General features: G+C 44.2%; 6 protein-coding genes and 1 pseudogene across 13 annotated transcripts in view; 4 read left to right on the plus strand and 3 right to left on the minus strand.

Annotated features, from left to right (window-relative positions):
- The first annotated feature begins 4,589 nt into the window (after positions 1-4,589).
- Positions 4,590-13,425, plus strand: LOC124001934 (syntaxin-3-like). Of its 3 annotated transcripts, XM_046309103.1 has the most exons (11): positions 4,590-4,918; positions 5,581-5,655; positions 5,761-5,860; positions 6,116-6,190; positions 6,412-6,482; positions 6,652-6,760; positions 7,704-7,777; positions 10,343-10,477; positions 10,597-10,707; positions 11,351-11,442; positions 12,002-12,140. In XM_046309103.1, exons 1-10 carry the CDS (start codon positions 4,889-4,891, stop codon positions 11,426-11,428), a joined length of 858 nt encoding a protein of 285 aa, XP_046165059.1. In that variant the 5' UTR covers positions 4,590-4,888; the 3' UTR covers positions 11,429-11,442; positions 12,002-12,140. The 3 variants fall into 3 exon arrangements, with proteins under 3 accessions (XP_046165059.1, XP_046165057.1, XP_046165058.1); XM_046309101.1 differs by lacking the exon at positions 11,351-11,442 and having other exon boundaries at positions 12,002-13,425; XM_046309102.1 differs by having other exon boundaries at positions 11,351-12,141.
- Positions 13,426-13,630: 205 nt separating this feature from the next.
- On the plus strand, positions 13,631-32,694 carry LOC124001532 (lysine-specific demethylase 2A-like). 2 transcript variants are annotated; one of them, XM_046308381.1, is made up of 21 exons: positions 13,631-13,807; positions 19,626-19,764; positions 19,994-20,072; positions 20,219-20,265; positions 22,552-22,730; positions 22,921-23,027; positions 23,212-23,305; positions 23,449-23,602; positions 23,789-23,904; positions 24,050-24,176; positions 24,460-24,692; positions 24,859-24,936; positions 26,295-26,546; positions 26,800-26,934; positions 27,199-27,282; positions 28,231-28,263; positions 28,375-29,567; positions 30,280-30,443; positions 30,556-30,702; positions 30,959-31,174; positions 31,341-32,694. In XM_046308381.1, the coding sequence occupies exons 1-21, from the start codon at positions 13,646-13,648 to the stop codon at positions 31,520-31,522; spliced, it is 3,921 nt and encodes a 1,306-aa protein (XP_046164337.1). In that variant the 5' UTR covers positions 13,631-13,645; the 3' UTR covers positions 31,523-32,694. The 2 variants fall into 2 exon arrangements, with proteins under 2 accessions (XP_046164337.1, XP_046164339.1); XM_046308383.1 differs by lacking the exon at positions 13,631-13,807 and adding an exon at positions 14,189-15,181.
- A 1,457-nt stretch (positions 32,695-34,151) lies between these two features.
- On the minus strand, positions 34,152-55,245 carry LOC124001522 (annotated as a pseudogene).
- Positions 55,246-55,477: 232 nt separating this feature from the next.
- Positions 55,478-75,378, minus strand: LOC124001521 (pre-mRNA-processing factor 19-like). Of its 4 annotated transcripts, none has more exons than XM_046308359.1 (16): positions 75,179-75,378; positions 73,379-73,528; positions 73,069-73,145; positions 72,775-72,916; positions 70,547-70,617; positions 69,564-69,632; positions 69,301-69,342; positions 69,000-69,074; positions 68,685-68,760; positions 68,317-68,426; positions 68,015-68,170; positions 63,599-63,668; positions 62,296-62,469; positions 57,250-57,332; positions 56,779-56,884; positions 55,478-56,469 (listed from the first exon to the last, which is right to left on the minus strand). In XM_046308359.1, exons 1-16 carry the CDS (start codon positions 75,195-75,197, stop codon positions 56,372-56,374), a joined length of 1,518 nt encoding a protein of 505 aa, XP_046164315.1. In that variant the 5' UTR covers positions 75,198-75,378; the 3' UTR covers positions 55,478-56,371. The 4 variants fall into 4 exon arrangements, with proteins under 4 accessions (XP_046164315.1, XP_046164316.1, XP_046164314.1 ...); XM_046308360.1 differs by lacking the exon at positions 70,547-70,617 and adding an exon at positions 70,717-70,787 and having other exon boundaries at positions 69,015-69,074; XM_046308358.1 differs by lacking the exon at positions 70,547-70,617 and adding an exon at positions 70,717-70,787.
- Positions 75,379-81,049: 5,671 nt separating this feature from the next.
- On the plus strand, positions 81,050-99,174 carry LOC124001223. The gene is made up of 10 exons (XM_046307853.1): positions 81,050-81,364; positions 86,289-86,334; positions 87,101-87,303; positions 87,640-87,721; positions 88,163-88,447; positions 91,588-91,799; positions 93,488-93,568; positions 93,739-93,852; positions 96,247-96,348; positions 96,460-99,174. Exons 2-10 carry the CDS (start codon positions 86,289-86,291, stop codon positions 96,553-96,555), a joined length of 1,221 nt encoding a protein of 406 aa, XP_046163809.1. The 5' UTR covers positions 81,050-81,364; the 3' UTR covers positions 96,556-99,174.
- On the minus strand, positions 99,089-101,257 carry LOC124001224 (transmembrane protein 109-like). Its single transcript, XM_046307854.1, has 3 exons — positions 100,802-101,257; positions 100,495-100,597; positions 99,089-99,752 (listed from the first exon to the last, which is right to left on the minus strand). The coding sequence occupies exons 1-3, from the start codon at positions 101,000-101,002 to the stop codon at positions 99,394-99,396; spliced, it is 663 nt and encodes a 220-aa protein (XP_046163810.1). The 5' UTR covers positions 101,003-101,257; the 3' UTR covers positions 99,089-99,393.
- Positions 101,258-139,418: 38,161 nt separating this feature from the next.
- LOC124001754 (vacuolar protein sorting-associated protein 37C-like) overlaps positions 139,419-143,885 on the plus strand; it is a 6,830-nt gene continuing 2,363 nt past the window's right edge. Inside the window, exons 1-3 of one of the 2 annotated variants that reach the window (XM_046308788.1) lie at positions 139,419-139,638; positions 141,164-141,272; positions 142,258-142,429. In XM_046308788.1, coding sequence (XP_046164744.1) covers positions 141,180-141,272; positions 142,258-142,429 — 265 coding nt within the window. In that variant the 5' untranslated portion in view covers positions 139,419-139,638; positions 141,164-141,179. The remainder of the gene's footprint in view (positions 139,639-141,163; positions 141,273-142,257; positions 142,430-143,885) is intronic. The other variant, XM_046308789.1, reaches the window with a different exon arrangement.

Raw genomic sequence — 143,885 nt, forward strand, 5'->3', positions numbered from 1 at the left:
GAAAACATGTTTTTACATAAGTATTCAAACCCCTGAGTCAATACACCTTAGAATCACCTTTGGCAGTGATTACATAAATACAATATTTGCACATTTTATTGTTTTTTGAATTCTTCAAGCTCTGTCAAGTTGGCTGTTGATCATTGCTAGACAGGCCACTCATGAACATTCAATGCCGTCTTGGTAAGAAACCTGTGTGTATGTTTGGGCTTGTGTTTTAGGTTATTGTCCGGCTGAAAGGTGAATTTGTCTCCCAATGTCTGGTGGAAAGCAGACTGAACCAGGTTTTCCTCTGGGATTTTGACTGTGCTTAGGTCTATTCCGTTTATTTTTATCCTCCAAAACACTCCCTATTCCTTGCTGATAACAATGCTTGAAAATATGAAGAGTGGTACTAAGTGATGTTGTGTTGGATTTGACCCAAACGTAACACTTTCTATTTAGGACATGAAGTTCATTTCTTTGCCACATATTTTTCCATTTTTACTTCAGGGCCTTTTGCATGTTTTGGAATATTTTATTCTGTGCAGGCTTCCTTCTTTCCACTCTGTCATTTTAGGTTAGTATTGTGGAATAACTACAATGTTATTGAAACCTCCATTAAACTGTTTTAAAGTCACCATTGGCCTCATGGTGTATCCCTGAACGGTTTCCTTCCTCTCCGGGAACTGAGTTAGGAAGGACGCCTGTATCTTTGTAGTGACTGGGTGTATTAATTACATTTTGGCTGGTGTGTTAATAACTTCACCACAGGAGGTTGGTGGAACCTTAAATGGGGAGGTAATGGTCGGAGCGGAATAGGGGGAATGGTATCAAATGCATCAAGCACATGGTTGCCATTTACTGTAGTTTTTGTTTTATCATCTTTGACCTAGAAGTTGAGGCTTTCTTCTTCAGGAAACTTACTGGAGAAATAAGAGCTAAGAGCTAATTTTCAATAACCTGTAGGGAACACAATATTTGTTATATACTTAACAACCCAAATAGCATGTAGGTTCTGACATGTAGGTTTCTCACTTATGGGAGGAAAAAAATGTGAAATGGGTGAGGGAAATGGGCAGGTTATATGAAAATAAGATAGTGTAGTATTTACTATAGTTTTAAAAAAGTGTAGTGTTTTTGCAGACTGGAGTGTTTTGAGGAAACTACTGTACTATTTACAGTTTTTTTGTGTGGATAATACTGTAGTATTTACTATAGTATTCTACAGTATACTACAACATTCTATAGTAAGTACTACACATGCTCGAGGGATGCAACAGTGTGTTCTACTGTTTACTATGGATTCTATAATAAGTACTGTAAGATTCTATAGTAAACTAGTTTTTTTTTCATGTGGGTGGGAAACCAGCCCTGTGAGTATATGGACGGAGCCTTTCTCATATCTGTCCTTTTAATCTCTCCCTTGTTCTTTTAGAACCTAAACGGGTCTCTGCGAAGGTCAAGGCCTTTCTCCCATGTCCTGGCCATTCTACCTGGTATAAACTGGGTGTCACGACTTCCGCCGAAGTCGGTCCCTCTCCTTGCTCGGGCGGCATACGGCGGTCGACATTGCCGGTCTTCTAGCCATTGCCGCTCCACTTTTCATTGTTCATTTGTTTTGTCTTGTTTTCCCGCACACCTGGTTCACATTCCCTCATCAGACTAAATGTATATTACCCTCTGTTTCCCCCATGTCTGTGTGTGGAATTGTTTTTTGTGTAGGGTGTTGCGCTACAGGCTGGCTTGCGCTAGGTTTGTTTCTAACCTAGTTTTGTTTGTTTTGTTTAATCTGGTTCAATGTTACCGTGGTTGTGCTTTGTGCTGCCTCGCCTGTGCCTTTGGGCCAGGGTGTATATTAAAGTTATCCTGTTATCACCCATCTCTGCTCTCCTGCGCCTGGCTTCCCGGCAACCAGTTTCTCGTCCCGTTACACTGGGGTCCAAATGTGTTAAGCACTTCAAGGAAGAATTGGACTTTACATCCGCTGAGGTAAATTCAGACTTCTCTAGGGTTTTAGTCTACAGACCCAGTTACTTAACCTTTATTTAGGCAAGAGAGTCCCATTGATACCAATGTCTCACTATATACTGTAGTGTACCTCTGTATCTCTACATGATATGCAGAATTACCAAAATTACCACCATAACTAACTCTCAAAGCAGCATGCTGTACAATTATTGTTGATGGAGATTCTTTATTGAGTCTGCTTTTTAGTCCAGGACTAGGCTTAATCTGTATCCAGGAACCCAAACCCATAGTACTCACCATTCAATTTGACCATCTAGATAAAAACCAGGTGGACAACAGTGTTCATGCCCCCCAACTCCTTCTGTCCTTATGCTTGATCTCTGTCTCTTTCATTATCTCCTCTCTCTCTCTCTCTCTCTCTCTCTCTCTCTCTCTCTCTCTCTCTCTCTCTCTCTCTCTCCTGTCTCTGTTTCTCTCTCTCTCTCACAGCCTCACCGCTACCTCTGGACTGATGGGTCCAGCATGGACTACTTTACCTGGCTTCAGAAGCCCAAGCAACCATCCGGTGATGGACAGTGCATGGAAATAATCTGGCAGAGGAAGCAAGAGACGGCAGGGATAATGGGAGGGGAGAGAGGGTGATGGATGAAAGGGAGGGGGCAAGGGGAAGAGGGGACATGAAATGTTTTGAAATGACATTTTAGTCATTTAGAAGACGCTCTTATCCAGAGCGACTTACAGGAGCAATTAGGTTTAAGTGCCTTGATCAAGGGCACATCAACAGATTTTTCACTTAGTCAGCTCTGGGTTTAAAACCAACTCTCTTAACCTCAGCTACCATCTGCACCAAATCCAGTATGCTGATGTATTCAGAATTGTGTTAACTATTGTGGAAAAGGGAGTGGGAGGTTTTTGATTTGAAGTATGACAAATCTCACAAGTTTTGTGTTATATAACTCAGCGACCATGTGGTTAGAGTGACTGTCCTGAACTTGAAAGGTTGGGGGTTCGATCCCAGGTCGAGTCATACCAAAAGGGGCCAGATTCCTCTCTGCTTGGCACTCAGCATTAAAGAGAAGGATTCGGGGTAAGGCCCTGCGATAGACTAGTGTCCAGGCGGTGTACTTGTATTAAACGATACATCAAAAGCCTCATGGTACAGAAACAGTAGATAGGTTCATGCCGTTCTGGCTTGGACAAGGCTGCTTAGCTAATTATATAGCTCAAAAAGGGACTAATAATGAATAAAAATAACTTTTTTGTTTTATCTACATCTCAGTCCAAGGGGGATGGAATGGCAAGTCGTGCAGCCAAACCAATTACTTTCTCTGTGCCTTGAAACCTGAGGAAAGAGAGGAACCGAATGGAGGAGGAGAAGAAGAGGGGATGGTGGAAAAGGGGAGTGGGAGGTTTATCATTTAAAAGTAGGTGACAGATGAGCAGTATAGCAGTATATACTACCTGTCAGATACGCTTTGCATTACAGCTTTCTCAGACATCACGACCCCAGGACCCTGTAAAATGTTAGAGAAAACCCACTGCTCAAAGACTAAGCCTTTGTCAGCTAAAAGTTCTCACCATCACAGTCAGTTTCAGTCCGCCCAAAGATTTAATGAAACAACTGATTGTATTAGAAACTTCTAAACACATTGCATTTGAGCAGTGGTGGAAAAAGGACCCAATTTTCATACTTGAGTAAAAGTAAAGATACTGTGAAAGAAAATGACTAGAGTAAAAGTGAAAGTCACCCAGTGAAATTCTACTTGAGTAAAAGTCTAAAAGTATTTGGTTTTAAATGTACTTAAGATTCAAAAGTATAAATCATTTATAATGTCTTATATTAAGCAACATGATTTTCAGACAACATGATTTTCTTTTTTCTTTAAGGATAGCCATGGGCACAGTTCAACATTTCAACATGTGTGTTTAGTGAGTCTGCCAGACCAGAGGCAGTAGGGATGACCAGGGATGTTCTCTTGATAAGTGTGTGAATTAGACACTTTTCCTGTCCTACTAAGCATTCAAAATGTAAGCAGTATTTCTGGGTGTCGGGGAAAATGAATGGAGTAAAAAAGTACATTATTTTCTTAATAGTAAAGTAAAGTACAGATCCCCCAGAAAACGACATAAGTAGTACTTTACACCACTGCATTTGAGAATCCTATCGAGGCCTATTGTCAGAAAACAGTGTAACCTAATCTATTTTCAGGGGGAATTTGTGTTGATGAAATGCTGCTTCACATGTTTGTACTATGAAACACTGCGCATTGCTTGACTAGCAAATAAAAAAGGAATACAACAATATCTTCATGAATCAATAATCGTTGCATGACTTTCTTTTGTTGACCTGACCTTATTTAGCAACCAGATGGGGACAAGGGGTCAAGACATAACAATACAGCCTCATCTTATTTATAGATGGACAACTCACTGGGTGGACTTGACAGATTTAGAATTTAACCTACTACCTTTCCATTCGGTGCCCTGTTTGAGTAGTGTGCCCAAAACAGAAAGCATGCGTGATATTTACTTTGCATACGTTTTTACGCATGCTATTGATCAGAGAGAGAGAGAGAGAGAGAGAGAGAGATTAATCTCCCTCTACACAACTGTAGCTCTAATCCTCTTTGAGAGGATAGGCTTAGTAAAACTACAGGTTGGAAACACTGCTGCAGCCATATTGAACAGACATTAAAAAAAATAAAAAGAACGATTGTTTTTTTATTTGATTTGATTAACATATTCTAATGACTATTTAGCCTACTGAGTCTTTTTACAACTAACTTTGAAGCGTATTTTTGGCCAAGTCACTGGATTCATCAGTAGGCTAATAAATTGTAATGGTCTCATTTGGTAAACGTTTAATTAGTGGTTGTAGATTAGAATATCTCTTTTTTGATAGTTTAGAGATTGTGACAGTGGCAACACAGTTTTGAAGATGAAGGACCGACTGGAACAGTTGAAGGCGGTAAGCTTAGTCTTTTTATACACTTGTTCATGTTTTCGTGGCCTTGCTTGCTATTAGCTTAACATATAACCGTTGCTAATCATATAGAATGATATAATAGGGATGGGGGCGTATCTGATTTACTTGTTTGTTGTTGTCGAGGTATCTGATTTAATCGTTTTCTTTTTGCGCACTAGATGCGGTTGGTTGCGGTTGAGCGGTTTGACCACAACGTTCGATCAACTGTTGATCCCATTTTCAGGCCTAGAAAAGCAGAAATAGTCTAGTTGAATATTGCGCTATTAAACATTAGAGTATTGAGTTATTCTTGGAAGTAGGTAGGCCTGATTGGGGTGTGATGATATTTAGGCTGTTTATTGGTGGTGCGTTACAAATGGAGGTGGGTGGGTAAAGAGAGGGGAACAGAAGGGTTGATTAAGGAAATATGAAATGATTGTTTTATCCTAATTTCCTCCACCTCTTCCAAGGTCTCAAGGTAATCGATGTAGGCTATTCATTGTAGCTTATGTGCACCGCAAGCCTAATTGTGTCTGGTTTAAAAAAAAAACTTTATAGTGTATTCAAATCACATTGTTTCACTGACGTAGGAACCGCTAAAAAGACTGTGAGTGTGATTATCTCACCACAACAACTCTGCTGGCTCTGTGTGTGTGTGTCAACAGAAAAGTGATGTGGCTGGGGACGATGTGGAGGTTCCAGTGGAGAACCAAGCCTTTATGGATGATTTCTTCGCCCAGGTATTTCCGGCCATACTCCTGATGTGTGTGTGTGTGTGTAGTTGTTCGCCATACTGTGTGCGTGTGTGTTCACCGGTGTGTCATCATTGCCCGTCTCGGTCTCAGATTGAGGAGATTCGCAGCAGCATCGATAAGATAGATGAGAGTGTGGCGCAAGCAAAGAAGCTGTACTCGACCATCCTCTCCGCCCCTACATCAGAGCAGAGTAAACATCATCCTTCAATCCCTCTCTCTCTCTCTCTCTCTCTCTCTCTCTCTCTCTCTCTCTCTCTCTCTCTCTCTCTCTCTCTCTCTCTCTCTCTCTCTCTCTCTCTCTCCTTCACTCTCTCGCTCTTCTCCTTGTTATCTCACCCCCTTTCATTCCCATTCCATAGTTTTCCGTCCTTTGTGGCTTGTTGATACTTCTATGTTACAACCTCTCTCTCTCTTTTTTTTTCTTCTCTTTCTCTGTCTTCACCAGAGACGCAAGATGACTTGGAGGCGGTCACCAACGACATCAAGAAAGCAGCCGGCACCGCTCGCAACAAACTAAAGAGTAAGTCCTTCCTGCCCCTTTAAATATTAAACGCACCATATCTTACCCTTCAGTCTTTCTGACGACCAACCGTCTTCTGACGACCAACATAAATGTATAAATGTAGCTTTCCTGTCAAGATCATGTGTGTTTCTTCATTGCCATGGACGGCAAAACCAGGGTAGCTATTGTCGTCCGTGGCCGTAGTCATGGTAATGGGTGCATGTTCCCATCCCTGGCAGGTATCGAGAAGCAACTTGAGACAAACACAGAGGAACGGTCGTCAGCAGACACGAGGATCCGGAAGTCCCAGGTAACCCTTTAAAAAACGAACTAACCTCAACCAGATCCTTAACCCTATCGGTTTGCACGTCAATCATGTCCCCATCATTTTTCCTGTTGGAGACCGGGGTTGGAGACTCGGGTTTCATTCCCACTGGTTACCATAACAACATCTTTACCCATCTCCACCTTTTTCCCAGCATGCCATCCTGGCCAAGAAGTTTGTGGAGGTGATGACCAAGTACAACGAGGCTCAGACGGACTTTAGAGACAAGAGCAAAGGCCGCATCGCCCGGCAGCTGGAGATCAGTGAGTCTGATGCCAGTCGTAGAGACAAGATACCTGGTATAACTAGGGCCAGGGTTTTTGTTCCTGGACAAGTCAATTGTCAGGAAAAAAATCCAGGCCCAAGTTGCATTACGTTGAAGATGGGAGTGCATGTTTCAACCTATCAAAGACAGACTCAAGCCAATACAGTGCTCTTTACCAGTTAAAATACTTGGAAAATCCTTTCAAATACTTTGAGTGTTTGCTTGAATCTGCCTGGAGTTGGACAGGATTGCAGTTTTGTTAATTTTCTTTTCTGGTTTATTAAGCCAGGCAAGCGGTAACGGACACAGATAAAGTATTTGAAGTATTTGTTTTAAGTATTTGAAACCCAGATCTACTTTTGATGGAATGTATTAGTTTATTCTATGCCAGCATTAAGGGCCTATTATATGTTGTTAACTTGTCATTAAGCCTTTTATACATGTTATTAATCCTTTTATACATGTTATTAATCCTTTTATACATGTTATTAATCCTTTCATACATGTTATTAATCCTTTTATACATGTTATTAATCCTTTTATACATGTTATTAATCCTTTCATACATGTTATTAATCCTTTTATACATGTTATTAATCCTTTCATACATGTTATTAATCCTTTTATACATGTTATTAAGCCTTTTATACATGTTATTAATCCTTTCATACATGTTATTAATCCTTTTATACATGTTATTAAGCCTTTTATACATGTTATTAATCCTTTTATACATGTTATTAATCCTTTTATACATGTTATTAATCCTTTCATACATGTTATTAATCCTTTTATACATGTTATTAATCCTTTCATACATGTTATTAATCCTTTTATACATGTTATTAATCCTTTTATACATGTTATTAATCCTTTTATACATGTTATTAATCCTTTCATACATGTTATTAACGCTTTTCTGTGAAATCTCCATTCCACAGCGGGAAAAACAACAACCGACGAGGAGCTGGAGGAGATGTTGGAAGGAGGGAACGCAGCCGTCTTCACCGCAGGGGTAATTCTGTGTGTGTGTGTGTGTGTGTGTGTGTGTGTGTGTGTGTGTGTGTGTGTGTGTGTGTGTGTGTGTGTGTGTGTGTGTGTGTGTGTGTGTGTGTGTGTGTGTGTGTGTGTGTGTGTGTCTGTAACCGATGTGAAATGGCTAGCTAGTTAGCGTTGGTACACGCTAATATCGTTTCAATCGGTGACGTCACTTGCTTTGAGACCTTGAAGTAGTGGTTCCCCTTGCTCTGCAAGGGCCGCGGCTTTTGTGGAGAGATGGGTAATGATGCTTCATGGGTGGCTGTTGTTGATGTGTGCAGAGGGTCCCTGGTTTGAGCCCGGGTATGGGCGAGGGGACGGACTAAAGTTATACTGTTACATTGATGCTGTTGACCCGGATCACTGGTTGCTGCGGAAAAGGAGGAGGTCAAAAGGGGGGTGAGTGTAACCGATGTGAAATGGCTAGCTAGTTAGCGGTGGTACGCGCTAATAGCGTTTCACTCGGTGACGTCACTTGCTCTGAGACCTTGAAGTAGTGGTTCCCCTTGCTCTGCTTTGTGGGTGGCTGTTGTTGATGTGTGCAGAGGGTCCCTGGTTCGCGCCCGGGTATGGGCGAGGGGACGGTCTAAAGTTATACTGTTACATGTACAAGAGGGAAAGCTTGTGTGTGTGTGTGTGTGTGTGTGTGTGTGTGTGCGTGCGTGCGTGCGTGCGTGAGTGTGTGTGTACAAGCGAGAATGCTTGTGAGTGTGGGTGTGTACAACCACAAATGATCGTGAGTCGATGTATGTTTGTGCATGCTTGCGAGTGTGGGTGTTCAACCGTTGTGTGTATCTTCTCCTATGTGTGTGTTAAACCGTTGTGTATATCTTCTCCTATGTGTGTGTTAAACCGTTGTGTATACTCTCCTATGTGTGTGTTAAACCGTTGTGTATATCTTCTCCTATGTGTGTGTTAAACCGTTGTGTATATCTTCTCCTATGTGTGTGTTAAACCGTTGTGTATACTCTCCTATGTGTGTGTTAAACCGTTGTGTATATCTTCTCCTATGTGTGTGTTAAACCGTTGTGTATATCTTCTCCTATGTGTGTGTTAAACCGTTGTGTATATCTTCTCCTATGTGTGTGTTAAACCGTTGTGTATATCTTCTCCTATGTGTGTGTTAAACCGTTGTGTATATCTTCTCCTATGTGTGTGTTAAACCGTTGTGTATATCTTCTCCTATGTGTGTGTTAAACCGTGGAGAGGTTACGGGAGTGGAGTGGTTACGGGAGTGGAGAGGTTACGGGAGTGGAGAGGTTACGGGAGTGGAGAGGTTACGGGAGTGGAGTGGTTACGGGAGTGGAGTGGTTACGGGAGTGGAGTGGTTATGGGAGTGGAGAGGCTCCCGTAACCTCTCCACTGTTAAACTGTTATGTATACTCTCCTATGTGTGTGTTAAACCGTTGTGTATATCTTCTCCTATGTGTGTGTTAAACCGTTGTGTATATCTTCTCCTATGTGTGTGTTAAACCATTGTGTATATCTTCTCCTATGTGTGTGTTAAACCATTGTGTATATCTTCTCCTATGTGTGTGTTAAACCATTGTGTATATCTTCTCCTATGTGTGTGTTAAACCGTTGTGTATATCTTCTCCTATGTGTGTGTTAAACCATTGTGTATATCTTCTCCTATGTGTGTGTTAAACCATTGTGTATATCTTCTCCTATGTGTGTGTTAAACCGTTGTGTATATCTTCTCCTATGTGTGTGTTAAACCGTTGTGTATATCTTCTCCTATGTGTGTGTGTTAAACCGTTGTGTATATCTTCTCCTATGTGTGTGTTAAACCGTTGTGTGTATACTCTCCTATGTGTGTGTTAAACCGTTGTGTATATCTTCTCCTATGTGTGTGTTAAACCGTTGTGTGTATACTCTCCTATGTGTGTGTTAAACCATTGTGTATATCTTCTCCTATGTGTGTGTTAAACCGTTGTGTATATCTTCTCCTATGTGTGTGTTAAACCGTTGTATATACTTTCCTATGTGTGTGTGTTAAACCATTGTGTGTATACTCTCCTATGTGTGTGTTAAACCGTTGTGTATATCTTCTCCTATGTGTGTGTTAAACCGTTGTGTATATCTTCTCCTATGTGTGTGTGTTAAACCGTTGTGTATATCTTCTCCTATGTGTGTGTGTTAAACCGTTGTGTGTATACTCTCCTATGTGTGTGTTAAACCGTTGTGTATATCTTCTCCTATGTGTGTGTGTGTTAAACCGTTGTGTATATCTTCTCCTATGTGTGTGTTAAACCGTTGTATATACTTTCCTATGTGTGTGTGTGTTAAACCATTGTGTGTATACTCTCCTATGTGTGTGTTAAACCGTTGTGTATATCTTCTCCTATGTGTGTGTTAAACCGTTGTGTATATCTTCTCCTATGTGTGTGTGTTAAACCGTTGTGTATATCTTCTCCTATGTGTGTGTGTTAAACCGTTGTGTGTATACTCTCCTATGTGTGTGTTAAACCGTTGTGTATATCTTCTCCTATGTGTGTGTGTGTTAAACCGTTGTGTATATCTTCTCGTATGTGTTTTGTAGATCATGGAGTCGGGTATATCGAAGCAGGCGTTGAATGAGATTGAGGCGCGGCACAAAGACATTGTGAGGCTGGAGAGCAGCATCAAAGAGCTTCATGACATGTTCGTGGACATTGCTATGCTGGTGGAGAACCAGGTAACCCTTCACACCTTTTAGTGTGCATCCCACACTATTCCCTACATATTACACTGCTTTTGACCGCTGCTTGTGTGTGCGCCTCTCCCAACACTCCGCTCTGCCCACCCCCTTCAAAGGGCGGTATGATTGACAAGATTGAGAGCAACATGGACCAATCGGTGGGCTTCGTAGAGCGGGCGGTTGCCGACACCAAGAAAGCAGCCAAATTTCAGCAGGAGGCCCGTAGGGTGAGTGGGGCTGAAACCATAGAATTAGAATGAGGGTCGGTCGATGATGCCATAATAGGTGATTCTATTTCTACGGCTGAAACGTCCTGTTTATAGGTCCACTTCAGTCCGGACCCTAGACCTATTACCTATCACCTTGGTTCATAATGGTGAAGGGATACATTGGTTTTGTCCCAAATGGCACCCTATTACCTTCATAGTGCATTGCCTTTGAAAGTACTGCACTATACAGGAAAGTACTGCACTATACAGGAAAGTACTGCACTATACAGGAAAGTACTGCACTATACAGGAAAGTACTGCACTATATAGGGAAAAGGGTGCCATTTGGGACACACTCTAAATCTACTGTCTTGCTACAGGGGGTTCAGCATTCTCACTGATGCAAAGAATCTCTTAAAACTTCAGAACCTGCAATGCCACATTTAGTTTCGAAATACTTATCTTGGCTTATGTTTTCTCTCTATGCTCAGGTCAATTTTCCCTTTAGTTTTTCTGAGGTTTCTCTCATTCTGTTTCTTCTCTCCCTTCCCTTCATTGTTTCTTTATATTTCTTCCTCCTCCACTTCCTCCTCTGTGTCCTCTTCCTCTCTCGCATCCTCTGTCTTTCTTTGACTGTTTCGTTCTGTCTTCCGCCCTTTAGAAGCAGATGATGATCATGTGTTGCTGTGTCATCCTCTGTGTCATCGGAGGGTCCTTCCTCTACAGCTTTATCAAATAGGAAATCCCGTCTGGGTAAAGCTGGTTGTAAAACTGAGATGTGTTCAAAACTCAAAACTTACACTTTTAAACCATGTATTGATGCAGAAGGGTGTCAGCCTGGTCACAAATGTGTTTGTACTCTTGCAAACTCCATTCCTGTCCCTGTCAAGCCAAACATGTGTGGCATGACGATGAGTGACAAGGAGTTGACATGATAGCACAAACAGGCTGGCACTCAGGCTAAAAGGATGCAGATGTGCGTAAAATATTTCTGGGTGTGATCAGGGCCTGTATTTATAAAGCCTTTCAAAGTGTGAGTGCAGATCTGGGATCAGTTTAACCTTTTAGATCACAATGAATAAGATTACATGGACAGGCGGTGCAGGATCCTAGATCAGCACTCCTTACTCTGAGATGCTTTATGAATACGGAACCAGATTAGATAACATTAGATCCAGGTTATTCTTAGTCTTTGTCCCACATGGCACCCTATTCCCTTTGTAGTACATAGGGAATAGGGTGCCATTTGGGATGTAGACTTAGGCTGTATTATTGGCCTCAATGTGATAATCACCTGTGACTCTGGCCTCAGGTGAAGTTGAAGAGGAGTGTCCCACATTACCCCCAGTCTAACCTGGGTGGATGGATCAGCAGTGGACACTGTCTGTCAAGAGATACATTCAGCGCTACTCAGAGGAGATACACCTCAGTCCGGCTAAAGGCCTTCCACACTACATTGTCTTTCATCTTCTCTCTCTCTCTTTCCTTCCATCTTTTTCTCTCTCTCTCTCTCACACACACACACACACACACACACACACACACACACACACACACACACACACACACACACACACACACACACACACACACACACACACACACACACACACACACACACACACACACACACACACACACACACACACACACACACACACACACACTCTCCCTCTTTTCCCTCTCTCTCTCTCGTTCTTTTTTTAAGGCATGCTTCCCCCCACAGCTCCTTTTCCCACTTCAAGGATTTGTGTCAATTAGCTTTGGTAGTGTGCTTCCTTAATAATCAAGGCGGAGACAGGTGAACGTTAACACCGCGTCATGTCAAGTAACCTAAAGATATTGGTAAACAAAGTAATATGAAGATAAAACGATGATTCAAAAAACTATACAATTTCTCACTGCCCTACTGACAGCTAGCAATCAAAAGGACCCCAAAAGGGCACGCTTTTATGTTGTTATTGTTTTATTGTGTGTTGAAGTTATTGCATAATATTTCACCCACGCATTTCATTTTTATCCTACATGTGTATCGATGCATGTACCACCAGGGGGCATGCCTGTGTCAAACTGTCACATGCGCTCTCTCTAGAAATGATGTGTATAAACCCTGGATGACTGTCAGGGGGCGCTGTATTGAAGCCACCGTGCAGGCATCTTGGTAATCCTCCTCAAGCGTTAAAAATATTTTGGAAGCAATAGAAATGGATTTGTTAATGTCTACATTCGTTTTTGACACATTTTCTTTTTTTATTAAATACACTTTAATGCATACTTTTAAATGATATTATGTGAGCTAAACATTTTTTTTATATGGGGAGAGTACTTATGTTACTGTCACCACAACATAAAAACAACAACTTAAATACATGTAATTTTGTCCTTGAAATACAGTAGAATTACATTCATTCCTATGGAGGACTGCGCCTTCAAGGGAATGCCAATATGGCCGACCGGTGGCTTCAAAGCATTTCATTTCATAGCATCAACAGTCCAGGGTTTATTTATGTAAGTCATTGCTCTATCCTATCTAATAATAGATAAGATAGTATTTTTGTTGTGATGTGAGCAAGCAAGCAGTATCAAGTGAATAGCCAATATATGTGTTTGTGTCTTCAGTCGCATACGTTTGTAGTGATTTTGTATGCATTTATATGGAAAATGTTATCTGATCAAAATGTATGGTCAGATTTCAGTTTTTTAGCCTTTCCCGTCTGTTGACAAAGAATAAAAAAATAAAAAGATTCGCCCTTTGCAAAGTGTTTTTATTTGTAAGTTTTCATTATTCAAATATTTTAAACTGCTTTGAAAAATTGAAAATAAAACGAAACGGATTGCCTTTGACATTTCTCGCCGTCTGTATATTGTTTAATTGGCAGGCCAAAGCCTCCAATTGCTGCCATCCACCCAACTGTGGAACCAATAGACAGCCGCTTCCGGATTACAACTGCCATGAATGGGCGGCTTTGCTGTAGCAACCCAAGACAGAAGTAGCTACCCAGAAAACGTGTCTCAGCAATGCAAAGCTCCGGGAGTCAAGACACAGCAGAAGCCAGGAAGCAGACTACGCAGACTGGCCCGGTCGACCGTCCTTGAACAGTTCTACTCAATCATGGTGGTGTGTAACAGAAATACATTTTATTTTTATGGGTTCATAAGTTGTATGGCTGGTCTGGCAATTTTTGTAAGGTTGAGTTGGGTAACACGATGTCTGAATTGCGTGATAGTTCATTGGCTGCCATATTGACCCCTTTTGTATGTTGACCAATTATTATTCTCCTCTGAAGACTGTAGCAAAATGGTCGCCAATTGGAGTTCGAGGCGTCCAATAACTTGCAATGTAATTGGTCATTCACGTGTCGTTTTCACTTTTTGTTGTATGTTTGTCCAATCCCTATCGACAATGTATTTCTGAGTGACATACTTACCGACCATTTAGCGCCTCGCCGGCTTTGCTGCCTTTGGACAATTTTATTGTTGTAGGCGGGTCTTGAGAAACTAGTGGCGTTTTGTGACGAGATGAAAATGGCGGCGGATGGCTGACCGCCGACTATCGGATATTATACATATATAACTGCGATTTAAACCGGCGTTCTCTGTCGATTTTAACAGAACTTAATTGTCATTTAATATTACCCGATTTTTAACGATTTCCTAAACTCTTTGGCTGGAGTTTTCCAAAAGACAAAACGGAAAGTTCCCTTGGAAATAATAGGTTACTCGCTGTCTGCGGTTGCATTTTAAACTCGGACGTTCGTTTTAGTTTAGCTAACAGTTTGTTGTTCAGCATAAGAAAATGTGTGTGAACTAACGTTACTTGCCGCAAATAACCCAGGACTGGTAACCCCCTCACCCCCCCCTCACCACCCTAAAACTAGCCAGACAAGTGTCTAAATTGTATCAATAGTAAGCTACACTCTATAGCTAACTTTAGCTATAACAACGCTAAACGCTAGATAATGAACCACACTATAATCCCAAATGCAATATTGGCGCTATAAACACAAACTAAAACTTGTTGGTTAATCCCATTCTCTCGGTAGGGTTTTGTTTTGGTGATCGACAACAATGCTTCCCTTTAGTGGGGGATAGCTAGCCTCTACTATTTCACTAGCCTTGTCCTAGTAGTAATTATCTATCGGTAGCTCTTTATTCGTACGGTGTTGTTGAATCAAATCAAAATGTCTTTTAACTTGGCTACATTGACTTTATTTTAGATTTAGTTTGTCCGATTTGAAAGGCTGTTTTTAACCCGCAAGTGACAGTAGACACATCTGATTTCGAGTAGTGCAATGTTTAAGTTAGCTTAGCTCTGTCAAATAAAGTCAAACTATATTTCCAATCACGAGTTAGTTGTAGTGTTCAGCAGCTTGACAGTGCAGTCAGGGACCCACGTGTATCGGCGAATCGCCTACCAAAGCAGTCCACTGTCTCAAGTGACTGTCCATAAAATATGGAAGATAAGCGTCGACCACGGTTCAGCAAGCGACTGGTAAGTAACTAGTTGGCCCAGCGTTATTTCAATGTCTCCTTGTTTTGTCTGTAGTAAGAGTTCTTAGCTAACGTTACTTTAGACGTTGGTGATGAACGATCTGAAATGGCATGGACTGCCCGTAGTCACTAACTATGTTGAAAAGTGCGTGGTATGGATATTTAATTGTTTGTTGTGTGTTTTTAAACTATGCATATGGATTGAGATGTTGGTATTTTAAAGACAGTCAGAGAGGAAGTGAGTTAACGTTACTAGTCTACGTTTAAATTCCAATACCTCATAATTTAGGTTATGGGAATAACTGTAGTGTTTTTTTCCCCCTAAGTAACCATTTAATTTGTTTCCAATACCAAAAAGCTGAGAAGTTTGTCTCTGACTTGTCTTGCTTGATGGTGTCATGTAGTCCATATTGGCACTCTTGACTGCAATTTGAGAGAGCACGGAAAACAGGCTCTTTGGTCAAAAGTAGTGCATTATAAAGGGAAGCGGGTGTCATTTTAAGACGAGCCAGGTTCATGTGTTCATTGTTTGGGAGGTTAAACCCTGACAGGAGTGTGCATCATGTCAGTCGTGCCAAAACATTGTAAAAGCAAACCGAACAGAAGACATTTGGTTAAAGAGGACCAGATCAACTATGTCTGGAGCAGTGATCACAGGGTTGGGTTGGGCAATGGCTGGGATTAGTGTCAGATCTAGCTAAAGCCTTGAAAAGGAATATTGCGCATTTTTGTTACAGTGTGCGTTTTTGATTGAGGGTCCAACATGTCAGATAAGGTTATTGATTGTGTTTGAGGTGAGTGATCTTATTCCTTTTTTTTGCATTCGATTGTAATTGCATTTCTGGTTTGTTATGGGTATCAGACAGGAGTATCCTTGGCTTCACGCCTGTTGAGTGAATTTGAATGTGTACTGCAGGGTTTAGTAAGGTGACTAGGATCTCAGCCTACCTGACTGTGTAGAATCTGGATAGTTACAGGTGAGGTGACACACAAAGGCTTTTACTAGACAGTGGACCGTGGACATTATGTTTGTAATGTACAGTGTTGTGATTGTTAAAGTTGCGTTTCAGACGATAGTCACGTTTGTCAGAGCAGAAGCAGAACATGTATCGCTCAGAGCAGTAGCCAGGCAACATAACTCCTCTGATGCAGAGACAAAGTTTTTAAAATTATGAATAGGATGAGATTTAGGCAGTAGTGGTCAGGTCTATATCTCTTAGTCTCTGTTCTGTTAGGGAGGGAGGGGGGGGCTCTTTTTCTTTGCCTGTACTTTGAGCCATGCATCTCCAGAAGGCGTATTGCATGCAGTACAACGGTGTAAGTGGATTGGAGGGGGGGTGTGTGTGTGTGTGTGAGTGGAGAGGATACTGGTGAGAGCACGCTGTCTGCTCTGTGTGAAGCGAGAGAAGTTGTTACTGGAGAGGCTGGCTGCCTGACTGGCCATGTGAGCAGAAATGCGGATGAAGGAGATGATGATGATGATGATGATGGGGGGGTACTGCAGAGGCGAAAGGATGACAGAGCTGGATAGACCGCAGGCCTTTTTTCCACTCTAAAAAGAGAGACGAGGGGGAGCGGAGGATGGCGAACAGAGATGCTGCTGCACTACGAAGGGATGTGGGAAAAGAGGAAGAAAGATAAAGAGAGGAAGAGGGATGTAATGGTGACACTGAAGGTGCGAGGTGTGTCGAGTCTCTCTCCATCCCACAGGATTCCCCAAGGTGCACTGCAAGAGAGGGAAAGGGCAAGAGAAAAGGAGAGAAATAGAATAAAATTGAGAGGATACTGGATTGCTGCAGTGAGGGGGAGAGAGAGCATCTGTAGCCCTGCTTGTACTGGTTCCGAGACCCACAGTCTCTTGGCGATGATCTTTGATAATAAAGATGGACAATGCGGTTAGATACTGCGTCGGCCCTTACCCACTCTGGTTGCTCAGGCGTCGTGGTGGGATTGTGTAGCTCAGGGTCGTCCATTGTTTCTTCAGTAGCTGAGTGAGTGGGTGGCCTGGAGACCCAGGATCTAGACGGGCTATGGCTGTCCGTCATTCCGCAGCCAAGGCATCTCCCAGACGGACCCCCGCACCCCTCCAGACTGTTTCTTTCTCTAGAGTTTGTCGTCATGCAAGCTGAGTTCCCGCCTTGGGAATACTAGTTGGAGCTGGACACTGCGGTGTGTGTGTGACCAGCAGCTGGTCTGTGTGATGTCTTCGTTAAAGGTCGTTGGTTTCGCCGGGTGCTGTGGCAGCGTAGTGCGTCGCTGAGAGACGGTATGCTGTGTCATTGTCTGTGTCTCCAATGGCACCCTATTCCCTACGTCGTGTACTATCTAGGGAGCCATTTGGTTACACGCAGCCACTGTCCACTGTACTGGGCACTGGCCCAGGGGAAGTACAGACGGACAGGCGCACTGCATTACGCCGCTCACTGCAATTCACTGCAATGCCGTTGTGTCCGTCTCCTCTACCAAACCTCCTGAATGGAACAAAGCTCTCTCGTCAAACCAGGCTTAAAAGATGGATAACGGATTTTGAATTTACTGGGCCAGGGTTGTCTTTTTGAAGGGCTGGGCTGCCCGGAGCCAAGGAGGATTGCGGCGGCTGGCAGATGGGCAGTGAGATATTGGAGGTAGGGCAGGTGCCTCGTGCTGCATCTGGTGTCACTGATTTGGCTGCTACAGCAGTGGATACTCGTGCTGTTTAATGTCCTGCTGTGGAGTGGCATTGGCTTGTGGCTGACTGGTGGACAATACAGTGAGGTCGTTTCACATTGTGCGGTGTTTGCAAGGAGTTGTGTGTCATGTTCAGGCTGAAGCTGTTTAGAGGTATGTGTGTTCAGGGCCAGCTGAGGATGTTTGTATGTGTAAGACGGGCGGAGAGATTGCATTCTCCGACATCTCTTATTGTTGTCACTGAGCCCTGGGCTGCTGGACCCCCCCCCCCCTCCCTCCCTCACAGGGTCAGCTGGTGCATTGCTATGGCAACCCTGGCCCACTCCCTGGTCCACTTTGTGTAGCTGTTAGCGATACTGCTAATGATAACCATCTGCTGGTAGATGGAAAGGCTTTCTGTAAAACCCTCTCAGTTAAATGTTAATTAAAAAGTAGCCTCTGCCTTTCTGTCAGAATTATATCATGATTATTTGCGTCAATCCAATGGCCATTTGTTTTTGCAGACTGCAATCACATGAGCGCTATAGAAACACTGCTAACCAAAGGACATGCACACTTGCTTTAAAGGGTAACTACACCCATAATTAAAAATGTCTTTGATTTTTCCAAGACCTCAAACGTAGTCTCCTGATGTGGTGTATCCATTGTTGTGCACTTAGAACATTAAATGTTGTTGTATTTCTTAAACTTTTTAAATTTTTTAATGTAAACATTTTAACAGAAACATGGAAAAACAAACAAAACGGAGAAAATGGAATTTGGGGGGGAAATTGTGGATTCAGGCCAAAAATTAACAATTTTATGGGGGCCTACATGTCAGCTTTCATTTTATTACCTACCTAGGGTTTTTGAAAAGTCCCCTTTGAACTCACCATGCTCTTTTAATCATTGAAGCTGTCAACCCAATGCAAGGCGGTGAGAATGGATGGACACTAAAAGGGGGGTTTACTATAACCTAGCATGTGTTCTTGAGGATGAGTCGGGGTGGACATTGGATAACTAGATCATTTTTTCCCTCATATCCAAATGTTATGTTTCCTCGTGAACTTGCGTTGCCAGCTGTGTTACAAACTTAAAATCTATGGACTTCTACCTAATATCTTATTAACCTAGGTTGACAATATTGAGCAGGGGAAAGGGGCATGGTCCTTAAGTCAGGTTTAGGGGAGGGTGGGATATTATCCTTCCATCATCTGTTGTGCCCTTGAAGCACTGGGTAAAGAAAGGTTGCAAGTACCCCCCCCCCCTGTTCTTTCTCTCCCTCTCGCTTTATCCCCCCCATCCCCGAGAGAAGGGAGAGTCAGTGTGAGGGGAAATTAATATAGGCTACATTAGAGAATTGATACCCTAGTCTGAACATCAATGTACTGTGTGTTGTCTGTGTTGATATGGGTTTGTGTGGGTATGTTCATTCTTCCTTGCCCCAGTGTGTGTTGCTGTATTGCAACTTCAATCTCTTGGCACGAGAGCAGGTTTCATTTTGTAGGAGGGAGCAGCAGGCAACTGTGTGGGAGCATTGTTAACACAGCCTAACACTGCTGTCTTTAAGTAGCGTTACATTTGACAGAAAGACCTTAAAGAACCTAGAAGTATTAAGCCTAACTATTACAAAGTACCGTAAATACCCTAAAATAGTGCTCAATGGGATTTAAAGGGTTTACAGCTGCTGAACACATTGAGGTAAATCTCTGCTCTTTATTCCCTCTTCCTCACATTCCTCTTTCCTATTCTATTTTGCTCCCCCCTCATCTCTTTCCTCTTCCCCCTCCTCACTCCAGCGGTCGGGTACGAGGCGGCGCTACCATGACGATGGTATCTCGGATGACGAGATCGAGGGGAAGAGGACCTTTGACCTGGAGGAGAAGTTGAGGAGCGAAAGGTTCACCTCAGACAGGGTGAAACGCATGGAGGGGAAAGGTCAGTGTTGGGGGTCATCGTAATCCTACATCTGTGTCCTTCTACAGTGGAGGGTTTGGCTGTGGCTAAATATTGGAGACATTGGCTGCGTCTGAAATTGCACCCTATTCCCAATATAATGCAAGTCTTTTGACAGTAGTAGTATGCTATCGGGTTACAAACTTGAGTAGCTTTGAGGATTCCTGTTTAGTTTATGGATTATCTTGTGTGTGTGTGTGGTTTTTTCCAGACCTCACGTTTGAGTACATCCAAAGAGGTGGGTTGAGGGACCCGATCATCTTTGAGAAGCCAGACGGACTGGGTATCAAGTAAGTCGTCCTTTACCCCCCCCTCCAAACTCTGTTGGAAACGCACTCGCTTTATTCTCTCTGGTGCAATTAGAATGACTGAAATTGTGTTAGTCTGTAAGTCTCCTTGAGTAGTATGTAACCCCGGTTTGTTGTGTTCTCTAAAGGATGCCAGATCCAGACTTCAGTGTGAACGACGTCAAGATATTTGTTGGTAAGATTCCACCCTCCTCCAGTGTTTCTATCCAAACACGCCTCTTCCCCTTTTTTCCAACTTCTCTCCTTCACCCACACTCTTTTTTCCAACTTCTCTCCTTCACCCACACTCTATCTCTACGCTAACTCTTCCTCCATTTCTTTTGGCTTTTTAACACTCCCTCATTTACTCATCTCCTTTATTTCCCTCCCATTTTTAACAACACAGTCGACCAAACAAGCCTGCAGGCTCTAGTTTGATCTAATAGTGATATGGTCAAGTGCTGCAAAGAAGGACTTAGAAAATCTGCAGCTGGCCCTAGAAAATCTGCAGCTGGCCCAGAGCAGAGCAGCATGTCTTTCCCTTCAATGTGCACAGAGGGCTAATGTCAACTGTCTGCATGTCAGTCTCTCTCTGCTCAAAGTACAGGAGAGATTGAATGCATCAATTCTTGTGAGAAAGTGTTAATTTCCAAATTGGTTGTATAATCATTTTACATATAGCTCTGACAGGTGTACTTACCCACCAGACATGCCACCAGGGGTCTCTTCAGTCCCCAAATCGAGAACAAATTCAAGGCTACGCACAGTATTCTATAGAGCCATTATTTCATGGAACACCCATCTCAAATGACTCGAGCAAACTGCAAAAAATGTTGCTTCAAAACAAGACCTCACAGAACAAGGCCTCTCCCGATCTGACCTAATTAACTGATAGCCAGTATTCAGACCCCTTCACTTTCCCCACATTTTATCACGTTAGTCGTATTCTAAAATTGAAGTACCCCATAATGAAAAGGCAAAAACAGGTTTTTATGCATTGTCAGGTTAGATGGGGAACATCGCTGCACAGCTGTTTTCATGTCTCCAGAGATGTTTGATCTGGTTCCAACCAGGGCTCTGGCTGGGCCACTCAAGGATATTCAGAGACTTGTCCCAAAGCCACTCCTGCGTTGTCTTGGCTGTGTGCTTAGGGTCGATGTCCTGTTGGAAGGTGAACAGTCTGAGCGCTCTGGAGCAGGTTTTCATCAAGGTTCTCTGTACTTTTCTCATCTTTCCCTCGATCCTGACTAGTCTCCTAGTCCGTGCCGTTGAAAAACATCCCCACAGCATGATGCCACCACCATTTTTCACCATAGGGATGGTGTCCCGGGTTTCTTCCAGACATGACGCTTGGCATTCAGGCCAAAGAGTTCAATCTTGGTTTCATCAGACCAGAGAATCTTGTTTTTCATGGTCTGAGAGTCTTTTAGGTGCTTTTTGGAAAACTCCAAGAGGGCTGTCATGTGCCTTTTACTGATGAGTGGCTTCTGTCTGGCCACTCTACCATAAATGTATGATTGGTGGAGTGCTGCAGAGATGATTGTCCTTCTGGAAGATTTTCCCATCTCCACAGAGGAATTCAAGCTCTGTTGGTGACCATTTGGTTCTTGGTCACCTCCCTGACCAATGCCCTTTTCCCCTGATTACTCAGTTTTGGCCGGGTGGCCAGCTCTAGGGAGAGTCTTGGTGGTTCCTTAATTCTTCCATTTAAGGATGATGGAGGCCACTGTTATTGAGGATCTTCAATGCTGCAGGAATGTTTTGGTACCCTTCTCCAGATCTGTGCCTCGACACAATCCTGTCTCGGAGCTCTACAGACAATACCTTCGACCTCATGGCTTGATTTTTGCTCTGACATGACTGTCCACCTTTATATAGACAGGTGGGTGTCTTTCCGAATCATGTACATTCAATTGAATTTACCACAGGTGGACTCCAAGTTATAGATACATCACAAAGATGATCAATGGAAACAGGATGCAACTGAGCTCAATTTCAAATCTCTTAGCAAAGGGTCTGAATTCTTATGTAAATAAGGTATTTCTTTTTTAAAATTTTAATAAATTACCCCCCAAAAAATCTATACCTGTTTTGCTTTGCCATTATGGGGTATTGTGTGTAGATTTGATCCATTTGTGAATAAGGCTGTAACGTTACAAAAAGTGGAAAACGGGCTACGTGTCTGAATACTTTTAGAATGTCCTGTACATGTACTGGTGTGTGGGTACCTGTCAGCAGGACCTTTTTGTTGTCCTGTTCTCATTTTTAATTGGTGTCGTTCAGTCCTTGAGCTGTTCTTGTTTGTTGATGTTCTGTATTATTTCACGTTCAGGACGAGTTGCTGCTTCAGCAACAGTTAATGGGGATCCCAATAAAACACTAAATACACTCTAACCTTTTTCCTCTCACCTTTTTGTCTCCTTTGTTCCTCCCCTCACCGTGTCACCCATCTATCTGTCCCCCCCCCCCTTGGCTCTCCCAGGTAGCAGGCGTATGATCGATGTGATGGATGTGAGCACTCAGAAGGGTATAGAGATGTCTATGGCCCAGTGGCGACGTTACTACGAGACGCCCCCCTCCCAGAGGGACAAACTCTACAACGTCATCAGCCTGGAGTTTAGCCACACCAAACTGGAGAACCTGGTCCAGAGGCCTACATCGGTCAGTCTGATATATATATACACATAGGAACGCACGGACACTCACACACACACCGAGCTGACGATCCTGATCCGGAGGCCCGCGTTTGCCAGTCTGAGACGCACACACAGGCATATTAGCACGCAGACACGCATATCGGCGCACACACACCCTCCTGTCTGTTCTTACCTCCTCCTGTGTATCTTATCAGGTGGACATCATAGACTGGGTGGACAACATGTGGCCTCGGCACCTGAAGGAGAGACAGAGAGACTCCACCAACTCCATCACAGACATGCAGTACCCCAAAGTGCAGAAGTAAGGCTCAAATGTGTCCCCAAATGGCACCCTATTCCCTATGTAGTGCACAACTATTGACCAGGGTCTTCAGGCTCTGCCAACTCCCATCACAGACATGCAGTACCCCAAAGTGCAGTGAGACTCTCTCCCTCATCAACTGCATTCTCCTTCCCCCTTTTCCCTCCTCCAACCTCTGTTCCAGGTACTGTCTAATGAGTGTGCAGGGCTGCTACACGGACTTCCACATTGACTTCGGAGGTTCCTCGGTCTGGTACCACATACTGCGGGGAGGCAAGGTAAGAGCGGACGACTTAATCTCACACTGCAAGACTTGACTCGAGTCTCGACTTAAGACTCGGACCCCTACGACTTGGGATTCGAGTAAGAGCGACTCTTGTTTCCCCTCACTTCTTACCTCTGACCCCTTGCTTCCTGTCAGGTGTTCTGGCTGATCCCTCCCACGCCTCAGAACCTGGAGCTGTATGAGGACTGGGTGTTGTCAGGGAAACAGGGAGACATCTTCCTGGGAGACAAGGCCCAGGACTGTCAGAGGATAGAGCTGAAGCAGGGCTATACCTTCATGATCCCTTCAGGTACCCAGTAGTGAAATCTGGTGTACATGTATTGTAATGCCTTGGCAGCAGCTAATGGGGATCCATAATAAATACACTTTGAATTGTACTTGTGCTTTGGCACATACAGATATTTAGCCGTTTGAACTTCAACCTAGTCTTGCCTGTTCCTGTTTCTGATGTTGATCTTTGTTTGTGTCCTGTCAGGTTGGATCCACGCTGTCTACACTCCAGTGGACACCCTGGTGTTTGGAGGGAACTTTCTCCACAGCTTCAACATCCCCATGCAACTCAACATCTACAGCATTGAGGACAGGACACGGGTGGGTCACACACATACACATTCTCCCATTTAATCTCTCTCTCTCCTCAATGTACTGAATGTTTTTATTCCTGAGCACTCGTAGAAGAGAAGTTCCTATGTATGTAGTGGAGGTTACTAATAAGTTGAACTTGGTGTCTGTGCAGGTACCAGCTAAGTTCCGTTACCCGTTCTACTATGAGATGTGTTGGTACGTGTTGGAGAGATACCTCTTCAGTCTGACCAACACTTCCTACCTCACGCCTGACTTCCAGAAACATTCCCTGGGCATCGGTCAGTGCCAACACTACCCTCTCTCTGTTTTTGTCCCTTTGTTTCTCTGTTCTCGCTCTCACCTCCCCCTCCCAACACTTCTCTAACCATCATTACTCTATATTAGGTGATTACGTGTGAATGACAACACGAGATAAAATAAAAAAAATAAAAATCTAGAGATCTATAGCTTGAGGTGTGCGTTCTCCGTATTACGTGTTAGACTACAAACCTTGAATTGCTCCGTGAAGTGCCTTCTCTTTCCAGCTCCACCTCTTAATCTCTCCGTCTGCCCCCCCCCCAGGTCTTACGAGAGACCCCTCCACCTGTGAGTCCGTCAACGGCCACACCCAGAGGGAGGATGAAGAGGAGGCTCCCCCGACGCGGGGCTCTAAGCCCGGGGTGAAGGTTCACCTGACGCCCTTTGAGCTGGAGGGTCTGTGGAACCTGCTGGGGAAGCTGGAGTCGCTGCCCTCACAGAAGAACTGTGTCCCAGCGGGCATACACAATGCTCCCGCGCTGCTGCACGACATCAGGGTGGGTACGGGGTGTGTCTGACGAGTTAAATATCCTAATATCAAAATGGATGCATGCAGGGCTGACTGTAAGTCACTTTAGATAAAAGCGTCTGATTGGCATGTATTATAAAGTGTGTGTGTGTGTCTTTTTTGTTCACGTATTAACCTTCCTGTCCTCTCTTAAGGCCCTGCTGAAGGAGCATGCTAATGACATCCCCAAACTGTCCTACACTGGGAAGCCCATCGTCAAGTGGCCCACTAGGGTGAGAAGGACATGCCTCATTCAGTCACATGCTCATAGTAACCGTTTACACTCGTCGCCATAAACGGGTTCAGATTGGCAGGTTTGGCCACTGATAAGCGCCTTAATTGGGACGCCAGCGGCTGTACGGTAACATGCTGATGTACGGTAACATCCACTTCACGGCTCCTGACAGCCATTATAAACTTGAGCACCGCACGACAAGAAGTTGACCTCCCGCCCCTCCTTTTTTAAGGGGGGGGGGGGTCGTCTGAGTGACGGAAATGCATTTTAAAATATGAGGACTCCATGTATTTTGAAAGATGAAGTGTTGAGGTTGATAATAAATACAGCCTTGACATCATACAAGCCAAACACCTGGGTACAAATGTGAACTGCACATTTCCATATAAAACTCATGTCATATACAGCGTGAATGATCACTGTTTGATGTATAAGATGGCATGGTGTCATAGGCTCATTCTGTTCAGAACGGTATGTTTGTCTATCGTGAAGAGAATTTCTAGGCACACGAATGCACTCCCGACTCCGTTCTACACACACCGGAATTCCGATCTGTTTCTCTGAATTGCCGTGTGAAAGCCTGACACCGTAAGATCGTATTTGACAACTTAGGCAGTCATGTTGGCAGTAGAAACAAGTTTTCAAGTGATGCCCACTTGACCCAGACTGCAGTTTATAATGAGATGTTTTTGGACAGCAGTAATTGTGTGATGGCGGGGACACGGCTGTGTTCCAAACAAATCATCTACAAGTGTACCGGTACTTGCTCTAGTTCCTCAGCGGCACAACTAGGAGAGCTCAAAAAGGACCTTTATATAGTTGAAGACTCTTCACATAAAAGTGCATTGAATTGAATAATAATTATTGCAAAATATATTTAAATAATGTTACTGAAGTATCCAGATTACAGTAAATGTAAAATGCACATAAAATCAAGTTTAATGTTTGGATTCAATCTTGTCAGGTAAACTGTTGTCCTCAACTTTGGTTGAATCATTTTCCCATCATAACCCATAACTGTTTCTACCATTCTTATGCATTTTGTTCTGTGAGAACCATCTCAATGTAGCCCTGTCCATATAGGCCTCTAGCCACAAGTCTGAAGGGTTAACACGCGTGTACTGTACATTGTCATAAGACGAGTGCGAATCCTGCCACGTTCTTAGACTCCTCCACACCTCAAACGCTTAAAATCCATGTTACTTATCTGACTCTCAAATTCGAAGGGTCATTTAATCCACAAAGGGATGCTTTTCCAGACAGAGATTAAGCCTTGTGCTGGACTGTTGCCTTCCTTCGCCTCCCAAAACTTTGAATGTATCTTCATCCCATTCATTCTCACCCCCACCCTTCCAGCCGTCGTGGTACCAGCCTCCTCCCCCTCCTCCCCCGGTGGCTCGTCCCAAGCTGTCTGCCACGGTGGTGACCCCGCGACCCCAGAAGCCCGCCTCCTCCATGTCCGTGCTGCGGCGGCGGCGCGTGCGGTGTAAGCGCTGCGAGGCGTGCGTCAGGACGGAGTGCGGGGACTGTAACTTCTGCAGGGACATGAAGAAGTTCGGCGGGCCGGGGAAACTCAAACAGACCTGCGTGCTCCGACAGTGTCTGGCGGTGAGAGAAAGAGGGGGGTGTGTTTGATCTGTGTGAGCTGTCAGATTTGTACAGTCGAAGCATTGTCACTCTCCTTCTGCTAGCTGTGTGTGTCACTTACTGCTTGGATTTGATGCCTGTGTCCTTACTCTTTATCTGTTTCCCAGCTAGTATACTGTGTGTGTGTGTGTGTGTGTGTGTGTGTGTGTGTTTGATCCATTCTGACAGAATATACTAGTCTCTGTGTATTAACTCCTCTCTCTCTCTCCCCCAGCCGGGTCTGCCCCTGTCAGTGGTGTGTGAGCTCTGTGGAGAGGGGAACCAGGAGGGAGGAGAGGGGCCAGTCTTCGCCCTCACCCTCATGGAGTGTTCCAACTGTGCCCAGATAGCCCACCCCGCCTGCCTCAAGGTAACCCCCGACACATTCCTCAAACTATACTTTACCTTCCAAGTTTCAGCTTCATCTTACTCACCAGAGCTCTCTCAATCTAATCCGCAAACACGCATGACCACACACACACAATCACTTTTTTGTTGTTGTCTTGTGTCAGTACAGATGGAGGTTAAACTCTCCCTCTTACCTCTTTCTTTTTGTTCTCAAACAAAATGCTCTATACCTCTAACCACCCTTTTCTCTCTCCCTCCACCTCTCGCTCTCTCTCTGTCTCTCTAGGTAACAGGGGAGGGTGTGGTGAACACCGATCTGCCCAGCTGCTGGGAGTGTCCCAAATGTGTTCTGGGAATCACCGATACTGAGGTAGACCCTCCTCCTTTATCTACACGCTCTCTCTCACACACACACACCACTGTGTCCCGGCGAGCTAACGGCCGTGACTCTCTCCCTGTGCTGTGTGTCAGTCTTCGGGTACCGATGATGACGACAGCGGGGCGTCCGTTGGCCTCTGCGCTGGCGCAAGCACCCTCTCCCCCGCCGCCCTCTCCTCCCAGGGGCCTCTAGGGGTCTCCATGGAGCCAGGCTCCGCTCCTGGGTTGGGGGACGAGGGCTGGGGCAGGGCGTTACTGCTACACCCAGGGCTGGTTCCCAACCACCCCCTCCTCCTCCTCCTGGTCCTCAGAGGCGCCCCTTCCCTCCCCTGGTCAGCTACTACCACAGCAGCGCGGCCTCAAGCGGGCGGGGAGATGGGCAAGCGGGCGCAGGAAGAGGGTGAGAGGCCTACCGCCGCCACCGTCCTTCCCCCCGCCTGTTACATCATCATCACGCGCCTATCGCTGCTCTGACTGACGAGGGGAGGGGCTGGGGGAGACGTGGTGCTTTGGGCTCCACAAATACTGGGCTAATGCAGAACCCTTTGCTTTAGGGTTGATATCAGACCTGAGTTTTAAGTCATTTCAAATACTTTATCTGTTCTTGTTTTGAGCTTCCCTAGCTTAATGTTCCAATAGAATAGTCCCAAATCTGCACATCTTGCACTCCAGGCAAACTCAAAAGTATTTTGAGGTTTTCAACCCTTTGAACCCAGGTCTAGTCCATATGAGACAGTATTTGTGGAGCAGAAAGTGTTTGTAGCCTGAACGAAAGCCCAAAGCATGCGGAGGTTGAGTGAGAGAAACGGCGGCTTGTGATGTGAATGTTCTTGTCTGTCTTCACAGTGCAGCAGGCATTATGTCAACAGAGATGTTACAGTATTCAATGATCAGTGAGTTTCTGTTGCATTGATGTTTTTTATTTGTTTTTTGATTTCAGGTGAAAGGGGACAAGAATAAAATGTTACACGCGGTAAGCATGCCAGCCAATAAAAATGTATTAAATTAAACCGAAGACCGTTTTTCATCCTTACCCTAACGGATACTTCATTCTCCCTCTCCTTTCCTCCCTCTCTCCTTCCAGAAACGCAAGTCTTCTTCGTATCTTGACGGCCGCATAGCTAAGATCTACCGTCGCGGTGGTCACAGCGATGACTCGGGCAGCGATGATGATGATGACGACGATGATGAGGATGATGATGATGATGAAGGATCCAGGGGCGGAGGAGGCGGCGGCGCGAGAAGGAAGATGTCCGGACCACGCCCTCGCGGCAGTGGTTCCGCCTCTCGAAGAGGGTACGGGACTGGGAGGCGAGGCATTTGGAGAGGCTCCTCCCACAGAGGGGCAGGCCGTGGGAGCGGGCTGGCCCCTCACTCCTCCCTGAAGATGAGGCGTGGCAGAGGGGGGCTGGGGGTGGGGCGAGGGGACAGGGAGAGAGGCGGGAGAGTGCGCCTCCGGGGAGGCACCAGGATGCAGAGACGCAGGGACGAGTCAGAGGAGGACGACAACGATGATGATGATGACGACGATGAAGATGACGACAGCGAGGAAGATCCGCAGCATCACCACCGGCATAAAGACCACCGGCCACGCCGCAGGCGGAGGAGAACGGACGACGAGGAAGACGACGATGAAGACGATGAGGAAGACAGCTCGGCCCGGGACCTGGAGGGGGAGGATGAGGACGTGGACGATGAAGATGAGGATGAGGAAGACGACGAGAACCAGTCAGACTCCGAACCAGAGCCTCCTGTTCTCCTGGTGTCTGACCTTAACGACGACTTCCTAAATGGCTCGTACCTGACCGTGACCCTACAGCGCCCCCCAAGGGCTAAACGCCACCCCGGCTCCATTGTACCCAAGCTTGAGGCCGCCATGTCTCCCAGAACCCACGGCGGCGGTCCAGGTTACGTCCAGCATAAAACCCTCGGGAAGACGCGGCACAAAAACGGCACGGTCGCCGCCGGCAATGGCCTGGCCCAGCCCGCCAAGAATCCAGTCGGCCGGCCGCCTCGTCACCGTATCAACAATCCCCACGGCGACACAGCAGACGGGGAGAGGGACACTGCCTCTCCTTCCTCCTCAGACTCCTCGGCCTCCCCCACCCCTCCTCCCCACTCCTCCCACTCTCCTTCCTCGCTCTTGTCGCTGCCCTCCTTCAAGGATGTAGGAAATGAGAAAGGAGGGGAGAAGGAGGTGTGGGTGGCGGTGTTCCTTTACCTGAGCAGAGCCGAGCTGGCTAGCTGTATGACTGTCTGTAAGGCCTGGTACAAATGGTGAGTCACACCCGTCCCTGTGTTATTAGAGTAACATTCACAGCCATTCGCATGGCTTGTTTTAGTGATTGGGAGGGTGGGGGGGGGGGTGCTATACAGTTGCATATTGGGATATTATTTTTTGCCGATATATCGTTTTAACAATATCGCAATATTATTTTTGTGCTTTTTCCTTCATAGCTTGTTCTCTGCTAATTTTGTTTTCAGCACTTATTTCCATGACTGATTTAAAACTTGTTTTCTCGTGGCTCTCTGAGCAAAACGTTTGTAACATCGAATCGCATTAAAATCGCAGTATCGAATCGCGTTACAGATAGAATCTCATCGGCACCGAAGTGTCGCGATAATATCACATGGTGAGCTCCCTGGCAATTACCAGCCCTACTTATTGTTTCTACAGATAAAGGAGTTTATTTCCTGTTTCTGCTTCAATGCAGTTTTAGGATTTTTCATCTGATAAAGTTGCATGACTGTCTCCGTAATCTGTGGACTAAAGGACACTTTCTATGGGGCTTCTCCATAAAGCAGGTTTTTTTTACACCCGAGGATGAGACGGTGATGTCATTTTTATGGCTGGGAAAATACTTGAGCTTTGTTGAACCAGAAACGGGAGACATCCAACAAGACTGTCCAGATCCTCATATCTTTACCCCCCCCACCCCACCCTGCTGGATTCCCCCTTTCCTGCCCTCCTCCTCTCTCCTCTCTGTAGGAGTTGTGACAAGCGTCTCTGGAGTGGTGTGGATGTATCGCGTTGTCCCTCGCTCTCCTCCCAGGCCCTGCAGGGCATCATCAAACGCCAGCCCACCTCCCTGGACCTCTCCTGGACCCCCGTTTCCAAGAAACAGATCACCCTGCTCATACACCGCCTGCCAGGTAGGACACACACACCTCAACCCTGCTGCCTGTCCGGTACACACACACACACACACACACACCTGAACAATGCAAGATGAATTAACCTTCCCCACCTCCTCTCCTCTCTCAGGTCTGAAGGAGTTGATGATAGCAGGTTGCTCCTGGTCGTCCATGTCAGCCCTGTCCACCCCCAGCCTGCCGTGCCTCCGTACTCTGGACCTGCGCTGGGCAGAGGGGGTCAAAGACACCCAGATCAGAGACCTGGTCACACCACCAGGTCACTAGTCAATACTAACTGACTGAGGTGTTAGGAGTTACATCTCTCTCTTCTTTTCCGACAGGCTGTTATATCTGCAGCAGGCCACCGGTTTGTGGGCGCGCGTGTGTTTTTGACTGTAGTGGTTTCTTTTGGAGAATTATCTAGCTGCCTCACCTCCCCTATGATAAATTAATCTAGTGTTTTAGGCGGTTGGGTTGGCAAGTAAGTATTTGTATTGAAGGGTGTACTGTATCTAACCCCTCTCTCCCTGCAGGCTGTGACAGTCGGTCTCGGCTGCGTGGCTGTGTGGTGCTGCGTCTAGCCGGCCTGGACATCAGTGACTCCACCCTGAGGCTGATTCTCCGTCACATGCCCCTGCTAGAGCGGCTGGACCTGGCTCACTGCGGAGACCTCACGGACCAGTCCGTCTGCCTGCTCACCGCCGCCGGCACACACACGCGTAACACACTCACGGAGATCAACCTCTCAGGTAGGCGCATGCACACACACACGCATCCATGAAAAACATAGAGATTAACCTTGGAGGTACACACACACATTGCAATCCCTGAGATCAACCTCGCAAGTACACACACTCAATTCCCTCGTACAGGTTGTATGCCTCTACCTGTGTCACAGCCCTCCTCCTCCCCCAGGCTGTAACAAGCTGACGGACGGCTGTCTGGCGTACCTGAAGAGGGTGTCTGGCCTGGTGCTGCTGGACCTGCGGGGCTGCAAAGGTGTGACGCGGCGGGGCTGTGAGGGCTTCATCTCGGACCTCTCTCACTGCGTCCTGTTCTGTATGACGGAGGAGAAACTCATCCAGAGGATATCATAACTGACCCCCCCCCCCCCCTCTCTCGTTCGTACCCCTGCGCAAGGTGCACAGAGAACCCACACCAGCCAGGCAGGGGGGAGAGAGGGGGAGCAGCAAACACCCCTCCCCGATACGGAGAACAAGCGCTCCAGGAAAGGGGTGAAAAGACGTTCACACTCCTCACTTAGGGTGATAGAAGGAAGACATGGGGGTTTGGTGGAGGGAGAGGGTAGACTGTGCTGTTGCAGCATCATGTGTTTATTAGGCGGGTTAGGAGTTATGAATAGCACAGACACTTGTTAGTGTTGTTCACGCTAGATGGCTGAAAATGGGAACCCGATGGATTGAATGTGCGTGTTTGTACGACGTGGTCCCACAAAGCGGTAGAGTGAATCGGTATAGATTTCGGAGGGGGTTGAGAGGGAAGGGGGCTGGAGAAGATTCCGGACATGACTGGTGTCCCACTAGGTCTAGACACTATGCTGAACTTTCCATGGACTCCTTGGGAAACCGAGCCGTCGAACGGGTGCCAAACCTGTCCTAGAAACCCCCGCCCTGCTGTCCCTCCTTCTTTTCGCACCATCCTCACCCCTCTCCGTTGGATGAAAACCGTACTGTATCGCTCATTAGGGTGTGTCCCAAATGGAGCCCTAGTTCAAAAGTAGTACACTATATAGGGAACAGGGTGCTATTTGGGACGAATACATAGTCTCTCTTCAGTTTTACTTGACTCCCTTTTCTCGCTACCAGCCACTACAGGTCTTAACGTTATAGTCTTCGAATTCCCTCAGTTGACAGAATATTTTCCTCCTGTCGTATTCATCTCTTTCCTTTCTGTCAGTCCTTTTCAGAGGTGTAACGTTTTGTTCATCCCTTCGCTCTATCACCCATAATGTTATTGTTGAACCAGAGGGCTCATGGGATGCGTCCCAAATGTCACCCTAGTCCCAGTATAGTGCACTACTTTTGAAAAAGTAGTGCACTATATAGAGAATAGGATACCATTTGGGACGCGATCTTGGTGAATTGTGTCGGTTGCCCTACTGCAGTTGCTCAATGGGCCTGGAACATGCCTGTAGCATTGCAATCAATGATATAAATATTTTCTGAAATGTTTTGCAGAAATACTTTTTTGTTTGTTGTTCATTTGTGGTTTTTACAAGAAAAAAAGAAATAAAACAAATCTTCAATGAGTAGTGTGTGCGCACGTTTTGATTTTTAAATTAAATGGAGGTCAGTAGCCATATACAGTACCATTTAAAAAAAAGTCTAGACACCTACTCATTCAAGGGTTTTTCACTATTCTACAATGTAAAAAATAGAGAAGACATCAACTATGAAATAACACACATGGAATCATGTAGTAACCAAAAAAGTGTTAAACAGATTTTAGATTCAACGTAGCCACCCTTTCCCTTGATGACAGCTTTTCCAACAGTCTTGAAGGAGTTCCCACATATGCTGAGCACTTGTTGGCTGCTTTTCCTTCACTCTGCGGTCCAACTCATCCCAAATCATCTCAATTGGGTTGAGGTCAGGTGATTGTGGAAGCCAAGTCATCTTATGCAACACTACATCACTCTCAAATAGCCCTTACTCAGTCTGGAGGTGTGTTGGGTCATTGTCCTGTTGAAAAACAAATGATAGTCCCACTAAGCGCAAACCAGATGTGATGGCGTTATTGCTGCAGAATGCTGTGGTAGCCATGCTGGTTAAGTGTGCCTTTAAAAAAAAAATCTAAATAAGTCGGTGTCACCAGCAAAGCACCATCACACCACCACCTTCACACCACCACCTCCATGCTTCACAGTGGGAACCACACATGCGGAGATCATCCGTTCACCTACTCTGTGTCTCTCAAAGACAGATATTGGAACCACAAATGTCAAATTTAGACTCATCAGACCGAAGGACAGATTTCCTCTGCTCTATTGTCCATCGTGTTTCTTGGCCCAAGCAAGTCTTCTTATTGGTGTCTTTTTAGTAGTGGTTTCTTTGCAGCAATTTGACCATGAAGGCCTGACTCACACACTCTCCTCTGAGCAGTTGATTTTGATGAGTCTGTTACTTGAACTCTGAAGCACTTAATGAACTTATCCTCTGCAGCAGAGGTAACTCTGGGTCTTCCTTTCCTGTGGCGTTCCTCATGAGAGCCAGTTTCATCATAGCGCTTGATGGGTTTTGCGACTGCACTTGAAGAAACGGTCAAAGTTCTTAATGTTCTGTATTGACTGACCTTTCATGTCTTAAAGTAATGGACTGTCGTTTCTCTTTGCTTATTTGAGCTGTTGCCATAATATACCACCCCTACATTGTCACAACACAACTGATTGGCTCAAATGCATTAACAAGGCACACGCGTTAATTGAAATGCATTCCAGGGGTCTACCTCATGAAGCTGGTTGAGATTATGCCAAGAGTGCAAAAGGTGGCTACTTTGAAGAATCTCCAATGTAAAATGTTGATTTAACACTTTTTGGTTACTACATGATTTCATAGTTTTGATGTCTTCATTATTCTACAATGTAGAAAATAGTAAAGAAACCCTTGAATAAGTAGGTATCTAAACTATCATATGTTGGCTGCAGTGTTCATACTCAACATTGTAGTGGATTTTCAGTAAAGTAGAGTCAATCAACAAGCTTTTAGGGATTATAAAACAATCCTTTAATGGCATTCATTTATAAGTTGTAATAACATAGAAGGCTCCCATGCACAAAATGGTGCCCCAGTTGTCCCTGGGAAACGTAGTGCACTCCTACAGTAGCCATCTTTGTTGTAGGCTCATCATTAAAGCGAAACTGCAAGTCAAAAACCGCTAACTATATTCACAAGTTCCTCTCATTTTAAAGAAGGATACCATCTGCAAGATGAAAATTCAAGTCAAAAATTGTTAGTATCAAACATTCGCTTATTAGGCTATGCATGTATCTGAAATGGAACCCTAAAACCTATATAGTGCACGACTTTTGACCAGGATCCATAGGGCTCTTGTCAAAAGTTGTGCACTATATAAGGAATAGGTTGCCATCTCAAACACCCTACATCTGTCAGTATTTCATATGTAACATAACGTCCTGTGTTGAAAGCGGCATATAGAACAATGCAAGCTTATTATTGGCCAATTCCTCTGTAACAATGTCCTGTGTTGAAAGCCTATACAGGGTTCAGGATGGAGGAGAAGGAGAAAGGGTTGAGCTTGTATCCCGTTCCACTGTAGAACTTATTCTGGAACTCCACCCTGGGAAGAGGAAAAATAGGAATATTAGGGATGGAGAATGGTGTGGCTTGAAGGACGTCACGCTGCTTATTCAGCGACGACCACTTCCTCCTGACATGGCTCGAGCTGAGGCTGGAACCAAGCATCTCTGCTTTGCTAGCACACGTGACTACCCTCCCGAAACGCTCACAATTCTGCGACACTTCAGGCTGAGAAGTTTCACATGTCCCCATGTGTGCTGTGCTGTGCGTGGGATACAAATCAACTGGTTGTGTTTGTGGGCGTGAGAGATGGAAAACATTGAGGGGCAACAGTTTGGTGTGTGTGTGTGTGTGTGTGTGTGACCCACCAGTGCAATCTGAGCGCGTGCAGGAACGCGGACAGCCCCTCCATGACGAGCAGGACGGAGACGGTGAGAGTGGCGAAGAAGGAAAAGATGACGGCTAGAACTACAGATCCCACGTAGCCCTGCCACGACAGGCTGATACGCATCACCATCACCCATAGCACCTCCGACAGCTCTGCAACACACACAACCAGTATTATGCCGTACTCAAAACTACTGGGAACTCTGACTTGAGTGAGGTCAAGACAACTGGCAACTGAGGAAAAACTAGCTCCGACTGGGAAAAATCCTTTTGAACGGTCATCCAACTCGGAAACTGTCATCTTTCTAGAGCGCCGACCTGAAGCTCACTGACGTCATGATTTGACCTTGTTTTTTCCCCAGTTGTCTTGAAAGCACCATAAGTAGGCTGTCACTTTTCCATTTAGCAAAGAACATACAAATATGTGGCTCTTTTTAAAAATATAATCACCAGGTCACACAAATATATAAATGATTATGTATGTAGAAGAGCTGCTTAAAATGTACACTACTGTCAAAAGTTTGGGGTCCATTAAAATGACATCAAATTGATCAGAAATGCAGTCTAGACATTGACAACGGTGAAGAGGCAACTCTGGGATGCTGCACTTCTAGGCAGAGTTGCAAATAAAAAACCATCTCAGACTGGCCAATAAAAAGATTAAGATGGGCAAAAGAACACACTCTGGACAGAGGAATCGCCTCTTCAATGTTGACGTTGACACTGGTGTTTTGCGGGTATTATTTAATGAAGCTGCCAGTTGACTTGTGAGGCGTCTGTTTCTCAAACTAGACACTCTAAAGTACTTGTCCTCTTGCTTAGTTGTGCACCGGGGCCTCCCACTCCCCTTTCTATTCTGGTTAGAGCCTGTTTGCACTGTTCTGTGAAGGGAGTCGTACGAGATCTTCAGTTTCTTGGCAATTTCTCGCATGGAATAGCCTTCAATTCTCAGAACAAGAATAGACAGTTTCAGAAGAAAGTTATTTGTTTCTGGCCATTTTGAGCCTGTGATCGAACCCACAAATGCTGATGCTCCAGATACTCAACTAGTCTAAAGAACGCCAGTTGTAATTACTACTTTAATCAGGATTACTACTTTATTCAGCTGTACTAACATACTTGCAAAAGGGTTTTCTAATGATCAATTAGCCTTTTAAAATGATACACTTGGATTAGCTAACACAATGTGCCATTGGAACACAGGAGTGATGGTTGCTGATAATGGGCCTCTGTTCGCCTATGTAAATATTCCATTCTTTAAAAATCTGCCGTTTCCAGCTACAATAGTCATTTACACCATTAACAATGTCTACACTGTATTTCTGATAGTTTTGATGTTATTTTATCGGACAACACATTTGCTTTTCTTTCAAAAACAAGGACATTTCTAAGTGACCCCTAACTTTTGAAAGGTAGTCATTTTCCGACAGGACAACGCAGGAGTGGCTTCGGGGCAAGTGTGTCCTTGAGTGGCCCAGCCAGAGCCCGAACTTGAACCCGATCGAACATCTCTGGAGAGACCTGAAAATAGCTGTGCCGCAACCTGGCAGAGATTGAGAGGATCTGCAGAGCAGATACAGGTGTGCCAAGCTTGTAGCATCATACCCAAGAAGACTCGATGCTGTAATCGCTGCCAAAGGTGCTTCAACAAAGTACTGAGTAAAGGGTCTGAATACTTATGTAAATGTGATATTTCACTTTCTTTTTTTTCTTTTTATCTAAAAACCTGTTTTTGCTTTGTCATTATGGAGTATTGTGTGTAGATGGATGAATAAGGCTGTAACATAACAATATGTGGAAAAAGTCAAGGGGTCTGAATACTTTCCAAAGGCACTATCAGTAGGTCAGGAGCTATAGCTATCAGTGGGTAAGTAGTTATGGGATACTTATGTTATATTGGATATTGCATTCAAAATGGCATCCCGATAGCCATTTTAGTTTTGGACTTAACCAGAACATACTCCATGAACTGCAGTGCTATGCTGGCAACGTTCAACATTTGGAGTTAACTTGGGAATAGAATGTGGGCTCTCTTTCGATTGCTTAAAGGTGATAGGATAAGGGTTTCCTGATCAAAAATAAAATAAGTATTCTTCTCCTTGTCTCCCGCTCTTCATCTATTGATTAGGAAGTACTACTGATTAGGAAGTACTACTGATTAGGAAGTACTACTGATTAGGAAGTACTACTGATTAGGAAGTACTACTGATTAGGAAGTACTACTGATTAGGAAGTACTACTGATTAGGAAGTACTACTGATTAGGAAGTACTACTGATTAGGAAGTACTACTGATTAGGAAGTACTACTGATTAGGAAGTACTACTGATTAGGAAGTACTACTGATTAGGAAGTACTACTGATTAGGAAGTACTACTGATTAGGAAGTACTTGACAGGTGAAAGAAAGTCATGTGATGGAAGCTGGATTTAAGGCCAGACCACCACCCCTTCATTCAGTTGTCCAACTGCCTAGGTATCCCCTCTTTCATCATTAGGCTTAGCTTTCACCTGGTCAGTTCTTTCAGATCAGTGCCATGAAGGATGGATTTGAAAAACAATTGAGACGCGTGTAGATAAAGCAGGAGATTTAAGATTTAAGTTTGTGTGTGCGTGTGTGTTATGACAATGTCACACAGGCACAAAGTCACTGGCACAATGTGACTGTGTGAGTGTGAGTGAGAGACTCACGTGCATGTGCGAGGCTGAGGGCCCACAGTCGTAGATAAGAAGCTGTGTTGGAGATGCAGCCCAGACAGTACTCTATAGTGTGGATGGCCTGGTGCATGAACACATCCGCTGTATCAAACTCCTGCAGGGGAGGAGAGAAAGGGTTAAAACCAGAATCCCAAATCAACACTTAGCCCTGGTCCATATTCACGAGACACCAAACAAAAAAAACAGACCGAAACCTGGAGGGACTACCTTGTCCAATAAGAAACACCCATTTTCATTTTCAGTTGAAAAACCTTTTGGTACGGTTTACATTAACAAGACCCAGTTTCCTCAAATGAACCCTCTCCCTCACCTCCTCCTCTCTGGTTCCTCCTTCCTCCAGGTCTCCTTGTAACGCGTTGATGGAGCTGGTGTCCGTCACAAGGGGGGCGCTCTTCTCCCTGTCACACACACACACACACACAACATGTGGCATCTATTACTTACAATCAGAGGGTTGAGGTCTAGAACCAATGACTCAGTGGGGTAAACAGACTTCATGTCTCAATCACACACACTTAACTGTTCGCATTTGTTACAAATGCTGTCTGACTCCTTTGCTTACAAGCAAAAATGTAGTTATCCACTTCCAATCCCGGTCTCTCTCTCTCGCTCTCTCTCCCTCACCCCCCCCCCCCTTACCCCTCTTGTGTTGGCTCGTCTCCTGTGGTTGTAGTAGAGATAGAGTGGTTTCCCTAGTAACAGGACAGGCACTGACGCCAGAGCGACCACCACCAGGACCCTCTGGACTATCATCTAGAGGGAGGGAGGGGACAGAAGAGAAACAGACATTCGTTCACGTTGTCCATTGCTAGAGCTTAATGCAGCTAGGTGGACAGGGCAGGTACGATCACGTGTGTGCGTGCGCGTCTGTCCGCCGTCCACACGTGACGTGTGTGCGCGTCTCACCTGTCCGCGGTAGAGGGGCGGATTATCCTCATTCTCAGTGAACAGGAACATATCTATGAAGTGTATGAGGATGCTGGGGGCCCGGTCGGAGTCCTGGGGGCTGAACGCCACCCACTTCAACAACACCATGAAGACCAGGTAGCCAAACAGACACTGCATGAACAACAGCTCTGGGATCAGTACCAGGAACACACTGCTCAGCTGGTTCAAGTGACTGGAGGGTGTGAGAGAGACAAAGAACATGACTGTGATCAGATGTGTTACTAAGGTCTCCTTGGAAAAGACAGGGTTCATTATAATACAAGGGTTAGAAGATATAGTGCCAAAAGATGTAGACGATATATAAATCACTGTTGATTTGTTACGGTAATGGTTTTAGGGTTGAAGTGTTTGTGTCGGAGTGGAAGTGGAGACCTACATGTAGTTGAAAAAGGACAGGCAGACTCCGAAAGTCATGTGGACGACCCCGATGATGACGGACATCTTCATCTTGTACGAGTTCAGGAACGTCAGGTGGTTGTTGGCCAGCCGCCAGATCTACAGGTCAAAGGTCAGAAAACAGAGCCCAACAGATATGGTTTTGGAATGTGTCGAATTCAAGTATTCCGCACACAAGAATGTTTCTTCACGTTTAGTTCATTATTATTATTATTGTTTCTCTTTTCATGTCTTGTGGAAACCAGCACAGTACCTAACATATTTGTACGGTTATAGGCCTATGCCTGTCAGTAATCGCCATTGCAGGACAATAAAAGGAAATGGAATTGCGTAATGTTAACGCCATGTTTTCATTTGACTCAGTCAGAGTCAGGCATCACCAGAGCCGACTCCAAAGCAGCAGTATGAGAGAGCTTTGATACATGTCTCCAGGGGGTTCCCAGAGCCGACTCCAAAGCAGCAGTATGAGAGAGCTTTGATACATGTCTCCAGGGGGTTCCCAGAGCCGACTCCAAAGCAGCAGTATGAAAGAGCTTTGATACATGTCTCCAGGGGGTTCCCAGAGCCGACTCCAAAGCAGCAGTATGAAAGAGCTTTGATACATGTCTCCAGGGGGTTCCCAGAGCCGACTCCAAAGCAGCAGTATGAAAGAGCTTTGATACATGTCTCCAGGGGGTTCCCAGAGCCGACTCCAAAGCAGCAGTATGAAAGAGCTTTGATACATGTCTCCAGGGGGTTCCCAGAGCCGACTCCAAAGCAGCAGTATGAAAGAGCTTTGATACATGTCTCCAGGGGGTTCCCAGAGCCGACTCATTCAGTATGGAATGAAGACGTCGAACGGGAAAATAGGCCAAACCGATATAGATAAAAAGAGATGGATGGATGGATGTAGTTTAGAGTTAGTTACCGGGTCGATGCCAAACGGATAGGGTCCCTGGAACACTCCGGTCACGTTCGGGTCCAGAGTAAGATACTGGTTCTCCCTCAGAGTCTCATCACTGACACAGAATGGAGAGGACAATGTTAGTGTGTGTGTGTGTGCGTCTGTACGCATACATATGTGTGTGTGTATCCATTTACGTCCAGTTGTAGTGCTGGAACATAGGTTGTAGGTGCCATCCCGACGGGAAGGGGCTGAGGCCTTTACTGAAACACTCGTTGTAGACGGCTCCGGTGTAGATGGAGAATAGACCCATCAACAAGATCAGATACCGACCACCAAACATCATCTGCCAGATCTGAGAGAGAGAGAGAGAGAGAGAGAGAGAGAGAGAGAGAGAGAGAGAGAGAGAGAGAGAGAGAGAGAGAGAGAGAGAGAGAGAGAGAGAGAGAGAGAGAGAGAGAGAGAGAGAGAGAGAGAGAGAGAGAGAGAGAGAGAGAGAGAGAGAGAGAGAGAGAGAGAGAGAGAGAGAGAGAGAGTTGCTCTTCAGTTGGATGAGGGTCAAGACGGGTACAGTGTGGCTGGGCCAGTTGAAACACTTTACTTTCCAGTACTGATTTTACATGAAGACAAACTAGAGACAGGAAACTGGGATGATTGTGTGTTTGGGAAGAGGCTCTAGCTTCAGCTCCAGTCCCCTGCATTAGAGGGCTCTCCCCTCCTCCTGTTTACCTTGTTGCTCCCGAGTGGAGCAGCGGTCTAAGGCACTGCATCTCAGTGCTAGAGGCGTCACTACAGACACCTTGGTTCGAATCCAGGCTGTATCACAACCCGGCCGTGATTGGGAGTCCCATAGGGCGGCGCACAATTGGCCCAGTGTCGTCCGGGTTTGGCCGGTGTTGGCCGTCATTGTAAATAAGAATTTGTTCTTAACTGACTTGCCTAGTTAAATAAAGGTTACATTTTTTATTGTTTTAAATAAATTAGTCCTGAGTTTCGGGTCTTTCTCCTGTAGTACCATCCACAAGGAGAGTGGTAAGCTGTGTGTACCTCGTTGTCGTTGGTCCTGAGATTGAGGTCTCTCTCCTGCAGCACCATCCAGAGGGCGGCCATGGTCATTAGGAGGCCGTGGCCCACGTCCCCAAACATCACCGCAAACAGGAAGGGGAAGGTGATGATGGTGTACACCGCTACAGACGGAGGCACAGGAGGGACAAACACACAAAACATACACAGAGAGCGAGAATTAGGGTTGACAGAGTTGATGGATGACTGTTGAGTTTTCGTGTGTGTGTGTGTGTGTGTGTGTGTGTGTGTGTGTGTGTGTGTGTGTGTGTGTGTGTGTGTGTGTGTGTGTGTGTGTGTGTGTGTGTGTGTGTGTGTGTGTGTGTGTGTGTGTGTGTGTGTGTGTGTATATATACCTGGGTTGACCTCTCTGTATCTGGCAACACCGTATGCGTCTACGATGCTCTGGAAGCCGGCTGTGAAGGAGTTGGTGTGGAAGAGGGTGGGAGGAGGAGTGCTGGGGTCCGGGAGGCGGTTATAGAATGAGTCCACACCACTACCGTTCTTCCTCTGTGGGAGAGGAAGAGATGCGAGAGAGAGATATTCCTGTTAAAGTAATCATAACACCAAAATCTGATTCCGCATTCTTATGACGTTTCTACCTGACCAAAAGTCTCATTTCTTTCACCTTGATCATCCCTGTCCTCCCTATTCCTCCCATCTCAGAGCAACTTTGATGGGGGTGGGGGCCACACAAAATCTTAACTGGTCATGCGGGTCTGCAGTAAACTTGCGGGTCTGCGTACCCACATCCATACACACAGATGTAGTCGACTGATTTGTGCAATCAATCCATCTGTGCAGTTAAACTACACTGAACAAAAAATATGAAAGCAACAAGCAACATTTTCAAAGATATTTTTCAAATTATTATATTTATTTATTTATTGGTATTATACCCTCTTTTTTCCTCCCCAATTTCAATCTTCTCTCATCTCTGCAACTCCCCAGTGGGTTTGGGATGCGGAGGTCGAGTCATGCATCCTCCGAAACGTGACCAGTCAACACCCACCCGCCCACCCGCCCGCTCGCTCAACCCGGAAGCCAGCCGCAACAATATGTTGGAGGAAACACCGTTCACCTGACGACCGAGGTCAGCCTGCAGGCGCCCGGCCCGTCACAGGGAGTCACTAGAGCACGATGAGCACCCCCCGGCCCGTCACAGGGAGTCACTAGAGCGCAATTAGCAAAGTAAAGCCCCCCCACCAAAACCCTTCTTTTACCCGGACGACGCTGGGTCAATTGTGCGCCGCCCTATGGGACTGCGATCATGGCCGGTTGTGATACAGCCCGGGAACGAACCAGGGTCTGTAGTGACGTCTCTAGCACTGAGATGCAGTGCCTTAGACTGCTGTGTCACTCGGGAGCCCAATTTCTACGATTTTACTGAGTTACAGGTCACAGAAGGAAATCAGTCAATTAAAATAATTAAATTAGACCCTAATCTATGGATTAGCTATTGATTGTGGCATGTGGAGTGTTGTCCCACTCCTCTTCAATGGCTGTGCGAAGTTGTTGGATATTGGCGGGAACTGGAACATGCTGCTGTACACGTCAATCCAGAGCATCCCAAACATGCACAATGGGTGACATGTCTGGTGAGTATGCAGGCCATGGACAAAATGGTCATTTGCAGCCTCCAGGAATTGTATATACAGTTGAAGTCGGAAGTTTACATACACTTAGATTGGAGTCATTAAAACTCGTTTTTCAACCACTCCACAAATTTCTTGTTAACAAACTATAGTTTTGGCAAGTCGGTTAGTACATCTACTTTGTGCATGACACAAGTCATTTGTCCAACAATTGGTTACAGACAGATTTCTTCACTTATAATTCACCGTATCACAATTCCAGTGGGTCAGAAGTTTACATACACATTTATTGTCCCCAGCACAAGATGCACCTGTGTAGTGATTATGCTGTTTCATCAGTTTCTTGATATGTCACACCTGTCAGGTGGATGGATTATCTTGGCAAAGAGATACTCACTGACAGAGATGTAAACAAACATTTTTGAGAAATAAGATTTTTGTGTGTATGGAATCTTTCTGAGATTTTTATTTCAGCTCATCAAACTGGGGACCGACACTTTACATGTTGCACTGATAGTTTTGTTCAGTATACTTAATTCTCTTAACTAAATGCATTATACCAGTAGCCAAGCCAGGCCTGGCCCTAGCCTTTTGGGGGCCCTAAGCGATATTTGGTTTTGACGGTGGAGAGAAAATGTAGATGTAATTTTAAAGTTCTAAACATTTTGCAATTTTGTCATCGGTCGGAGAGAAAATGTTGCAATTTTATAACTCATTTCATGCAATTCTATCCATTCTGCCATGGGGCAGAGGACAACATTTTTGTTTTACAGCTAATTTTTTATTTCAAAGCAATTTTCCTGCAATTCGGCACATTTTTACATGACTTAATATGATATCAATGAGGGCCCCCTGGAAGTCAAGGCCTCTGGGCATGTGCCCGGTCAGTACTCATCCATGATTAATTACTACACGTTTTGATCGCTGGCTAGACTAACTTACCAATCTAAAAATGATGAGCTGACATGGATAATTGAGTGACTGTCAGTGACTGACATAACAAGAGGAAAAACTGCTGATACACAAGCAAATGTAGAAATTGCACCTTGTATATTCTACTATTCTAACTCGTAAGTTGAGACCTCGACTGAGTTCTTAAAAGAAATACAAAGAGAGAGAGAGAGAGAGAGAGAGAGAGAGAGAGAGAGAGAAAAAATATGCCGCCATTTGCACATCCTTCCTCTATCTCCTCCCCTCCCTCCTCCTCTCTCACCGTTCCCTCTATCAGGGCGCTCTGCAGCAGTAGCAGTTTCCTGACGGGACACCAGGCCTCGGCGATCAGACACTTGTCGGTGACGGAGGGGCTGCAGAGGTTGAGCACGGCCTGAACGGCCTTACACTTCTGGACCCGCACCTTCCACTGGGGCAGCACGGCCACCGAGCGACACAGCAGCTGCTGCAGGTAATGTTCCGTCTGGGAGAGGACCTGAGGGAAACCATGGAGGGAAGGAAGGGGTTTAATAAACACAGAATAGATAAGAATCCATTCAAATAGAATGAGAACCATTCTAATGATATGGATAGAACACCTTCCACTGGGGCAGAACCTCCTGTCTGGGAGACCTGAAATAAATCATGGCGAAGAGGAAGGGGTTAACAAACCAGGGTGCTGCCATAGGAGTATTTTTTAAATTTAAACTTTATTTAACTAGGCAAGTAAGTTAAGAAGAAATTATTATTTACAATGGCCTACCCCGGCCAAACCCAGACGACGGCCTACCCCGGCCAAACCCAGACGACAGCCTACCCCGGCCAAACCCAGACGACAGCCTACCCCGGCCAAACCCAGACGACGGCCTACCCCGGCCAAACCCAGACAGCGCTGGGCCAATTGAGCGCCGCCCTATGGTACTCCCAAACAGGGCCGGTTGTGATACAGCCTGGAATCGAACCAGGTTCTGTAGTGACACCTCGAGCACTGAGATGCAGTGCCTTAGACCGCTGCGCCACTCGCGAGCCCAAGATAGAACAGGAGTAGCCTGACATCTACCCAACATCGATGACGACTGACGAAGACACAGAAAACTGAGAGAAAACTGTTCCAGCTCAAAATGATCTGCTCGTCTCTGCCCATCTCTCTCTATCGCTCAATCTCGCTCTCTTTTCTTACCGTTTTGATGTCTACTATCCTTCCCTGCAGCCCGTGCAGAATATTCTCTCTCTCCGTCGTGCCCTCTGGGTAGTCAAAGGTGTGGGTGTGGAAACTGAGAGAAGGACAGAAGAAGAAAGAGACGGAGGAAAGAAAGAGAGAGAGACAGGAAGAGAGAGAGAGAGAGAAGGGGTAAGAAAAAAAGGAGGCCAAGAATCATTAGATTAGACAATAAATTAGACAAATTCAACATGTAACTGAAAATTGTTATAAACTTTGGATCTGCTCCCACTAACCAATCACAGATCTTCTTGACTTTCTGTCCAATTTGCTCGCCCCAGAAAGAGATGAGGAATACTGTCCACTGGACCATCTCACCCTGTGATTGGTTGAAGTAAGGAAGTGGGATTTAGAAGGGGGGGGGGGGGACATAATTTTGCTGATGTGTGTGGAAAGGGAAATACGTCCATTCTTCATAAGGATCCTCCGACATTTTTCTTTTTGCTCGTCCATCTTTACTCCTTATTTCCTGTATTCATCCCTCTACTGTCCACCCTCTCATTTATTACCGTTTCAGGAAGCTCCAGCCTCTCCTCCATCTCCCTGAAGTCCACGATGATGTAACCGCGGCACGCTCGCCAGAGCAGCCGCTCAAACGACGGAACCTTCCACGGGTGGACCACGCCAGCCACAAAACTGGGAAGGAGACGGAAGAAGACACGTGAGGGACAAATACCCGGAAACACTTTATTTGGATACTCCGCCTGTCTACTGACTATCCGTAACATTTCGACCAACTATCTACTAACCCTAACCCTAACCCTAACCTTGACCCTTATCTTAACCTTGACCCTTATCCTAACCCGTACTCTAACCCTAACTTTAACCCTTAACCTTATGCTTAACCTAACCCTAACCTTAGAAAGCAGTTGCTTATCAACAGATAGTTTATTGATCGTATGACCATCTGTAGAGCATCTACAGATGGAAAATCCGGAATATACAAATAACTTTTGACCAAATATCTTTCATCTTTTCTCCTCTTGACACTGGTTGCGTCAAATGGCAACCTATTCACTATATAGTGCATTACTTTTGACCAGAGCCAGACCACCGCATAGGAAACAGGGTTCTATTTGAGACGCGGCCATTGACAATGAAGTGATTGATGTCAGAGGAGGCTGGTGGGAGGAGCTATAGGAGGACAGGCTCCTTTGTAACGGCTGGAATGGAATGGACGGAACGGAGTCCAACGTGGTTGCCATATGTTTGATGTATTTCCATCGATTCCGTCCCAGTCTTTACAACGAGCCCGTCCTCCTATAGCTCCTCCCACCAGCCTCCCCTGATTGAGATATATATATATATATATATTTGTCCGTCTGTCACCTCAGCCTGATGTCTTGTCTGTTGTCCAGTAAGGCAGCAGTCTCCAGAGTAGAGGGAGGATGAGCCTGACAAGAGAGGGAGAAGAGTACAAGGTGCTCAACCAATGAGAGAATAAGTACAACCAAAAATCATGAGAACATTTGGAAGGAATAGGTGCAACTCTCGCTTAAAATTCTAATCTTGATCCTTTATCAAATTCGAGGTAAAATCATGATGTTTTGGCCGTCAATGTCCTTTATCAGAATGAAAGCTTCAGCTAAAGAAATCAACGCTTTTCCATACACATCTGCTGTGTTCATGAGTTCCCCGGAAACTTGGCCCATCCCGTTTGAAAATAACTTCCGAGGTTTACTTGAATCGTTTTTTTTTTGACATTGGGACCTCTTAATTCCAAGAGCGTGTGAGTGCAACAATGGCCGACCAGAGAGCAGCAGAGAGAACACTGGGATCTGTAGTTCATACCTGTGAGACAGTGAGAGTGTGTGTCTGGATCAGAACCCCTCTGTATTGGCTGAGCTGGATCAGCTGGTTCATCAGGCAGTCTCTGTTCCTGGACACCTGGACCAATCAGACAGCAGAACAGTATGAATAGCCCAAACAATGAAAGGAATCAAAAATAACCTGGCGTACAGCTGGATATGGTCCTGTACAGTCAATTGCAACGTTTCGACTGGAATGTCTAAGGAGGGATATATTTTTTTTTAGGAAAACAATTCCCCCTCCTTTCTCAGTACCTCTCCCCCTCACTCCTCTCCCATTTTCTCCCCCCTCCTAGCTTCTCTTTCTCCCCTCCTCACCTCTCGTAGCTCCCTGGCCAGCCTCTCGCTCTCCTCCTCGATGGCCATGAGTTCTCTGGGCTGGGGGGCGGCGGGCAAGGGGCTGGGGTGGGGAGAGGACCCGCCTGCGGGGGGAACAGGGACCGAACGATCTCCTGCTCCAGGTACGCTGGGGAGGGAGGGACGAAGAGAAGGAAAGGTGATGCGGAGAGATGAATGAACAGAGTAGGCGATGAACAGAAGGGCGGATGGAGGGATGGAGAAGGGAAAGAAGATGTGCAGAAAAGGAGAGTGGAAGAGGGGCGAGGGAGCAAGTGGACATCAGGTGCCGATTATCAAAGAGGAAGTGAGGATATGTAGAGGAGGCTTGATGAATATCCCATATGGGAACGCTCTCTGATCGTATGGTGTGAAGGTCAGAGACTCACTGAAGGTCTTCTCCATCTCCTCACAGCGCCGCACCTCGTTCACAAACTTCCTCTGGAACGAGTTGACATTGGGGTTCAACTGGAGTGGAGGGGAAGAGAAGAAGGAGGAGGAGAAGGAAGAAGAGGAGGAGGATTTAGAATACTAGAATGGACGTGAGCCTTCTTATGACGGATTAAAAAGTCAGCCATTTTAGTAAGGGAGTTGGTCAACCATAGTCTGCCAGTGCTGTAATAAGATAATTGTGTAAAACAATGAATGTGAATATTATTTGCACTGTATGTTGTCTAGCTCGCCAGCCATACAGTCTTAGAGGAATAATCACATTATTCTTTCCAGATTAACTGCCAATATCCCAACACTCCATTCAAACAATGCAGTCAATTCACAGCCACACACTGTCTGAAATCAGTTGTTGATAGGACTTAGACAATTTATGTTTCACTACATACCTTACTTTCACTTTACTGCTTAAGTAGAAGCAGGAAATGCATCACCTATGCATTTAATACCATTCATTCCAATTAGACTGGTTTGGATTTCTCACTGACCCCAATGGCTGCTATTCTCACCCCAGGAACTGAGGATTTGTGGCATAGCCCCTCCGGTAATTTAATAGGATATCTATGGTATCGACGTTAATTACACATTTATAAGCCAAGTAAGCTTATTGTCTAATTAGTCTACTATCAGCGTTTACAATAGAGGTTCAATACTAAAATGTCAACGTTAAGAACTCACGTCTCGGAATTCGACCAGTCCCAGCTCCCCAAGCTCGCTGACGCAGTTGTAGGCTGACCCCGATTGGAGAAAGAGCTGCACGAGACACACCTCCTCGCTCCGAAAGAACGCGCCCATGGCGGCCTGCAGAAATGAGTGTCACATAAACAATCAACTATAAAAGACGTTATAAATGACCTGTTCAAAACTTCCGATAGACTCGTTATTGGAAAAAGACAATTGCCCGAGTGTCAATGTTTGGCCTGACGCTGACCAGCCGATGGAGTTCGCAAAGAGCACAAACAGATCTGGGACCAGGCTAAAAAAAAAAAAAGAAAATGTGTTTCTTCTCAACTTTACCTGTCAGGTTGGTTAAATAACAACGGTAACGAAAAATGTCAATAAATAAACGCTAATATAGACCGTCCGGAGAGGAGTGTGAGCATCAAGAGAAAGATGGAGAGTAAGAAGGGATAAGACCAGGCAGGAGGAGTTGTCGCGAGCTACTGAACACAGAAAAGTTCATTTCTCGATATGTGACTCTGGGACAGATGGCCGGACAGTAATTGAGTTAGGATGAGGGGAAGAGAACAGGATACCACCCCATGTGACTGAGAGATGGTAATGAGAGAGAGACTGATGAAATACTACAGTCACTCAAACCTATAATCAAAGTCAGCTGAGGCGTAGCGGGGGCCCTAAAACACACACACACACACAGATGTAGGTACTGCAAATAAGAAAAGGAAATCAGAGAGCTGTAGTACACTTTAGTATACATGGTAGTACTATCACTACTAATATAAATAGTAGCTAGTTACCATCTAATTAAATTGTTAGAATGAAGTATTCAGACCTACTCAGAGGAAGACATAGCAAGGAAACATGTACAGGCTGTATTCAACAGTGATGGACTCTCACGAGGACTGTGTGCTCGTTCGCCGTGGCCGACGTGAGCGAGTCGTTTTAGCGCGTAAACCCTCGCAAGGCTGCCGGCCCAGGCGGCATCCCAAGCTTCAGAGCATCTCTCCATATCCCACTCTGTTGTTCCTACTTGCTTCGAGATGTCCGCCATTGTTCCTGTAAACCAAGAAAGCGAATGGCAACTGAACTAAATGACTACCGCCCCGTAGTACTCACTTCTCGCCATCACGGAGTGCTTTGAGAGGCTAGTCAAGGATCATATCACCTCCACCTTCCCCCACACACCCCTAGACCCACTGCAATTCGCATATCAAATACACGACTGATGCAATCGCCATTGCTCTGCACACTGACCTATCCCACCTGGGCAGGAGAAATACTTATGTAAGAATGCTGTTCATCGACTAAAGCTCAGCCTTCAACACCATAGTGCCCCTTCCAAGCTCATCACCAAGCTGGAGGCCCTGGGTCTGAACCCCTCCCTGTGCAACTGGGTCCTGGACTTCCTGACGGTAGGAAACTACACCACCGTCACGCTGATCCCCAACACGGGGGCCCCACAGGGGAGTACAGCTCTCTCCTGTGCTCCCTGTTCACCCAATGACTGCGTGGCCAACTCAATCTTCAAGTTGGCTGACGACACAACAGTGGTAGGCCTGATTACCAACAACGACAAGACAGGATGTGAGGGCCCTGGCGGAGTGGTGCCAGGAAAATGACCTCCCCCCTCAACGTCAACAAAACGAAGGAGCAGATCGTGGACTACAGGAGACAGCAGAAAGAGCGCACCCTCATCCACGTTGACGGGCCGCAGTGGAGAGGGTCAAAAGTTTCAAGTTCCTCGGTGTGCACAACCTGAAATGGCCCCTCAGATCCTGAAAAGGTTCTACAGCGTTGAGAGCATCTTGACTGGCTGCATCACCGCTTGGTCTGGGAAACTGCTTGGCATCCGACGCCACAGAGGGGGGTGCGAGGACATCACTGGGGCCAAGCTCCCTACCATCCAGAGGAAGGCCTGTAAAACTGTCAAACACCTCGAGCCACCCAAGTTATGGACTGTTCTCTCTGCTACTGCACAGCAAGCAGTACCAGAGCACCAAGTCTGGTACCAAAAGGCTCCTGAAAAGAGTTAACTGTTCAGACTGCTGAACAGTCATCAAATGGCTACCTGGAATTTAATTCACCCTTTTTTTCCCATTAACTATCATTGACTCTATGCACACTCATATTTATTTATTTATTTTACCTTTATTTAACCAGGTAGGCAAGTTGAGAACAAGTTCTCATTTACAATTGCGACCTGGCCAAGATAAAGCAAAGCAGTTCGACAGATACAACGACACAGAGTTACACATGGAGTAAAACAAACATACAGTCAATAATACAGTATAAACAAGTCTATATACAATGTGAGCAATGAGGTGAGAAGGGAGGTAAAGGAAAAAAAGGCCATGGTGGCAAAGTAAATAAAATATAGCAAGTAAAACACTGGAATGGTAGTTTTGCAATGGAAGAATGTGCAAAGTAGAAATAAAAATAATGGGGTGCAAAGGAGCAAAATAAATAAATAAAATACAGTTGGGAAAGAGGTAGTTGTTTGGGCTAAATTATAGGTGGGCTATGTACAGGTGCAGTAATCTGTGAGCTGCTCTGATAGTTGGTGCTTAAAGCTAGTGAGGGAGATAAGTGTTTCCAGTTTCAGAGATTTTTGTAGTTCGTTCCAGTCATTGGCAGCAGAGAACTGGAAGGAGAGGCAGCCGAAGAAATAATTGGTTTTGGGGGTGACTAGAGAGATATACCTGCTGGAGCGTGTGCTACAGGTGGGAGATGCTATGGTGGCCAGCGAGCTGAGATAAGGGGGGACTTTACCTAGCAGGGTCTTGTAGATGACATGGAGCCAGTGGGTTTGGCGACGAGTATGAAGCGAGGGCCAGCCAACGAGAGCGTACAGGTCGCAATGGTGGGTAGTATATGGGGCTTTGGTGACAAAATGGATTGCACTGTGATAGACTGCATCCAATTTGTTGAGTAGGGTATCGGAGGCTATTTTGTAAATGACATTGCCAAAGTCGAGGATTGGTAGGATGGTCAGTTTTACAAGGGTATGTTTGGCAGCATGAGTGAAGGATGCTTTGTTGCGAAATAGGAAGTCAATTCTAGATTTAACTTTGGATTGGAGATGTTTGATATGGGTCTGGAAGGAGAGTTTAGAGCCGTCCAGAGTAGTGCCGTCAGAGCCGTCCAGAGTAGTGATGTTGGACAGGCGGGTAGGTGCAGGTAGCGATCGTTTGAAGAGCATGCATTTTGTTTTTCTTGTATTTAAGAGCAATTGGAGGCCACGGAAGGAGAGTTGTATGACATTGAAGCTTGCCTGGAGGGTTGTTAACACAGTGTCCAAAGAAGGGCCGGAAGTATACAGAATGGTGTCGTCTGCGTAGAGGTGGATCAGAGACTCACCAGCAGCAAGAGCGACCTCATTGATGTATACAGAGAAGAGTCGGTCCAAGAATTGAACCCTGTGGCACCCCCATAGAGACTGCCAGAGGTCCGGACAGCAGACCCTCTGATTTGACACACTGAACTCTATCAGAGAAGTAGTTGGTGAACCAGGCGAGGCAATCATTTGAGAAACCAATGCTGTCGAGCCTGCCGATGAGGATGTGGTGATTGACAGAGTCGAAAGCCTTGGCCAGATCAATGAATACGGCTGCACAGTAATGTTTCTTATCGGTGGCGGTTAAGATATCGTTTAGGACCTTGAGCGTGGCTGAGGTGCACCCATGACCAGCTCTGAAACCAGATTGCATAGCAGAGAAGGTATGGTGAGATTCGAAATAGTCAGTAATCTGTTTGTTGACTTGGCTTTCGAAGACCTTAGAAAGGCATGGTAGGATAGATATAGGTCTGTAGCAGTTTGGGTCAAGAGTGTCCCCCCCTTTGAAGAGGGGGATGACCGCAGCTGCTTTCCAATCTTTGGGAATCTCAGACGACACGAAAGAGAGGTTGAACAGGCTAGTAATAGGGGTGGCAACAATTTCGGCAGATAATTTTAGAAAGAAAGGGTCCAGATTGTCTAGCCCGGCTGATTTGTCGGGGTCCAGATTTTGCAGCTCTTTCAGAACATCAGCTGAATGGATTTGGGAGAAGGAGAAATGGGGAAGGCTTGGGCGAGTTGCTGTTGGGTGTGCAGTGCTGTTGACCGGGGTAGGAGTAGCCAGGTGGAAAGCATGGCCAGCCGTAGAAAAATGCTTATTGAAATTCTCAATTATGGTGGATTTATCAGTGGAGGAGGTGTTCTTATTCTTCATGGACTTTACAGTGTCCCAGAACTTTTTTGAGTTATTGTTGCAGGAAGCAAACTTCTGCTTGAAAAAGCTAGCCTTGGCTTTTCTAACTGCCTGTGTATAATGGTTTCTAGCTTCCCTGAACAGCTGCATATCACGGGGGCTGTTCGATGCTAATGCAGAACGCCATAGGATGTTTTTGTGTTGGTTAAGGGCAGTCAGGTCTGGGGAGAACCAAGGGCTATATCTGTTCCTGGTTCTAAATTTCTTGAATGGGGCATGTTTATTTAAGATGGTTAGGAAGGCATTTTTTTTTTATATCCAGGCATCCTCTACTGACAGGATGAGATCAATATCCTTCCAGGATAACCCAGCCTGGTTGATTAAAAAGGCCTGTTCTCTGATGTGTTTCAGGGAGCGTTTTACAGTGATGAGTGGAGGTTGTTTGACCGCTGACCCATTACGGATGCAGGCAATGAGGCAGTGATCGCTGAGATCTTGGTTGAAGACAGCAGAGGTGTATTTAGAGGGGAAGTTGGTTAGGATGATATCTATGAGGGTGCCCGTGTTTAAGGCTTTGGGGAGGTACCTGGTAGGTTCATTGATAATTTGTGTGAGATTGAGGGCATCAAGTTTAGATTGTAGGATGGCTGGGGTGTTAAGCATGTTCCAGTTTAGGTCGCCTAGCAGCACGAGCTCTGAAGATAGATGGGGGGCAATCAGTTCACATATGGTGTCCAGAGCACAGCTGGGGGCAGAGGGTGGTCTATAGCAGGCGGCAACGGTGAGATACTTGTTTTTAGAGAGGTGGATTTTTAAAAGTAGAAGTTCAAATTGTTTGGGTACAGACCTGGATAGTAGGACAGAACTCTGCAGGCTATCTTTGCAGTAGATTGCAACACCGCCCCCTTTGGCAGTTCTATATTGTCTGAAAATGTTGTAGTTTGGAATTAAAATTTCTGAATTTTTGGTGGTCTTCCTAAGCCAGGATTCAGACACAGCTAGAACATCCGGGTTGGCAGAGTGTGCTAATGCAGTGAATAGAACAAACTTAGGGAGGAGGCTTCTAATGTTAACATGCATGAAACCAAGGCTATTACGGTTACAGAAGTCGTCAAAAGAGAGCGCCTGGGGAATAGGAGTGGAGCTAGGCACTGCAGGGCCTGGATTCACCTCTACATCGCCAGAGGAACATAGGAGGAGTAGAATAAGGGTGCGGCTAAAAGCAATAAGAATTGGTCGTCTAGAACGTCTGGAACACAGAGTAAAAGGAGGTTTCTGGGGGCGATAAAATAGCATCAAGGTATAATGTACAGACAAAGGTATGGTAGGATGTGAATACAGTGGAGGTAAACCTAGGTATTGAGTGATGAAGAGAGAGATATTGTCTCTTGAAACATCATTGAAACCAGGAGATGTCATTGCATGTGTGGGTGGTGGAACTAATAGGTTGGATAAGGTATAGTGAGCAGGACTAGAGGCTCTACAGTGAAATAAGCCAATAAACACTAACCAGAACAGCAATGGACAAGACATATTGACATTAAGGAGAGGCATACTTAGTCGAGTGATCAAAGGGTCCAGTGAGTGGAGAGGTTGGTTGGGGGTCACAGCGATTTAGACAGCTAGCCAGGCCATCGGTAGCAAGCTAGCATAGGATGGAGGTCTGTTGTTATATATATATATTTATATTGACACTCCCAACACAGACATACACACACTTTCACATACGGTGCTACTACTCTTTATTAACTATCCTGACTGCCTAGTCACTTTTACCCCTACCTACATGTAGATATTACCTTAACTACATTGTTCCACTGCACATTGACTCGTACTGTTACTCCTTGTATGTAGCCGGGTTTATTGTGTATTTGTGTTACTATTTTTTTGTGCTGATTTTCTTACGTTTTAACTCTGCATTGTTGAGAAAGGGTTTATAAGTAAGCATTTCACGGTAAAGACTAAACCTGTTTATTTCGGCTTATGCGACAAATACAATTTGATTTGAAATGGTCTATTCAGACAGACAGCTTGGTGAAGGCGACCTCAGGAGGCTGAAGAAATTCGGCTTGGCCCCTAAGACCCTCACTAACTTCTACAGATACAGCCCTACAGGATGCTCTCAATGGTGTATCACCGCCTGGTACGGCAATTGCACCGCTCACAACCGTAGGGCTCTCCAGGGGGTGGGGCATCCAGCCCAACGCATCACCGGGGACGCACTGCCTGCCCTCCATCCAGGACAACTACAGCACCCGGTGTCACATGAAGGCCAATTTAGATAATCAAGGACCTCAGCCACGGCCTGTTCTCCTCGCTACAGTTAAGAAGGCAGAGACAGAACATCAACGCTGAAACTAGAGCTCTGGAATCCTAGGGGCAGTGATGGGCTAGTTTTAGTTTCATCGGATTCAGCATAGCTAGATAGGATACGATGCGAGGAGGACACAATTACTCACCACGAGGCAATGTCGCTAACGACTCTCTTTTGGAGTCATGCAACACTGTCCCGAATCGTTGCAGTAGGAGACGCTAAACTGGCTAGCGGCCATCAATCAGCAGCATCAAAACGGCTAGCAGTAACCTAGCTGGTAAAGGCAAGCTAGCCGACGTTGGCTCGCATAGCTATAAACATGCCCGTCAAAAATAGAGATGGTTGACCTATTTCATCGAAACGTCTTCACGTCGTAGGGCGATAACGTTACCTGGACCGAAAAGGAACTTCTGTAACTTACCGTTATGTCGCTCGCCGGTTAGCAGTCTATTAACTGGGGCATGCTATCCCAGTGTTTCTCCCTCTAGCAGGTGGGGTGGTGCAACGTGCACGATGCAGAGATGTATGTAAACAAAGGGACTACAGTACAGATGACCGTTACGTTAGATAACGACGTTAGATGGCTGAAACTATTTAAACCCCCCCGTTAGTCTGTGTTACACTCACAAACTCACGTCACGTCTCCAACCTGTTTAAAATTCTGGGACAGTGTTGTCACACACACCGGGGTAATTGCGTTGTATGACAATGTGTGTAACAAACCTTTAATAGACAACACACAATTAGAGCGGATTAGACTGTTTTGACGTTTGTTTTTGGATCATCAATCAACAATCTTCACCTGGCAAAAGCATAATGCATAAAACAGGCATTTCATGAAGAAAGGAGGGACAATACGATAATAAAATAAAGATGAAGGTTTTTAAAAAATATATACAAATATTAGAATTTCCTCAAATCATTGGCATCACTTACCAACTAACCCAAATCATTCACATTGTACAATAAACAATGGATAGTAAAAAAAAAGGATGAGGAAAATAAAAGGCATGAAATCAAGACGCTCACAAGCTGTAAAGACTAATATCACATACTGATACTGTAATGATATGAATACAAATAAAGGTGGCACTGAGCTTCAAATATATATATTATATATATCTACAACAATAATGTTCACTCTGAAGTCACCTCTGTGTGTGTGTGTGTGTGTGTGGGGGGGGGGGGGTCTTACAAGGTACGATATACACATTGATGAATGGACATAGTCTACAATATGCTTGTATGGCTCTTGGTGTGATTCAGTCAATGCTTGTGTCCCAAATGGCACCCCATTCCCTTTATCGTGTACAACCTTTGACTGGGGCCCATAGGGCTCCTGTCAAAAGTAGTGCAGCCCTATATAGGGAATAGGGTGCCATTTGGGACATGCCCCATGGCTCTTAGTATAGTATGGGTCATATACAGTAGGATTGTTGCATGACATATTTTGGGTGAATTCCAGTCACCCGGAATCCAAACTGATGTGCTCTGTTTCACCATTGTTCATGGAGCATATTAGTTAAAAATCCATTCTAACATTCCAGCCTCAGATTATTATCCAATCAGGCTGCATTTCCCTTCTGATCAACTGCTGCAGGGTCTGTGTGTCCCCCAGATGGCATCCTATTCCCTAGGGTGCCATTTGGGACGCATCCAAAGTCTCTTCCCATGCATACATCATCAGTGTGACCTCAGAGAGGCCAGCCAATCAGAGCCATCCATCACTCTGCCCATATGATCTTTGATCCCTGTTGTTACAGGCTGTAGAACTTGAGGCTCCTGTCCATTCCGGTGGAGGTGAGGAACTGGGCGTGCTCCCCGAACGCCACGCCAGTCACCACCCCAGTGTGTTCTGGGTAAAGAAAAACAAAACAATAACAAGGCAAAAATGTTAGACTTGAACTCAACTCAAAAGCATGAGTTGACGCACACCCAATCAAGTTGGGGAGGTGCTGATAAACAGAATAGTACATTTCACAGATACACTTTTTAAATATTTCATAAAGTACTGTATATACATACAAACACGCTATCATCATCAACCCAGGCACTTTGAAGACCCACCTCTAGACCACTGTTTCTGTCCCAATCTAACTCAGCACCACTTGCCACTGCATCTCTAGCAGTATAACACACACACACACACAGTGCATTCTCTTACCTGTGAAGTTGAGGACCTCTGACCACTGCTTACAGATGTAGACCCTGATGTCAGTACCACCCACAGCCAGGTACGTCCCACTCTGGTCAAACACCAGGGACTTCACCTGAGGGAGAGGAAAGAGACTTGCATGTCATTTACCTACATTGACAGGGTAGTTCAGTACAAGGAGACTACAGTAGTCATACAGGGCAGACCGTTGCTAGCCTGGGTGCCAGTTGGTTTCTGCTCTCTTGCAAACTCCTTATGGAATTGTCATGCCAGTGACAGAAATGAAGAATGCAAGAGCACAGATGTGGGACCAGGCTAGATTGTAGCACGACTAGCTTCTGAATGTCCAGTGTACAGTCTACAACGACTGTCTCAAATAGCAGTGGATTTCTTAAGATCGTACACTAGGCTCTGGTCAGAAGTAGTGTAGGGGATAGGGGTCATTTCAGATGGGCACAAATTATTTTCTGCTCTTTTTACCTCGTAGTTGTTGTCCAGGGTGATGGTTTTGAAGTTTTTCAGCTTCCTCAGATCCCAGAGCTTCACTGAGCTGTCCTGGGCACCTGGAGACAGGAGAGGTGGTGAGGTGAGCAGGGCCAAAAATGTACTCAGATTTTTTTAACCAGACAAAATATTTTGGTTTGCAATAATTACACCAACAAAACAAGAAAAAAACAGATGAGCGTACTTTAATGTTTCTAAAACAATGCGATTTATAACTAATAAGAAGTTGTGGTATATTGTTTACATTTTTTTTTTGTGACCCTAGTCTCTTAACCAAAATATCAGATGGCACATAAATGTTCACCTGCCCCTTTAAGGGAGAGGTTACCGTGGTAACGTGAATCAAATCAAGTTTGTGCCCAGTGAGATTGAGTCTGAATTAGTAGACGCATTGTTTTCTCTTTTCTAGCAGATGAAACTCAAACATTAAAAAAACAACCCTAGCTTGTGAATAAAACAATGTACATAGCCAAGAAACACAAGGACAAAGTCTCACTTTGGTAGACTTTCGTTTCAAGTCAATTATACCAACTTTTATGCCAGTGTGCAGCGCTTCTAAAAATGAATATTTCAACTCGGCTCTTCACTTACACTGTTGCAGCACGAGGTGGGATAGACTATAGGATTTGTAGTGATTTGACCTGCGATTCATTTTCCAGCTATGAAACAAAAATCGGCAAAAATACCTTAAACAGTTGCTGCATCATTTATTTTGCTATAATGTGATCACACTTGACTATTTTTATTCACAAATGTGAGTGAAATGGAGGTGAGCAGTGGCGACCCGTCATTCAGAGCCCCACCTGTTTAGCTAAAAAATATATTGGGCATTAATAGGTGTCACATATCAGTTTGCAAACAATGTAAAAAAAATCAAATAATAATAATTGAGTTAATAAAGCCGCATACAAACATGGTCTCTTTCTTTAGTAAGGCAGCTCCAAAATGCAGGTGTTTCAGTCTAGCTCAGTGCTTTCTCTGGTGGTGGGGCAGCCAGCGGAAAATACGAAGTGTAGGGGTTGGTAATGTTCTCTAGTTGCGCCGTAATTGGTTCAGTGTTCTGTCACTCATGGGGACACTACCACACTGCAAAATCTACAGGGAGAGCTCGAAAATTCAAGCCTCTTGGGTGCTGCCATAGATTTACATTAGAAGTGCTCATCCAAGAAGGCTCAAGGTCATTGGCCATAAAATGACGTCAAATCAAGTGATATCTACCGTAGCTTTGATTGATGTCGACATGATCAGTCCATACTTTCAAAATTGTAGCTAGCAAGCTAGTCAAGCAGTCGTCTTCATGAATCAAGTCAACAATCTACTGGCAAATCCTTTTCAATCCTTGTCATATGAAGATAAAGTATAAATAAAACATATCGGTGGCCATTGGACATAAAGATTATACAACAACTTAGACATCGCAAATTCAACAATGAGTGGTTTGGAAGGAATCAGTGGTTAACTGCAAGCGTTGCAAAGAAATCACTAGCCTGCTACTCAGTGGAGCGGATGTGTGGTCCAAGTCTGGGTTTAAGGGTCTCTTGAAAGTATAAACATTCACGTGGCCATGAGCCAGAAAAGGTTGAATACATTGGCTATGCTGTCAATGCAGCATGACATCTGCCGCGTTCAAAACTGGAAAATCTTAAGACTTCAGTGAGTTCAAGACAACTGGGAACTCTGGGGGAAAAAATGAGTTCCGACTGGGAAAATATGTTTTGAAATGTCCTCCAACATGGAATTCCAAGTCGGGAACTCAGGCCTCTTTCTAGAGCTCCGAACTGAAGATCACTGACGTCATGATTCAACCTTGTTTTTCCCCCCGAGTTCCCAGTTGTCTTGAAAGCACCATAAATCCAGAGAATGCTCAACTTTGACAAACTTTGCCCACAAAAAGGACCACAGCGCCACCTTCCTGTTCAAGTGAGCACAGCACAACAAAATGAGTCCAAAAATGTATTGAATGCTGCTGCATAAATGATGTAATATGCCAGGGAGATATGTATACTGTAGCCAAGAAAGTAATACTAAGTGTATGTTGTGTAGTAAGATGTTAGTAGTCCATGTGCCTCACCCTAATAATTTGGTCCCTTTCCCCCTCATAACTTAGCCAACTGTTCTGACTTGTTGGTGCACATGTAGCCTATAGCCTGTTTTAGAGAAATGTAATTGAATATTGTAAGAGCATTCATTGTCTGCTTATATGCCCCGTTTATTTATCATACGGTTTTGACTTGGTGTACAGGGAGAACACTAAGAACGGCCCATCTTCTGAATTCTGTCGCTGTACATTTCAAAAGTGCTGAACAAATAGTTATATTGACTACGTCCGTCCTAGCTCGCTCATTAATGTCTTAATCGAAATTACGGATCGCCTCTTATCTGCTCGTCGTTCCCTTATGCCATAGTTTGTACATCTCAATTGTCAGTAGAAACCACATTTGTTTAAGTCAGTCAGCCATATCAGCTATGTTTTTTTAAAGGCAGTAAATGAGGCTGGATGAACAGTTTCACTGCCAGATAAAGCTCTGCTGATAGCCAGGTGTAGCAGTGGTAAAGATTCACTCCATGGTGCTTAACAGAAAGCTCCGTTGTTGGGACAGCTTTATGGAGGCCCTAACAGTTTATGGGCACTGTTTGTCACCGTTATAGTGCAATTCATGTATTGTTTTGTGTTGCGTTGTGTAGTGGTGGCTTTGCTGCCTTGCACCCAAATAATGTGGGGGAGTTCGCCCCCCGTCAGTACAGAGACAAAGTGGAATCTCAATTCAATGGCTCAGACACAAGAGGCATGTGGCAGGGTCTACAGTCAATCACGGACTACAAGATGAAATCCAGCCCAGTCACGGACCAGGATGTCTTGCTCCCAGGCAGACTAAATAACTTTTTTGCCCGCTTTGAGGACAATACAGTGCCACTGACACGGCCTGCAACGGAAACATGCAGTCTCTCCTTCACTGCAGCCGAGGTGAGTAAGACATTTAAACGTGTTAACCCTCGCAAGGCTGCAGGCCCAGACGGCATCCCCAGCCGCGCCCTCCGAGCATGCGCAGACCAGCTGGCCGGTGTGTTTACGGACATATTCAATCAATCCCTATACCAGTCTGCTGTTCCCACATGCTTCAAGAGGGCCACCATTGTTCCTGTTCCCAAGAAAGCTAAGGTAACTGAGCTAAACGACTACCGCCCCGTAGCACTCACTTCCGTCATCATGAAGTGCTTTGAGAGACTAGTCAAGGACCATATCACCTCCACCCTACCTGACACCCTAGACCCACTCCAATTTGCTTACCGCCCAAATAGGTCCACAGACGATGCAATCTCAACCACACTGCACACTGCCCTAACCCACCTGGACAAGAGGAATACCTATGTGAGAATGCTGTTCATCGACTACAGCTCGGCATTCAACACCATAGTACCCTCCAAGCTCGTCATCAAGCTCGAGACCCTGGGTCTCGACCCCGCCCTGTGCAACTGGGTACTGGACTTCCTGACGGGCCGCCCCCAGGTGGTGAGGGTAGGCAACAACATCTCCTCCCCGCTGATCCTCAACACGGGGCCCCACAAGGGTGCGTTCTGAGCCCTCTCCTGTACTCCCTGTTCACCCACGACTGCGTGGCCACGCACGCCTCCAACTCAATCATCAAGTTTGCGGACGACACAACAGTGGTAGGCTTGATTACCAACAACGACGAGACGGCCTACAGGGAGGAGGTGAGGGCCCTTGGAGTGTGGTGTCAGGAAAATAACCTCACACTCAACGTCAACAAAACTAAGGAGATGATTGTGGACTTCAGGAAACAGCAGAGGGAACACCCCCCTATCCACATTGATGGAACAGTAGTGGAGAGGGTAGCTAGTTTTAAGTTCCTCGGCATACACATCACAGACAAACTGAATTGGTCCACTCACACTGACCGCGTCGTGAAGAAGGCGCAGCAGCGCCTATTCAACCTCAGGAGGCTGAAGAAATTTGGCTTGTCACCAAAAGCACTCACAAACTTCTACAGATGCACAATCGAGAGCATCCTGGCGGGCTGTATCACCGCCTGGTACGGCAACTGCTCCGCCCTCAACCGTAAGGCTCTCCAGAGGGTAGCGAGGACTGCACAACGCATCACCGGGGGCAAACTACCTGCCCTCCAGGACACCTACACCACCCGTTGTTACAGGAAGGCCATAAAGATCATCAAGGACATCAACCACCCGAACCACTGCCTGTTCACCCCGCTATCATCCAGAAGGCGAGGTCAGTACAGGTGCATCAAAGCTGGGACCGAGAGACTGAAAAACAGCTTCTATCTCAAGGCCATCAGACTGTTAAATAGCCACCACTAACATTGAGTGGCTGCTGCCAACACACTGTCATTGACACTGACCCAACTCCAGCCATTTTAATAATGGGAATTTATGGGAAATGATGTAAATATATCACTAGCCACTTTAAACAATGCTACCTTATAATGTTACTTACCCTACATTATTCATCTCATATGCATATGTATATACTGTACTCTACAACATCGACTGCATCCTTATGTAACACATGTATCACTAGCCACTTTAACTATGCCACTTTGTTTACTTTGTCTACACACTCATCTCATATGTATATACTGTACTCGATACCATCTACTGTATGCTGCTCTGTACCATCACTCATTCATATATCCTTATGTACATGTTCCTTATCCCCTTACACTGTGTATAAGACAGTAGTTTTGGAATTGTTAGTTAGATTACTTGTTGGTTATCACTGCATTGTCGGAACTAGAAGCACAAGCATTTCGCTACACTCGCATTAACATCTGCTAACCATGTGTATGTGACAAATAAAATTTGATTTGATTTGATTTATATGCTAAAATCGCCTGTGTGTAACACACAGGAACAAATACAACTTTCCACACAGTCACTCAGACAGAGAGTAACAGAGACTGACACACACACACACGCTAGTCTTCTCTCTCTCACGTGTGCACTCGCACACATAGAGAGTCCTCTCACACACAGCAATCTCACCTGTAGCCAGGTAGTATCCGTTCTCAGAGAAGGCGATGGAGGTGACAGGGCCGATGTGGCCGGGGAAGTTGGCCACATTGGTGCGCTCCTTCAGGTCCCAGATCTTGATCTGAGAGTCGGCCGTCCCCTTCCCGAAGATCAGACCGTCAGGGTGGAACTGGGCACAGGTCAGAGCTGGAGGGGCACAAGACAGGATGTGTAAAGAACATGCATTTGCAATGTATCAGTGTGCTTTCAGAGAGTACAGGGGACGAGTTGGTTAGAAATATTACCACAGTTAGGTACTAGGTCAATCAATTCACAGGGGGAGGGTTGGTTAGAAATATTACCACAGTTAGGTACTAGGTCAATCAATTCACAGGGGGAGAGTTGGTTAGAAATATTACCACAGTTAGGTACTAGGTCAGTCAATTCACAGAGGGGAGGGTTGGTTAGAAATATTACCACAGTTAGGTACTAGGTCAATCAATTCACAGGGGGAGGGTTGGTTAGAAATATTACCACAGTTAGGTACTAGGTCAGTCAATTCACAGGGGGAGGGTTGGTTAGAAATATTACCACAGTTAGGTACTAGGTCAGTCAATTCACAGAGGGGAGGGTTGGTTAAAAATATTACCACAGTTAGGTACTAGGTCAGTCAATTCACATGGGGGAGGGTTGGTTAAATGTTATTGTTTATTTGTCTATTTACATAAGAAAGACAACCTGGCATTTAAGGGGCCTGATATGTTATTTAACTCGACAAGTCAGTTAAGAACAAATTCTGACCCCACATTTAGCAAATGCTACTTTTGGATACTGACAGACAATGAGAGGAAGCTGGTCCCTAGCAACATGTGGCCACTAAAACATCTTGCCCCTAGCAACATGTGGCCACTAAAACATCTTGCCCCTAGCAACATGTGGCCACTAAAACATCTTGCCCCTAGCAACATGTGGCCACTAAAACATCTTGTCCCTAGCAACATGTGGCCACTAAAACGTCTGGGAAGAGAGAGAGGGTCCAACGGTGTGGTCCAGCGATTAGAGCTGCCACAGTCGCCACGGGTTCGAATCCGGCCCACTGCCCTTTCACTCCCCCTACCGTCCTGTGATAGACTAGTGTCCTTTCTGGAGGGGGGGGTGTACTTATACATCAAGCTGCCTCACACTACAGAAACAGGACAGATGCTCCTGCCCTTATGGGCCGTTCTGGGTTGGACAAGGCTACTTTACTTCCTCCCATCTTTCATGTCTTTTCACCAACGTCTTATCTCCTCAATTAAACGTAATAATTGGGTGGGAGAGAGATAGAAACACTCACCACATCCTGCAGCCTCATCAGTGACTTTGGTGAGAACACGACCTGTTTGGATGTCAGAGAAGGCCCAGTACTGATGGAGAGAGAGAAGGGAAGCGATAGCAATTGGAGAAAGAGGGGGAGGCGGCGGATTGTGAGAAAAATCATAATAATTAGGTCTTTACATAACAGTAGCATTCTCGACATCCAAATCCACGTTTGTGTTTTTGTGTATGTACATATGTTACGTTTGTGTTTTTGTGTATGTACATATGTTACGTTTGTGTTTTTGTGTGTACATATGTTACGTTTGTGTTTTTGTGTGTGTACATATGTTACGTTTGTGTGTGTGTACATATGTTACGTTTTTGTATGTACATATGTTACGTTTTTGTATGTACATATGTTACGTTTGTGTTTTTGTATGTACATATGTTACGTTTTTGTATGTACATATGTTACGTTTGTGTTTGTGTATGTACATATGTTACGTTTGTGTTTTTGTGTATGTACATATGTTACGTTTGTGTTTTTGTGTGTGTACATATGTTACGTTTGTGTTTTTGTATGTACATATGTTACGTTTGTGTGTGTGTACATATGTTACGTTTGTGTTTTTGTGTATGTACATATGTTACGTTTGTGTGTGTGTACATATGTTACGTTTGTGTGTGTGTACATATGTTACGTTTGTGTTTTTGTGTATGTACATATGTTACGTTTGTGTTTTTGTGTGTGTACATATGTTACGTTTGTGTTTTTGTGTGTGTACATATGTTACGTTTGTGTTTTTGTGTGTGTACATATGTTACGTTTGTGTTTGTGTGTGTACATATGTTACGTTTGTGTTTGTGTATGTACATATGTTACGTTTGTGTATGTACATATGTTACGTTTGTGTTTGTGTATGTACATATGTTACGTTTGTGTTTGTGTATGTACATATGTTACGTTTGTGTTTGTGTATGTACATATGTTACGTTTGTGTTTGTGTATGTACATATGTTACGTTTGTGTTTTTGTGTGTGTACATATGTTACGTTTGTGTTTTTGTGTGTGTACATATGTTACGTTTGTGTTTTTGTGTGTGTACATATGTTACGTTTGTGTTTTTGTGTATGTACATATGTTACGTTTGTGTGTGTGTACATATGTTACGTTTGTGTGTGTGTACATATGTTACGTTTGTGTTTGTGTGTATGTACATATGTTACGTTTGTGTTTGTGTGTATGTACATATGTTACGTTTGTGTTTGTGTGTATGTACATATGTTACGTTTGTGTTTGTGTGTATGTACATATGTTACGTTTGTGTTTGTGTGTATGTACATATGTTACGTTTGTGTTTGTGTGTATGTACATATGTTACGTTTGTGTTTGTGTGTATGTACATATGTTACGTTTGTGTTTGTGTGTGTGTACATATGTTACGTTTGTGTTTTTGTGTATGTACATATGTTACGTTTGTGTTTTTGTGTATGTACATATGTTACGTTTGTGTTTTTGTATGTACATATGTTACGTTTGTGTGTGTGTACATATGTTACGTTTGTGTGTGTGTACATATGTTACGTTTGTGTGTGTGTACATATGTTACGTTTGTGTTTGTGTACATATGTTACGTTTGTGTTTGTGTGTATGTACATATGTTACGTTTGTGTTTGTGTGTATGTACATATGTTACGTTTGTGTTTGTGTGTATGTACATATGTTACGTTTGTGTGCATGTACATATGTTACGTTTGTGTTTGTGTGCATGTACATATGTTACGTTTGTGTGTGTGTACATATGTTACGTTTGTGTTTTTGTGTATGTACATATGTTACGTTTGTGTTTTTGTGTGTGTACATATGTTACGTTTGTGTTTGTGTGTGTGTACATATGTTACGTTTGTGTTTGTGTGTGTGTACATATGTTACGTTTGTGTTTGTGTGTGTGTACATATGTTACGTTTTGTTGTGTGTGTACATATGTTACGTTTGTGTTTGTGTGTGTGTACATATGTTACGTTTGTGTTTGTGTGTGTGTACATATGTTACGTTTGTGTTTTGTGTGTGTACATATGTTACGTTTGTGTTTTTGTGTGTGTACATATGTTACGTTTGTGTTTGTGTGTGTGTACATATGTTACGTTTGTGTGTGTGTACATATGTTACGTTTGTGTTTGTGTGTGTGTACATATGTTACGTTTGTGTTTGTGTGTGTGTACATATGTTACGTTTGTGTTTGTGTGTGTGTACATATGTTACGTTTGTGTTTGTGTGTGTGTACATATGTTACGTTTGTGTGTGTGTGTACATATGTTACGTTTGTGTTTGTGTGTATGTACATATGTTACGTTTGTGTGTGTGTACATATGTTACGTTTGTGTGTGTGTACATATGTTACGTTTGTGTGTGTGTACATATGTTACGTTTGTGTTTTTGTGTGTGTACATATGTTACGTTTTGTGTGTATGTACATATGTTACGTTTGTGTTTGTGTATGTACATATGTTACGTTTGTGTTTTTGTGTGTACATATGTTACGTTTGTGTTTTTGTGTATGTACATATGTTACGTTTGTGTTTTTGTGTATGTACATATGTTACGTTTGTGTTTTTGTGTATGTACATATGTTACGTTTGTGTTTGTGTGTATGTACATATGTTACGTTTGTGTTTGTGTGTATGTACATATGTTACGTTTGTGTGTGTGTACATATGTTACGTTTGTGTTTGTGTGTGTGTACATATGTTACGTTTGTGTTTGTGTGTATGTACATATGTTACGTTTGTGTGTGTGTACATATGTTACGTTTGTGTGTGTGTACATATGTTACGTTTGTGTGTGTGTACATATGTTACGTTTGTGTGTGTGTACATATGTTACGTTTGTGTTTGTGTGTGTACATATGTTACGTTTGTGTTTGTGTGTGTGTACATATGTTACGTTTGTGTGTGTGTACATATGTTACGTTTGTGTGTGTGTACATATGTTACGTTTGTGTTTGTGTGTATGTACATATGTTACGTTTGTGTTTGTGTGTATGTACATATGTTACGTTTGTGTGTATGTACATATGTTACGTTTGTGTGTATGTACATATGTTACGTTTGTGTGTATGTACATATGTTACGTTTGTGTGTGTGTACATATGTTACGTTTGTGTGTATGTACATATGTTACGTTTGTGTGTGTGTACATATGTTACGTTTGTGTGCATGTACATATGTTACGTTTGTGTTTGTGTGCATGTACATATGTTACGTTTGTGTTTGTGTGCATGTACATATGTTACGTTTTGTTTGTGTGCATGTACATATGTTACGTTTTGTTTGTGTGTATGTACATATGTTACGTTTGTGTTTGTGTGTGTGTACATATGTTACGTTTGTGTGTATGTACATATGTTACGTTTGTGTTTGTGTGTATGTACATATGTTACGTTTGTGTTTGTGTGTATGTACATATGTTACGTTTGTGTTTGTGTGTATGTACATATGTTACGTTTGTGTGTATGTACATATGTTACGTTTGTGTGTATGTACATATGTTACGTTTGTGTGCATGTACATATGTTACGTTTGTGTTTGTGTGCATGTACATATGTTACGTTTGTGTTTGTGTGCATGTACATATGTTACGTTTGTGTTTGTGTGCATGTACATATGTTACGTTTGTGTGTATGTACATATGTTACGTTTGTGTGTATGTACATATGTTACGTTTGTGTGTATGTACATATGTTACGTTTGTGTTTGTGTGTATGTACATATGTTACGTTTGTGTGTATGTACATATGTTACGTTTGTGTGTATGTAAATATGTTACGTTTGTGTTTGTGTGTATGTACATATGTTACGTTTGTGTTTGTGTGTATGTACATATGTTACGTTTGTGTTTGTGTGTATGTACATATGTTACGTTTGTGTTTGTGTGTATGTACATATGTTACGTTTGTGTTTGTGTGTATGTACATATGTTACGTTTGTGTTTTTGTGTATGTACATATGTTACGTTTGTGTTTGTGTGTATGTACATATGTTACGTTTGTGTTTGTGTGTATGTACATATGTTACGTTTGTGTTTGTGTGTATGTACATATGTTACGTTTGTGTTTGTATGTATGTACATATGTTACGTTTGTGTTTGTGTGTATGTACATATGTTACGTTTGTGTTTTTGTGTATGTACATATGTTACGTTTGTGTGTATGTACATATGTTACGTTTGTGTGTGTGTACATATGTTACGTTTGTGTTTTTGTGTGTGTACATATGTTACGTGTGTTTTTGTGTGTGTACATATGTTACGTGTGTGTTTGTGTGTGTGTACATATGTTACGTGTGTGTTTGTGTGTGTGTACATATGTTACGTGTGTGTTTTTGTGTGTGTACATATGTTACGTGTGTGTTTGTGTGTGTGTACATATGTTACGTGTGTGTCTGTTTTTTTAACCTGATCCTCGGAGGAGCTGAGCAGGTAGTCTCCGGTGGCGTGGAGAGAGAGCCCGGTGACGCTCGCCTCGTGAGCCCGCACCACCTGGACACAGTTGCCCCCGGTAACAGACCACACGCGGATAGTGCTGTCTGGAGAGGCCGAGAACACTACCGACTGAAGTAAGAGAGTGAGGAGGAGAGTGCGCAGAGAGAGAAATTGTTGAGGCAAGGCATATTAGAGTTAGAGAGTAATTCCAGTGCAAGACGTTGCTGCTGACTACGTCAACAGAGAGTAAAGGAAAGGAAGTGTGTGCGTCTCACCTGAGAGGGGTGGTAGATGACAGAGGTGACCTTCTTGGTATGTCCTTTCAGGGTTGCGATGATCTGCTCCTCCTTCTTATCAAACACCACCACGTTCTTATCAGCCCCGCCTGTAGAGGGAGACAGAGAGAGAAGTTAGGGGATTGTATCTGGGTCTGGCCAGGGTCTCCATCCCAAACGTCACCCTTCTGGTCAAGAGTAGTGCACTATATAGGACATGTAGAGTAACTGTTGGGACACAGCCATATAATTTTCTTATTATTGTTATTTTATCTTGAGGAAGGAAGCATTTTGATGGAATTCACACAGAAACAATATGTGTGTGTATATCTACAATGGGCAATGGACGGTGTGTGTGTGTGTCTCACCAGTGAGCACTTTGTTGGTGTCGGAGGGACACAGGTCCAGAGACAGGATCCCAGGCACACTGGCACTGTGGAGACCCTGACAGACACACACAGAGAGAGAGAGACTTAGAAACATAATTTAGGGCTGCGTTCAGTAGGCATGAAATGGAAGAAAAATGATCTGAAACAGGGAGGAACTTTTCTGAACTTGCCCAAGGTTTGAAGAATAAGTGTTCCAACACAAGCCATTGCTAGAGGTCCTACACACACACACACACACACACACACACACACACACACACACACACACACACACACACACACACACACACACACAGCATGGGTAGCCACTTGTCTGTACTTGCTGAGGTCCTCCGTTCGGACCAGCTCTTCTGGAACGGTCTTTCCTCTCTGTGGGAAGAGGAGAGACGGTAGAGGTGAGGTCCAGACAAAAATGTCTCCCAGCGTGGCTATGTCCCAAATGTCACCCTATGGCCCCTGTTCAAAAGTAGTGCAGCGTGTAGGGCGTAGGGTGCCATTTGAGACACAGGCCATAGCTTATACTCAGCTGACAACTGGTTGGACATTAGGTCGGTTCTTCTATGAATAACAACAGGGAAGTTGTTTGAATTGGTACCTTCTTTCTCTCCATGGTCAGGACAGTGGCCTTGTCTTGCAGCTGTGGAGAGAGGCGGACATCTTAGTATAGGTCACTCTGTGCTGTGTTGACTGATTGGATGGTTGACTGCATGGTTGATTGGTTATTTCAAGGTTTTATACACCACAGCTTTATATGGTACTATTTGCAATGAACGCTCATGATGGTCGAGTATAACGGTGTGGTATCGTTTCTCTTGTACTGTGGATGTGAATGTCGTGAGGTCATGTATCAGCTCTTACCTTCTGTATGATCTCTGGTATCATTCCCACCTGCTCACTGACCTCCATGGGCTCTCCTGCACCTCCAGCCTGTGAAATGAAATACAGAATGAATAACAAAACGAGAATTGGACATTTCTTATTCGAAACTGTGAGTTTGCGTCAGCTGTCCAAAAAATGATTTTTATTTTAACCAATAGATACTACAACTTTACAGGTCTTAGTTAGACAGAAGACTTCAAGTCAAGAAACGTTTTGAGCTCATGCGTTTATGAGAAGTTTAACCATCAAACCAGTTAACTATCAAATGAAACCCATTAACTGGAGGGCTGGGAGCTAATCACTGACCGTGACAGAGGGCTGGGAGCTAATCACTGACCGTGACAGAGGGCTGGGAGCCAATGAAACCCATTAACTGGAGGGCTGGGAGCTAATCACTGACCGTGACAGAGGGCTGGGAGCTAATCACTGACCGTGACAGAGGGCTGGGAGCTAATCACTGACCGTGACAGAGGGCTGGGAGCTAATCACTGACCGTGACAGAGGGCTGGGAGCTAATCACTGACCGTGACAGAGGGCTGGGAGCTGACAATCACTGACCGTGACAGAGGGCTGGGAGGACCGTGACAGAGGGCTAATCACTGACCGTGACAGAGGGCTGGGAGCTAATCACTGACCGTGACAGAGGGCTGGGAGCCAATCACTGACCGTGACAGAGGGCTAATCACTGATCCGTGACAGAGGGCTGGGGCTAATCACTGACCGTGACAGAGGGCTAATCACTGACCGTGACAGAGGGCTGGGAGCTAATCACTGACCGTGACAGAGGGCTGGGAGCTAATCACTGACCGTGACAGAGGGCTGGGAGCTAATCACTGACCGTGACAGAGGGCTGGGAGCTAATCACTGACCGTGACAGAGGGCTGGGAGCTAATCACTGACCGTGACAGAGGGCTGGGAGCTAATCACTGATCGTGACAGAGGGCTGTGAGCTAATCACTGACCGTGACAGAGGGCTGGGAAGCGACTGCCTGAGCAACCACCAATCCCGCCTGTGGCTTCAGAGTGGCCAGAGCTACGGGGAGAGAGGAGGGTAAAACATAGAAAAGGAGAAATGAGAAGTGATGCCCCATGGCCACTAACATCCAAAGCTGTTTCCAAATGAACATAAGACCGTGACAGAGGGCTGGGAAGCGACTGCCTGAGCAACCACCAATCCCGCCTGTGGCTTCAGAGTGGCCAGAGCTACGGGGAGAGAGGAGGGTAAAACATAGAAAAGGAGAAATGAGAAGTGACGCCCCATGGCCACTAACATCCAAAGCTGTTTCCAAATGAACATAAGAGTGTGTGTGTGTGTGTGTGTGTGTGTGTGTGTGTGTGTGTGTGTGTGTGTGTGTGTGTGTGTGTGTGTGTGTGTGTGTGTGTGTGTGTGTGTGTGTGTGTGTGTGTGTGTGTGTGTGTGTGTGTGTGTGTGTGTGTAAGTTAGAATGGAAAGTGGCAAAAAAAGAGAGCATGTGAACCCTTTGGAATTACTTGGAATTCTGCATAAATTTGTCATAAAATGTGATCGATCTTAGTGACAACAATAGACAAACAGTGTGCTTAAACTAATAAACACACACATGATTGTATTCTTCATGTTTATATTGAATACGTCATTTAAACATTCACAGTGTATGTTGGGAAAAGTATGTGAACCCCTAGGCTAATGACTTCTCCAAAAGCTAATTGGAGTCAGGAGTCCGCTAACCTGGAATCCAAACAATGAGACAAGTTTGGAGCTGTTGGTTAGAGCTGCTCTACCCTATAAAAAACTAAACATTTCGTTTGTTATTCACAAGAAGCATTGCCAGATGTGAATCATGCCTCGAACAAAAGAGATCTCAGAAGACATAAGATTAAGAATTGTTGACTTGCATAAAGCTGGAAAGGGATACAAAAGTATCTCTAAAAGCCTTGATGTTCATTAGTCCACGGTAAGACAAATTGTCTATGAATGGAGAAAGTTCAGCACTGTTTCTACTCTCCCTAGGAGTGACCGTCCTGCAGAGATGACTGCAAGAGCACAGCGCAGAATGCTCAATGAGGTTAAGAAGAATGCTAGTGTCAGCTAAAGACTTACAGAAATCTCTGGAACGTGCTAACATCTCTGTTGACGAGTCTACGATACGTAAAACACTAAACAAGAATGGTGTTCATGGGAGGACACCACAGAAGAAGTCACTGCTGTACAAAAAAAAAACATTGCTGCACGTCTGAAGTTCGCAAAAGTGCACCTGGATGTTCCACAGCACCACAGCGCTACTGGCAAAATATTCTGTGGACAGATGAAACTACAGTCGAGATGTTTGGAAGGAACACAACACTATGTGTGGAGAAAAAAAAGGCACAGCAGACCAACATCAAAACCTCATCCCAACTGTAAAGTATGGTGGAGGGAGCATCATGGTTTAGGGCTGCATTGCTGCCTCAGGGCCTGGACAGCTTGCTATCATCGACGGAAAAATGAATTCCCAAGTTTATCAAGACATTTTGCAAGAGAATGTTAGGCTATCTGTCCACAAATTGAAGCTCAACAGAAGTCGGGTGATGCTACAGGACAACGACCCAGAACACACAAGTAAATCAACAACCGAATGGCTTCAGAAGAAAATACACCTTCTGGAGTGGCCCAGTCAGAGTCTTGACCTCAACCCAATTTAAAATGCTGTGGAATGACCTTGAGAGTGGTTCACACCAGACATCCTAAGACTATTGCTAAACTGAAACAGTTTTGTAAAGAGGAATGGTCCAAAATTCCTCCAGACCGTTGTGCAGGTCTGATCCGCAACTACAGAAAACGTTTGGTTGAGGTTATTGCTTCCAAAGGCGGGTCAACCAGTTATTAAATGCAAGGGTTCACATACTTTTCCCACCCTACACGGTGTGTTCAATAAAGACATGAAAACGTATCATTGTTTGTGTTATTAGTTTAAGCAGACTGTGTTTGTCTATTGTTGTGACTTAGATGAAGATTGGATCAAATTTTACAACCAGAAATCCAGTGTATGTATAATCACATGTGTTGAGTGTATATGTGTATAGTGTGTGTGTGTGTGTGTGTGTGTGTGTGTGTGTGTGTGTGTGTGTGTGTGTGTGTGTGTGTGTGTGTGTGTGTGTGTGTGTGTGTGTGTGTGTGTGTGTGTGTGTGTGTGTGTGTGTGTGTGTGTGTGTGTGTGTGTACATCTCTTACCCTCTCTGGCGGCAGTGACCTCCTTGGTGAGACGGGCGATGACCCTGCAGGCGGCGTCGTGCTGGTAGAGGGCGTGGCTTAACTCCTGACGTGTCGTCTGTAACTGCTGCCTCAGGGTGAAACTGTGGAGCATCACCGCATCCTGAGAGAGAGAGATTTAGAAGACTGTGTGGTACAAAGGGGAGTGTCTGTGTGTGTGTCTCGGTTCAGACACAGCAAAAGGGGAGTGTCTGTGTGTGTGTCTCAGTTCAGACACAGCAAAAGGGGAGTGTAGGAGAGTATACATGGACTCACCCACTCGTCCTGCAGAGCTTTGAGGATGGCTGGGATACTAGTGGATGAGGGAGCTTTGGGTCTGATGGGGTGAGAGACTGACACGGGGGGGGGGGGGGGACAAAAATAACTTCATGTGTTGAGATATCTTTTGACGCCTGTCTAGTGGGGTTATCATTGTTGTGGCAGAAGTGGCAGAATGCACTCCAGCCTAGAGATTGCTGGGCACCGTGCAGGAATAGTTGGAAGTAAAATGATATGGCTAACCCTTACTGTGTCAACTTCAGCTCCACATCAGGTCTGAACACACTCTGCTCCATGTCTCCCTCACCTTTAATGTCTATCAGCTGCTCCTCTGACAGAGGCTGCCCATTCATAGGGTCTGTTCCATTCTCGGCGATGTACTTCTCAATCAGCCGCCGCTCGAACACCTGGTTGGACACCGGCGACACGCAGGGGTGCTCCGGCACCTCATTCGAGACTGGATGGACGGTAGAGCGAGAGGGGTAAATTAGCATGCCCAAAATTACAACAGAAATACAGCAAACATTACTAGAGTCAGAAGATGGAAGAACACATTACCGTTTAAGTGTACTTTGCACATAAATAAACTCAGCGAAAAAGAAAAACACCCTTTTCAGGACCCTGTCTTTCAAAGATAATTAAGGTCACAGTTATGAAAACTTAGGACACTAAAAGATGCCTTTCTACTGACTCTGAAAAACACCAAAAGAAAGATGCCCAAGGTCCCTGCTCATCTGCGCGAACGTGGCTTAGGCATGCTGCAAGGAGGCATGAGGGCTGCAGAGGTGACCAGGACAATAAATTGCAATGTCCGTACTGTGATACGCCTAAGACAGCGCTACAGGGAGACAGGACAGACAGCTGATCGTCCTCGCAGTGGCAGACCTCGTGTAACAACACCTGCACAGGATCGGTACATCCGAACATCACACCTGCGGGACAGGTACAGGATGGCAACAACAACTGCCCGAGTAACACCAGGAACACACAATCCCTCCATCAGTGCTCAGACTGTCCCCAATAGGCTGAGAGAGGCTGGACTGAAGGCTTGTAGGCCTGTTGTAAGGCAGGTCCTCACCAGACATCACCATCAGCAACGTCGCCTATGGGCACAAACCCACCGTCGCTGGACCAGACAGGACTGGCAGAAAATGCTCTTCACTGACAAGTCGAGGTTGTGTCTCACCAGGGGTGATGGTCGGATTCACGTTTATCATCGAAGGAATGAGCGTTACACCGAGGCCTGTACTCTGGAGCGAAGGAGTTGGAGGGTCCGTCATGGTCTGGGGCGGTGTGTCACAGCATCATCGGACTGAGCTTGTCGTCATTGCGGGCAATGTCAACGCTGTGCGTTACAGGGAAGACATCCTCCTCCCTCCTGTGGCACCCTTCCTGCAGGCTCATCCTGACATGACCCTCCAGCATGACAATGCCACCAGCCGTACAGCTCGTTCTGTGCATGAATTCCTGCAAGACAGGAATGCCAATGTTCTGCCATGGCCAGCGAAGAGCCCAGATCTCAATCCCATTGAGCATGTCTGGGACCTGTTGGATCGGAGGGTGAGGGCGAGGGCCATTCCCCCCAGAAATGTCCGGGAACTTGCAGGTGCCTTGGTGGAAGAGTGGGGTAACATCTCACAGCAAGTCAATGGGATTGCAGTCCATGAGGAGGAGATGTACTGCAGTACTTAATGCAGCTGGTGGCCACACCAGATACTGACTTACTTTTGACCCCCCCTTTGGGACACATTATTCAATTTCTGTTAGTCACGTTCTGTGGAACTTGTTCAGTTTGTCTCAGTTGTTGAATCTTATGTTCATACAAATATTTACACATGTTAATAAGTTTGCTGAAAATAAACGCAGTTGACAGTGAGAGGACGTTTGTTTTTCTGCTGAGTTTAGTAACACCGATGTCAAGCTGATCCAGTGTACAATGTTTGAAAAAGGATGCTTGCGAATTGAAATGTATAACATGCATAGGGTGACAATAATTAAGGGAAGGTTCAAGAGACATTTTTATACACAAACATACGTGATATTTGCGGTCTATATAGTTACCACTAACGTTACGGAAGGGCAGCTCAACTCATTCACTTGAACTTACTTGCACAAACCAGGGACATTTTCAGTAGCTAGCTAAACCCTCGGTCGTTCGTTTCCTCCAATATCACCGTATCAGTACAGATAAATGAATGTTCTTCGGATCCAAATATAGCTTGTTTTTGGTGTTGATTCTCATATAATAATAATCCGGCTAAATAAAATTTTGATGGATGAATTTTCCTTTCCGTATTCATGCACGCTGTTCCGTGTTGGGTACAGCTCCGACTATTGCATGCTGGGATAGCACGGGTCCTCCGAACCCGCCCCTAGTCTGTAGTCCCCAACAAACTAGTGTTATTCAAAATCCTTGGGACACCCGTACCCTAAAGTAAACTTCAATGGGGGCAAGGACACCCCGAAGATCCCGGATAGCAAGTACCAACAAACTATAGATTAATAACAGAGATAGCCTAAATACTATATAGTCATCAAAATGTGACAAAGGCAGTGCTGAAATGTGGGTGAATCTGCTTTCACCATTCACCACTGGGCTTCCGAGGGGCGCAGCGGTCTAAGGCACTCCATCTCCGTGCTAGAGGCGTCACTAAAGACACCCTGGTTTGATTTCAGGCTGTATCACAACCGGCTGTGATTTGGAGTCGCATAGGGCGGCGCACAATTGGCCCAGCGTTGTCCCGTGTACGCCGTCAAATTAAATAAGAATGTGTTCTTGCTTAGTTAAATAAAGGTTACATAAATAAACCCAGAAGAAGTAGACTTATAGTCTAGACAAGTGGGCTTGGGCTATAAATAAAACCAGGCTGGGCACGCCCCCTTCCTCATCAACGGAGCTGCCATGGAGACGGTCAAAAACGTCAAGTTCCTCAGCACTCTGAGGAGCTGAAATGGTCAAACCACACGGACACCGATGTGAAGAAGCCACCACAGCGCTCTCCAAGGAGCTGAAATGGTCAAACCACACGGACACCAATGTGAAGAAGTCACGACTGTGACTCTTCAACCTCAGAAGGCAGAAGAAGCAGCCTATAGGTTGGAGATCAGAGAACATTTAAATTACATTTAAGTCATTTAGCAGACCCTCTTATCCAGAGCGACTTACAAATTGAGAACTGGCAGTGTGGTGCCAGGACAACAACCTCTCCCTCAATGTGAGCAAGACAAAGGAGCTGATCGTGGACTACAGCAAAAGGCGGGCAGAACACGCCCTTATTAATATCAACGGGGTTGTTGTGGAGCGGGTTGAGAGTTTCAAGTTCCTTGGTGTCCACATCACCAATGATCTATCATGGTCCAAACACACCAAGAGAGTCGGGAAGAGGGCACGACAAAACCTTTTCCCTCAGGAGACTGAAAAGATTTGGCATGGGACCCCAAATCCTCAAAAAGTTCTACAGCTGCACCATCGAGACCATCCTGACCTGGTATGGCAACTGCGCGGCATCTGACCATAAGGCGGTACAGAGGTTAGTGCGTACAGGCCAGTACATCACTAGGGCCAAGCTTCCTGCAATCCAGGACCTATATAATAGGCGGTGTCAGATGAAAGCCCATAAAATTATCAGAGACTCACCCAAGTCATAGACTGTTTTCTCTGCTACCGCACGGCAAGCGGTACCGGAGCGCCAAGTCTAGGACCAAAAGGCTCCTTAACAGCTTCTGCCCCCAAGCCTTAAGAGTTCTGAACAATTAATCAAATGGCCACCGGACTATTACATTGACCCACCCCCCTCCCCATTTGTTTTGTACACTGCTGCTACTCGCTGTTAATTATCTATGTATAGTCACTTCACCCCTACCTACATTTACCTCAACTAACCTGTACCCCCGCACACTGACTCGGTACCGGTACCCCCTGTATATAGCCTCCACACTGACTCGGTACCGGTACCCCCTGTATATAGCCTCCACACTGACTCGGTACCGGTACCCCCTGTATATAGCCTCGTTATTGTTATGTTATGTTACTTTTTATTATTTGGTCAATATTTTCTAAACTATTCTTGAACTGCACTGTTGGTTAATGGCATTTTCACGGTAAGGTCTATACTTGTTGTATTTGGCGCATGTGACAAATAAAGTTCAATTTGATTTGAAATGTGGCCTGTCCTCGAGGGCCCTCACGGTGTTCTACAGGAGCACCATCGAGCTGCATCAAATCAAAATCAAATCAAATGTATTAATATAGCCCTTCTTACATCAGCTGATATATCAAAGTGCTGTACAGAAACCCAGCCTAAAACCCCAAACAGCAAGCAATGCAAGTGTAGAAGCACAGTGGCGAGGAAAAACTCCCTAGAAAGGCCAGAACCTAGGAAGAAACCTAGAGAGGAACCAGGCTATGAGGGGTGGCCAGTCCTCTTCTGGCTGTGCCAGGTGGAGATTATAACAGAACATGGCCAAGATGTTCAAATGTTCATAAATGACCAGCATGGTCAAATAATAATAATCACAGTGGTTGTCGAGGGTGCAGCAAGTCAGCACCTCAGGTGTAAATGTCAGTTGGCTTTTCATAGCCGATCATTAAGAGTATCTCTACTGCTCTTGCTGTTTCTAGAGAGTTGAAAACAACAGGTCTGGGACAGGTAGCACGTTCGGTGAACAGGTCAGGGTTCCATTGCCGCAGGCAGAACATTTGAAACTGGAGCAGCAGCATGGCCAGGTTGACTGGGGACAGCAAGGAGTCATCATGCCAGGTAGTCCTGAGGCATGGTCCTAGGGCTCAGGTCCTCCGAGAGAGAGAAAGAAAGAAAGAAAGAGAGAATTAGAGAGAGCATACTTAAATTCACACAGGACACCGGATAAGACAGGAGAAATACTCCAGATATAACAGACTGACCCTAGCCCCTCGACACATAAACTACTGCAGCATAAATACTGGAGGCTGAGACAGGAGGGGTCAGGAGACACTGTGGCCCCATCTGATGATACCCCCGGACAGGGCCAAACACACAGGATATAACCCCACCCGCTTTGCCAAAGCACAGCCCCCACACCACTAGAGGAATATCTTCAACCGCCAACTTACCATCCTGAGACAAGGCCGGGTATAGCCCACAAAGATCTCTGCCACGGCACAACCCGGGGGGGGGCGCCAACCCACAACCTGGTACAGCCACTCCACTGCCTCTGGCCCCCCCGACCCTCCCCCAATGGACATTTACCCTGCCTCCACCCCAATGGACATTTACCCTGCCTCCACCCCAATGGACATTTACCCTGCCTCCACCCCAATGGACATTTACCCTGTCTACACCCCAATGGACATTTACCCTGCCTCCACCCCAATGGACATTTACCCTGCCTCCACACCCAATGGATATTTACCCTACCTCCACCCCAATGGACATTTACCCTGCCTCCACACCCAATGGATATTTACCCTGCCTCCACCTCAATGGAAATTTACCCTGCCTCCGCGCCAATGGACATTTACCCTGCCTCTGTCCCAATGTACATTTACCCTGCCTCCACCCCAATGGACATTTACCCTGCCTCCACCCCAATGGACATTTACCCTGCCTCCACCCCAATGGACATTTACCCTGCCTCCGCCCCAATGGACATTTACCCTGTCTACACCCCAATGGACATTTACCCTGCCTCCACCCCAATGGACATTTACCCTGCCTCCACACCCAATGGATATTTACCCTACCTCCACCCCAATGGACATTTACCCTGCCTCCACACCCAATGGATATTTACCCTGCCTCCACCTCAATGGAAATTTACCCTGCCTCCGCGCCAATGGACATTTACCCTGCCTCTGTCCCAATGTACATTTACCCTGCCTACACCCCAATGGACATGTACCCTGTCTACACCCCAATAGACATTTACCCTGCCTTCACCCCAATAGACATTTACCCTGCCTACACCCCAATGGACATGTACCCTGTCTACACCCCAATAGACATTTACCCTGCCTTCACCCCAATAGACATTTACCCTGCCTACACCCCAATAGACATTTACCCTGCCTCCACCCCAATGGACATTTACCCTGCCTCCACCCCAATGGACATTTACCCTGCCTCCACACCCAATGGATATTTACCCTGCCTCCACCTCAATGGAAATTTACCCTGCCTCCGCGCTAATGGACATTTACCCTGCCTCTGTCCCAATGTACATTTACCCTGCCTACACCCCAATGGACATGTACCCTACCTCCACCCCAATGGACATTTACCCTGCCTCCACACCCAATGGACATTTACCCTACCTCCACCACAATGGATATTTACCCTGCCTCCACCCCAATGGACATTTACCCTGCCTCCGCGCCAATGGACATTTACCCTGCCTCCGCACCAATGGACATTTACCCTGCCTCCGCGCCAATGGACATTTACCCTGCCTCCGTCCCAATGGACATTTACCCTGCCTCCGTCCCAATAGACATTTACCCTGCCTTCACCCCAATAGACATTTACCCTGCCTCCACCCCAATGGACATTTACCCTGCCTCCACCCCAATGGACATTTACCCTGCCTCCGTCCCAATGGACATTTACCCTGCCTCCGCGCCAATTGACATTTACCCTGCCTCCGTCCCAATGGACATTTACCCTGCCTCCGTCCCAATAGACATTTACCCTGCCTTCACCCCAATAGACATTTACCCTGCCTCCACCCCAATGGATATTTACCCTGCCTCCACCCCAATGGATATTTACCCTGCCTCCACCCCAATGGATATTTACCCTGCCTCCACCCCAATGGACATTTACCCTGCCTCCGCGCCAATGGACATTTACCCTGCCTCCGTCCCAATGGACATTTACCCTGCCTCCGTCCCAATAGACATTTACCCTGCCTTCACCCCAATAGACATTTACCCTGCCTCCACCCCAATGGACATTTACCCTGCCTCCACCCCAATGGACATTTACCCTGCCTCCACACCCAATGGATATTTACCCTGCCTCCACCCCAATGGACATTTACCCTGCCTCCGCGCCAATGGACATTTACCCTGCCTCCGTCCCAATGGACATTTACCCTGCCTCCGCGCCAATGGACATTTACCCTGCCTCCGTCCCAATGGACATTTACCCTGCCTCCGCGCCAATGGACATTTACCCTGCCTCCACGCCAATGGACATTTACCCTACCTCCACCCCAATGGATATTTACGCTGCCTCCACCCCAATGGACATTCATAATGGTTACAGTTGTAAATATGTATAAATTATTACCTGCTGTCCCTGTCCTGCAGACTTCCTAACCCTGCTATAATATATTGCTATCAATGTGAATTAATACAATTTCTTTCACTTTAGGTTAGAGGCAATACCATTTTAGAGTAAGCTAAACTAGAATGAACACCTAAATTAGAGCACATCACTTAGGCCTAGGCTCTGAGAAAATAAAGTTTTCTAGGCTTCTAAAGACTATTAATAGTAAGCTATAACAAGTTATCATTTTCAAACAGTCATTACCATTATTTTGAGAGAATCATCTAGATACATTGTCTCCTCCTGTATCTTCTAGACTGTGCATCCCAAATGGCACTCTACTCCCTGTAATGCAGTACTTTTGGCCAGAGCAGTGCACTAAGAGGACCAGGGTGCCATTTGGGACTATCGTACTGATGAAGCAATGTGGGAAGTCACGTGTTAATGCCGCGTTTAAGACAACTGGGTGCATCCCAAATGGCACTCTACTCCCTGTAATGCAGTACTTTTGGCCAGAGCAGTGCACTAAGAGGACCAGGGTGCCATTTGGGACTATCGTACTGATGAAGCAATGTGGGAAGTCACGTGTTAATGCCGCGTTTAAGACAACTGGGAACTCGTGACATCAGTGATCTTCAGGTCTGAGCTCGTTTTTTTCACAGTTGTTTTGAACCCACTAAAGTCGGAAGTCGTAGATTTCCTAGTTCCCAGTATATTTGAACGCGGCATAAATACGCGAGGAATTTCTGCTGCCTTGCTTGACCACACCCTCCTTCCTTGCTCCTGGCCTGCCTCTTCCACCAATCCAATTGTTTCTTATGGACAGAAAAGAGCAGAGGCTCTGAGCTGTCCGATCAGGTCCATTGTCTACTCGTCCGTCATTAGCAGCCTCAACACGCCCGTGCGTTTTTTCTCCCCACTAAACTCAGACTACCCTTTAAGTTCTATCATCTCCGGTCACTGCGTGAAGCTCCTCCCGGAAAATAGAGCGAGACACTGTTATGAGAAAAACAGCAAAATAATCACCTGGATTCTTTCATATCAAGGTATGTCGCCTATCTATTTCTTCTGCATGCACAATAAGAAGTGTGTGTGTGAGGTCCATGTTTACTGCTCAAAGTGAAATGTTTCATTGTGGCTTTGTTTATTCAGCCTGTTTCTTTGCAACAGGCAATTGACACTCTTTGTAGGATTTACTTCAATTGCCTTGTTCAGTGATGTTTGTTTAGAATTTGCTTTGGAGATTCTTGTTATTTTTTATTGCATCGTAATCCATGGTGTCTGGGCGCTTGCGTGCGAGTCTCCCTGTCTCGTGCAAGGTGGGTTGTGCGTGTGTGCATATTGTTTTGAGTCAGACTCGCTGTCTCCCCGGTCACAGTGAACCGCACTATAGGCGTTAATGGCACAGTGCAGTCCAAAACGAGACAATCCTGTGTTTTTATGTATATTTGAAGAGTTTCATTCCAAAACACTGCATATCCATGTTAAGAAATGTTGATTTAAATAAATTGTTTTTTCACTATCTAATCATGGCATAGGGTTGTTCAATTAGACATGTATTCGTTTAAAATCTCACTTGATAAAAATAAAAAGTTCTACTTTTTAAAATTATTTGGTTAATATTTTCTTAACTCTTCGTGAACTCCACTGTTGGTTAAGGGCTTTACACGGTAAGGTCAACACTTGTTGTATTCTGCTTATGTGACAAATTAAGTTTGATTTGAAATGTGACCTGTCCTCGATGGCCCTCGCAGTGTTCTATAGGAACACCATCGATAATGTCGAGTTGCATCACAACCTGGTACAGCCACTCTAATGCCGCTGACACCCGACCCTCCCCCAACGGACATTTATCATTGTTAGTTGTAAGTAGTATAACTTATTACCTGCTGCCCATGTCCTGCGGACTTCCTACCCATGCTATAATTTAGACTTTACCGTTTAATGCCCTCAACCAACTGCAACTGCCATTTGGAACTATCACTAATGAATCAAAGTGGGAAGTCACGTGTGCCCTGCACGGGCTTCGCAGTGTTAATGCCGCGTTTAAGACAACTAGGAACCCGTGACATCAGTGATCTTCAGGTCGGAACCTCACTTGCTTTGGCAATGTTAACACATGTTTCCCATGCCAATAAAGCCCTTGACTTTAATTGAATTGAAGTCGATGCTCTAGAATGAGTTCCCGAGTTGGAATTCCGAGCGGGTTGACCGTTCAAACTCGATTTTTCACAGTCGGAGCCCGTTTCTTTCCCGATTTCAGTTGTTTCGAACCCACTAAAGTCGGAAGTCCTAGATTTCCTAGTTCCCAGTTACGAGTTCCCAATAGATTTGAACGCGGAATAAATACGCGAATAATTTCTGCTGTCCGTCTGAACACGCCCGCGGCGTTCTTTTCACTACGCTCAGACTACCCTTTCAGCTCTGCCATCTCCGGTCACTGCGGTTCAGAAATAATATCCTATTGGTGAGCCAACTGGTAAATGCAGAGGGTCTTTTACTCAGTTATAAAGAATTCTTATCACTTTACAAGGTCCCTGTAACACCTAAAGATTTTGCAATTGTTTTAGATGCCATTCCCTCAGGTGTTGCTATGTTATTCAGGAACATGTCAAGACCTGACCCTCAGAGCCTACCTTCTATTGACCCTGTTGACTCCTTGTTTCAGCATGATGTTGTATCTATACCTTATGTCATGCCTTATTGGAATGGATTTATTGATAATATCTGTTGGAAAAAAGTTTGGATGTTGCCACCAACATACCTACTTAACAAAATTAAGGAAGTTTCCTTTAAAATTATTCATAAATATTATCCTGCAGATGCTCTTATCCATAATGACATACAGTAAGTGGATTAATCTTAAAATAGATACTTGAGATGCCCACATATCACAGTCAAATATACAGGATATGAACATTCCATTTCAGTTAAACAATTAATAAATAGCGTTTTTCATACACTATGAATTATCAATCTGAGAACAATAATATAATAATATATATAATATAATAAACACACATGAAGGTACCCATAATCAAGAATTTCTGATGAAAAAACAAATGTGAAAAATTGGTGTATCTAGCATTTTGGGAATAAACTCTTAATTTCCACACTATGGGGTTGGAATAATAATGTGAAAATTCGAATCCCCTTTTTAGTGTAATAGCTATTTGAAATGTCAGCCTGATTTGGTGGGATGGAGTTTTGGCCTGCTTCATGACATCACCAGGCAGCAAATTAGTTTATAGACCAATAAGAAAGGTCTAACTAGTATTTCCCTCCCACCCCGTTGTCTCCAAACCTCTCTGCCAATTACAGCTAGTTTTCAGTTTTCCCCTCCCCCGCTCCAACCACTCCAAGACAGTCCTGGCAAAGATCTTGCTTGAGAAATTTCTTTGCTAAGAAGCTTATTTTGATTTAAAAAATATATATTTTTACCATTTACATTGAAAACAGTAAGATACTTAATTGTTACCCAGAAATGATTTGACATTGAGATAAAAAATGTCTGCATTGGACCTTTTTTAAAGTAAATATAAAATAGTAGACTTCCTTCATTCCTAGAAATCTGCTTGAATGTGGTTCTGGTTCATCATTGTTTGATAGATTTTTGTTGTTGCTTAAATTCTATTGTCCCACTCCCAAAGTAAAAGCATCATTCTCTGCAGATTATACAGCCCCATGTGAACTGCCAGTTCTCTGCAGAGACGGCCACTACTAACTAGTGTTCTATGGATCCTCATCAGGTTGAGGCCGTTTAACCTCTTATGTGATCGGGATGGTTGAGCTAACGTGCCCTAATGTGATTAGCATGATGTTTTAAGTAACAAGAACATAGACATGTCTGAAATGGGCAGAAAGCTTAAATTCTTGTTAATCTAACTGCACTGTCCAGTTTACAGTAGCTATTACAGTGAAATAATACCATGCTATTGTTTGAGGAGTGCACAATTATGAAATTAAATGTATTGATAGCCCAAACGTGCCTAATTGGTTTGTCTTGATACATTTTGAACAGAAATGCAATGGGGCATTGGATTAGTCTACAACTTTGCACATTCACTGCTCCCATCTAGTGGCCAAAATCTAAAGATTCCTAAATCACAGATTCCTAAATCACATATTAGCCTTTCTCTTGCATTTCAAAGATGATGGGATTTCTTTTTTTGTATTATCTTTTACCAGATCTAATGTGTTATATTCTGCTACATTAATTTTACATTTACATTTACATTTAAGTCATTTAGCAGACGCTCTTTTTCACATTTCCACAAACTTCAAAGTGTTTTCTTTCAAAGGGTAACAAGAATATGCATATCCTTGCTACAGGCAGTTAGATTTTGGTCATTTTAGAAAAAAAATGGGTGGGGGAAATGGTCCGATCCTTATCAAACGGTTATGCTTGTTTCATTTCAATTGGCTGACTAAATTGCCCACCTTTCGGTTTAGTGTGGCAATGATTAAAATAAAGTTTCAGAGATTGTTTGATGGTTAGGCTACACAAAGGTATAAGGCTATAATAGTTTATCACAGAGCCATATTGCCATAGAATCACGAAATGTGAAGCATCGAATTCCACACTGACTCACACACTTCTGTAGCGTGCAAATTCCAGAGGATGTGGGTAAACTGTATTTTTTTCCACGGTGGCTGTGCTGTGTGTGGGAGAGGACTGTAAGCATTACAACAACAGGAAGGGTTGTACAATAAAGTTTGTTCTGAGACATGATGGGGGGTAGCGGTGTGACCGGCCATGTTGTGTAAGTTCTTATTTACAATGATGGCCTATGGCCTACACCGGGCAAACCCGGACGACGCTCGGGCAAACCCGGACGACGCTCGGGCAAACCCGGACGACGCTCGGGCAAACCCGGACGACGCTCGGGCAAACCCGGACGACGCTCGGGCAAACCCGGACGACGCTCGGGCAAACCCGGATGACGCCCTATGGGTCTCCCAATCACGGCCGGTTGTGATTCGGGAGCCCACGTTACCTTTGCAACTCCATCGACCCCTAAGTGTCTCAGAGTAGGAATGCCGTGGATCTAGGATCAGTTAAGCTTTTTATAGTATAATAAATAAGAGGGGGGTGTGATCATTTCAGTTTTACGATTTTTACTTTAACATTCCTAAAGGTAAAGTTGCAAGTAGCCTACATTATTTATCACTATTTGAGCTCAATTGATTTGCATTATTTGCGCTCATCTCTAAATCCCCAAAAAATCTGAACTCCTCATGAGGGTCTGCAGTTGCCCACAACTTTTTTTGGAAATGTATCTGAGGGCCTCTAGTTTCCCATCACTGCACTAGAAGAACTGCTTCTGACTCATATCGATGCCACACAGGCTGTTTTCAAATGGATTCATTGCTTTTTAAAAGGAGTCACACTTTGTGTTCTATGAAGTTTAGGGCCCGTCACTTTTTTTTTTTGGGGGGGGGGGGGGGGGGGGTGATCCAAGGGCCTGAGGACCGCTTGCTGCCTGTCCCTGTTGCTTTTCACATCGTCTCCTGACCCACTGGACCTCATTTCCAGTCTGGACAGGCTGCGGCCAAAATGGCACCCTGTTCTCTATCAAATGCACTACTTTTGACCAGAGCCATGGTCAAACGTAGTGTACTATTTAGAGAATCTGTGCCATTTGGAATGCAACCTCAGTTTCTAGTCTCCTCTATCCAGTAGCAAAAGGGTTGAGCCAAGACCAAACGGTGGGGAACACTGTCCTAACATGCTCCCCCCCCCCGCTCGGTTTGACTAACAATCACTCCCCCGGTTTTGTTGTGACTATTTAGATTGCACAGAAGACATTATTTTGGTGTAGTTGTACTGTATAAATGATCAGCATCACTGTAAATTGGGTTATTTTATTTATTCATAATTGAGTTACTTTGTTGTCTGTCTTACACCACCCCCCCCCACAACCTGTTCATAATATAATTTATCATATTTCTTGTGATATGCCAATACAGATGATGTGGAGTCTTTGGATCCTGCTGGGCACTGTTCTCAGTGTGGGTGAGTTGGAGCTTCCTGTGTATTCCCATATATTTATTTATTTATTTATATATACATACATAAATAAATAAATAAATAAATAAATAAATAAATAAATAAATGACACAGGGGTGGAGAAGGGAGAAAGCTGGGAAGAATGACATAATGATTTTTTTTAACCCGATCCCCAGCCGGGAGTTGTGAGCGGGGAGTGTCACCAGAACCCCACGGCACTCCCGCTTTATTGGCTCTTTTACATTCCACTGAAAGGTCACGAACAAACCAACAAAAAAAAAAATGTGAAAACACAGTTAATGGACAAATGATATCCCGGAGGAGTATTCGGTTGACATTACAAGATGAATAGACAGGAATGTCCAAAAGTACACTGCCGTGTAGGTAGGGCCCGTTTACGGCTCCTGCACCACACCTTCCTACACCACCAACTGCATTAGGCAACAGCACCACACCTTCCTACACCACCAACTGCATTAGGCAACAGCGGAAACCTAGGGCCCGTCACTAATGGCACCCTATTCCCTATATAGGGCACTACTTTTGACCACGGCCCATAGTGCACTTCATAGTGAAGATGCCATTTCAGACTATGTCAGCAGATTCCAAGAATTTGTAGATGACAGTTGTTTTTAAAAGGGTTTCAAGCTACATTATCTGTGTTTACCGCGGCTTCAGGTAATGTGGAGTAAAATGTGTTAATCCTCACACCCTTTTTCTCTCTCCACTTTTGCTCTCATCCATATTCTCTCACTCACTCTCTCGCACTCAGATGGCTACGTGGTGCCCGACCTGCACAAGCGCCTGTCCCATGGGCATCAGCTGAAGATCTACCTCCCGAAGAATGCTGAGAAGCTGGAGTTCACCCCCGCTGCAGAGCCCCTGAAGACGTACCTGTACTGGGACCGTGGGTCCCGGGCCACCAGAGGAAAGGTGTCTGGGACAGGAACCGACAGGAGCTGGTATCTGGACAAAGTGAGTGACTGTCTCTTTAATTGTCTAAGTGAAATTTCACCCCCGAGAACAAAGTATATCAACTCAGATCATACCACCAGAGGTCATTGAGTGGGGATTTGAGAAGATGGTATCCTACTTAACAAAACTCACCACTTGGTTTTGACCGGTACTGTTAATATTACTTAACACCCATCCTGTCCCAGCCTGTCCCAGCCTGTCCCAGCAATGCACCTACCATCCTCTACCTCTTCATTTAATATATTTAAATATTTTTGCGAAGAGATTTTAAATGAACTTATAAATAAAGTTTGATCTTATCATCCCTGTTAAGTGTTTGACCTTTGCCCCCTGAAGGTGACTTACAAGGACCAGGGGACCTATGTCCAGAGAGACTACTGGAACAAGGAGATCTCCTCGCTCAAAGTGGCTGTGACCAGTGAGTGCTTTGCATGTTATTTTAAAGGGACATTTTGGGATTTTGGCACGAAGCCCTTCATCCTACTTCCACAGAGTCCGATGAACTTGTGGATACCATTTTTATGTCTCTGCTTAAGTTTGAAGGAAGTTGCTAACTAGCTGTTAGCGCAATGACTGGATGTCTATAGGAACAGCTTGCATGCTCTAGAGCTAGTTAGCATTGGCTCGCAAAACAAAACTACCTCTAATGTCCTTCATAAATGGTATCCGCAAGTTCATCTGACCCTGGGACTATGGCTGTCCCTTTAATTAGATAGCCATAACATTTACTTTGTTATCGTCTTGGCCTTTTGTCTCTTTCTCTCTCTCACCCCCCCCCCTCTCACCCTTTCACGTACACCCTCCTCCCCTCTTTTTCTCACCCTTTCCCCCTAATGCAACATGTTCTTCCTTTTCTCAGCCAGGCGTGAGTACACGAAGTGCGTGGTGGGTGAGGAACTCCACATCTCATTGGAGGGCATCAACCAGGCCGACGCCACGCTCTCCTTCTCGGGCGCCAACGCCAACGTCACCCTGGTGCACGATGGGGCAGTGGTGGCCCAGGACCTCCCGGACTACTGGAACCGGGTCAAGACCCTTTCCACCAAGATCAGCATCCAGAACGTCAACACCTCGGACGTGGGCTACTACACGCTGAAGGACACGCGAGACCGGGTGGTCGCCATCGTCAGGATGGAACTCACAGGTTGTGGTTTCGCTGTGTTGCCATAGATTGTTAGTTAGCTCTGCAGCGTTACTCCCTTCTACTGAGTTATCGTGTGTGTGTGTTGGGAGGGATACCACTTCACTCCAAACCTTGGTCTGCGCAGACGCTTCCTGCGTTCCAAATCATGAAAAAAAAAAAAAATCTACAGTTATTTGTCACATGCTTCTTAAAACGGGTGTAGGACTGGTGAAATGCTTAGTTACGGGCCCTTCCCAACAATAAAAAATAATAATAAATAATAACGAGGAATAAATACAAAATGAGTAATGATAACATGGCTATATACAGAGTACCAATACCCAGTTGATGAGCAGGGGTGTGAGGTAATAAGGCTGTAACGCAACACGCCTTATTCTTAAAATGGTCTAAATAAATGATCCTCATTACTTTACAGACAACCCCATAATGTCAAAGTGAAGACAGGTTGTTAAAAGCTTTTGTAAAATACAGAAATATTGAGCTCGGGTGCATCCCGATCCTCCTTGAGATGTTTCTACAACTTGATTGGAGTCCACCTGTGGTAAATTCAATTGATTGGACATGATTTTGAAAAGGCACGAACGTGTCTATGGTCCCACATTTGAAAGTACATGTCAGAGAAAAAAACCAAGCCACGAAGGTCCATATCGGAATTGTCTCTAGAGCTCTGAGACAGGATTATCGAGGCCCAGATCTGGGGAAGGGTACCAAAAAAAATGTATTCAGCATTACAGGTACCCAAGGACACAGTGGCCTCCATCATTCTTAAATGGAAGAAGTTTGGACCAACCCAGTCTTCTGTTACAGGAAGTCTGTAACGTAACATAATGGGGGAAAATGTAGAGGTCTGACTATTTTGCGACTGCACTGTACATATACAGTGGGGAGAACAAGTATTTGATAACCTGCAAAATCGGCAGGTTTTCCTACTTACAAAGCATGTAGAGGTCTGTAATTCTTTTAAATCATAGGTACACTTCAACTGTGAGATCTAAAAGAAAATCACTGATTTTTTAAAAAGTAATTCATTTGCATTTTATTGCATGACATAAGTATTTGATGCATCATAAAAGCATAACTTAATATTTGGTACAGAAACCTTTGTTTGCAATTAGAGATCATACGTTTCCTGTAGTTCTTGACCAGGTTTGCATACACTGCAGCCGGGATTTTGGCCCACTCCTCCATACAGACCTTCTCCAGATCCTTCAGGTTTCGGGGCTGTCGCTGGGCAATACGGACTTTCAGGTCTGGAGACTGGCTAGGCCACTCCGGGACCTTGAGATGCTTCTTACGGAACCACTCCTTAGTTGCCCTGGCTGTGTATTTTGGGTCGTTGTCATGCTGGAAGACCCAGCCACGACCCATCTTCAATGCTCTTAATGAGTCCTCCTCTGGATCATCCAGGTGGTCATTGGCAAACTTCATTGGGCCTGGACATGCGATGGCTTGAACAGGAGGACCTTGCGTGCGCTGCAGGATTTTAGTCTATGACGGCGTAGTGTGTTACTCATGCTTTTCTTTGAGACTGTGGTCCCAGCTCTCTTCAGGTCATTGACCAGGTCCTGCCGTGTAGTTCTGAGCTGATCCCTCACCTTCCTCATGATCATTGATGCCCCAGGAGGTGAGATCTTGCATGGAGACCCAGTCCGAGGGTGATTGACCGTCATCTTGAACTTCTTCCATTTTCTAATAATTGCGCCAACAGTTGTTGCCTTCTCACCAAGCTGCTTGCCTATTGTCCTGCAGCCCATCCCAGCCTTGTGCAGGTCTACAATTTTATCCCTGATGTCTTTACACAGCTCTCTGGTCTTGGCCATTGTGGAGAGGTTGGAGTCTGTTTGAGTGTGTGAACAGGTGTCTTTTATACAGGTAACGAGTTCAAACAGGTGCAGTGAATACAGGTAATGAGTGGAGAACAGGAGGGCTTCTTAAAGAAAAACTAACAGGTCTGTGAGAGCTGGAATTCTTACTGGTTGGTAGGTGATCAAATACATTACATTTACATTTAAGTCATTTAGCAGACGCTCTTATCCAGAGCGACTTACAAATTGGTGCATTCACCTTATGACATCCAGTGGAACAGTCACTTTACAATAGTGCATCTAAATCTTAAAGGGGGGGGGGTGAGAGGGATTACTTATCCTATCCTAGGTATTCCTTAAAGAGGTGGGGTTTCAGGTGTCTCCGGAAGGTGGTGATTGACTCCGCTGTCCTGGCGTCGTGAGGGAGTTTGTTCCACCATTACTTGTGTCATGAAATAAAATGCAAATTAATTACTTAAAAATCATACAATGTGATTTTCTGGATTTTGTTTTAGATTCCGTCTCTCACAGTTGAAGTGTACCTATGATAACATTTACAGACCTCTACATGCTTTGTAAGTAGGAAACAATGCTGATTTTGCAGGTTATCAAATACTTGTTCTCCCCACTGTAGGTAGGGGTAAAGTGACTAGACCACAGGATAGATAATTAACAGTAGCCGCAGCGTATGTAATAAGCACTCCATGGCACCCTATTTAGTACACTGGGCTCTGGTCAAAACTAGTCCAGAAATATCCAAGTATGCTTAGTGCATAGTGTAAGTAGTGACAAGTCCGAGAGATACAAACTGGTGCTGTATAGAGAGACAAGTGGTGTTGGCTGCATAGAATTCTTAGAATTAAATTACCTCTGTTAGGTCATGTTGAAGTTCGAGTAGGTCATGGAAATAGACACAGCATCAGGATCCCTTCCCAATGGTCTGGTATACTGGCCCTTCGTTCCAAATGGCACACTATTCCTGATATAGTGCACTACTTTTGACCAGGGCCCATAGTGGAATAGGGTCCCATTCGGGATACACATTGTTTGGCTCGCAGCTCATCTGTCCCTGTTTGTCACTAATTAGTTGGTTATTTGTAGGACTACAGGGCTGCTCAGTAAGCTATGGGGTGGTGGGAAAGAGGCGGGTGGGGTGAGGGGGGGGGGATAGAATACAACATGCATAGAGTGAAACACATGTCGTCTGTCAATCACTCCCTCCTGTTCCCCTTACGGCTTTGCAATGTCTCCCAAATTAACTTACCCGTCTCGCTCCTTCTGCATCGCTCTCCCTCTCTCCCTCTCCTCCCTCCCTGTCCCCCTATCCCCCTCCAGACAAACATGAGAATGAAGCAGGCAACCCCCTCATGGCCCTCCTCCTCCTGCTTGGTATCCCCGCCAGTATCTGCTTCTGTTGCCGGAAGAGGATCTTCAAGAACAAATCCCCCGACACCACCGCCATCCAACTGGACAACCCCGAGACTCCGCACCCCCCTCCCGGCTACAACATGCCCGGAGGAGGGGTGTCCCCTGGACCTGGTGTGCCGGTGAGGGATAGTTAGATGGTGGCTTGGCTACGAAATGGCACCCGATTCTCGCCATAGGTCTCCGGTCAAAACTAGTTAACTCGGGAATATGGTGCCGTTTGGGACAAATCCCATGTAGAAGTTGCCCTCAGGTTCCTCCCTCTAATCGGTCTCTCCTCGTCTCCCATGCTGCACTACTATAATAATGACATTGTTGCAGTAACGCATGGTGTTTTGTAGTTGAGCAGGAATAACGTGACGTGTTTTATTTTCTGTGGTTATTGCAGACGTCCTATCATGGCCCAGGCCCAGATGCATGCCTTGTGTTTTATGTCATTGGAATAGATAGTGATTATACACACACACACACACACACACAGTCGTGGCCAAAAGTTTTGAGAATGACACAAATATACATTTTCACAAAGTCTGCCTCGGTGTCTTTAGATATTTTGGATATTTTGTTACTATGGAATATTGAAGTATAATTACAAGAATTTCGTAAGTGTCAAAGGCATTTATTGACCCTTGCATGAAGTTGATGCAAAAGAGTCAATATTTGCAGTGTTGACACTACTTTTTCAAGACTTCCGCAATCTGCCCTGGCATGCTGTCAATTAACTTCTGGGCCACATCCTGACTGATGGCAGCCCATTCTTGCATAATCAATGCTTTGAGTTTGTCAGAATTTGTGGGTTTTTGTTTGTCCACCTGCCTCTTGAGGATTGACCACAAGTTCTCAATGGGATTAAGGTCTGGGTAGTTTCCTGACCATGGACCCAGAATATCTGTTTTTTTCCCCGAGCCACTTAGTTATCACTTTTGCCTTATGGCAAGGTGCTCCATCATGGTGGAAAAGACATTGTTCCTCACCAAACTGTTCCTGGATGGTTGGGAGAAGTTGCTCTCCGAGGATGTGTTGGTATAGATCTTTATTCGTGTCTGTTTTCTTAGGCAAAATTGTGAGTGAGCCCACTCCCTTGGCTGAGAAGCAACCCCACACATGGTCTCAGGATGCAATGATGACTGCATGTGTTTCTGCACATGGTTCCTCCAGGTAACCATGGTTGACAAAGGAAGAACAATGATTCCAAGCACCACCCTCCCTTTTGAAGCTTCCAGTCTGTTATTGAAACTCAATCAGCATGACAGCGTGATCTCTAGCCTTTTCCTCGTCAACACTCACACCGGTGTTAATAAGAGAATCACTGACATGATGTCAGCTGGTCCTTTTTTGGCAGGGCTGAAATGCAGTGGAAATGTTTTTGGGGGATTCAGTTCATTTGCATGGCAGAGGGACTTTGCAATTAATTGCAATTCATCTGACCACTCTTCATAACATTCTGGAGTATATGCAAATTGCCATCATACAAACTGAGGCAGCAGACTTTGAAAATTAGTATTTGTGTCATTCTCAACTTTTGGCCACAACTGTGTGTGTGTCGTTTTCTTATCTTCGTCTTGTCATTAACCATAATGTGTTGAGTATATAAGTCCTTCTATCTAACTTTGGGAACTGTGGTTGTCCATGTTAGTATCTGTTGCTGTATAGTACTTGTATGAGTATATCGCATATAGTATTCAATTCAAAATACTTGATTTATCCCACGAGGGATAAAAAAAAATAGCATCCAAGAACATACAACATAATCACAACACCAATAGTGTTTTAGTCCCTCTGTTTTACTGTGGTGCTCCTCCATGTACAGGGAGGTTACCCTCAGGTTTACCCTCCCCCCAACCCTGGGATGCCTGGCCAGCCTCAATGGACCGGACCCCCACCTCAACCAGTGAGTCCATCCATCTCTCCTCCATTATGTTTCTCTCTGTGAGTCCATCCATCTCTCCCATTATATCAGCGGTTGTTAGTGAACCCTCATAATCCCCCCCCGTCAGGGGTGAAACTCTCGGGAAAAGAAACTAAAAGAGTGTGACGGTGTTTTGTTGTGGTTTGTTTCAGTGCTTCAACCCAGGCTACCCCTCCCAGGACCCTTTGTACCCCCCTGCCCAGCCCCCACAGTGGAATGGCCCACCACCCAACCAGCCACAGTACAACCCTGGTGCTCCTCCGATGGTAGGGATTTATACTCTACAATCTTTAAAAAAGGGGTTCCAAAAGGGTTCTTCGGCTGTCCCCATACAAGAGCCCTTTTCGGTTTCAGGTAGAACCCTTTTGCATTCCATGGATTATCCTATGGGTACAGTCAAAGAACCCTTCAAGGTTCTACATAGAAAAAAATGTACTAAGAGTGTACTCTGTTCTATTCCACTCTATGCTAGTCAACCCTATTCTACATAACTCTACAAATCAGCCCCTACTCCTCTTCCCTCTGTTCTACAATCTAACTGTGCCTCTCCTCTGACCACTAACAGTGGAGTGGGCCACCTAACCAGTACCCTGTGTCCCCTCTGACCATTAACAGTGGAGTGGGCCACCTAACCAGTACCCTGTGTCCCCTCTGACCATTAACAGTAGAGTGGGCCACCTAACCAGTACCCTGTGTCTCCTCTGACCACTAACAGTAGTGGGCCACCTAACCAGTACCCTGTGTCCCCTCTGACCATTAACAGTAGAGTGGGCCACCTAACCAGTACCCTATGTCCCCTCTGACCACTAACAGTAGAGTGGGCCACCTAACCAGTACCCTGTGTCCCCTCTGACCACTAACAGTAGAGTGGGCCACCTAACCAGTACCCTGTGTCCCCTCTGACCACTAACAGTAGAGTGGGCCACCTAACCAGTACCCTGTGTCCCCTCTGACCACTAACAGTAGAGTGGGCCACCTAACCAGTACCCTGTGTCCCCTCTGACCACTAACAGTAGAGTGGGCCACCTAACCAGTACCCTGTGTCTCCTCTGACCACTAACAGTAGAGTGGGCCACCTAACCAGTACCCTGTGTCTCCTCTGACCACTAACAGTAGAGTGGGCCACCTAACCAGTACCCTGTGTCTCTCTCTGACCACTAACAGTAGAGTGGGCCACCTAACCAGTACCCTGTGTCTCCTCTGACCACTAACAGTAGAGTGGGCCACCTAACCAGTACCCTGTGTCTCCTCTGACCACTAACAGTAGAGTGGGCCACCTAACCAGTACCCTGTGTCTCCTCTGACCACTAACAGTAGAGTGGGCCACCTAACCAGTACCCTGTGTCTCCTCTGACCACTAACAGTAGAGTGGGCCACCTAACCAGTACCCTGTGTCTCCTCTGACCACTAACAGTAGAGTGGGCCACCTAACCAGTACCCTGTGTCTCCTCTGACCACTAACAGTAGAGTGGGCCACCTAACCAGTACCCTGTGTCTCCTCTGACCACTAACAGTAGAGTGGGCCACCTGACCACCAGTACCCAGTACCCTGTGTCTCCTCTGACCACTAACAGTAGAGTGGGCCACCTAACCAGTACCCTGTGTCTCCTCTGACCACTAACAGTAGAGTGGGGCCACCCTGTGTCTCCTCTGACCACTAACAGTAGAGTGGGCCACCTAACCAGTACCCTGTGTCTCCTCTGACCACTAACAGTAGAGTGGGCCACCTAACCAGTACCCTGTGTCTCCTCTGACCACTAACAGTAGAGTGGGCCACCTAACCAGTACCCTGTGTCTCCTCTGACCACTAACAGTAGAGTGGGCCACCCTGTGTCTCCTCTGACCACTAACAGTACCCTGTGTCTCCTCTGACCACTAACAGTAGAGTGGGCCACCTAACCAGTACCCTGTGTCTCCTCTGACCACTAACAGTAGAGTGGGCCACCTGACTGACCACTAACAGTGTGGGCCACCTAACCAGTACCCTGTGTCTCCTCTGACCACTAACAGTAGAGTGGGCCACCTAACCAGTACCCTGTGTCTCCTCTGACCACTAACAGTAGAGTGGGCCACCTAACCAGTACCCTGTGTCTCCTCTGACCACTAACAGTAGAGTGGGCCACCTAACCAGTACCCTGTGTCTCCTCTGACCACTAACAGTAGAGTGGGCCACCTAACCAGTACCCTGTGTCTCCTCTGACCACTAACAGTAGAGTGGGCCACCTAACCAGTACCCTGTGTCTCCTCTGACCACTAACAGTAGAGTGGGCCACCTAACCAGTACCCTGTGTCTCCTCTGACCACTAACAGTAGAGTGGGCCCCTAACCAGTGTCTCCTCTGACCACTAACAGTAGAGTGGGCCACCTAACCAGTACCCTGTGTCTCCTCTGACCACTAACAGTAGAGTGGGCCACCTAACCAGTACCCTGTGTCTCCTCTGACCACTAACAGTAGAGTGGGCCACCTAACCAGTACCCTGTGTCTCCTCTGACCACTAACAGTAGAGTGGGCCACCTAACCAGTACCCTGTGGCGCCAATGGTATTTCTCTCTTTTCCTTTGTGGCTGTCATATTCCACTCTGGTTTTGATCCTTCTCATCTCAGAGTGTAGTTTGTGTGTGTGTGTGTGTGGAAGCTTGCGTAACTGTGTGTGTTTCAGGGGTATGCACCGGTGATGTACAGCGCCCCCTCAGGGAATGAGGAGATAAAGATGGAGAACATGTCTCCTGCTGATCCCCTCCTTGCCCATCCACCACCCCAGGTCAGTCACTCACTCACTCACACACACACACACACTCTCTCTTACACACACACACACTCTCTCACACTCATACACACAGCTTCTGACATTGTTCCTCCGTCTTCCCCCCAGGTCCCCCCGCCCACCTCTGAAGCTCTGCACTCCACAGACGGAGCCTTCCAGTTCAACATCGACTCAGGAAAAAACGCCCCCACCAACTTCCTGTAGAACGCCTGTCATCGGTCCAATCAGAGCGGCCTTAGTAATGTTGCCACGGCTCCGTCCCGAATACGGTTCAATGGCTTCCTTTGCTCATCTCCTTGACTGTGACCACTTATATAAATGGGGAGGGATAGAAGAGGAAGCAGTATGTTGTAGATGTGACTGTGACCTAGACATTGCCCCTCAAATCACCTATCCATCCTTTTCTGGTGAGTGTTATACTGTTTTCTGACATAAGACATTATTATTATACCTTTTAAAAAGGCAAATTTAATAGGTCTCAGTGTTTTTTATTTTTTTAAATGTACCCCTTTCACGTATACAAAAACGAAAGTAACCAAATTTTAAGTTGTTTTTTTTGTCCCTGTGTAAATGGGATATTAGTGAAGGAAAGGAGATCATTTTAAAAAGACTTTTTCCTGTACAGCTGTGATGAAGTCAGTCAAAATGTCTGGGCGGGGGGAAAACGTGTCAAACTGAATCAGATCCCTACCCTTCTCCAGAAGTGTGCACAGATCCACTCCCTCTCATGCATTGGATTGGTGCAAAAAAATGTCTTGGAGGGAGTTTCCACCATATTCCCAGTCCATTTATTTTTAGAAGGGGAGTGTACAAGATAATTGGAATGTAGCTCATAGAATGATAGAGGCCTCTAGTGGCCAAAAGGCAGTATTGGCATGGGCAGCGCCATTGAGGGCTTTCACCAATTTAACACTGGTCGTGTTCCCCTGCGGAGGCGCTGCATGCATCAACCAATGGTAGCGTGCCACGTCATCGGCTGTGCCGTCGTGCACAGTCGATAACATGTGGTTAGCTGATACGTAAAATAGCTATCCAATAGTTGTAAGATCTGGCATTTGTCTGAGGAGAGGAACACAACCGATAACTGCCTTTCAGGGTTCTACTGGAACCAAAAATAGGGACAGCCGAAGAACTTTTTGGAAATGTTTTTTCTAAGTGTATCATAATCCAATCAGAACCCACATCACTCCTAATCATACAATCAGAAGATGCTAGGACAAATCATCATCCACTCGGTAGACCAAGTAAAGCTCTCCGCCAGTCAGGTAGCCACTTCCTGTTGTGTATATTTAAAGTGTGTAATATATATATGCCTTTACTTCCCAAAGTATAGCCGTTTTTCATTATATGCATGGTGTATCATTTTAGTTCTACATATGAAACTGCTGTCATTTCAACAGGGTGGGTATGTAGTTAACTTATTAATACACTGGGAGGGTGCTATTTTATTAAGACGTTATACATAGTCTGCATCCCCCTCAAAAGTAGTGTACTATAGGGTGCCATTTGCAACACGCATCATCTTGGTTTAAAAGGCTCATTTTGGTATTTAAATATAAAATCCTATTTGTCTCTTAAATAATGACGCACTCCTGAAGGTTTTACAGACAGTTCGAGCGGATCACTTTTGTCAAGTCAGTGGCCACCACCTTTCAAAATGTGATGCATTATGGGGGTAAAAATGATCCCACTTGTGCCTAAATGTCAACTGCATGAGCTTTACAAAAAAAGGTCATGGTTTTGACTGCAAGTTTCTGCAGTTGCTCTTCACCAACTTCCTCCTGCAGCCATCACCTGCATTGTGGGAGGCTCTATAGTCAACCAATCAGGTTGTTTTTGTTTGACCCACACGAACGTGACCAAAGACATGACTGAAACAGGAACCAACTTTGCCTTGATTTATGTATACAGTGGATATATACAAAATGAATGTGATTACGAGTCTCATTGTTTGTACAATGTACACCCGCATGATTTCAAATTATGATTGTGTGATATGGGAGTTGGAGACGTGATTATTTTTAACGTTAAAGAAATACTTTCATAACAATGGCAACACTGTTATGTTCGTCTGAGATTTGGTGCAAAACCACGTGCCCAAACTTTTGGCTGTCGCAGTTGCTCCTCCCCCGATTTCACTCCTCGAATTTAATCTAGTCGTTTGCTTAAACCTTATCACACAAACGCATCAGGTGCCGCCTTGTCCTGGGGTGTCTTCATATGTGCACATTGAAGCAAACAGTAACAACTTTTTGGGACAAATTCAGTTAGTCCCTACCCGTTTCAACCTGGTTGCTTCCATTAGGTTCCTAATGAATGTACCCCATGTCAAGTCAGGGGGTGAGAAATGTATTTTACATGATTATATTTAGGGAGAGGTCATTTCCAGACCATGTAACCAGAACAGTAAACTCCTGGCCCTAGTTGGTCAAGGAAAAAAATCTCAATTGGAGAAGGGCAGATGAGAAGGCCTCTTGATTACACTTAAACTTTTGGAGTTACTTAAAACGTTCTTCCCAAAACTGCTTTTCTCACCAACTGTCTCATCCCCCAACACACTTTAAAAGGAATGGACAGATCTCAAATGTAGGTAATAGGAAGTATGCATCAGTTTTGTTTTATTTGAGAACTTGTTTGTGTTGTATGCTGCCATAACTGGAAAGGCGTGAGAATGAAAGGTGATCCGTGTAGACATGAAGAAAATATGATTTCCAATGACATATCACGAGACCTTATGGAATGTTTAGTGTTTCTATTCTGCGAATATCAAAAGCATTTATTGTAGGACATGCATAGGTCCACCTCAATAAACAGAAAACACAATACTCTGTCTGCCTGTTTCCTTTAAAACAAGCTAATCATATTTGCTGTCAATTCTGTTTCTCACACACATTAACTAAGATCTTTATGAAAAAGGCAAAGTGCTTCATTATGCGAAACGATACCATTTGTTTTTAAACTTTATGTACAACGTCCTTGTTACGATCCTAGACCTAGGTTAATGTACAAAACAAGGCCTTTCAGTTCCCATCCAGCCACCCCTCACTTCTCTTTCCTCCTCTCCATTTCTCTCACTCGTCTCTCTAGCACCCTCACTTGATCCTCCAGGTAGGTTTTGTCGCCCCCGGTGCCAGAATGCCCGATACCCAATAGGACGCAGACGCTCACCAGGCCGGCCAATCGCAGCGCCGTAGTCTCCGTTCCAGCACTGCTGTCACTCAGGATCAGGCAAAACAGTCCTAAAACCACACCCAGCTTCAGTAGCCACAGGACCCGCCTCAGAGTGGACGCCACCCATCGGAAGGCCAGGGACAGCAGCCAGTAGCCAATGAGAGCCAGCAGAAGCCACTGACCGATATAGACCACAGCATCTGGGGTGATACTGTTAACAGGCATTTCAACTGGAGGAGAGAAAGAAATAGATACACATGATATTAGTGCATTTTCTGGCCTAGCAATCTTAAAATGCTCCCTTTTTACTTGTCTCCATTCCAAGACTTGGCAAAAATGTGGTTTTAGTAAGTTGCCATGTAATTATTGTACCGGTAGTTATAGTCACAACGCCTAGTAGGTTACTGTTGGCAATGTGGAGAAAAAGCTTTCCCCATCTGGCGCGCACACACACCTAATCCAGGGCATGTCTGTCAGTGGGTAAAGGGCTCCCATGGCAGGTCAGACTTTCATCCGGTTTTGTGTTGTGTGTCTACAGAGAACAGTTACAGTAAATGACAATGTACCATCGCACTGTATATGGGTTGTGTGTTGAGATGTTGCACGATGTGGGATCAATCAATAGAATGACTTATTTGAAATTATTATTTTTGTGTTGACAACTGTCTGTTCCATTATTGAATAGTGCACTGGTTATCAGCCCTGGTCCTGGGGAGCCACAGGTTGTGCAGGTTTTTGCTCCAGCCCTGCTCTAACACACCCAATCATCGAGACATTGATTCGGTGTGTTAGTGCTGGGCTGAAACAAAAGGCCTGCACGTGACATGCTTTAGCTCTCTGGGAACAGTGTTGGTGACTGACTAGAGTATTGCAATAGCTTTCTGGGTCTGTATTCCTAAAGTGGGAATAGGAGTGTTGATCTAACATCTGTTTTGCCTTTAATATTATAACGAATGATCCCAGCTGTTTTACCATCAACTCCTGCTGCCATCAGGAACTGGGCGAGGTACTTCATAACCACATTCGCTCCACTGGCCGCTGCCTCAGCCAGATACTTGACCACCTGAAAGAAACACTGATAGGAGGGTCGAGAGAGAGTTGAGAGGGTTCTGTTTGAGGCAAACACATGGGTCACTAAATCCGGAACTAAAACAAGCTGTGCATAAGGGTTCCCGTATATGGCCGAGTTGTTACTACTTGCACCTACCTAATTTGAATTATTAGACTTCGAATCATAAATTCTTACTAAACTTAGAGCCGGCTATTCTTTGTTCCTCACCTTCTGTGCATTTTCAACGGACCTTGCCCCGAGAAGGTGGACCAGGTAACCGTGCGCCTCCTCGGACAAATCCGTGAGCGTCTCCCGGAGGAATTGCATCATTCCCGGGGAATAGTTGAATGACTTCTCGAAGCGACTATTTTCTCCCGAACAAGAAACTACCACCGTGCTCAGCACACACACGACGAAACACACTTTCATTTTTTTCAGACGCCTTATTGAAAGTAAAAAAATAAAAACATCCAACGTCTTTAAATTTAGTTGAATATGGTTTCACTGCAAAAAATATATGCTACAACAATCTAAACCGGCCACTTTACGGACAGGAACATATTGGCTACAATGTAGCCTATGTCTTACATATGGCAAGAAAAAAAAGTAAGTTTCTAACGGAAGTTTCCAGGATATAGTAAGTAGGCAGGCCAACTCAAAACGTACTGCAGTAGTTGCGTTGCCTTTCTTCTTCATCATAAGTTTTATTGGCGAATCGCAATTAACTGACAAAGCGCCACCTACTGTACTGGAGTGTGAAGACCTATCTATGCCACGATGTTCTCTTAACTAACCCCGGATTTCTAATAAAATAACTCTGTACAAACCTCACATCACCCCCACCCAAAATACCACCCACACCCGTCCAACCTCTGGCCCTGTCAAACAACCTACACACATTCCACAAAATGGTAATACATGTTCAACCGTTTCCTCTACCTATATAGCCATTACACATTCCAGTACCATGTTCCCCTATCAATTTCAAAAGATAAATTCAATCCCATATGCCCGAATCTCATTCTACACAACATAACCTCCTCCCTTCTGTTCTCATTATATGACACCATCTCCAGTACAGATTTCCTTGTACTATAAAAACGTCTTCCTTTACTACTTCCATCCCATTGTCTCTGCCAGCGATCTAACCCATTTTTTTCGAATTAATGTTTTAATTTCTCCTCTACCCAACTGCACCTGTATATCCACAATTGTTCTTTTCACTGCTGTTTTTCAATTATATCTACTATATAATTTCAATACTCCTGTATGAGCCGTATTCAACTGAAATACATTTCAGTACCATTTATTTGTACCCCCAACGAACTGCATCATTATTTCTAACCACACATCCTCTCGTTTGGACTTTTCAGATCTTAAACCACACAGATCTGATGCAGTCCCGACGTATTACTAGTCTTCTTGGTTGCGCCTCTATCGGGTGGGTATAATTTGTGGAACGTTCCAAAAGGAATCTGTTCCAAGAAACTTCGTAAATGACAAGGTTGTCAACAAACAACACATACAAAGTTGTATAGAGGCAGAATAAAATACCAAACAAATTTGGCAGTCGACAGCCCCAAATGTATTTTATACCAACCTTTATTTTCATATCCTCATCTCCCGTTGTCTATTTGTTCGACTTTTTTTTTATGTACTAGCATTAGGCTTATATACCACACGCAAAATAACTAAAATAACTATGAACTTCAAGTGTTATCCCGGGCCCCGGTGAAAAGTAGTGTTTATTTAATTCCCTATGGACCTAGTCAAAAGTAGTGCACTAGGGTATAGGGTGCCATTTAGGACACACTTCAAAGTCTTCTTCTTTTACTTGTTCCTCTAGGCGTGAGCCTTGCTGGTCAGGTAGGCCAGCTTGGTGGTGAGCTGTTCGGTGAAGACTGGGTGGAACGCCCGCGTGATCCTCAACATGTTGCCTTCACGGGCCTCGTTCACCAGAGTCTGGCCCCAGATATCTATCTCCTGGGTGGGAGGGGAGGAGAGGAATGAGAGAAGAGCAGGAGAGAGGACACAAGACGAGAGCTGAGGAAAGTGGGAGGAGTAGATCGAACTTGAAGGTGAATTAGGAAAAATGACATTCATTGCCAAAGTCAGAGCTAGTGGTGGTATGTTGAGGATGATGCTGAAACCCTAACTGCAGAGTAAAAACACTTAGGAGGCATAACGGTCCAGTTGCTACAGTGCTTGGGTGAAGTCTCAATTAAGTTCTATTTTACCTCTCCTACCCCACCCTGAGACGAGCAGGGTCGCACTGTAGAAAAACGTTTCAAAACATTGTGCAAGGGAAAACGTAAACAAGTGTTTCTTATTGGACAAGTTCAGATAGTACCATTTCGGCCTATTTGCTTCCGTTTATGCCTAGTGAGTAAATATGATCCTGGTTTTTACCAGAGGGTGGCCCCAAACTGCCCACAGGACTTCTTATACCTCACATATCTCCTTCTGTCTACCCCATTTGAGTACATCAGGGCGGTATTTACTAGGCACGAAATGTAAGCAAATGGGCCGAAATTTGAGGATACGGGAGGGACTACCTGAACTTGTCCAATAAGAAATGCTTGTTTTCATTTTTCATTTGATCAGAGATCCCTCGCTGGGGTTCTCTCCATAGCTGTGACAAAGAACAGGTGGTGTGTATTACAAAAGATAAACACGCAGAATGGGTAAAATATCAAAGCTATCTAACTACTCTGCTAACGTTACTAGAAACTAGCACATCAAGTTCAGGTAGCTAGCTAATTGCAGCACTTAGCTATCTTCCCTCTACATATAGGGGTGAACTAACTAAAGTAGCTTGCTACCTTTCTATAGTATCACCAAATATGTATTGTATGGACTTAATTCGTTGTAATTACGTTACTTTTTAAACACCTAACTGTTCCTGTAGCAATCTAGCTTGCTCATCAAGGTGCCGGTGCCAACCAACCAACACAACCGTTGGACAGCGCCTGAGATGAATGGCCAGATTTGTTTTTTGCTTTTGTCTTACAATTTATAATGTCCACTAGGTGGTAGCAATGCCCTATATTGATCTTAATACATGCCTCTTTTGGTGGCACAAAATGACAAATGTGCATATACAGTGGGGCAAAAAAGTATTTAGTCAGCCACCAATTGTGCAAGTTCTCCCACTTAAAAAGATGAGAGGCCTGTAATTGTCATCATAGGTACACTTCAACTATGACAGACAAAATGAGGGAAACAAATCCAGAAAATCACATTGTAGGGTTCTTAATGAATTTATTTGCAAATTATGGTGGGAAATAAGTACACAGACCTGTAACTTCAGAGGCTCCTCTGTCCTCCACTCGTTACCTGTATTAATGGCACCTGTTTGAACTTGTTATCAGTATAAAAGACACCTGTCCACAACCTCAAACAGTCACACTCCAAACTCCACTATGGCCAAGACCAAAGAGCTGTCAAAGGACACCAGAAATAAAATTGTAGACCTGCACCAGGATGGGAAGACTGAATCTGCAATAGGTAAGCAGCTTGGTTTGAAGAAATCAACTGTGGGAGCAATTATTAGGAAATGGAAGACATACAAGACCACTGATAATCTCCCTTGATCTGGGGCTCCACGCAAGATCTCACCCCGTGGGGTCAAAATGATCACAAGAACGGTGAGCAAAAATCCCAGAACCACACGGGGGGACCTAGTGAATGACCTGCAGAGAGCTGGGACCAAAGTAACAAAGCCTACCATCAGTAACACACTACGCCGCCAGGAACTCAAATCTTGCAGTGCCAGACGTGTCCCCCTGTTTAAGCCAGTACATGTCCAGGCCCGTCTGAAGTTTGCTAGAGAGCATTTGGATGATCCAAAAGAAGATAGGGAGAATGTCATATGGTCAGATGAAACCAAAATATACATTTTTGGTATATTATATATATATCCCACCACAACCCATGAATAATATGATCACGGTAATTAAGCAATAATACCCCAGATAATAACGAATATTACAGTGCTGAACAAAATATTAAAGGGGAAGCGTTTTACAACTTCATGTTAGATGGTTCCGAACCTGGAAAGTAGTCTATGGGCCAGGACACACTGTAATCTGTAATCTACATGTGCTCTACACACACATGCACATTGTCATGTTGCTGTATTGTGGATTTTATATTGTACATTTGCAATAATATAGTAATAATGTATTTTATGATTTCTTGTTTTCTTTATGATGTAGGCTGTTGTGTTTTTCTGTGATCTAATTATTTTAACCCTGTTTGGACCCCAGGAAGAGTATCTGCTGAATGGGGATCCTAATAAATAATACATATAATGTACATGGTAACCTTGTAATCTACAACTGTAAATTGAAGGAAATACTGAAATTCCCCTTTAAATGTATTTTCCCGTCTGTCTTTCTGAGTATGGTCCGTAACGCCTCCTCTCCACGTACAGGATGTAAGAGAGCGTTGAGGAGATGGAGATCTGGATGATGGTGAAGAGAAGGAGGGACGACTTTACTCCATAACTGAACATCTGAGGTACTGAAAGGGGGGGGGGTGTTTGGACACACCTTCTCATTCATGGGTTTTTCTTTATTTTTAAACTTTTTTCTCCATTGTAGAATAATAGTGAAGACATCAAAACTATGAAATAACACATATGCAGTGGTGTAAAGTACTTAAGTAAAAATAAATTTAAGTACTACTTATGTAGTTTTTGGGGGGTATTTGTACTTTACTTGACTATTTATATTTCTGACAACTATTACTTTAACTCCACTACATTCCTAAAAACAATTATGTACTTTTTACTCCTTACATTTACCCTGACACCCAAAAGTACTCGTTACATTTTGAATGTTTAGCAGGACAGGAAAATTGGCTAATTCCCGCACTTATCAAGAAAACATCCCTAGTCATTCCTACTGCCTCTGATCTGGTAGACTCACTAAACACAAATGCTTTGTTTGTAAATTATGTCTGAGTGTTGAACTGTTGACCCTGGCTTTCTGTACATTTAAAAAACAGGACAATCGTGTTGTCTGGTTTCCTTAATATAAGACATTTTAAATGATTTTACTTTTGATACTTAAGTACATTTAAAACCAAATACTTTCAGACTTTTACTCAAGTAGTATTTTACAGGGTGACTTTTACAATGACTTTTTTATGTATGACAATTGGGTACTTTTTCCACCACTGCACATATGGAATCATGTAGTAACCAAAAAAGTTATTCTCTAGGGTAGGGGGCAGCATTCGGAATTTTGGATGAAAAGCATGTCCAAATCAAACGGCCTATGATATGCATATAACTGGTAGATTTGGATAGAAAACACTCAAAATTTTCCCAAACTATTAAAATAGTGTCTGAGTATAACAGAACTGATTTGGCAGGTGAAAACCTGAGAAAAATTCATTCAGGAAGTAGTTTTATTTTTGGTTTTGTAATTTAGGACTCAAATTGCAGTTCCTATGCCTTCGACTAGATGTAAACAGTCTTTAGAAATTGTTTCAGGCTTGTATTCTGATAAATGAGGGAGTAAGAGCAGTCTGAATGAGTGGACCCTGACGTTTCACAGAGCTTTTTCATGCGCAATCCCGAGAGAGTGCCTTTCTTGTTTACTTTTTATATTGACAACGTTGTTGTCCGGTTGAAATATTATAGATCATTTAGGCTAAAAACAACCTGAGGTATGAATATAAACATCATTTGACATGTTTCTATGAACTTTACGGGTACAATTTGGATTTTATTTTGTCTGCCTGTTTTGACTGCGTTTGAGCCTGTGGATTACTGAAGAAAACATATTTTTTTAATCTGACACTGTGGTTGGATTCACAAGAAGTTAATATTTAAACCTTTGTAAAATATGTTTTGTTTTCTGAATTTTTATAATGAGTATTTCTGTATTTTAATTTGGCGCTCTGCAATCTCACTGGATGTTGGCCAGGTGGGACGCTAGCGTCCCACATACCCTAGAGGGGTTAAACAAATCTGTCATGGATGACCCCTGGTACTGCTACTCATTCTGTTCACCAGTTCCGGAGGTCTACGTCACCGGCTTTCTAGGCTTCACTGAACGGGATTCATTATCATCAACCCCGGACTGTCTTGTCTGATTAGACACCCCTGGTTCCCATTTCCCCTGATAAGTATGTTATATATGTGCCCTCTGTTCCCTCTGCCTTTGTCGGTTATTGTTCCCATATCCGTTGGTCATTTGAGTACCTATGAGTTGGTGCAGCTGTTATGCTGCGTGCTTCATATTTTGTGTATTACGGGTATCGTCCCATGTCGTTCAACAAGGTTTACCCTTGCTCTTTTGTTTGGGTACAGCCCAGTGTTTTGTATTCGTGTTTTGTTTTGGGTGTATTAAAACCCTTATTGTGTATTCCTGCGCCTGTTTCCAAATCTTTTATACCCGCGTGACAGAATAACCAACCCCGAAATGGAGACAGCAGGAAAGGCCGAGCTGGCGACCATTGTAGGGACAGTACAGCACCACGAAGACTGTCTCTCCAGACTCAGACTCGGTATCACCATGAACAGTGTTCTGGCAACCATCCTGTGCTTGGAGGGGAGTATGCAGTCCCTCCAGTCTCCAGCACCGATCCCGGTACCAGCTCCCACATCACGACCTACCTCTGTTCCATTGGAGTCGGTCCGTGGAATACCCCTGTTCCTCCCGCAGTGCTTCAACGGCGCACCAGCAAGATGCAAGAGGTTCCTTCTACAATGTGACCTGTACCTCGCTCACTATGCCGGGGCTGTTTCCAGAAGAGACAGGGTTGCCATCTCGGCACTGACCGGACGGGCTCTGGACTGGGTTGCGCGGTCTGGGAGATAGGTGGACCCGAGGTCGCGTCCTATGAGCGCTTCACCCTCCTCTTCCACTCAGTGTTTGATCATCCTGTGGAGGGCCGTGAGGAGGGTGAGCATCTACTCCGACTACTCCAGGGATCTAGGACCGCCTCGGAGTTCGCCCTGGAGTTCCGGACCGTCGCAGCCTCCACCGGATGGAACGAGTTGGTTCTGGTCACAGTTTTCCGCAGCGGACTACGGGAGGAGGTACAGCTGGAGTTAGCCTGCCGTGATGACAACCTGCCATTCAACCAGCTCATCAGCATGGTGATCCGGTTGGACAATCTCCTGCGGTCCAGAAGAAGACCTGCGTGGAATTCAGAGCCCATGGCTACCCCTGCTCCGTGGCCAGAGCCGATGGAGGCAGAGCATAGGAGGAGGAGGAATCTGTGCCTCTGCTTCAATTGTGGAGAACACGGTCATTTCTCCCCGACCTGCTCTCTATCCACTAGGAGGATAAATGTTTTACCGTTAAATATGATAATTGACTAGTCTCTCAAAGCACTTCTTGATGAAAGGAGTCGGTGCTGAAGGGCGATAGTCATTTAGTTCAGTTACCTTTGATTTCTTGGGTACAGGAACAATGGGGGCCATTCTTGAAGCATGGATACAGCAGACTGGGATAGAGAGAGAATGAAAATGTCAGTAAACATGCTCTGAGGACGCGGCTAGGGATGCCGTCTGGGCCGGCAGCCTTGCGAGGGTTAACACGCTTAAATGTCTTACTCACATTGGCCACGGGGGAAGGAGAGACCACAGTCCTTGGTAGCGGGCCGCATTGGTGGCACTGGGTTATCCTCAAAGCGGGCGAAGAAAGTGTTTAGATTGTCCGAAAGCAAGATGTTGGTGTCCGCGACGTGGCTGGTTTTCCTTTTGTAGTCCGTGATTGTCTGCCGTTGAATTGCAACTCCACTTTGTCTCTATACTGATGTTTTGCCTGTATGATTGCTTTTCTGATGGAATAACTACACTGTTTGTATTCTGCCATATTCCCAGTTACCTTGTGATGGTTCGTACTTTCAGTTTTGCGTGAATGCTAACATCTGTCCAGGTTTCTGGTTAGAGTAGATTTTAATAGTCACAGTGGGTACAACATATCCTATACACCTCCTGATAAACTCAGTCACCGTATCAGTAGAATCGTCCATGTTATTATTGGAGGCTACCCGGGAACATATCCCAGTCCACGTGATCAAAACAATCTTGAAGCGTGGATTCCAATTGTTCAGACCAGTGTTGAATAGTCCTTAGCACTGGTAGCAGTGGTCGAGTGTTTTAGCAGCGTAAGTACTACAGTCAATGTGTTGATAGAACTTTGGAAGCCTTTCCTAAAATCTCCAGCTACAATAAATGCGGCCTCGGGATATGTGGTTTCCAGTTTGCATAAAGTCCAGTGAAGTTATTTGAGGGCCATTGTGGTATCGGCTTGAGGGGGGATATACACGGCTATGACTTTAACCGAAGAGAATTCCCTTGGGGGATAATACGGTCGGCATTTGATTGTGATATATTCTAGGTCGGGTGAACAAAAGGACTTCCTGTATGTTATCAACATCCCACCATGAGTCATTAATCATGAAACATACACCCCCGCACTTCTTCCCAGAGAGATATTTATTCCTGTCTGCGCAATGAACTGAGAACACAACTGGCTGGATGGGCTCAGACAGTTTATCCCGAGAGAGCCATGTTTTGTGAAACAAAATATGTTACCATCCCTGATGTCTCTCTGCAAAGAAATCCTCGCTCTAAGCTTGTCAACTTTATTATCCAGAGACTGAACATTAGCAAGTAATATACTCGGAAGCGGTGGGTGGTGTGCGCGCCTAGTCAATGAACAGCATTGGGCTAATAATGTAAGAAATAATAGATCAAAAATTATAATACTGCAGAGTTTTCTAAGAGCTGTCAGCACCATTTTCACATAGTGAAGGCCTGATTCACGCAGTCTCCTCTGAACAGTTGATGTTGAGATGTGTCTGTTACTTGATCTCTGTGACGTATTTATTTGGGCTGCAATCTGAGGTGCATTTAACTTTAATGAGCTTATCCTTTGCAGCAAAGGTAACTCTGCGTCTTCCTTTCCTGTGGCGGTCCTCATTAGAGCCAGTTTCATCATAGCGCTTGATGGTTTTTGCGACTGCACTTGAAGTAACTTTCAATGTTCTTCAAATTTTCCGGATTGACTGACCTTCATGTCTTAAAGATGGACTATAGTTTCTCTTTGCTTATTTGAGCTGTTCTTGTCATGTACTTGGTCTTTTACCAAATAGGGCTATCTTGCCAGACCTCATTGATCATCATGTACATTTTTATAACGTAGGGTGTTTGTGTGTGTGACTACCTGTGATAAAGTGAAAATCTGAGGCCAGCACCCGACCCACAAATAAATAAATACATGTGCTGTAGGCTAGAGTCAGAGATGGAATTTTTTTGTGCCTAATTTAGATATGTTTCTGCTTATAATTTTGGTAGGATATTTGGGAGTCAACTTGTCTATAATTGGATACATGCAGCTTCTCTTCTGTCATTATATGTAAACTAAATAAACCCTTGCTCACCAGAATCAGTTTGACCGGTTGTAAGGAAATTGAAATCTGTGAATATGACCCAACACGTTTCTGATAAGATTTCATATTTATGATTTATTTCAGCTTTTGTAGTTGAAATACTATCAGCTTTAATTACACTGATAGATCGCTGCTCTACAGACTGTGCATTCACATTCTGTCAAGATTCTGAAATGAATCAATCATATTTCTCTACTTCTTGTTCCCGAGTCAAAATATACATTTGGTGTATAATTTTACTGAAGAAATGCTTAATTCAGCAGGAGTTAATATTAAGACTATGTGAGAAGTTATAAACCTACAGTTAGTGTCCAGATTTCACTTTCTATTAAACCGATCTGAACAAATCTTTCCCAAACATGACTTTTCTGGCCCACCCTTCTCTGTATTTTCAATTCTCTATTATGCAGCTTTTCTTTAAAAAAAAATTAAACTCCGGGTATTTGTCCTTTTTGGTTCGATGTGTGTTCCAAAAAACATTTGGCGTGTAGGATTTTTGGTGCGCCTAAAGTTAGGCCTTAAAGTTTAGGCTTTTGTAACTAATGCCAAAAACATGAAAGAAAAACCTCAATGTAGTCTATAGACCTAGATATAAATTGCGCAACAATGATACATTTATAGATTTGTTTATATATTCTTTTCTCTTTATTCAACCCGACTGCCACCTACCTGCCCCTTTATTTGCAAAATATTTCATAACTCTAAACTAATGATTTATATATAAACACTAGATGACAGGGGGCGCTGTTTTGAAGACACAGTACCTCCATCTTGGCACTCCAACATCCTGGTAAAAAAATATTTTTGGAAGCTATAGAAATGCGTTTATAAATGTCTACTTTAGTTTTGGCCATGTCTATTATATTACAGACACCTTAATGCAGACTTTTAAATTATACTTATTGTTATTGTTAATCTAACTGCAGTTTCCATTTTACAGTAGCTATTACAGCGAAAAAATACCATGCTATTGTTTGAGGATAGTGCACAACAACAAAATGCTTTTGTCATGGCAACTGGTTTGGTACATTCACCTCTGAAGGTAAATAATGTACTTACATTCAGTAATCTTGCTCTGATTTCAATTACTGAGGGTCCCAGAGATAACATGTAGCGTAGTTTTGTTTGATAAAATCCATTTTCATATTCAAATGTAGGAACTGAGTTCTACAGTTTGACCCCCCCCCTGCTGTCTCGGGCTCCACACCCACCCCGTCCAGCCATCTAGATGTGTGAAGGTTAGTGTCTTTTCTGTAGGGAAGCTAATGATCCATCATGTATGACATTCCTGGGAGTGTGTAAACGTACATTTTTTATTACCATAGCATTTTTTGTATGCTCTCTATAGTTGTGTAAGGTGATGTTAGGCTCCCATGTGGCGCAGCGGTCTAAGGCATTGCATCTCAGTGCTAGACGTGTCATTACAGTCCCTGGTTCGATTCTGGGCTGTATCACACCCGGAAGTGATCGGGAGTCCCATAGGGCAGCGCACAATTGGCCAAGCGTCGTCCGGGTTAGGGGACGGTTTGGCCGGGGGAACGTGGTCATGGCAAAATAAGAATTTGTTCTTAAATGATTTGCCCAGTTAAATAAAGTTTGAATGTACTTGAACATTTATAAATGAACCAATTCTGCACATTTGGTCAAACTTCTGGCAAACTTGATACAAAATATTGTGTAGTGATATAATTCTTCACTGGACCAGTCTGAAACTTTGAACACACACTGATCACTGTCTGGCCTTTTAATTGCATTTCTAAAATGATGGTATATTTGGGATGTTTTTTATTTCTATTATATTTTACCAGATCTAATGTAATTTTCCTACATTAATTTCCCATTTCCACAAACTTCAGTGTTTCCTTTCAAATGGTATCAAGAATATGCATATCCTTGCTTCAGGTCCTGAGCTACAGGCAGTTGAAAAAAGGTTCCGATCCTTAAGAGGTTTTAAACAAAAACCCTACAATAACGTCATTCATTTCCCCCATAGGCTTTTTCCAATGAACCATGGCAGAGTTAGTGCCAACAAAAAGACACCATTACTATTTCTCTCTATGGAGGACTGCTTTTGGTGACCGGTGGCTTCAAAGCCTCTCATTGGCCAGTAAATAGCATCGGCGATCCAGAGTTTATATACGTCATTGCCCTAAACCTGGACACCCCGCAGATTTAACCGTGGGGATTGCGTGTTATGAGTCACCCAGCGCATCACCAGTGTCAGTGTGTGTACGTGAGCATGCCGTGTGGTGGTATTCATACTCACCAATTTCATACTGCTGTGTTTCTCCATCACTATGGCAACGACTCCTGCTGCTATGTACTAGACATACCAGACATAAAAAACTCCCAATTGTCAATCAAATATCATAACCAATGGTTAAAATAGTGGATTATCTGATAACACAATAACGAAATTGGATGGCAACACTTTAAAAAAATCCTGGTAATCACAATAACACTTTTGATAGAATAACTTATGGAACCACCCCAAAACGTAATTCACTATCATCCAAAAATATGAGTCAGTATGAGTATGAGTATGAGTGAAGGTTAGGTTACTAGGTTACCGATACGCCGCTCCACCAGGGCACCCCAAAGGTCACGACCTCTGTGAATTCAGTGGAGAGGAGGGGGAAGGGAGTAGGACATCACCATCACACCAATCATTACTTGGGACATCTGACACACACAGATAGATATATGTAGATAGACGAACATACACAATCACACACACACACACACACACACACACACACACACACACACACACACACACACACACACACACACACACACACACACACACACACACACACACACACACACACACACACACACACACACACACACACACACACACACACACACACACACACACACACACACACACACACACACACAGAGACTGATGCAAGCATGCACACACACAGGCCGGTTACCACTTTGTGGGAACTGCTGATGTAAAAAGGGTTTTATGATTGACTTATTGACATAAACACATTAGGTTCCAGGCGTTCACCACAAACCAATGTCTGAGGGTCTGTCATCTTTATAGAGACAGTAAATATGATGAGTCATGTACAAATACATATTTGACTCAAACAATGTGAGAGAGAAAAAACAGGACACTATAATTGCACAGGGCTGAACACAACATGCAATGATAACCTCCCCTACTGTAGCATCTCCATCTATAAAAAAAGCTACATAGTCGTCGCTCACCCCCAATACCTTCTGGTCGCCTTTCTCGAGCAGAGCCTGCCGTCTGTCGGTCAGTTTATCTGCGTTGATGTCCGTCGTCACGCTCACTGACATCCTAGCGCTCTGGAGGCCTTTGGCACTGGGAGTCAAGGGAAATGGCAATACTCCATTTCTGTTCAATTGTTAGGCTATTAAAGAGATTGTTACTTGACCAATAGATGTCATTAATGAAAATAATCACTCCTAAAAAACAACCTAAACAACCTACCTTGATTTAAATGATGGTTGACTAGACAACAAAAGCAAACCTCCAGGGCTATTAGGATAATCGACGCATCTTACCTTTTCCTTTCAGATACAACATCACTTTAGTGTGCCTAATTCCACAAACACAATTTCTTGTTGCCTACTTCACGAATTATTGAAATAGATTTAGCAACATAGCCAGTCCTAGACCGTTCCTTTAACTTTGTGTCTCCGCCGGTTCTTGGCACGAACGCAACCGGAGTAGGATTAGTTTACTTTCACTGGTGCAAAGTCTCCACCCCTAGCCCACTGTCACCCCTCGTCTTGCGAGACAGTGATACAATAGTCAGTATAAACATTCGTAGCAACCGTTTTTTTTGTGACAGCCTGGACCTACACGGTAATTTTGCAACAAAAAAAGGACCGTGTGTATCCAACAGGAGCTGTTTTCATCAAGGTAAGTCATTTTTTAAATAGCTGGTGAAGTTGCGCTGTTCTTCAGGGGGAATCGACAGAATATGTCAGTTTAGCCATATTGATGTGTAGGCAACATAGCAAGGTTATTGAGAAATAAGCAAGGTAAATAGGCGTTATACATTTGTTCTTAACTGACTTGTATCTTTAAATAAAGGTTTAATCAAATGTAGGCAAATTAAATAAATAAAAGAAGACAATCTTTCTATTATGGCGGACCTGTGTGCATGGTGTGTGTGTGTGTGTGTGTGTCCCATTAATCTGGCCTTGAACCTCATGTTATGTCAATACACTTCAGACCAGTCGGCTGGACCGTGTTAATGTACCGGACGTAGTTCATTGCTATTTCCCCTGTTTTGCTTTCTTTCCCCTCTCCTCTTATTTCGTTTGCTTGGCCTAAACAAGCCAACCTTTCCCCACTTCGAATCCAGTAGAGCGCAGAGAGCGTTCTACGCTCTAGAATAATGTTTGATGTCGCGGGTTTGGTGTCGTAGCAACCGTTTTTTTTTTATCTCGATTTCATAGTAATACATCTCCCGCCCCGCCCCTTCCCTCCCCAAGCGCACATCTGTTTTTCATCCAGCGGCATCATTCCACTATATCCAATGGGGACTAGGCCTACTCTGACATGTGGTTTTCACCCTCTCTCGGACTCTCTCTCCCCACTCTCCAACTCCCTCCCGGCCTCTTTCCCTCTCTCCTTCCCGCCCTCCCTCTCCTTCCCTAGCTCTTCTTTTCTCTCTCCTTCTCTCTCTCCCCGTCTCAATCTCTCTGGCTCTGGCTCTCTCTTCCAGTCATTCACACCACTCATTATTTACCACAATACAAAATCATTGCTAGGTCAAATGCACCTCGCTCCTCTTTCAGTTTCAGCTCAACATAAACATGCACATGCTGAAAGGGATACTTCGGGATTTTGGCAAACACTCTGTCTGGTGAAGTAGATAAATGTATGGTCTAAACAGTTAAAAGACACACCCAATCCCCTCAGCCCTCAAATTAAGTGGACACTTCCGATGACGTGTCATGACGTCTGACGAGTATACACTTGCGGGGCAAGGGGGCGAGGGAGGAAGGAAATACAGATGGCTGTATTATTAATGAATATGATTGGTTTGTTTAGGATTCCTGGCAATGTAAATAGTTTGTATGTATGTATGCTTGTTTGCATGTGACTATTCCTCTGTTTGTTGATATTTGTTTATAATAAAAAGACATTTAAAAAAGAGGGAGGAAGGAATGATTTTTAAATGGACCCTTGGCTGGAAATTCGTCACTTTTTTATCCAGTGTTCCCAACTTAGCGACTTTGTCACTATATTTAGCGAGTATTAAGTCCCCTCTAGCAACACATTTTGAAAAAATTGACTAGTGACTTTTTCTGGTGTTATTGGAGACTTTTGGAGACTCTGACATGAAAGCACGTATCGTTCTTACTCTTCTCAACAAGCAGTGGGTGCTGCCGTGGGCCCCACCCCGTCCCAAAGCACTCACAGGCGGCCCAGTCCTCACACAGCAGTCCCTCCCAGCTGCAGTCAGAGCAGGAGATGTTCACCCCTCTGCGTCCGGACTGCAAATTAATTGTGCATGCGGGAAGCCGCCGCTGGCTTACATTCAGGGCGGGAAGTAAATGTAACATGTTCTTTGTGTCACGGTCGTCCTCCTCTTCATCTGAAGAGGAGAGGCGAGAAGGATCGGAGGACCAAAATGCAGCGTGATATGTGTTCATGTTGAATGTTTAATTAAAGAAAGAACTGAACACTGAAACACTATACAAAAACAGTAAACAAAATAACAACCGTGAAGCTAATGCGAGCTGCGCTGAAACAAGCCATCAACATAGACAATCACCCACAAACAAACAGTGCAACCCAGGCTACCTAAGTATAATTCTCAATCAGAGACAACTAATGACACCTGCCTCTGATTGAGAACCATACTAGGCCGAAACATAGACATACCCCAAAACATAGAAAAACAAACATAGACTGCCCACCCAACTCACGCCCTGACCCTACTAAATAAATACAAAACAAAGGAAATAAAGGTCAGAACGTGACACTTTGTCTAAAATTAAATCACTGCATTTGACTCACACAGCCTCAGTCACTTATTCACCTTGTCCACTGTGTGTGTGTGCCTCTCTGTGACATAAGCTAAACATCTAGCTGGCAAGATATTCATGTCTCAGTCTAAACTGTACACTCAAAAATACAGAAAGGAGTGGGAATCAAACCCTGAATTCAAAGTCTGGTTGAAGCAGTTTATTGGAGATGATACACGGACATACTGCCTGTATTGAAGGCTGAATTCTACTACAAACTTAGTGAAGTAAAAAAACACATGGCAACTCAAAAATATACTCAAAAGGCAGAGCCTTATAACAGTTCCACCCAAAACAAGCTGCCATTTATGGTTTAAAAAAATTGACTGCAATAAAGGCTGAGGCCACCATGGCATTAGCTATCGCTGAACACTGTTCCATGCTGGCATGTGATCACATTGTAGAAGCAGGTAGAGCTGCTTTCTCAGACTCCACTGTTGCTATCCACTTCGAAATGCACAGGACAAAGTGCACAGAAATGAATAATGGTGTTCTAGCACCATACTTTCTGAAAGAGTTGGTCGCAGATGTGGGTGACCAGCGTTTCAGCCTCCTCCTCGATGAGTCCACGGATGTAAGGGTTTCTATGTACCTGGTGGGGGTTTAGTGACACCAAGCAGACAACTGTATCAACATTTCTGGGGCTTGTTGAGTTGGAGGGAGGAGATGCCAAATCTATAGCCCCTGCTGTTGTGGCTTTCCTCGAGAAGTGTTGAAACTCCTGGGGATAGGGACTGACAATGCCTCTGTTATGACGCTGATTAACAATGGGGTCCAACAATGGGGTCCAACAATGGGGTCCAACAATGGGGTCCATGGCACGTGGTTTATGAATTGATACGCAAAACAACGCCGGATGCAAAATTTTTAATTTAAATTACAATACAAAATTCTTGCAACTAATAGAATGTTATATATATGGGGGGATACAATCTTCCCAGCTCTGCAGATTCTGCTGTGAGGAGGCAGAGTCATTAGATCATTTATTTTGGTATTGTCCATATGTAGCTCGTTTTTGGTCACAGGTCCAGGAATGGCTGAAGAATTGCAACATTTGCCTAGAACTAACGCTGCAGACAGCAATACTGGGTGATTTGAAAAGCCATAGTCAATCAATCAATAATGTAATAATTATTTTAGGAAAAATGTTTTTGTTTATAGAAGCTATGAGAATAGAAAGGTTCAAGTCGTTTGTGAAGCATCACAGCACAGTTGAAAAATATATGGCAAATAGAAATCTAAAATGGATGATGTTGAGAGATAGATGGGAGAGGTTGAATGGAGCTGAAGGGTGGGACTAATAGCAAGATAAAACATGTAGAACATACGGGGTCTGTAAAATGTATATATGTTCAGAACTTTTGTGAAATAGCACAGTTACAAAAATAAATCAAACTGGATGGACATCAGAAATAGAGGAAGGACTAAAAACAAACAAAAAATAACTCTTGTAAAATAGACTGAATGTAAAATGTGTATAAGATGTATAAATTGAAGGTAAAAGCCGAAGTGTTTATTAGTTTACTCCAATTGGGGGATCGGTGGTAGGGTTTGCGGGGAATATTAATAAAGGTATATTCTTTAAAAAAGTATGTATGTCTATATAGGTACAGTGCCTTGCGAAAGTATTCGGCCCCCTTGAAATTTGTGACCTTTTGCCACATTTCAGGCTTCAAACATAAAGATATAAAACTGTATTTTTATGTGAAGAATCAACAACAAGTGACACACAATCATGAAGTGGAACGACATTTATTGGATATTTCAAACTTTTTTAACAAATCAAAAAGTAAAAATTGGCCGTGCAAAATTATTCAGCCCCTTTACTTTCAGTGCAGCAAACTCTCTCCAGAATTTCAGTGAGGATCTCTGAATGATCCAATGTTGACCTAAATGACTAATGATGATAAATACAATCCACCTGTGTGTAATCAAGTCTCCGTATAAATGCACCTGCACTGTGATAGTCTCAGAGGTCCGTTAAAAGCACAGAGAGCATCATGAAGAACAAGGAACACACCAGGCAGGTCCGAGATACTGTTGTGAAGAAGTTTAAAGCCGGATTTGGATACAAAAAGATTTCCCAAGCTTTAAACATCCCAAGGAGCACTGTGCAAGCGATAATATTGAAATGGAAGGAGTATCAGACCACTGCAAATCTACCAAGACCTCGCCGTCCCTCTAAACTTTCAGCTCATACAAGGAGAAGACTGATCAGAGATGCAGCCAAGAGGCCCATGATCATTCTGGATGAACTGCAGAGATCTACAGCTGAGGTGGGAGACTCTGTCCATAGGACAACAATCAGTCGTATATTGCACAAATCTGGCCTTTATGGAAGAGTGGCAAGAAGAAAGCCATTTCTTAAAGATATCTTGCCACAAGCCACCTGGGAGACACAAACATGTGGAAGAAGGTGCTCTGGTCAGATGAAACCAAAATTGAACTTTTTGGCAACAATGCAAATGTTATGTTTGGCGTAAAAGCAACACAGCCCATCACCCTGAACACACCATCCCCACTGTCAAACATGATGGTGGCAGCATCATGGTTTGGGCCTGCTTTTCTTCAGCAGGGACAGGGAAGATGGTTAAAATTGATGGGAAGATGGATGGAGCCAAATACAGGACCATTCTGGAAGAAATCCTGATGGAGTCTGCAAAAGACCTGAGACTGGGACGGAGATTTGTCTTCCAACAAGACAATGATCCAAAACATAAAGCAAAATCTACAATGGAATGGTTCAAAAATAAACATATCCAGGTGTTAGAATGGCCAAGTCAAAGTCCAGACCTGAATCCAATCGAGAATCTGTGGAAAGAACTGAAAACTGCTGTTCACAAATGCTCTCCATCCAACCTCACTGAGCTCGAGCTGTTTTGCAAGGAGGAATGGGAAAAAATTTGAGTCTCTCAATGTGCAAAACTGATAGAGACATACCCCAAGCGACTTACAGCTGTAATCGCAGCAAAAGGTGGCGCTACAAAGTATTAACTTAAGGGGGCTGAATAATTTTGCACGCCCAATTTTTCAGGTTTTGATTTGTTAAAAAAGTTTGAAATATCCAATAAATGTCGTTCCACTTCATGATTGTGTCCCACTTGTTGTTGATTCTTCACAAAAAAATAGTTTTATATCTTTATGTTTGAAGCCTGAAATGTGGCAATAGGTCGCAAAGTTCAAGGGGGCCGAATACTTTCGCAAGGCACTGTATGTGTATGTATATATGTGTATATGTATGCATGTGTGTTTGGATATATATATTTACCCCAAAAATATATGGGGGATTGGAAATGATGCAGACAATTACATTGATGGAACCAATATTCTTTCTGCAATATTTAGCTGATCCACCCCTTTATAAAAAACAAAAAAACAATGGGGTCCATAAAGTTCTGAAGGAGGAGTATGGCCTCAAATATCTGGTTGTTATTCGCTGTGTGTGCCACTCTCTGCCGCTTGCTGTAAGTCCCGCTTCCAATGACACCATCCCCCGTAGTGTGGAGTACTTTGTACGAGAGACTTATAACTGGTTTTCAGTTTCTCCAAATCGCTGGGAGGCCTACAATGCCATATATGAGACCATCAACTGTGGGGAGAAACCTTTACAGATAACCAAGGTGTGTGCCACACGTTGGCTCTCCATTGAACCTGCAGTTTCACGCATTTTGGACCAGTGGGAGGAGCTTAGGCTGCATTTCGCAGTCACCAAGTCCAGTGAACACTGCTATATGGCTGAGGTTTTATACTCCATGTACAGTGATCCTCAAAACTTATTGGATCTGACTTTTTAGAAGTCAGTGCTGGGTGAGGTACAGTTGGCCATCAAGGCTTTTGAGGGAGAGCAAGTAGATCCTCTTAAGCTACTTGACAGCTTGGTTAGCCTGATCAAGTCTGCGAGCAGCAGGCTGCTGAATCCACTGGCAAATGTTGATGTACTCAAAGGGCCAATAGATGGATACATCAGTCCCAAACCGTACCGTTGTTACCTTTTTGAGTCAAAGGCAGCTGAGTCCAGCAATGGCGTGCCATCCATCTTAGTAAATGGAATGATACACAAAACACACTGGGTTTCTGGAGTGAGATTTGGAAGTTCAGGGATGCAGCTGATATCAACCCGTTTCAAGAGCTTGCCATGGCTGCTGAGTCTGTGTTGTCCTTGCCACACTCCAATGCTGAAGTCGAGAGAGTATTCAGCCAGATGAGTGTGGTAAAAAAGCAAACTTAGAAATCGTATGTCCTTGCAGACCCTTAACTCCATCCTGTACATTCGATATGGACTGAAGCTGTCTGGCGAGGCTTGCTATGAGCACCATCTGCCTGATAATGTTTTGCAGCTTTTTGACACATCAGCTGCTTACTCATTTAAGTCAGCTCCCTCAGTTGCTGAACCTGCCATAGAGAGCCTTGACCAAAATGACGATGACCCACTCTTTCTGTGAGCCAGCACAGCCTGTGTGTGTGGAGGGGGGCCTGGAAAACCCCCAATTAACTTTTATTTGGCTGGGGGCAGTATTGAGTAGCTTGGATGAATAAGCTGCCCAGAGTAAACTGCCTGCTACTCAATCCCAGAAGCTAAGATATGCATATTATTAGTATATCTGGATAGGTAACACTCTGAAGTTTCTAAAACAGTTTGAATGATGTCTGTGAGTATAACAGAACTCATATGGCAGGCAAAAACCTGAGAAAAATCCAACCAGGAAGTGGGAAATCTGAGGTTTGTAGTTTTTCAACTCTTGGCCTATCGAATACACAGTGGGATATTGGTCATATTGCACTTCTTCTGTCGATTCTTGTTTTATTTATTGTGGAACTGGGATTCCTGGGAGTGCATTCTGATGAAGATCATCAAAGGTAAGTTAATATTTATAATGCTATTTCTGACTTCTGTTGACTACACAACATGGCGGATATGTTTGGGTTGTTTTGGTCTCTGAGCCTCCGTACTCAGATTATAGCATGGCGTGCTTTTTCTGCAAAGGTTTTTTAAAAATCTGACACAGCGGTTGCATTAAGGAGAAGTGTATCTATACTTCCGTGCATAATAGTTGTATCTTTTATCAATGTTTATTATGAGTATTTCTGTAAATTGATGTGGCTCTCTGCAAAATCACCAGATGGTTTTGAACTACTGAACGTAACGCGCCAGATTTTTTTATATAAATATGAACTTTATCGAACAAAACATACATGTATTATGTAACATGAAGTCCTATGAGTGTCAGCTGATGAAAATCATCAAAGGTTAGTGATTCATTTTATCTCTATTTCTGCTTTTTGTGACTCCTCTATTTGGCTGGAAAAATGGCTGTGTTCTTTTGTGACTTGGCTCTGACACAACATAATCGTTTGGTTTGCTTTCGCTGTAAAGCCTTTTTGAAATCGGACACTGTGGTGGGATTAACAAGAAGTGTATCTTTAAAATGATGTAAGATACTTGTATGTTTGAGGAATTTTAATTTTGGGATTTCTGTTGTTTTGAATATGGCGCCCTGCACTTTCACTGGCTGTTGTCATATCGATCCCGTTAGCGGGATCTCAGCCCAAAGAGGTTTTAACCTGAATTAGTGCCAGACTAGTTACCATCATTTTCTCACATTGTCATTGACAGTTTTTTCTATTGTCCCTTTTTGGTCCATTTAGATTGTTAATGTAGATTGTGTAATAAAAAATCAAATAAAAAACTAAGTAACTCCGCCAGAGTGTCTATTTTGGGTCACTTTTGCCGGTCCCAAGCCCGAATAAAGGAGGAGGGTTGGAATTGTGACATAAAAAAAGAAGAATCGACAGAAGAAAGTTCATTTGTAGTTCTAAACATATTTAGTGTTTTTTACTCACTTTTTGTCTCTCCCACGACGTTATTCCTGTCTCCTACAGCGTCCATCACAATTACATGCACATGGCCAATTATGCAAATTAAGTGATGATGTCATTTAGCGACTTCTAGTGATTTTTAGGACAGCCAAAAGCTACTTTCCTTACTGAGGTGTTGGCAACAGTGTGTTCACTCCGCAATGAGTGTGTTTTCAGACACCGGTAGCTTGGCGGCAGTTCATATGCGCTACAGTCAATTATGAGTGCATGTTTATTTATATTAAATATATCATTATTAATATACGTCTACTGTATGATAGCTAGCAAGTTAATTAGCTAACTAACTTTAGCCTGCCTAGCTGGAACTTCTGAAGAAGGAAAATGTTTTATTTCTATAATTTCCAAAAGATAACCAAACAAAAACATATTTCATATTTACGAGAGGTGTTTGTGCCGTCATGTGCTTTAGTAGCACAATTTCTAATGTATTTGCATTCATTTTTTACTTACACTTGTATGTTGACTTCTCCATTGATGTTGTTTTTAAGTTTTCACTGACTTTTTTTAGCAGATGTACAATCCTCGCAAATTGAATTATGGTGAGTTTCAGGCCCCGGAGTGAACATAATTGTACACTTGCAAACTCGACTAAAAACTAGGGCTGGTGGGCTTACGTTGCAAGCTTCCCTTGCTCGGCTATTCCCTTGCTTGGCTAATCGTTTGGACCACCCTCCAAGATGGCGACGGGGATTTCCCCAAGGGCATAAGGTGAGGGTAGGTGGATGAGGGTGTGTCTTTCTCATGAGTTTGAACTGCCGGCAAAGGTACTCATTGCCAAAATCCATAAGTACCCATTTAATAAGCAGAGTTCATATATCACACTGGAAAGCATAGAACTCTGTGAATCATCAGTCAAGCCTTTGAACCCAAAATTGCAAACACTGCATTCCAGTGCCTGTGATTACATGTTGTGTTTGTATTGGTTACATTTTGTGGTTGATTCTGATAGGCATGTCTCCTCTCCTCTCTCCTTTCTCTTCCTCTCATTTCTCTTTCCTCTCCTCTCTCCTGGACCAAACTCTTTCATTCAGGATGATGTCATCCACTGAGTCAGGAACAGATGTTCCTAAACTACATCGCCTTTTCATCAAGTTTGACCCAGAGGTTGTAGCGGTAAGAGAATTGAATAAGTATTGGGCATGAGTTGAATGATTACTAAACACTCATACATATAGATAGCCAATACATCTACCAGACTGCTCTCTCCCTCCTTGTTGTACCATTCAATTGTCTTAAGAGTGGAATTTCTATATCTATCGTGTCACCATGCATCAGATATCACTTGCTCACTCCTCGTCATCAACTTAAAAGCATTGGACTGGTGAAAGCAAGGGCTAGAAGGCCCGATTGTCCTCATCATACATTTTGCACTAGTGATTTATTATGATCAAGACTGATTGGAACTGGGAGAAGGCTAGAATCGGACCACAGAGCTTATTTTTGTAATCGTCCCAGTTCCTTTAGATGCAGTTCTCTCTTTTCTCCACCAGGTGATGTCGATACTCCTGGGTCTATTCCAGGTGCTGTTGGCTGTGCCTCTGTACTACATAGACATTGGTTTACCCAAACTACAACTCACATTTACATTTAAGTCATTTAGCAGACGCTCTTATCCAGAGCGACTTACAAATTGGTGCATTCACCTTATGACATCCAGTGGAACAGAGAGAGAGAGATGAGAGAGAGACCTGGAGATCACGCTCCCTTTATTTATTGGCTTCCTGGTAAGATCCTAATTTGGTAAAGTCATAAATATCTTTGTTTCTGTCACAGGAGGCTGCTGAGAGGAGGGCGGCTCATAATAATGTCTGGAAGAGAGCGAATGGAATGGCATCAAAGACATGGAAACCATGTTGTTTTATTTCTCTCTATACTTTTTCTCCTTACCATACCATCCCTACCCTAATTGGAGTAAACTAAATGGACAACGACAATATGTTTACTGCTACTTACAGCTATCTTGCTCACATCTACGGTACCTGTAGTTAAGAAATTATACATATATTCCTTATTTCTTCAAGTGCTGGATTCTCACCCGCAGCGGCCAATCCACCACTCACTCTGATCTTAACTCCAACCCTCTGATATCCACAGATTTACCCATCTTTTCCAGTATAATGCTATTTCCTGTTGCAATACATCCCTCCATTTTGCTATGTCTTACGAGGGTCCTGAATCTAACTATTTCTAACATTTCTACCAATATTGCCCTAAAAATAAATACTTTACTCGAGTATAATGATATTTCCCATTGACTGCATGTTTTTTCAGATCCCCGAACAATACATTTTTTTGTTGTTTTGTCTCTGAACTCCAGCACTTTGGATTAAAAGTGACACAATGACGATGGTGTTAAATTGGAGACTGTCAGCTTTCATTTGAAGGGTGTCTTCATTCATATCGGGTGAACCGTTTAGAAGTTACAGCACTATTTGTACATAGTACCCCCATTTAGGGGACCAAAAGTATTGGGACAAATTCACTTACAGTACCTATCAAAAGTTTGGACACACCTACTCATTCCAGGGTTTTTCTTTATTTTTACTATTTTATACATTGTAGAATAATAGTGAAGAAATCAAAACTATGAAACAACACATATGGAATCATGTAGTCACCAAAAAAGTGTAAAACAAATAACACATGGAATCTCCAAAAAAGAGTAAAATAAATCAAAATATAATGTAATGTGATGTTGCTGCTACCGTCTCTTATGACCGAAAATAACTTATGGACATCAGAACAGCAATTACTCACCTCAAACTGGACGAAGATTTTCTCTTTAACAAGTCCGACGCAAAGGATATACTGCCTTCTCGGAAACGGGCCAAAATCCATGTAATTTGCATGAAGAAAAGACAGAGAAAAAAGCGGCAGAGAATTTGTAGGCGAGTGAGTAAACCCCCACTACCATCTGCTCTATTGGCCAACGTGCAGTCATTGGAAAACAAAATGGATGATATACGATCAAGGTTATCCTACCAACGGGACATTAAAAACTGTAATATCTTTCACCGAGTCGTGGCTAAACGACGACATGGATAATATAGAGCTGGCAGGGATTTTCCATGCGTCGGCAGGACAGAGAAGCTACGTCCAGTAAGATGGGGGGCCGGGGTGTGTGTCTATTAGTCAATAACAGCTGGTCTAGTATTAAATGGTCTCCAGGTATTACTGACCTGAGGTAGAGTACCTTATGATAAGCTATAGACCACACTATCTACCAAGAGAGTTCTCATCTATATTATTCGTAGTCATCTATTTACCACCACAAACCAATGCTGGCATTAAGATTGCACTCAACCAGCTGTATAAGGCCATAAGCAAACAAGAAAATGCTCACCCAGAAGCGGCACTCCTAGTGGCCGGGGACTTGAATGCAGGAAAACTTAAATCCGTTTTACCTCATTTCTACCAGCATGTCACATGTGCAACCAGAGGAAAAAAGACCACCTTTACTCCACACACAGAGACGCACACAAAGCTCTCCCTCGCCCTCCATTTGGCAAATCTGACCATAATTCTATCCTCCTGATTCCTGCTTACAAGCAAAAACTAAAGCAGGAAGTACCAGTGACGAGCTCAATACGGAAGTGTTCAGATGACGTAGATGCTACGCTACAGGACTGTTTTTCTAGCACAGACTCATCCAATGGCATCGAGGAGTACACCACCTCAGTCATTGGCTTCGTCAATAAGTGCATCAACGGCGTTGTCCCCACAGTAACTGTATGTACATATCCCAACCAGAAGCCATGGATTACAGGCAACATCAGCATCGAGCTAAAGGCTAGAGCTGCCGCTTTCAAGGAGCGCGCCATCAGACGAACCATCAAACAGGCAAAGCGTCAATATAGGATTAAGATTGAATCCTACTACACCGGCTCCGACACTCGTCGGATGTAGCACGGATTGAAAACTATAAGACTACAAAGGGATACCCAGCCGCGAGCTGCCCATTGACGCGAGCCTACCAGACGAGCTAAATGCCTTTTATGCTCGCTTCGAGGCAAGCAGCACTGAAGCATGCAGGAGAGTACCAGCTGTTCCGGACGTGTGATAAAGCTCTCTGTAGCCATAGTGAGCAAGAGCTTTAAACAGGTAATCTTTCACGGATTACCAGGACGTGTACTCAAAGCATGCACGGACCAACTGGCAAGTGTCTTCACTGACATTTTCAACCTCTACCTGAGCGTGTCTGTAATACATACATGTTTCAAGCAGACCACCATAGTCCCTGTGCGCAAGGAAGCGAAGGTAACCTGCCTAAATTATTAGAGCCCTGTAGCACTCACTTCGTTAGCCATGAAGTGCTTTGCAATGCTGGTCATGGCTCACATCAACAGCATCATCCTGGATACCCTAGACCCACTCCAATTCGCATAACGCTCCACTAGATTCACAGACGACGCAATCTTAATCACACTCCGAACTGCCCTTTCCCACCTGGACAAAAGGAACACCTATGTGAGAATACTGTTCATTGACTACAGCTCAAAGTTCAACACCATAGTGCCCACAAAGCTCATCACTAAGCTAAGGACCCTGGGACTAAACACCCACTCTGCAACTGGATCCTGGACTTTCTGACGGGCCGCCCCCGGGTGGTGAAGGTAGTCAACAACACGTCTGCCACGCTGATCCTCAGCACTGGGGCCCCTCAGGGTTGCACGCTTAGTCCCTTCCTGTACTCCCTGTTCACCCCCGACTGCGTGGCCGAACATGACTCCAACACCATCATTAAGTTTGCTGACGACACAACAGTGGTAGGCCTGATTACTGACAACGATGAGACAGCCTATAGGGAGGAGGTCAGAGACCTGGCAGTGTGGTACCAGGACAACAACCTCTCCCTCAACGTGAGCAAGATACAGGAGCTGATCGTGGACTACAGGAAAAGGCGGGCCGAACAGGCCCCCATTAACATCGACGGGGGCTGTAGTGGAGCGGGGTTGAGAGTGTCAAGTTTCTTGGTGTCCATCACCTACGAACTATCATGGTCCAAACACACCAAGACAGTTGTGAAGAGGGCACGACCTCAATATTCCCCCCTCAGGAGACTGAAAAGAATTGGCATGGGTCCCCAGATCCTCAAAAACTTATACAGCTGCACCATCGAGAGCATCCTGACCGGTTACATAACCGCCTGGTATGGCAACTGCTCGGCATCTGACTGTAAGGCGCTACAGAGGGTTATGCATACGGCCCAGTACATCACTGGGGCCGAAGCTTTCTGCCATCCAGGATGATACTAGGTGGTGTCAGAAGAAATCCCCCAAAATAGTCAAAGACTCCAGCCACCCTAGTCATAGACTGCTCTTTCTGTTATCGCATGGCAAGTGGTACCGTAACTCCATGTCTAGGACCAAAAGGCTCATTAACAGCTTCTACCCCCAAGCCATAAGACTCCTGAACAATTAATCAATGGCCACCCAGACTATTTACATTGATCCCCCCCATTTCATTTTACACTGCTGCTACTTGCTGTTTATTATCTTATTATTTTACTTATTATTTTACTTTAGTTTATTTGGTAATTATTTTCTTAACTCTTTCTTGAACTGCATTGTTGGTTAAGGGCTTGTAAGTAAGCATTTCATGGTAAGGTCTATATACCTGTTGTATTCGGTGCATGTGACATATTTGATTTGATTTACACTCTTGGCATTATCTCAACCATCTTCATGAGAAAGGCTTTTCCTACAGTCTTGAAGGAGTTCCCACATAGCTGAGCACTTGCTGGCTGCTTTTCCTTCACTCTGTGGTCCAACTCATCCTAAACCATCTCACTTAGGTTAGAGTCGGGTGATTGTGGAGGCCAGGTCATCTGATGCAGCACTCCATCACTCTCCTTCTTGATCAAATAGCCCTTACACAGCCTGGAGGAGTGTTTTGTGTCATTGTCCTGTTGAAAAACAAATGATAGTCCCACAAAGTGCAAACCCGATGGGATGGGGTATCACTGCAGAATGCTGTGGTAGCCATGCTGGTTAAGTGTACCTATGTATAGTGTCACCAGCAAAGCACCCCCACACCTTCACACATTTCCTCCTCCATGCTTCACAGTGGGAACCACCCATATGGAGGTGGAGATCACAGTGGTTGGAACCAAATATCTCACATTTGGACTCATCAGACCAAAGGACAGATTTCCACCGGTCTAATGTCCATCGCTCGTGTTTCTTGGTCCAAGCAAGTCTCTTCTTATTATTGGTGTCCTTTAGTAGTGGTTTCTTTGCAGCAATTCGACCATGAAGGCCAGATTTAGGCAGTCTCCTCTGAACAGTTGATGTTGAGATGATTCTGTTACTTGAACTCTGTGAAGCATTTATTATGGCTACAATTTATGTGGCTTGTAACTCTAACGAACTTATCCTCTGCAGCAGATGTAACACTGGGTCTTCCTTTCCTGTGGCAGTCCTCATGAGAGCCAGTTTCATCATAGCTCTTGATGGTTTTTGCGACTACACTTGAAAATATGAAAAGTTATTAATAAACAAATTAGGCACATTTGGGCAGTCTTGATCCAACATTTTTGTCACGACTCCCGCTGAAGGTGGCTCCCCTGCCTGTTCGGGCGGTGCTTGGCGGTCGTCGTCGCCAGTCTACTAGCTGCCACCGATCCCTTTTCCCTTTTCTGTTGGTTTAGTCTTATTAGTTGCACCTATTTCTTTTGTGTTTCTTGATTCCTGGCCTATTTAAGCCTGTTAGGCCCGCTTAGGTTTGTGCGGGATTATTTTGTGTTCGCTGTCGGTTGTGGATGTATTTTGTCGGATCGTTTTGCCCTGTGTGTTTGGGCTGGTCAGTGTTTCTGCAGCCTGTGTTTGGCGTGATCGTTTTTGTGCCGGAGAAATAAATAATCTATTATTGAACCCTCTGCTCTCTGCACCTGACTCCTACCTTCCACTCCTAGTAACTTGTGACAATTTTGAACAGAACTGCAATGGTTCATTGGATCAGTCTAAACACTTTGCACATACACTGCTGCCATCTAGTGGCCAAACTCACACCTGTGCTGGAATTTACATTTACATTTAAGTCATTTAGCAGACGCTCTTATCCAGAGCGACTTACAAATTGGTGCATTCACCTTATGACATCAAGTGGAACAGCCACTTTACAATAGTGCATCTAAATCTTTTAAGGGGGGGGGGTGAGAAGGATTACTTTATCCTATCCTAGGTATTCCTTAAAGAGGTGGGGTTTCAGGTGTCTCCGGAAGGTGGTAATTGACTCCGCTGTCCTGGCGTCGTGAGGGAGTTTGTTCCACCATTGGGGGGCCAGAGCAGCTGAACCTACAGGAACGGGCCACCGCCTTGATGTTAGTTGAGAATGACAGGGTGTTGTCCAGGATCACGCCAAGGTTCTTAGCGCTCTGGGAGGAGGACACAATGGAGTTGTCAACTGTGATGGCGAGATCATGGAACGGGCAGTCCTTCCCCGGGAGGAAGAGCAGCTCCGTCTTGCCGAGGTTCAGCTTGAGGTGGTGATCCGTCATCCACACTGATATGTCTGCCAGACATGCAGAGGTGCGATTCGCCACCTGGTCATCAGAAGGGGGAAAGGAGAAGATTTGTGTGTCGTCTGCATAACAATGATAGGAGAGACCATGTGAGGTTATGACAGAGCAAAGTGACTTGGTGTATAGCGAGAATAGGAGAGGGCCTAGAACAGAGCCCTGGGGGACACCAGTGGTATAATACATGATGTCCTTTCTCTTGCATTTCAAAGATGATGGTGTATTATCTTTTACCAGATCTAATGTGTTATATTCTCCTACATTCCTTTCACATTTCCACAAACATCAAAGTGTTTCCTTTCAAATGGTACCAAGAATATGCATATCTTTGCTTCAGTATGTCATTTTAGGCGAAAATTGAAAAAAAGTGTCCGATCCTTAATGGATTGTCATTTCTCTTTGCTTATTTGAGCTGTTCTTGCCATAATATGGACTTGGTATTTTACCAAGTAGGGCTATCTTCTGTATACCAACCCTACCCTGTCACAACACAAAAGGAAAAAAAGGAAACAAATTCCACAAATTCACTTTTTTGAAATCCATTCCAGGTGACCTCATGAAACTGGTTGAGAGAATGGCAAGAATGGACAAAGCTGTCATCAAGGCAAAAGGTGGCAACTTTGAAGAATCTCAAATATAAAATATATTTTGATTTGTTTAACACTTTTTTTGTTACTACATGATTCCATATGTGTTATTTCATAGTTTTAATGTCTTCACTATTATTCTACAATGTAGAAAATAGCAAAAATAAAGAAAAACCATTGAATGAGTGGTTGTGTCCAAACTTTTGAATGGTACTGTAGATGTATTAAAGTAGTAGAAAGTATTTAGTCCAATTATTCATAGCATGCAATGACTACATTAAACTTGTGACTCTACAAATTTGTTATATATATTCGCTGTTTGTTTTGGTTCTGTTTCAGATTTTTTTTGTGCTCAATAGAAATGAATGGTTCATAATGTACAGTTGAAGTCGGAAGTTCACATACACTTTAGCCAAATGCATTTAAACTGTTTTTCACAATTCATGACATTTAATTTGAGTTTAAAAAACTGTCTTAGGTCAGTTAGGATCACCACTTTCACTTTTAAGAATGTGAAATGTCAGAATAATAGTAGAGAGAATGATTTATTTCAGCTTTTATTTCTTTCATCACATTCCCAGTGGGTCAGAAGTTCACATACACTCAATTAGTATTTGGTAGCATTTCCTTTAAATTGTTTAACTTGGGTCACACGTTTCTGGTAGCCTTCCACAAGCTTCCAAAAATAAGTTGGGTGAATTTTGGCCCATTCCTCCTGACAGAGCTGATATAACTGAGTCAGGTTTGTAGGCCTCCTTGCTCGCACATGCTTTTTCAGTTCTGCCCACAAATGTTCTTTAGGATTGAGGTCAGGGCTTTGTGATGGCCACTCCAATACCTTGACTTTGTTGTCCTTAAGCCATTTTGGCCACAAATTCGGAAGTATGCTTGGGGTAATTGTCCATTTGGAAGACCCATTTGCGACCAAGCTTCAACTTCCTGACTGATGTCTTGAGATGTTGCTTCAATATATCCACCAAATTTTCCTCCCTCATGAAGCCATCTATTTTGTGAGGTGCACAAGACACTCCTGCAGCAAAGCACCCCCACATCATGATGATGCTACCCCCATGCTTCACAGTTGGGGTGGTGTTCTTCGGCTTGCAAGCCTCCCCCTTTTTCCTCCAAACATAACGATGGTCATTATGGCCAAACAGTTCTATTTTTGTTTAATCAGACTAGAGGACATTTCTCCAAAAAGTACAATCTTTGTCCCCATGTGCATTTGCAAACCGTAGTCTGGCTTTTTTATGGTGGTTTATGGCAGTGGCTTCTTTCTTGCTGAGTGGCCTTTCAGGTTATGTCGATTTAGGACTCGTTTTACTGTGGATATCGATATTTTTTAACCTGTTTCCTCCAGCATCTTCACAAGGTCCTTTGCTGTTGTTCTGGGATTGATTTGCACTTTTCGCACCAAAGTACGTTCATCTCTAGGAGGCAGAACACGTCTCCTTCCTAAGCGGTATGACGGCTGAGTGGTCCCATGGTGTTTTTACTTGCGTACTATTGTTTTTACAGATGAAGGTGGTACCTTCAGGCATTTGGAAATGTCTCCCAAGGATGAACCAGACTTGTGGAGGTCTACATTTTTTTGTGAGGTCTTGGCTGATTTCTTTTTATTTTCCCATGATGTCAAGCAAAGAGGCACTGAGTTTGAAGGTAGGCCTTGAAATACATCCAGATGTATACCTCCAATTGACTCAAATGATGTCCATTAGCCTATCAGAAGCTTCTAAAGCCATGACATCATTTTCTGAAATATTCCAAACTGTTTAAAGGCACAGTCAACTTAGTGTATGTTAACGTCTGACCCACTGGAATTGTGATACAGTGAATTGTAAGTGAAATCATCTGTCTGTAAACAATTGTTTGTAGAATTACTTGTGTCATGCACAAAGTAGATGTCCTAACCGACTTGCCAAAACTATAGTTAGTTGAAAAGAAATTTGTGGAGTGGTTGAAAACAAGTTTTCATGACTCCAACATAAGTGTATGTAAACTTCCGACTTCAACTGTATATTGTATTTAAGAATATAATATGTGTCTAAACATTTCTACATTAATGTTACAGACTCACAAATATGATATCCCCAAGTCATGCAAACCTCTCACCATTATAATAACAGGGGAGGGTAGCACTTTTTTGGGGGGGGTATGATATTTGTGTTTCTGTAACTTTCTCACTCATCATTATTCACGATTTATTCAGGATTATCCATAATCATGGTAGCATCCACATTAATTCAGAAGTGTTTAGAAACATATTCTATTGTTATTTACAATATAAGTGACACCAAAATTGCACAATGGTGTTTACCATTCAATGGCCATAATAAATAAGCATGTTGACAGAGGGCAACCTTGTTTTATGCCTTTTGACAATTCAAAGTTCTCAAAATTCACATAAAGGATTGTTGTTCATGACTTTTACCCATTTTAGTTCAAAAATCCAGGGACTGTATATAATGCTTTCTCAAAATCTGCCTTGGAAATTATACCTGGTTTCCTTCATTCTCATAGTTTTCCTTTATTTATAGTAGTTGTCTTATGTTGTCTCCAATATAACTTCCTTTTAACAATCCCATCTGATCGTGATGAACAATGTCCGGTAGGACCTTTTTTATTTTATCAGAAATACATTTTGCCAATATTTTTGCATCACAACATTGAAGGGTGACCATGTATTTGATATATTTGATACCATTCTACCAATTCCGCTCCAGCCATTACCATGAGCCTGTCCTCCCCAATTAAGGTGCCAAGCTTCACGTGGCTTCTGTTTATTTTATGCAATATGTGATATAGTGTACATCATTGGATGGTTTGATTTTCTTTTTTAACATCTGTAGCAATTGAAACAACAGATATTGTTTATACTTTCTTTTAAAGTTTGTGATGGCAGGGTCGTTCGCCTTGGCCTGTGAGAAGTCTCCCAGCAGACAGCTAGTAAGTCATTACAACAGTCACATGTTGCATTGCATACACTGCTCTAACCGGGTTTAATATATTCCATCATTTAAATGTCCACCTGGGTCGACCTGCAAAGCAACTCACATGTTAGGCTGAACATGTTTCCCATAGGCTACTGTGCAATGTATATATCCTATTACGTGTATGAGAAGATACTTCCATTATATAGCAACATTTAGGTCCTGTACCTTTTTTCTCTTAGGAACAATAAAGTTTATCGTATTTCATGTTTGGGGCCAGGAGATTTTCCTGTCTCTGCTTACTCTTTCTTCCATGTTGTGTCTTCCTCCCCAGCTGACGGGCTGTGCCTACACTAACGTGGCCAGCCTGGTGGCGGGCCTACTGGCTCTGTGTTTGTACAGCGTCTCCCTACACTCCGTCCAGGGCTCTGCTGCACCCTGCACTCTGCCAAGCATCGACCTGTACACATGGGCTGCACAAAAGTGCCCAAGAGAATACCTAGAGGTAAGGAATGATTTGTGGGTGGTTCATAAGCGTGTGTGTGTGTGTGTGTGCGGTGTGTGTGTGTGGACAGTTTGTCTTGTTTGCCACTATGCTATTTTAGTGCCCTGTATTGTGTGTGGCACTGTGTTTTTTTGTGTTGTTGTTTATCCTTCCTTGTCTTTTTCTCTGTCCCAGGAGTTCTTCAGGAGTCTCACAGTCCTACTCATCGTTTATGACTTGGGTGCTCTTACCCTTCACTCTCTCCTCTCTTTCTCCGCACTCAAGGGACTCGGAGTGAGACTGTGCTGAATGATCAATTAATCAATTAGTCAAACTGATTAACCAATGGATGCTAGTTGAAAAACCTATTTTCGAAAAATATTGATCTGTTTAATCAAATTTTTCTCAGTGACCACATTACCTTTAACTTGTTTAAGTTCAAGTTTGTTTATTTCAAGGGTTTGTTTTTTCCTTTCGAGCTTTACAGGCTTACAATGTTTTGAGAAACCTAATAAAATAATTTGTATAAACTCCGTGGACTGATGCTTATTTAGATTGAGGGTTGTGTGTTCAGTGTAAGGTCACTGCTGGCTTTTTATATTAACCTATAAATATCAGTAAAATGGTATAGAATCAGCTTGATCCCCTCTGTCGAAGATGCTTGGACCTTTTTTTAAATATTTTCAGTGGTATTGTCCCCATAAAGAAAATGGTCATTAAAAACAGGTTCAGCCCCTGGTTCGACTGTGACCTTGTAGAGTTACTCCACCTCAAGAATTGCATTTGGCTAAAGACTCGGAACACGCATACTCAGGCTGACTGGCTCTCGTTCAGGTAAATGAGAAATAAGTGCACTCAGGCTATCCGGAAGGCCTAAGTTAGTTACTTTAAGGAGTAGTTCTCGCTCTGTCGGTCTAACCCCAAGAAGTTCTGGAAAACGGTTAAAGACCTGGAGAATAAATCCTCAGTGTTGCCCATGTCCCTTAAAGTTGATGATGTGGCTGTTACTGACAAGAAGCACATGGCAGAGCTCTTTAATCACCACTTCATTAAGTCAGGTTCCTATTTGACTCTGCCATGCCTCCTTGCCCATCCAACATTTCCTCATCTTCCACCCCTTCTGATGTGACTACCCCCGATGCTTCTCCCTCTTCTTCCCCTGCCCCACTACAAAGTTTCTCTCTGCAGGAGTCACTGAGTCCGAGGTGCTAAAGGAGCTCCTGAAACTTGACATCTGGGTCAGATGGTTTAGACCCTTTCTTCTTTAAGGTTGCTGCCCCTATAATTTCCAAGCCTATCTCAGACCATTTTAACCTGTCTCTCCATTATGGGGATGTTCCCATTGCTTGGAAGGCAGCCACGGTTCATCCTTTATTTAAAGGGGAGACCAAGCTGATCCTAACTGTTATAGGCCTATTTATATTTTGCCCAGTTTATCAAAAATGTTGGAAAAACTTGTCAATAATCAACTGACTGGCTTTCTTGATGTCTATAATATTCTCTCTGGTATGCATTCGGGTTTCTTCTCAGGTTATGGATGTGTCACTGCAACCTTAAAGGTCCGCAATGATGTCACCATTGCCCTTGATTCTAAGCAATGTTGTGCTGCTATTTTTATTGACTTGGCCAAAGCTTTTGATACAGTAGACCATTCCATTCATGTAGGCTGGCTAAGGAGTATTGGTGTCTCTGATGGGGTCTTTGGCCTGGTTTGCTAACTACTTCACTCAAAGAGTGCAATGTATAAAGTCAGAAAATCTGCTGTCTCAGCCACTGCCTGTCACCAAGAGAGTACCTCAAGGCTCAATCCTAGGCCCCACGCTCTTCTCAATTTACATCAACAACATAGCTCAGACAGTAAGAAGCTCTCTCATACATTTATATGCAGATGATACAATCTTATACTCAGCTGGCCCCTTCCGGATTTTGTGTTAAATGCTCTACAACAAAGCTTTTTTAGTGTCCAACAAGCTTTGTCTACCGTTAACCTTGTTCTGAACACCTCCAAAACAAAGGTAATGTGGTTTGGTAAGAAGAATGCCCCTCTCCCCACAGGTGTGATTACTAACTTTGAGGGTTTGGAGCTTGAGGAAGTTACCTCATACAAGTACTTAGGAGTATGGCTAGACGGTACACTTTCCTTCTCTCAGCACATATCAAAGCTGCAACCTAAGTTAAATGTAGACTTGGTTTCCTCTATCGTAGTCGTTCCTCTTTCACCTCAGCTGCCAAAATAACCCTGATTCAGATGACCATCCTACCCATGCCAGATTACGGAGACATAATTTATAGATCGGCAGGTAAGGGTGCTCTCGAGCGGCTAGATGTTCTTTACCATTCGGCCATACCTTAGATTGTAAACTGTCATGGTCAAAACATAGATTCAATTGTTGTAAAGATGGGGAGAGGTCTAGCCGTACTAAAGAGATGCTCTGCTTTTTTGACACCATACTCCAAAAAGCAAGTTCTGCAGGCTCTAGTTTTGTCTAATCTTGATTATTGTTCAGTCGTGTGGTCCAGTGCTGCAAGGAAAGACCTAGTTAAGCTGCAGCTGGCCCAGAACAGAGCGGCACGTGTTGCTCTCAATTGTAATCAGAGGGCTGATATAAATACTATGCGTGCCAGACTCTCTTGGCTAAGAGTTGAGGAGAGACTGACTGCATCACTTATTTTTATAAGAAACATTAATGTGTTGAAAATCCCAAATTGTTTGCAAAGTTAACTTACACACAGCTCTGACCCACACACTTATCCCACCAGACATGCCACCAGGGTTCTTTTCGCAGTCCCCAAATCCAGAACAAATTCAAGACAATGTACACTATTATACATAGCCCTTATTGCATGGAATTTCCTTCCATCTCATATTGCTCAAATAAACATCAAACCTGGTTTCAAAAAACAGATAAAGCAAAACCTCGGTACAACACCTCTCCCCTATTTGACCTAGATCGTTTGTGTGTATGCATTGATATGTAGGCTGCGTGTGCCTTTTTAAAAATGTATGTAGTTCTGTCCTTGAGCTGTTCTTGTTTAATGGATGTTCTGTATTATGTCATTCTGTATCATGTTTTGTGTTGGACCCCAGGAAGAGCAGGTGCTGCTTTTGCAACAGCTAATGGGGATCTTAATGAAATACCTACTATACCGAATACCATCAGATTTGCCATTGCTCCTTATAGGGCACATCAAGCTCTGACACACACTTATCCCACCAGACATGCCACTGGAGACTCTTTTCGCAGTCCCCAAATCCAGAACAAATTCAAGACAATGTACACTATTATACATACTCAAAAAACAGCATGAGGAAAAACACACGCACTCTATACTCCTCTTTAAACTGGTCATCTCTGTATACCCATTGCAAGACCCAATGGTTGATGCTTATTTATAAAACCCTCTTAGGCCTCACTTCCTCCAATCTGATACCTCCTGCAGCACTCATCCTCCACATACAACACCTGTTCTGTCAGTCACATTCTGTTAAAGGTCCCACAAAGCACAGACATACCAGGGTCATTTGTCTTTTCAGTTCGCTGCAGCTAGCGACTGGAACGAGCTGCAACAAACACTCAAACTTCATCTCAACCTCTTCATTCAAAGACTCAATCATGGACACTCTTACTGACAGTTGTGGCTGCTTTGTGTGATGTATTGTTGTCTCTACTTTACTGCCCTTCGTGCTGTTGTCTGTGCCCAATAATGTTTGTACCATGTTTGGTGCTGCTACCATGTTGTGTTACTACCATGTCGTTGTCATGTTGTGTTGCCACCATGCTGTGGTCATGTGTTGCTGCCTTGCTATGTTGTTGTCTTAGGTCTCTCTTTATGTAGTGTTGTCTCTCTTGTTGTAATGTGTTTTGTCCTATATTTATACACTGCTCAAAAAAATAAAGGGAACACTAAAATAACACATCCTAGATCTGAATAAATAAAATATTCTTATTAAATACTTTTTTCTTTACATAGTTGAATGTGCTGACAACAAAATCACACAAAAATGATCAATGGAAATCAACTTTATCAACCCATGGAGGTCTGGATTTGGAGTCACACTCAAAATTGAAGTGGAAAACCACACTACAGGCTGATCCAACTTTGATGTAATGTCCTTAAAACAAGTCAAAATGAGGCTCAGTAGTGTGTGTGGCCTCCACGTGCCTGTATGACCTCCCTACAATGCCTGGGCATGCTCCTGATGAGGTGGCAGATGGTCTCCTGAGGGATCTCCTCCCAGACCTGGACTAAAGCATCCGCCAACTCCTGGACAGTCTGTGGTGCAACGTGGCGTTGGTGGATGGAGCGAGACATGATGTCCCAGATGTGCTCAATTGGATTCAGGTCTGGGGAACGGGCGGGCCAGTCCATAGCATCAATGCCTTCCTCTTGCAGGAACTGCTGACACACTCCAGCCACATGAGGTCTAACATTGTCTTGCATTAGGAGGAACCCAGGGCCAACCGCACCAGCATATGGTCTCACAAGGGGTCTGAGGATCTCATCTCGGTACCTAATGGCAGTCAGGCTATGTGGGCACATGGGCTGTGCAGCCCCCCAAATAAATGCCACCCCACACCATGACTGACCCACCGCCAAACCGGTCATGCTGAAGGATGTTGCAGGCAGCAGAACGTTCTCCACGGCGTCTCCAGACTCTTTCACGTCTGTCACATGTGCTCAGTGTGAACCTGCTTTCATCTGTGAAGAGCACAGGGCGCCAGTGGCGAATTTGCCAATCTTGGTGTTCTCTGGCAAATGCCAAACGTCCTGCAGGGTGTTGGGCTGTAAGCACAACCCCCACCTGTGGACGTCGGGCTCTCATACCACCCTCATGGAGTCTGTTTCTGACCGTTTGAGCAGACACATGCACATTTGTGGCCTGCTGGAGGTCATTTTGCAGGGCTCTGGCAGTACTCCTCCTGCTCCTCCTTGCACAAAGGCGGAGGTAGCGGTCCTGCTGCTGGGTTGTTGCCTTCCTACGGCCTCCTCCACGTCTCCTGATGTACTGGCCTGTCTCCTGGTAGCGCCTCCATGCTCTGGACACTACACTGACAGACACAGCAAACCTTCTTGCCACAGCTCGCATCGATGTGCCATCCTGGATGAGCTGCACTACCTGAGCCACTTGTGTGGATTTAGACTCCGTCTCATGCTACCGCCAGCATTCAAAAGTGACCAAAACATCAGCCAGGAAGCATAGGAACTGAGAAGTGGTCTGTGGTCACCACCTGCAGAATTACTCCTTTATTGGGGGTTTCTTGCTAATTGCCTATCATTTTCACCTGTTGTCTATTCCATTTGCACAACAGCATGTGAAATGTATTGTCAATCATTGTTGCTTCCGAAGTGGACAGTTTGATTTCACAGAAGTGTGATTGACTTGGAGTTACATTGTGTTGTTTAAGTGTTCCCTTAATTTTTTTGAGCAGTGTATATTTAAAAAATATATTTTTTAAATTCCCAGCCCCGGTCCCTGCAGGAGGTCTTTTGGTAGGCCGTCGTTGTAAATAAGAAGTTGTTCTTAACTGACTTGACTAGTTAAATAAAGGTTAAATCAATCAATCAAATAAAAAAATAACAAACAACATATTCTTTCCATACTGTTAGAATGTTTCACTTGTGGTTAGTCATTATTTTTTGGATATAGTGCTGCCAATATGTTTTATTAGTAAAAGCATTTATTGTGAGAGTCATGATGACAGATATTGGCCGTTGACATAATGTTTCCAGTTCTTCCAACCAGACTTCCTTTACTTTACTGGTTACCTCCCTGCTGGCATTCATGGAATACTCTTGTCACGTAGGGGTGGATTTCCCTTCAAATCAGCTGCGCGCTGGATGAAACCATTGCCACAAGAAGTGGACGTACTGTCAAAGAAAACTGTTTGTGCTATCTAAAGATTCGTGTGGTAAAAACAGCAACACGATCACAATATATTTGAATTTTCTTTAGTTGGAAAGGTCATTAAATTATTGACACTGCATTTAATAACCCCCCACGGAAGCAGAATATGGGTCATTCCAAAAATGGCGGCGGTTTCTGGTAGTGTGAAGTGAAACTTTCCAAATATTGCTGATAAAACATAGCTATTCTTTAATCTATTTTATGATTGTCTTCGAGCAGATATTAAAGTAATTATTGTTGGACTACTGCTGTATCTGACATCAAGCAACACGGTCGAATGAAGATCGCGAACGGTGGGCTTTCCTCAAAGTTGACGGTAGCAAGATTGCCTTTCATTGAATGTGATCATAACGATTGTTGTTGTCATCCCTACACGGAACTCGAGCAACCCGTTAAGGCTAGCTAGCACGTATAATTATGTTAGATTCGTCTTTTACCGGTTATTTGTCCTCAACCAGATTGCCTTGTTTGTATATTGGGATCAGGGCTCCCGTGCCCGTTTTACGTCATCTGTCACACACACACACACACACACACACACACACACACACACACACACACACACACACACACACACACACACACACACACACACACACACACACACACACACACACACACACACACACACACACACAGAGGTTGATGCCCGTAAATGTTGTGTGCCCTGTCGCAAAGAATTTCTTGATTTGCTAGCAGCATAACATAAGTAATGTTGCCCTCTAACTTGCTTTATAATGTGATAGCCAGTCTGCTTCCTGTGGCTAACTATAGCTGGTTGACAACACTATTAGTGTTGGTTAGCTGATGGCAAGCAATCAATCAAGATAGCTAGGGTGCGTTTAGCAGGGCACAATGTTGTGGAGCGTTACAAACATGACAGATGTCAGCTCCCACTCAGCCCAGTCAAAGCTCTTCTCTGTCCTGGGACCCCACTGGTGGAACAAGCTTCCCCCCCCTAATGTCAGGACAGCAGAGTCCCAGCCCATCTTTTGCAAATTTATTTGAAACCCTAACTCATCAAAAGAGTATCTTAAATAAGAAAATAATTCTCTGCAATTGTCTTTTCCTGCTAGCACTGGCTTTGTTGATAATTTACTTTGAGGGAAAATGTACGTAGGGGTGTGGTAGCAAGGCTGTGGTGTGTTGTCTCACCTAACTATCTTAACATGCATGCACTAATTGTAAGTCTCTATTCGTTTAGTTTGGTTTATCAAAGCATAAAATGTATGTGGTAGAGCTTGGGCGATAAACCGAAAATCATAGACATATCAAATTTTAACACCCCGACCTTAGCATTCACTTATTACATCCATTTAGCTGATACCGTTCATTACGATAAGTAACCTATACTAGAGAAATGTGAAGTTTTGAATGAAATAAGTTTGCTAATATGGGTGAATCTAATGGGACAATTGATGGCTACAACCATCAAACTAGTAGTAGTTTAAAGGATAATAAAACACTTTTAAAAATGTGGTGCACATTCATGTTAAAAACGTATTGTTCTGTTTATCGTTATCTCATCAATTCAGGGAATTTATTGCAATATAGATTTTTGTCCATATCGCCCAGCTCTTGTATGTAGCATCATGGTGGAACAATGTAACATTTTAGTGCTCACATATAACTGCCAATTCTGTCTTGTATGATAACGTTAGATTTTTGTCTAGAAAATAGATTTCCCATATAATATTTGATCAGCCTGCCTGTTCATTTCTCAATTTGTGTGGATCTATTTTGTATCCTATCTGTTAGCTTTAAGTTTAATTTCTTAAATGATCCATGTTCGGTAAACAGGTGACATTGACAGCTCACTTTTCCCTCCATGTGATTGACAGCTGTCCTTGCAAATCAATGGACAAGCTTCAGGACCTCAGCCAATCCGAGTTGGAGGATTTGCTGGACAATACAGAGCGGGTGGAGTCCATGGCATTGGAATCTGATGAGGTAAGCAATCACGTCTTTGCTTTGTCTCATTGTCTGTCGATTGTGTCTTAAATAGATTGAGTTGTAGCCTGGTCCCAGATCTGTGTACTCTAACCAACTCCTATGGTCATCTATTATTGTCATGCGTCATGTTTGGCGTGACATTGACCACAGGACTTTGCAAGACGGCACAAAACCGATCTGGGACCAGGCTAGTCGAGATGCGCCTCATGCTGAAATGCCTCCCGTGTTTTTTTTTTTGTATCTGAGTAAGGGATAATGAATAGCCAAGTTTGTCTATAGGGCCTATCTCTGAGCTGAGGCCTTGCTTTTTCTGTCACACAACTTGGCTATTACTCAGTGTAGGACCTAGATGAATGATTTATCGGAGAACGGACATCTAGGTCTCATCTCACTCTGATTAGTAGCAATGTCCAGGCTCATCCTGCCATCAACAGTCATATTTACTTCTCTTCCACCTTTGTCCATAAGTCCAAAACACTAACCAATGAGTTTAATTTGTTTGTCTCCACTCTTCACGTGGGGAGTTATGTTAACTAGATGTAGATGCAAATGACCTGTTCCTGGCTAACTCATCTTGTTAAGTTGCTGCTGTCTTGGCTAGCCAGGTCTGCCTAAACAAAAAATCTGACTTTTGTCAAGCAGGTCTCAGAAGGCAGGACCTGGCAGCTTCTGTCATACACCGACTGATAATGTTGTCATTCAACGTGTTGCCGTGGCGTCACATACAGGAGGAGAGAGTAGTGCCCTGAGCAGGACTTGAACCCGGGTCGCCTGATCCCCAAGACGAACACACTATCCACAATCCCAATAACGCTATCCCAATCCTATCATGGTGATCAAGGCTAGGGTCATTATAAGAATTAGCGAGCTATGGAAGTTAACGTCCGGTCGCTACAATGTCTGTCGTACACAGTCCCGGTCAAAAAGACGTGAAGGAAATACAATGTATTATGGACTCCTCCTTCTTCTTCCTCGTCTATAGATTCAGAACATCCAGCTGGAGAGGGAGATGGCACTGGCCTCCAACCGTAACCTGGCAGAACAGAACCTGGACATGAAGCCTCGCCTGGAGAGACAGAGAGAACATCTAGTGGAGATATACTCTGAACTGGAGGGAGTCAGAGAGATCTACAGACAACACTGTGACCAGAAAGGTAAGGGATAGAGGGAGGGATGAGAGATGGAGAGATACTCTGAACTGGAGGGAGTCAGAGAGACCTACAGACAACACTGTGACCAGAAAGGTAAGGGATAGAGGGAGGGATGAGAGATGGAGAGATACTCTGAACTTGAGGATGTCGGAGAGACCTACAAACAGCACTGTACCCAGGGAGGGAGGGAGGGATGAGATGGGAGGTTATTGATGGATAATAGATAGAGATGAAGAAAAGCAACATTATAGAGGGAGAGGATATGGAAATAGAAATAGCAAGATGCAGCGATGAGCGGGAGGGAGACACAGACAGACTGCAGGAACAGACTTGAGAGAGATTGTGTAGTGTAGGGATAGATAGAGATCGTGTAGTGTAGGGATAGATCTTGTCTGGCCTGTTCAGATCCTGGACACTCAGTTCGTCTCTACTAGTCAAACACAGTGACTGCGTACCAAAAGCACTCTCCCGCCTATATAGTGCATTGCTTAGGTAGTATAGGAAATGGGGTGCCATTTGGGGCTAAGCCTTGGTCTTTATTGGTTACACAGGCACACATACCCCCCCCCCCTCTCCAGGCTTCCAGATCTGGCCTGTGTGTCTGTCTGCCAGGGTCTCCCTGGATACCACCCCATCAACTCCCATTCCACTGCCGTCAGCTCTCAGACCAGGCCGTGTGATCTGTGTACATGCACACATTACATTCCCGCAGCCTTGTTTTGTCAGCTTTTCATGAGAAGCTGTGTTTGTGATGGTGTCCGTTTGCAGGGCTGGAATTGGGTACGGCTCATTATAGTTACGTCGTATGTTTTTCCTAAAGGTGATTAGGTCATATGGAATGCGTTGTTATTTCGCCCCTGAATCAGTCCTCCGAAGGATTCACCTTGACTGGGTGTTAAACCTTGAGCTTGCCCTCATTGAGAAGTCTACCAGAGGTATTTGAAGATGCATGAATGTCGATTTTCCTGTTGCGTGTGTATCCATGTTTATCCAACATTGAGCTTCATGAGATTTGTTTGTTCTCATTTTTAAATGTGTTTAATAGGCTTCGGCGGTACCCAGATTTTCATACCGTCCTCCTCTCATTCCGGGATTTACGGTGTTACCTGTATGGCACACATGGGGGCGCTAAAGACGCAAGAAAACCCATTGTGCTTCTATTACCAGAATGCTAGCAAAATTAGCACAAACTAATAGTGAAATCACATAGTGTGCTAACAAGCAAAAACGAACAAATGCATTGCAAATCCAGCTCATTAAGTTATACAAGCATAGTTAGTAACTACCGAATGACGTTTTTGGAGAGTGTGGACGTTTACGAGAGAAATCGCGCAAATGAACAAAGTTTTGGTGTGTGCTTTTCTGAAGGAAGAGCTGCATGTGTACATGGAGCAGATGGGAGGAGAAAGAAAACTATTAGTAGGAAGCACAGGGGGTAAAAAATGGCTACATTTAGTAG

This window comes from Oncorhynchus gorbuscha, linkage group LG17 (genome assembly GCF_021184085.1).
Source record: "Oncorhynchus gorbuscha isolate QuinsamMale2020 ecotype Even-year linkage group LG17, OgorEven_v1.0, whole genome shotgun sequence".
In the NCBI taxonomy this organism is placed as follows: Eukaryota; Metazoa; Chordata; class Actinopteri; order Salmoniformes; family Salmonidae; genus Oncorhynchus; species Oncorhynchus gorbuscha.

Bases quoted from the DNA above. Each gene is read 5' to 3' on its own strand.
- LOC124001224 (XM_046307854.1), bottom strand. From the start codon at position 101,002: ATGAAAGTGTGTTTCGTCGTGTGTGTGCTGAGCACGGTGGTAGTTTCT. The intron at 100,598-100,801 runs GTGAGGAACAAA...CCCTCCTATCAG, and splicing joins CCGTTGAAAATGCACAGAAG to TGTTTCTTTCAGGTGGTCAA. The intron at 99,753-100,494 runs GTAAAACAGCTG...TCTCTCCTCCAG, and splicing joins GATGGCAGCAGGAGTTGATG to TTGAAATGCCTGTTAACAGT.
- LOC124001223 (XM_046307853.1), top strand. From the start codon at position 86,289: ATGATGTGGAGTCTTTGGATCCTGCTGGGCACTGTTCTCAGTGTGG. The intron at 91,800-93,487 runs GTGAGGGATAGT...CTCCATGTACAG, and splicing joins CCCCTGGACCTGGTGTGCCG to GGAGGTTACCCTCAGGTTTA. The intron at 93,569-93,738 runs GTGAGTCCATCC...GGTTTGTTTCAG, and splicing joins CCGGACCCCCACCTCAACCA to TGCTTCAACCCAGGCTACCC.
- LOC124001532 (XM_046308381.1), top strand. From the start codon at position 13,646: ATGGGCGGCTTTGCTGTAGCAACCCAAGACAGAAGTAGCTACCCAGAA. The intron at 20,073-20,218 runs GTAAGTCGTCCT...TGTTCTCTAAAG, and splicing joins CCAGACGGACTGGGTATCAA to GATGCCAGATCCAGACTTCA. The intron at 23,603-23,788 runs GTACCCAGTAGT...GTGTCCTGTCAG, and splicing joins TACCTTCATGATCCCTTCAG to GTTGGATCCACGCTGTCTAC.
- LOC124001521 (XM_046308359.1), bottom strand. The intron at 72,917-73,068 runs GTGAGTCCATGT...TCTCTCTCTCAG, and splicing joins AAGCTCTGCAGGACGAGTGG to GATGCGGTGATGCTCCACAG. The intron at 70,618-72,774 runs GTAAGAGATGTA...CTCTCCCCGTAG, and splicing joins GGTCACTGCCGCCAGAGAGG to CTCTGGCCACTCTGAAGCCA.
- LOC124001934 (XM_046309101.1), top strand. From the start codon at position 4,889: ATGAAGGACCGACTGGAACAGTTGAAGGCG. The intron at 6,761-7,703 runs GTGAGTCTGATG...TCCATTCCACAG, and splicing joins CGCCCGGCAGCTGGAGATCA to CGGGAAAAACAACAACCGAC. The intron at 10,478-10,596 runs GTAACCCTTCAC...CCCCCTTCAAAG, and splicing joins CTATGCTGGTGGAGAACCAG to GGCGGTATGATTGACAAGAT.